Below are 144,179 nucleotides of genomic sequence, written 5' to 3' on the forward strand. Positions count from 1 at the left end.
AACCAAACCAAGAAATTTTGTTGCACGAATCTTCCGTTTACCCAAGTATCTTCCTTCTAGTGGAAAGCTATTGCAAATTGTCCTCTCTATCATTAGCTTGCAAGATCTCTGTCACCATAAGTCAGCCTCCCAGCCCCCCTTTACATGCCCTTTCCAAAACTAAATGCATCCTGTCAATGGTGTTGCCACCTGAGTTCATTAAGTTCATGCTGTCTCTGAAGTCATTGATAGAAGATATTGCAACAGACCAGGTGGGAGTGGATTTACAGTTCCTGTGCTGCGTTTGGAAATGCTAGGGATAAATTTTCACAGACCGTAATGGAAGAGTCACACATCTGAGACACTGCCTCCATGTGTCATCATGCATATGTTGGAAGATATGAAGGAACTGGGGAGAAAAAAAGCCTTCAAATGAAACAAATTTTTAATGAGCATGCTCAGGTAAAGATGAACAGAGCAGAAAAATCTGTTTTCTTTTATTTGATTTGCTGTCTATGTTATCTCAATAGCTGTAATTTGATTTGGGGGTTTTTATTGTAACTGATGCCACTTTCAGAAAATCATTAGTCTCTTTATAGGTTAAACCGTAATTGAGTTTTTCCTGCTTTCTTATCTTCAATTCCATCTTCTATGCAGATGGCGCCTTTTCTTGTGAAAGTCAAGCCAATTAAATAGCTTTAAATATTTTTGGAAAAAGTGACTTTTAAATTATTTTCATAGATGTTCCACTAAAATAAAATTTTTTAAAGAGATGCAAATATCTGCTTTCCAGGAAGCTCACTCTAAAAGCTTTACTATGGATTACATCAGATCCACAGGGCTCTCTGTAGGTACAGACCCTTCTGGAGCAGAGCTGTGTGTGGAGTTGGAAGTAACTTCATTTAGTGCTCTGTCAAGTAAATCAAGTAAATCAAGAGATATACTTTTGTGGGTTTTTGGGGGTATTTTTTTTTCCACTTCTTGAAGTTGTGTCATTCTGAAATGGAAGAGAGGAGGGTATCCTATCCCAAAAAACTCCAGTGAAGAATGTTTATCTGAGAGAGAGAATGGGGTTGTGATTTCTCTCTCTGCTTCCCAACCTTTGAATATTTTGTCCATAATTCTTTCATTTAAATAAATTTTAAAAAAACCCTAGGCAATCAACTCTCTATTCTGGATTAGAAAGCAGATATAATCCACTTGACTTCCGCTGAGATGCACTGAAGATTGCAATGAAAACTTTGGGAAGAAGAAACAAACACTAGTAACAGAGTCTGCAGAATTGGAGGAACTAACTAGAGTATACAGTTGGGTGGCATTTCCTAAAATCTCAAGTATTAGGCTTAACAGTTGGCAGGTACAAGAGGCAGAAAGAAATCCCTCTGACAGAGTCTATTAATTATTAATTTCCCATGATATTTAAATAAAAGATAGGAGAAATTAACTAAACTGGAACGTGTACTGGTGGAAAACATATTTTCTCTACTAATTGATTCATCTGACTGAATAGCAGTGTTTTTCCGTGCCAGCCACACAAATGACTGTTGATGGGAACCATTAGGTCCAGGTTTCCGCTTCCTTTCAGTGGGAACTGCTATTAACATCTAAGTACCTACAGAAGCAAAGCTTTTAACCTCCCCCTGCTATGACAGTTTGTCATTATGAATTCCATTTCAACACAGTGAGCTGAACAAGGTGCACAGATGAAGTGGGGTACAATTTACTTTTACACAGCTAACACATTGCTAATTACAACTAAATAAATATTGAAACAGGAATTTCTAATAACATTAACCATTACTCTCTTTTAAATGTGTTTTGCTGGAGGACTGTTGAGAACTGTAACCACAATTTCAAGTATAATGAAGCAGAAATAAAGGGTGTTTTTATTATTTTTAGTTTTCAGTAGTGAGGTGATTGTTTGCCTACAAAAGGCCAGTGCAAACATCCAGTAAAGTTGAGGGTTATGCCATTAATAATAAATAAAGTCATCCTGATGAACTTTTACACCTGAACTTACTTATTTTAATTCTGGAAAAACTATAGAAAATTGAAAATCCCTACAGAGGCTTTCTAAATACCTCTATAGATGTCATCATACCTGTTTGTCATGAGAGCTGGAAAAGAATGACATTTCTAAAACTAGAAACATTCCCTGCCGGTACTAATATAACTCGGTACCAAACTAGGATCTCCTGTCCCTGCTGCTGTTGGCCTGTTCTGGCCAAGTCCCTCTCCTACCTTCTCCAAGATCCCACACCACAGCAATCCCCAGGTCAACACATCTCAGCTGGGACCCTCTTTCCACTGCTATTTGTCCTCAGCCAAGACACCCACAGCCAGAAACAGCTTTAGGAGCTTTTCTCTTGTCCAAAGGGAAATTTGCAACTGAGGAAGGAAGGACAATGTAGCTGTCTTGCAACACCATAGAGAAGTCATAGTAGAAAGGAGATATACCATACTGATCCTCACTAGAGTAACTTATTTTAATTCACTTTGACCTGTACTAAAGGGCATTGCAGACAGTACAGGACACACCTCTCCTTTCACTACTTGCTTTTAGGAAGCAGAGTATCTTGGGGCCCCCCCAACAGCCTGTGCAAAGGTACTTGGCAGCGTCCTTAGGTTCTGGCAGGTGTGCTCTGGCAGGGCATCTCCAGATGTGTTACAGGGAGGGCAGGAAAGTCTTTTCCTGAGAAAAGTCCTTTCCTGGGAGACAATGCCTCTCAACAGCCACACTGAGATAAAGAGTGAGCCTTTCGTCAGTAATGCATTGGCACTTAACCTCTAGGCCACTGCCTTTGTAGGCAAGGTCATAAATACTCATAAACTTTTTACAGGATGTGGCACAGAGACCTGTGAAACCTTGAAATGAGGGGATGAGTTACCTATCCATGCTTGAGCAGATCCTGAAAAATATAGTTTCAATATACTATTGTACAGGGAAAATACAGACACAGCTACTATAGTTCCTTTACATCATCACAACACATTTGGAGGCAACATATTGAGCTTGTGTTCTCTTTGGAAAACATAACAACTGCATCTCAAAAATCATTAAGACCTCCTTTTTTGTGTCTGGGTTTGTTGTCCCAGGGCTGTATCTGCATATGGATTAATACATGCGTGCCCAGAAGATTATCTTGTAGGCTTAAAAGAAAGGCTTTTAAAAAGGCATGTCCTAATTTATGACAGCAAAAAACACAGGGGAAATTACTGTAGCCTTAAATGCAGTATAATCTAAGGATTTTTATGGCATTTATCTTATTTTAGAGTTTAGATTTGTGATCTTTTGTGATACATACCGGTCTTCAACACTGAAAAGGAGGGAATATTAATTCTGCTGGCACAAGTCCTATTTCACACTCCTTCTCAAGTCACAGAAAAACAGAGCCAAAGTCCTCAAAAAATTTTGGAATAATTCTTCTAAATAGTTCTCAGTTATTGTATCCAATAAAAACTACAGGGAGCAGAGCAGGATGGAAGTGAGGCGTGGAAAAAGGAATGCTCGCTAAAGCAAGGGAACTCCGGGCCTCCTCGTGTTTCCCTGACTCCGGCTGCCATCTAGTGTTGTGCCGGGAGCGGTGAGGGGCGCGGCTCTTCGGGGGTTTGCGCATCTTCCCCAAGACCGCCCACCGCCTGCGTCCACGGGCCGGATAAAACTGCACGGAACCACCTCTCCCGGCACAGCAGCAGAGGAAGATGTAACCCAGAAAGCTGAGGAAGAGCGCCTATGAAATTATTTATCAATATTTGCAGTACAACCACTTCTAAATTAAGTGCTTCACATGGTTGTAAACGTAGTCTCTGCTGAGCTAAGGAGAGACATAACAAAATGTAAACTTTAATCTTCCACCGCATGAAAAGGGGAGGTTGGCTTACCTATTGCTGTGGCACAACCATTGCTATTGCATTTTCTTCCTCTTTTCGTTCCACTTTAAGGGGAGTACAGAGGGCCCAGTTCCCAATCACCTCAGTGTAAAAGTCATCCCCGGGATTGTGCAAGAGTATGTATGACACAGTGTATGCAGTCAATGTACCAGTCACCAAGAGAGGCTATAAGCTTCTGGAACAGGATGTACAGTTGCCATTATTTTTTAGCGTCTTAATAACTTGAATTGTGCTTGAAAATTAGTTCTGCTTTGCTTTGGGAAAGAGCATTCCATTCTTTAATCCATTCTCCTCCTCAAACAGGCGGGAGTTTGTAGCTCTCATACAGTGCCATAATATGCTCTTGGCTGAGCACAGGCCTCCGATTTGTTTGTTCCAAAAGCTGCACACGGCTTTGAAGTGTGTCAGATTTTCTTTGCCCTGTTGTTCTAGCAGGCAGACAGCAGATAGTGGGCACAGAGGACATGTCAGAAGTTCCTGCTATCTTTAAGAAGCTGCAGATCTTTGTGTGAAGATTGTACACACTGGAGAGCGATGTGACAGACTACATTCACTGTTGTTCTTGGTGCTGGACAAGCAGTAATTCAGAGATGGAATGGATTTTGCCATCCAGGAGATCTGGCTGACACTCTTGAGGTGTCACATCATTGACATCCTTGTGATGCTTGGAGTTTGTGCAAATAAAGGCAGCCGTGCCAGCTGCTGTAGATCCAAAACTAATGTACTGTTGGAGAGCTGCCTGTCAGCACTTTAGCAACAGGATCAGATTTGTGAAGGAAGCAATTACCTCCCTCACAGGTAATTAATAGAACTGAATTAGCTGCTGGCTTTGAGAGGATAGAAAGAAGCTTGTGAAAAGAAAGAGATGTTTGTTCCTTATTTAAAATGCTTCATTACCAAGGCCGCAGGATGACATTTTGTTCTAGTCAAAATGCCCAGTTCACACTGACATTAGACTAAGTAAAATTAAACCACAGCTTTAGGTCACAGATATTATGAGGGATAGTCCATATTCCATAAGGGAAGGGGATGCAGAGGAGGGATTTTCTACGGGGCTATTTAAGCGGGCTGGACAAGATCCTGAAGCCTTTTGTGACTTTGGCAATATTTCATGCTGGGAAAAGCTCTGCAGGATTGAATCTACTGGAATACTCTGCTGTGCAGCTAGAGCAAAGCTCTGCAGGTCATCACAGGAAACAATCGCAAATTATCAGCAAATCAGTAAATGGAGATGGCCAGTGATGGGTGGTAGCCAGGACAGCAGGCTAAGGATACCTCCCCTCCTGCATACACATCAGTGGTAGAAGTCACCATTACTATTGTGTAGTACTAATTGTTTTAGTGTCAGGCTAAAAATCAGTCCCCTACTTCGAAGACCTTTGTTAAGACGAGCAGCAGGCTCTACAGTAACTATATAGTGACAATGTTGGCCATTTAAATTCTCAAACTAAAGGCAAAAGGACTGGTTAAATTTGCTCATGTAGTCCTTTAATTTCCAGCAGTATTTTTTTTATTTTTTCACTTGCTCCAGTTGCTGACTCTGTCCACTCGATCTTCTTGCACCTGTAAGTTTTGAGTGTTCTTCACTCAGAGCTGAGGTTCAAACCACAGTGGCATTTGCCAGCTGAAGTCCCGGGTTGTTCACTGAAAAGCTGTGCAAGAAAGTTTCCTGTGTACTGGCCTGTTGATACCTTCATGAGGAATATTCATGACTTTAATCTGACAGTTTGTCTGTTCAGTCTGTGGTAACTGGCCTTTCTTTCCAATTGTCTCATTGCCCAGCAAAAGCTATCTCGTAAATACATAATTTTATCTTAGATTTTTTAAAAAATAATTTAAGAGGATTAATTCTGCCCCTCCATCTTTTAAAGCAACAAAACCATACTTTTTGTAGTTTTGAACATTCAGGGACTACCTCATATATGCTCTCAAAAGCATTTTGCATACACAGAAATCTTGACTTGTTTCATTAGAAAAGCTGGTCAAAATCACAGGCTAGAACAGAAGCAAAATGTCTAAACTTAGTAATTACATTTCAGTGTCCTTTCACATGACAAAAGAAGTGGCCACATATTAAAGAGGTACCCGAGAAGATAAATGCTTAGCAAAATGGCAAACTAGGATTTCTGATCCTCCTCAAAAGGTGGCTGAAACTAAAAAGAAAGCAGTTGATAAAAACTGCCATTTAGAGAGTGAGCAAAAAAAATTTACACTAATCTCCAACATAAACAGAGTGAAGAAAGCCAAGATAAGAAATTAATAAAAATTTTTCCTCAGATAACATCATAAGGAAAGCTAACAATGAGAAAGCTACATGCTTCAACCAGCTGACAGACCTCCAACACAAATGACAGGCAAGATAACCCATAATGTTTGAGTCTGAGGTTGGAAATGATTAATGAACCATGATCTCATTGGAACAAGGGGAAATATTTGCTCCAAAACCCAACTGCAGGTGCATACATAATCCCACGTACAAAGGCACAACAGTTTTTCATCTATGGACATCAGGGGTGAAGAAGAAAAAGTGTTCAACTCAGAGAGTTTGAGGCCCACAGATCCAGCCTGATGGGTCACAGCACTGCAGCCTGATGAATGCTAAGAAAGGAAGCACAGCTGAAGCCACACTGCTGCTAAAGTTATTTATTTCTAACATGTTCTCTCATCTTAAGTACTTTTTAGACATATCTCCATTTCACAAATAAAGTTATGCAGATTTTGTTATACACTAGCCACAGAAATGGTACAGAAGACATTCAAAAATAACCATGATCCCACACACATTGTTTACAGCAACAAAGTTACACTGAAATGCTCAAGTTTTCCATCCTTGTCAACACGAATTTAAAAAGTAAAATAACTGTAAGTCTGGCTTTTTGGGAGGACCTTTAAAATAGCAGGCTGACCTCATTAACATTAATCATCTGGCATTAGATACATCTTAAAATTAAGTATTTCTGAAAAATCTGCAGAAATCAACTGATAAAAACCCCTGACATTTATAATATGCAATCTGTTGAAACTTCAGTATACCGTTTTTCAAAATAAAAATAGTGGGACAGCAGTACAAAAAATCATACTTTCCATTGCTGTGTCTTGACTAAACAACCAATGAGACAACTTTCTTTTCAACACAAAAAAAAAAATCAGTCTAAAAACTGATCTGAGTGACATCTTTTTTTTAAAGTGCATTAATTATTTGAACAGTGCACTGATGCTTTTAACAATCTTAAATACAAAAATGCAGAGAACCAGTATAATTTTCAAAGTTTACAAAAACTGACACCTAGAATTAAATCACTAATATTTCTTAATTTATAAACCCTTTAGGTTTACATATGTATCTTCTTCTGTGTACATTCTGTAAAACACAATGGAAACCTGCTCCTGGTTGGTCACTGCTTTTGTAACTTACAGAAAATTATGTAAAAAATATGGACTATGGGCTTATTTTTTTGCCAGCAGAAGTACTGAAAACTCTCTTGGATTTAATGATTCCTTAGACTTCAAAACACACTCATCCATGAAGAAACTCAACCAAAATTAACAAAATGAAAATCATACTGCATCTTAATTTCAAGTAAGTACATTTGGTGCTAGGCGTGCTCAGACCTTAATTCTGGAAGATGCACGTATTTTCTGGCACAATAACTACTACTTTTGAAATTGTAATGGGTTTGCAAGTGTACTGGCCACATATGAGGCTAAAGAAGAGACTGTGTCTATCTACCATCAGAAAGGTAGGATGGCTACAAAACCAATGATACCTAAGTACTAAAAGCTTTAAACTGTAGCCAAAAGTATGAGCAACTAACAAGTTTGGAAATGTGTGAACTACCTTTACAAAAACTGCAATGAGGTATGGAAATGGATACCACTGGAAACCAGACAGAGAAAGACAGGATAAACAGTAATGCCTTCATCTTTTTGGGTTCAGGATCAGCTGTGATGATGTGGTGTTAGGACAGCAGTTTTTGGTTTTGTCACTAACAGAACTAGAGATCTTTATTGATCTATACATCAAAGAGTCTCTTGCTATGTGTTCCAGTGTAGTATAAAACTTGAAAATACTAGTTGCATATATTTGCTTCTTTTTCTAGATTTTTATCTAATTGTGATGTTAAATAAAATACTCAACAGTTACAGCTTACTTACAATATTGTTCAATCTCAAAGCTCTACTTAGCAGCCACACCAGTACTGAAAGACTACCATCTATTCAAGGTGTAGAACAACCACCATGTGGGAATATGAGACAACATTAGAAAAAAACATTTAAGGTCCAGCTTTGGTGTTCAGTTGGTTGCATCATCTCTTCTCAGAGGAATTACTTGAAGTGCTTTCGCTATTCTCTCTCCGATAGCTTGACTGCTTGCTGCAATTATTCTTCGAGACATCAAATCAAACGGTCCACCTAGAAAGCAAAGGAAACAAAGCAGCCAGTTTTATATATGGAGAAAATTAAAAGCTGGTATGAAAATAAGCACTGAAAAAACTGAGTGTAAATTATACATTACAATTTAGGACCAAGTTTTGCTGGACAAAAATGCATTTAACACAACAGGTATCTCGTATGAGCTGCATTTAAATTCTCTTCGGTGTACATTTACTGTCTTTTTTCACTTTTCCAGGAGTCCAGCCAAGGCAGTAAAGGTTGTCTTGTTGCTTAAGAACATAAAATTAACCTGTTCTTCATCTATTGATGGGTTGGGAACTGTTCAGTAGTGGTTGCTGGAAAGAGGACTGAAAAGAACTTCTTGGCTTCTCATTTCAGCTACATTTTGCTCCGTTAGTCATTTAAAAGGGTAAAGAGTATTATGCAGGCCCATGTATTTACCTGTTACATCCAGCAGGACTCCACCAGCTTCAGTAATAATGATTCCAGCTCCTGCCATATCCCAGCAGTGAATCCCCATTTCATAATAGGCATCAGCTCCACCTGTTGCCACAAGGCACATGTTCACAGCTGCTGTACCAACAGCTCTAATGCTAAAGGAGATACAAATGTTGTTTTAACTGAGAAGAGTTTGCAAAGAAGTTACAGTGTCTGTGTACACTGCACAGAGAACACAGAAATGTCCTGATGAACTGGAGAAAGGATGACGAAATGCTGCAGAGAAACATAAAAAAATGGGCAGGAAGTGTTGCTTAAGTAGCTTGAAGAGTTTTCAAAATACAGCAAATTTTCCGAAATTACATTTACAAATTCTGTTAATCAATTTTGGTTTAAATACATCTTAAATAATTTCTTAAACTACAACATATTGTGGAAGATAATTTCCCATGAAACACTAACAGATAGTCTATTTTTCTCTTTGAATACAAGAATTCAAGCAGAGTGTATACTTTCCAGTGCTGAAAAACTGTTTTTGTCAGTTTCTCTGGTGATGCTCAGTAAACATCTCTGACTTGCCAAACCCTCTAACAGTAATCACAAAAAATAAATTACACAGCATAAATTTGGTCTGGTTAACTTCACCAAATCCTTGTGTCACAGATTCCAGTTTCTTTTGGAAATGTCAATGCACTTAGCCAGTAAGTGTGACTTGTGTAAATGCTGCAGTTATTTCAACTAACAGTAAACTGTACATTAAATTGTAACTGATAGCAGCTAAACTACTGCAAGATGCAACTTAAATCAACTCCAGTCTCAAATTATTGTTTACAAATAAAATGCCCAAGATGAACTCACGACACTCCTAAAATGTGTTTCCTACTTTCATCCTAACATATATATTCTTTAGCAGCATCGGAAGACTTTTTGGAAGTAGAAAAAATCTACATGTTAAGCATGTCAAGTGTCAAAACAAGAATCCTGAGAATCTCCGCATAATACTTGTTAGAACAGAAACATGAATATGGTTGAGAAACAAAAAACTGTCTGCTGAAACCAACTTTATACAAAATATTTTGTGGAAATTATACTTTGGTTTATCTAGAGTAGAGGAAGCAGGGAATGCAACCAAAATAAGAGCAGTTTATGGACAATTTAAACTACTCAGACAAAGTTGTATGGTTTTGAAAGAGGAAAAGGAGATCTACTTTTGTCTTCTGAGACATATATATATATTAAAAAAAACAAGAACAATTTTCATTACTACAAGGAAAGGAAACTAAGAAATGCAATATAGCTTCTGTTCATCCAGTTTTATTCCTTGTGTGTTTCTAGGGAAAAAAAGCGCACAAAATTGCACATAATTTTTTTAACTAGTAAATATAACACTTTGCAGTCCTACAAGCCCAAACATGCTTTGCTTCTCAATACTGATTGTTAGGGTTCTCTTCTATACATCTCAGCTTGAAAAAGCTAAACACAGTTTCTCTGTGGAAGCTACTAGACAGAAACATTTAAACCATATTTCACATTTAAGGTGTCAAATATAATGCAACCAAAGCTTTCTATAAATTATCGTATTTACAATATTAACCATTGTCAGTACATATAAATACATATAGAAAATATAAAGTGTCTTACCCATGAATAGGAATACTGAGAAGTCTTTCCATATTAGAAAGAATTATTTTTATAGCCTCTGGATCACGATTTGACCCCAATTCTGTTACTAAAAGGGATTTTGTAATGTCTGGAAAAGAAACAAAACCTCACTCTTCCAACAGCACAACTTAAATAGCCACAGGGACTAGCAGAGTTTACCTCATTGCTTTCTTACAAGACTGAATAAAAGTGAGGTATCTTAATAAAATATTACATATATCAAACATATAAAAATCTTATTATCTTATTACTTGGAAAATGGCAGGAAAAAATAAAATACAATGAAAGAAGCACTATCTGCTCCAACGGCGCATATACATTAATCAATGACAGTAGTAAATAAAATTCTATTGCTAGAAAAAATAAAAGTCTTGAGATACTTAAAGATCCCATTTGAAGCACAGATTTTACTTGATGTAGGGTTGTAAGCATAGAGGAGTGCTACTGACTTAAACCTACAGGTCACACCTGGGAGAAGTTGAATTGTTTGGCAGATTTGTTACACTCTAAAGAACAATCTCAAACAGACTGCAGACATATAGGGAATTAAAAACAAACGAACAAACAAACAAAACAACAATACACACATGGGGAATAAAATCTTCAATTGCCAAGTCCTGATTTTGCACAGATGACATCATATGCATCAAAGAGAACATAAAAGGTGTTTCTTTTGGCCCATGGCCAAAGAAAGTCTTGCAAAACGAAACTATGAGCTAAGAAATACCAATATATCCAGGTATGTAATTTCTGCTGTCTGATTTGCAATGTGGTAATTACCAGAAAGAAGCTACTCAGCTCAGCTTACCTTCTTGGCCCGATACTTGAAGTTTCTGACCATTGCAAAATGCACCTTTTCCTTTTCTGGCAGTATACATCTTGTCTTCTACACAACTATACACAATTCCAAACTCTATCTGCAAGAAAAAATACCTTGAGGTTTTTTTCCCTGTGTTCCTATTTACTGTAAAATAGGAAATTATAGAACTTAGTTGTAACTAGAAACAAGCAATTAATTTGGGTTTGATTAGATATTAAGTAATAAAAAGTATACCTTTTTGTTTACAACAAAGCCAATTGAAACTGCCACAAATGGAAACCTACAAAACAAAACATTTCACTAATTTATAGTGAGATACTAAATTTCTTTCATTACCATGCTTACTCTTAATAAAGACAGTGTTCAGTTAAATGTAATGTATATTTCAAAAACAAACTTGGACTATATACAACATAGGTTTCTGGAATTTGCACAGTTTAGCTGAAAATAGAGCCAGTAACACTTATTACCATTTGAAACACAAACTTTTCTATGCACAAGGGGCTGTTATTCCTGTTACAGCTGTTCCTAGCTTAGGGACTGTTTTTTACAGCCAAAGAATGCAAACAAGCCTCTATGCTACTAACCTTTCTCAGAAGGAACAAGCTGGTCTCATAAGAACCAAGTTACCTCTGCCCCCACCTCCCCGTTTTCCACCAAAGCCATGACCAAGACAGATACTGAAGAATGGAGGAAGAGTGAAGACAGTGGGACTATGTAAGACATGGTGGATTGCATCCCAGTCTAAGTTTGAAACAATCAACCAGTTAATTTTTTTTCAATTCCCAGACATTTGCTTTTGTTCTTTTGGCAAAAAATACCAACTTTTAAGCCTGCAGATTCAGTAGAATGGGTTCTTTTCTTGTAAGTTTCTGAACATGTTATTTAGCAGGATTCAGAAGCTGTTTAAAAGCCATTGTGCACACAGCAGCAGTCATTTCAAAACTGAAATCAAGCAGACTCAGAAAAGCTCACTGGGGCCAAAATCTATCACATTTAAAAGACATAAGGAATAGGCTGTCAGCATTACACTGAAAGTCCCCTCCTCATCTTGGTGCAAAATACCATTGATAATTACTGGCAATATCTTGCTTTCTTCTTTAGCTGGGGCTCCTAGATCTCAACGGATTTGAAATTTCTTAGAAATCAGCACCTGAAGCTGTTATTCCCTCTCTGAAGATGCTGCAACTTCTTACTCTGAGTCCTGCTCCGGTTGCAATCTGCCCATCTATCTTTGGAATCCATGCCAAAGGCTGCTGACCCCTGCTATATAATACAGGCCTCTTATGGAACAACTGATGTAGGTAACAGACCAAGACTATTAAAATACTCACAGGAATATTAAAATGCTTACAAAAACTGCCCAGTGGCTCTCAGTAAGTAGCAATTTGTAACCATTAACAAGTTCATAGTATCTCTTTCAAAGCAATTTAAAAATTAAAAACAACCTTACTTTCAGGGAACTGGAGAAAGAAAAAGGATTATCAGTTGAGGTTGCTAACAAAAGAAATGAAAGGTGGACCTGTGTACAAAGTTGGTAGTTCCATCAATTGGGTCTATAATCCACGTGGGGTTATCTGTCAGAATGCTGCCCTCTCCAGCTGCAACAGATTCCTCTCCAATAAAGCTACAGTAGAAACACATTTAAAAGACAGAAAGAAATTGTTAAAAATGTATTAATTACAACACTGTCCTTGACACTGAAATTCTTAAAAGTGAGATGAAGCTTGGAGTACCACCAGCGATCATACATAAAAAACTGAGAAAAACATTATTTATCCAGAAAGCACCAACCATATCTGACCAAGCTTGCATCAGTATTTATGATGTCAAGGATAAGCACAATATGTGGCAAAAAGAATTTTATGTTTCAATATAGAAATAATACCAGAATTTAGCATTCAGAACATTGACGTTTTCATAATTTTTTTCCAGTAACAGCATCATCAAATTTTGTTCAAAATACCTATAGCTATTTACACCTTTCAGCTTACTTGTGCTACACAACATTATTTTTTAGCTTGTGTTTTCAGTGAAAAAAGCCTTTGTGGTCTTATGTATCTGGTTAGAACACTGCAGCAACTGTTAAATTTGAAGACTGATTTAAACCCAAATACGATAAAGTTGTTAATCTCAAAATTTTAGTTTTACAAGCATGAAAAAACAGTAATATAGTAATGGAATGGAAATTCAAACCAGTTTCTGAAGAAGATGGGTGACTGCATGCTCAGCCACAGTATTAAACCCCAGAGACACAGAAGACACAGTGCTATAGCACTCCAAAATTCACAATTTTTGCTGCTCATGAAAGCATTTGTTTTGGACTGCAAAATTATTAGAATGAGTCTAAGTGGGTGGAATTCTCTTCAAGGCCTTTTGCAGGTTGTCACAATTTATCACACATTACTCAACCTATGAAAAGTTTGCAGCAAACACATGCTTTCCTCCACAAACATAAAAAATGAGAACTACTGAGAGGTAACAAACGAGGTCCCTTTAATACTGATTAGAGTTTTATGATTAACTACAGAAGTGAAGATGACTAATCAGAAAGAAACAGCATGTTTCCAAAAAGCAGCAGACCTTCAGAAAGATGAGACTGAATATAGCTGATGAGTAATTCACTAGGAAAAGAAGTTCAGCACCATTATGTCTAATGTAACACTGGTTACCTAAAATAAAAAGAAGCTAAAATATTCAAAAATGCTTATCAGTGTCACAGAAGCTGTTATTTCAAGGTCATTCCACAAGTCTGTATGATTACACTAATTTGGTTACTGAACTTTTGCACCACCTCCGTTGCTCCAGTTCTACACAGATTTCTTATATTCCACATATACAGCTACAGTAACAAAATCTCCAAGAAAATGCAAGAAAAAAACAGCAAACTGACTTTAAGGAAACTGTATTAAACTTGAGCCATTGTGTCAAAATGCTAAAGACAGACCCATGTAAGCAAAATACATATAGATCACCCTTCACGAATACATTTTTCAGGGAGTGGAGGATAGGGATATGGAGAGAGGCAGGGGAAGAGGAAAAAAAGGGAAGAGCAATTAAGAAAGCAGTATTTTGTATGACAGCCTTTGTGTTATGCAGAACAGGAAGATCCTGTCTTCTTTTAAGGATGTTTTATGTTGTCAAACTGTATGAGATTTGCCAAAGGCACTCGGTTCCACAGGACCCATCCCACATAGACAGCAAAGGCACACTAGTTTCAAAAGCAGACAAGAAATCTGGGTTCCAGGTCTCCTGGGGACACCTCTGATTTTCCAAAGCAATAACCAAGAAGTTTCTTTCAGTTGGCTCAACAGCAAGTGAAGTTCAGTCTAAGTTTTGTCTCATGTCAGTAACCTGGGGACACCTTGTTTTGTTGCTACAGCCCTGTGCAAAACTTCAACCTGCTAGTACTCTAAAATACTTAATTTATTGAAGGTAAAGGAGAATGCTGCAATTTTCCAGCATGCCAGTTGTACTAAAATTTTACCAAGCAACATCATAAATTTTCCATTTTTTTTCTGTCAAAAGCATACTGGTAAACAGCCATACCTGTGAGAAGGATACTTTTCTTTTATCAAAGAAATAATGAAGTTTTCTACTTTTTGATCAGTTTCTGTCACTAGATCTACAGGTGAACTTTTAGTCATAACAGATATTTCTTCTTTGAGTGCTCCACGGATTATCTGTTAAAACAAAAACAAAAAAAATCTTTCACTGTTAACAATATGGAAAATACTAGTTTTCCAAAAAAATCTGAGCAACATTTTTACAGCCATTTTCTATACTGCATATACAAAACACAAACACAAGCAGTGACATGGATTTAACTGCAGGAGCTGAGACTTGCATCTCTAGTCCCTATTCACTACAAAGTTTTACATGGCTTTAAATCTAAGTACTACAGGAAGATCTCCAGGTAGATGAAACTGGGGTCCATTTTGTTAGGACAAGTTTTAAATTTACAAATTTAAATACCAAAGTTGAAGAAAACACCTGACACTGAGCTCAAATCAGCTATTTTTAGCCAGACCCAGCATTTATGATCTTAAAACTATCAGTACCAGCTTAAGCAGGAATCCATGCCTCATAGCCCACAGAATTATTTTACTATAACTCAGAAAGTTTTTCTGAGGGAAGACGTTAATGAGGTTGTTGCAGAGACAATGTTGCACAGATTTTGCAGCTCCAGGGGACAGAATTAGTACATGTGTCATCTTGTCTGGCTGCCACAGCCTTCAAATGTACCAAGTAGAACTACTAAGTAGAACTGAACGTTTGGTAACCACTCCTGCTGAGGCTTTGCCAAGATGTACAAACTTTTTCTTGTTCTAAGCCGTCTTAGATCTCAAATGGCAAAATGTCATCGCTGTAAGGGATGGTTTTTATTTACAGAAGCAAAGCAGTTAATGAAGAGAAACAATCATAGAGTGGTTTGGGTTGGAGGGAGCCTTAAAAACCACCTAGTTCCAACCTTCCTGCCATGGGCAGGGACACCTTTCATGGACCAGACTTAGAGCTCCATCCAACCTGGCTTTGGACACTTCCAAGGACGGAGAGAACACAATATGGTATTGTGTGCCATCAACAAGCCACTGTGTAAAGCTGATTGAAGCGTTCACAAGAAAGAATGTCACCGACTTTCAGGCGGTAAAATAACAAGGTAGACAGGAGTTGTTTAAGGGTGATGCTCTTTGTCTACCACAATTCTGAGTTTTATTTTTTAAATCAAACTCAAGGAACCAAAGTTACTCCTTAGTCTTTAAGGACTTTAACTCCAGGCCAAGGAAAAGCACAAAGCTGTTTTCTTAAGCTAACCAAATTGCAAACATAAAAGACAATCTAATCTTGCACTTGACCATCACAAACTATTCTGCCCATTTAGGTTTTTGACAAAACACTCTTAGGAAGAGATTCCAACATCAACCTCCTTCAAAAAGCTATGTACATATTAAACTCAATAAATAACGTTTTTATAAAGAGCTTATACATACCTCCCCAGCTTTCCTTGCTAAACCAACTGCATAATCCATACATTCTTGCCAGGGATCTGCCATCTTTCCCGAGATAAAGAACCTAGCAAAAGGAGAGATTAATGCAAAAAATTGTTACGTCTTCTTTGTTTTCTTTTTTTTTTTTTTTACAAACTCGAAGTTTCTTGCTTCACCTGGTTTATTTTTAAGTACTGTTCAAATGAGTGCTGAGCGCACGCCCCGCCGCGGGGCTGCGCGGTGCCGCAGGACGCGTCCGGAGCGCGGGCGGGACGCGCAGCCCCCTCACGGCGCCCGAAATGGCGGCGGCCGCGCGCGCCGCACTCACCGTCACCGCCGCCGCCGCCTCCGCCGCCGCCGCCCCGGCGCAGGCGCAGCGCGCGAGGCCACGGGCCCGCCTCCTCCACCGCCCCGCTCGGTGGCGGCCGCGCCTGCGTGTGAGGGAGCCCCGGCCCGCGGGCAGCCGCCTCGGCGCCGGCGCTGTCAAAGTTTACCGGGGAAGTGTTGAAATTAGACTTTGATGTCGACTTCTTGTTAATAATTGGACGTGGCAGGGCGGAGATACCGTAAATGCTCTCCCATGGAGCACGCGATTGAAGTTTATCATAGAATTGAAAGGGTGGTTGGGGTTGGAAGGAACTTTAAGGATCATAAAAGCAACCCCTCTGCCGTGGCCAGGGACACCTTCCACTAGATCAGGTTGCTCAGAGCCCCATCTAACCGGGCCTTGTTCACTTCCAGGGGTGGGGCATCCACATCGTCTTTGGAAAACCTGTGTCAGTGCCTCAGAAACCTCACGGAGGGTGAGTTCACGGTGTTCAACGAGTTTTGAAAGCAATTCGCGGTTCAGCTGATGCATTTTAAGTATTAATTAAAATCATACAGAGAAGAAAAACCTTCCAAGCCTGACAGATACCAGTTTCATTTTTTCCTGTGGTCTTTTGAGCCTATTGTCTGTCATCAAGCAAAGGCAAAACACTGAGGGCTTGTCTTGTCCTCACAAATTGCAACTGATGTAACTTACTGTTCAATGTAAAATGGTGATCTGGGTAAACAGGGCAAGGGTTGCAATTTGCTTTATGCTTAAAATAATCATAAAACGTCTACAACACCAAAAGAAGCAGTCTATCCCATTGCCCTAATGCCAACCCAACGCACAGCTGGGCCGAAGGGGGTTAGTTTTGTCCTTCCCACTCCAGAAGATACAGTTTCCACTCTCACCGACCCTGCTGTGTGGGACAAGTCACTGTGCAATTCCACATTTCCTCCTTCCCTTCTCATAAACAGGAATAAGCCTGCTTTTTAAAGTATTTACAGTCATTAAAGAACTACAGAGACGATAAGTTGTGGTTTTACTGATTATTTTGCAAGTCGTTCTTTGCAAGGTTGTACAAAAAGCATACAGCCCGTTCAAAGAGGCACTTTGGCTCAGATTCGGTTTTGTTGAGGCAAGCACCTGAACACGCCCCAGTACAACTTATATAGGACTGCATGAGTGTTATGAGAAATGGCTTTTTTGACATCATTGATTGTATACTTAACATTACAGCAAGGGTTTTACAGGAGATTTCAAATTCTGCATTCACCTTAAAATCAGCAGAAGTAAAACAGGAATGCCTGAAGTTCTCTCCTAACAAGTATAAGAATTTTCCTAATCCAAACCACAATTTCTATTCTGGCTGAAATGAGATTTTGTATTTTACATATGAGGCTACTAGGAGGAAAGCTAAGCTGCAAGGTGTATTTTTATGTGTCACCTGATAAACTGAATGAACAGACATGACTTATTGATAAGAAGTCTGCAAACCAGACTGATCACACCCCAGCGTGCATACTTTTCTAAAACAGACACCGAAACAGAAAATGCTGAAAATAAAAGTATGAGAGATTACTGCCTGCTTTCTTAGTGTGATGTATTCTGGTTTACTAAAGCATTGCCCAGCCGATCTAACAGGTCACGTATCCACGCAGAATTGCACTTTTGGTGTTAATACAGCCCTTTCCAAACTTTTGCCTATCTTACAAACATGCCAGGCAACTTTGTAGCAATGTTTGAACTGGAACAAGGCCGGGAGCCGCTACCACAGCATCTCATAAAATGTGAAGCCTTGACCTTGTGCATTCTCTAAAATTACAGCTAGAACAACCAAAATGCTTGATATTCACCTATTTTTGTAGTTTGGGAGAAAACATTGTTTATTATCAAATCAGGAAGTATTTGATAAATTCCTCTTCTCACTTGCATAACTTCACATACATTTTCTTTACATCTCCTAGAAGTTAAAGTTTTATTTATTAACTTTGAAGTGAAACAGTTCAGCACCTTATAAACACAGGCCTGTAAAATTATCAGTGGTTTCAAATGCCAAATGACTCCTCCAAAGTGTTTTGGTTTTTTTTTCAAATGCAGTTGTTCAAATGCATTTCCCTATGAAAATGTGCTAGGATAATAAGTTTTAGAAAAAAACAACAAAAAATGCTAAGTAAAGATATGTTTGAATCTAAACAGGTGAAATGAGAGCAATTCTAGCCTAGGCAAGATACTAAAGGTCAGAGAAAGTTTCTGCTTTTGTTCCTAGCATCATTGATTAGGGTGGAGTTTTCACCTCTCCTCTACTATTTATCTGTCAGACTAGCTTAATTTGGTTTTGCTTCTCAGTTTCTGAAAACTACGTGGAATGAGCTTCTGTGTACCATCTTAGACACATTCCTGGAATAAGATAATAGTGAAAACTTTTTGGAGTACTATCAACTGTAACTTGCCATGTTTGTACTGTCAGTTACAGGCTGATAGCCCTTACCCATTACTGGCGATTGATGAAAGCAACCACCCTGGTAAAGCCTTTGAGGTCTCCCCAAAGATTAACTTCCTGCATCCCAAGTCTATCTTCTCTCTATTCACAAAAAAGCGTTATTTCAATTATTTTGCCTGAACTACTAGGGCAGAAAAATCAGGGGCATGAGGAAAGGTATAAGTAGAGAATGGGGATTTTCTGCTAAAAAAAAAAAAAGAAAAAGACCCTGTTGCACAACAGCATTTTTCACTTGCTTTTGTAGCAACAGTGTGGGGAACAAGTTCTGTTTAGGGCTCTTCCCAACGCACTGGTTCCACAATGCTGGTTGGCCTCTTACAGCATATTCTGTCTGACAGCAGCCTAAGAAAAAAAGAAAGATGAATAGACAGTTGCAGAGGAAAGGAAGGAAAATAAACAACAAGAGAAAAGGGAACTGTTCCTTTTGTACTGGAAAGCAAGATAACAACTGGAGAGACAGGCAGGGGAATGCAGAAAAATGCTCCTATCCTTTCTGCTGCCCAGAGACAAAGATTTCCAAAATATCCAGCCACTGAAAGCCCTTTCCTTCATGGAAACCAGGAAACACCTTCTTTTTTGTGGCATCCACACCACATCCAGTAAAGTAATTTATCCATACCTAAGTCATGTTAAAACTACAGTAAAGAGTACTGTAAAGCAAAATAAGTGACAGGCTTACTGAGATCTTTTATCCCCCACTAATCACACAATGAGATTTACAAACAGGAAGACACCTGAGTGAATTTACTTTTGCTTCATAAAGCTTTCCTTCTAAATGTCATTAAACTATTACAAGAAGAAAGTGTGGACCTGGTGTATGGACAGTGCTGGTTTCCAAATGCAATGAAACGTGTTCTTGTACATGTAGAAAAGATGCTGCAATAGTGCAATATGTTTCTTTCCTTCAGAAAACTGTCATACTGCAAGTTTACATTTTCATTATTTTATTGAGACATACTGTCCCCACCACTTACACAAAAAATAAATACCAAATTTAAGAAAACATTCTTGATATTATACAGCTCAATAGAGCAAGAATTTATTCTAGAATGTGAGTATCTGTAATATTAGCTACTATAATTTTCCTTTCAGGACATAGGTCTTCTGTCAGTCAAGCAAATGAGAAATTGATGGGAATTGTGTCTTTACAATGGAAGATAGATTCTGGCATACCAGTGACTTCAAAAGAAAACTGGACTTGCTTGAATACCATGCTTCTAAAAAATATTGGATTTTTTTGTTTGTGAAAATTTATTGAGTAATAAAATAGGACTCTGGATCTTCTATAAACAGAACATCGTTATCAAGATACTCCAGAATTATATTCCCTCCATTGTACAGTGGATAGTCTTTATCAGATAGCCATGTTTCCAGTGTGTGTTCAAATGGCAAAGCTTCTCCAGAGGCAGTATGGCATAACCTCAGCTTCTGTAAGAAAAATAGCACAGAAATTAACATCAAGATTTCCCTATCCAAGATGAAAGAAGTGGGGTGGGAGAGGGACAAAAGGGTAAAGAAATCTAAAAGCTAAATACAACAACCTAGAAAATGCTTGTTATTGCTGACTTACCTGGGATGTTGATTTGTTGTTGTCATTTTTAAGGCTTGCTAAGGAAGCTGCAAAATCTACTACTTTGCCAATACTCCACTTACTGCAAAAAAACATGGGTTTGCTTTTCTCTTTGTTCGCTTTTGGTAAAAATACTTGAAAGTAAATTCTTTCTGTCTAGAAAGACATGAAAAATAAACACAAAAATTTATCCACAGAAGAAACACATCATTCCAGTCACATACATCTAGTAAGTTTTTTTTAAGTAAAACTTAAAACTTTTTTTTTAAGATTTTCAGTAAAAACCCCCAAAATTACCAACTGAAATTTGTTTTATTCCATCAGGACAATTTTACTGCAAAACATAAATGACCAAGATCATCAAATCCAGTCCTCTCCAGCTGCAGGCACATATATGATGGACAGTAAGTTCTTGAAGGTGGAGAGAACATCTTTTCCCACCAGTCCCAGAGCACAGTTATATACAGACAGACATGAAAAAGTATCTGCCCTCGTGAGGAAAAGGTGAGTTTGAATAAGCAGTATTTGTTTTTGGCAGCAGTATAGTGTCTCAAATTGGAAGGCGAAAGCAGTTAAAACAGAGCAGTTCACTGTATTAGAAATGCCTGCTTCACAAACCAACATTTAGATCATGACCAGCTAATTCTTTATCCTGTACTGTATCCTCATTTTATGTACTAAACAATATTTCTACTAGACTGAAAGATTTTTTTAAGGAATGTCAAGAGTAATCTATGAGGGAGAGATTCTGAATGGGATTGGGGTAAAACATAGCAAGCATGACTACTATGTATTCATCATTTATGATCATCCTTGCTGAGTCAAAGCCAGACACTATCAAACAAGACAGAAGTCTTTTTAAAGGATTTATTTATGTGTTCCCTAGGAACATATGGAACGACCTCAACCATGTTCATAAAACTGACTCTGAATTTCAACCTGTGCATTTTCCTCTAAATTTGAGTGTTCTTCACACAGAAGAAAAGAGAATCGTGTCCTGGAGCTATCCCTCTGAAACATCAGAAAATATTAGCAATTGGAGTAAACTGAACAGTAGTTTCTTATTCAATTGTTAAGGTAAAACTGGAACTCCCTTTTGCCTCCCCCCATCCCCCAAAACGAGCAAATGCAACCAGGAAACCTAAATACATTCAATATGGATATTCTCTGCTGGAGTCAGGGGAACACCAACTGGGCTATTAAAACTATCGATGAAGAAACAATGCCAGGGCCCCAGACAGGAGGTCACCTTTTCTGGGGACCAAATGGATTCTGGGCAGGAAGTAAGCCCCCTGGTCCACTTGGCAAATTAATTATGTTGGACTTCTCCCTTGAACACCCAAGGGGTGGCGTTATACCCTTACTGGAAATAAAATAAGGAAGGCTTAGGGAAAGCTTTTGCTTGTGGTAAAGCTGATGGTCTTACCACTCTGGCAGGATTTAATCAGTGGTTTGCTGACACTCCCATGCCCTCTACTGTGTAGTCTGACAACGGCATTCATTAAAAAAAGAAATCCAGGAATGGTGTGAAGATCATGGAGTTGCCTGGGTGTTCCACCTGTCCTACAAACCTCAAAGTAATGGTGCAGTCACAAAGTGGACTGGTCCACTAAAATGAGCTCTAGGGCAAAGTTTCCATAAGGAAAATAGGGTAAAGCCCTACTTAAAATTGTTTGATGTTTAAAGTAACCAGCAGATACCCACCAGATGCCCAGTGGAACAAGCTCATTTTCCTGCTCTCCAACCAGTAAAATGTCTAACAAACCCCCACTGTCAACCCTTCTCTTTTCTCAGGGTGACAATATTCTCTTTTCTCAGGGTGACAATATTCTTATTAACTACCCTATGAAGTTTAAAATACCTGTAAGTATTTTATACTTCCCTAAGTAAAGGGCACATGGAAAACAGTTTCTAAATGGGGGCTCCATTTAACTTTCACTAAGCTTTGGATAATTCCCAAGAATGAGTAATTTCTTACCATTTCAGATAATGAATGGAACTTGGACAGATTCTTTGGCCTGAACAGACCTGGAGTGTGCCCAAGGAATCACCACTTTACCTTTGTAGAACACTCAGCTGTGAAAAGATGATCACAACACCTACTGTATTGTACTGACCCTCATCTGTACCTCCTTCCTCCCTATTTCATGAATGGGATAATAATTGCGTCATTCAGTTTATGAAAATCATTTCTCTAATGGGTTTTTTACACATACAAATGGTATTGTATATACAACACCCTCAATCTTCAGATGATGATTCTGGGTGAGTAGCTGAACCTGCACCTGAAACATCTTGGTACCAATCTTAGTTGGCACAGTCATCCCTCAACCCTCCAAATTATCAAACTTTTAAGGCACATTCTAATGAAAAGACTGCATTGTCCACTACAATGCCCCAACATATGAATTCAATCTGGGTGGGAAAACCAAGCAATTACATGTTTCAGGGCTAGATTATCTGAAATGTTGATATTGCAAGCCAAGTATTAAGATATGACACAATCTGCAGAGCGTCCATGTGATAAGGAAGCACAAGCTAAGACGTGCTATAAAATTCTGTGCTGCACTACTTCAAAATTGTGATACAGTGATTCTAAAAATTCTGTTCTAGTCTAATAATAAAATTCTATGCTCTGCTGATCATCAAATTCTGCTAAAATAATAAGCTTTAATACAACTTAATGCTGTCATCATTCTGCCAAGGATCCCCAATAGACCCCATCTGTCCCTGCAGTGCTATGTGACAGCCATGTGGCAGGCAAATATATTTCTGCTATAAAATAATAGAATTTGACTCGACTGCTCTGAACCCCACACAGACATCTTATAACAGACATAAGACCAGTGAGATTGCTTTTGGGTACCAGGCTGAAATATACATTTAAGTGAGTGTGGTCTTGAAAAATTAAATCCAATACCAAGCTGAGGGAATTAGATGATCAAGCAATTTAGAAAACTTTCCATTTCCTTTGAGAATTCAATTATTGAAAACAAACATCACTGACCTGAGGCAAGGACTTGTCCCCACATGCATGCATTTTCAGTTTCATTAATGCCACTTTTGCTGCTGTCTCACTGTTTTTTGCTCCTTTACGTTTTTTGCTTTTTGCTTCGTCACTTTTTTTAGAATCTGAGAACAATATTATTCCTGTTAGTGTGATCATTCTGACTGTTTCCTGTGCATATTGTATGACATAGACCCACTTAATCTGTTGGGTCTCATTGTATCTCCAAGAGTGCCATCCCTTTTCATGTCTATTCATATCCTCCCAAGGTCACGTATCAGAATTTTTACAGTTCTAGCAGAATTCCTTTACATTGAAAGGTAGATGAACACTATCACCAGGTAAACACAGGCTGCAAAAGCCAAATAGATACAAATTCTTTAGTTTCTACACCTGTGGCCATCACAGCATTCATATGGCAACAGTTTCAGGTCCTCCTTTCTACACATAACCCCACTGTCCAGCTGGGCAGTGCTGTTTATTCTCTTTCCCATCCTCAAGCTTCTTTAAATCTGCAAAACATTACATTGTAGAATCAGAGTTTTCTGGCCATCTTGATTGTGTAGGTCTGATCCCAACAGACTGACATGCACATTTGACACAACTGCATTATTTGCACATGAATGAACATGTAAATAATAATGGCTAGGTAAAATTCATTATATCATAATATTTGTAGAATGACACCAAGACAATAATTCTGAAAGAAACCTGTGCCCTATATACTCTTTTGAGATTCTCTTCATACTGTTGTTTTTGTTTTGTCTCAGTTTAGATGAACAGTATTAAATGCTGACATGTAAGTTTAGGGCTATTTAACAAAGGAACCCTCATCCTTTCTTCTTATTTGGTCAAACCTGACTCCTCAAAGGAGGTCAGAAGCTCAAACAGCATTCTGAAGAAAATACAAGAAAAAGAAAAATCTATCCCTCTGTACTTGCCTATAATATGCTGAACAAGCTGCTGGGTGGCAGCCATTCGAGGTTTTGGTGTGTCCAGCTTCTCACATTCATGGTCAGATTGATGACGATGTCTGTAAACAACAACATAAAACTTGTATTGCCTGTTCCATACATTAATGAATGAATATTGATGTTTAAACACTCTGTTTCACTCACCTGAGGCAAAAATGTTTTTCACAGTAAGGACATAACACCGGCAAAAGCTCTTTTCCATTGCAGTCCTTGTATGAGCACGGGTAAGATCTGTGCTGATCAGGTTTCACAGAATTGTTTCTTATATTCACCTAGGAATAAATACAAAATATTTTGTGTAAATAAACAGATACTAAGATATAAATAACCATCCCAGCTTTCTAAAAAATATGTGCTAGCTCTCCATTCTATGGGCAAACCTGGTCCAGCTATTCTCTCCTACTTTTACCCTGGTTATGTTTAGCTCAGAGGTAGAAAAAGAATCATCATTGTACTCAAAGTCTATTTACTTCTAAGAGACAGAAAAAGTGTAGATTCACTTTTTAAAGCTTGTCATATTCTCAGTTAAATAATTCATACTTATATGCCATATGCATTTGTCTAGTCTGAAAACACACAGCTAAGTCACATGGCATTTTAATTTAAGGCTGTCACATATTATTAGATTACCTCAGAACACCCATGAGCATCCCGGCTCCTGTGCTGAAGGCTTTGTGGAAAAAGAAGGAAAATATCACACTGTTACCAACATTCCAGGAAAAAAAACCTGCATGTAAAAACATTTAAGTGTTTAAAGGGTAATCTGACAAGTTTTATCATGGAAAAACTTCAATTAGATAATGAATCTTCTCCCAAGTTTTTTCTATCCTATTTCAATTCTTGAATGGATAGATCATATTCTTTCTCAGTACGTAAAACATTTAGCTTTTAGAACTTATGCCTCAAGGTAAACAAACCATTTCAAGAGAGTGAAGACATTACCATGCTTAAGAGTTCAGTTCTATGCAAACCAGAGTTTGTCTGTTTTAACAAATTTTCAATCACCTTCCATAACGGCAGAAATCCCTTGAAGGCTCTTGATATGTTAGAAGTGAAATCTGCCCCCAATCTCTTTGAGTTTCTCTCAGCTGCCCTCTACTAATCTGAAGTGTAAATCAAAGTGAAGGCCCTGATTTCAAGCTTGCAAGAAACTTCAAAAATTTTTCTAGAAGAAAACATAACCAGCCACCTCCTTTTATGACAAGGTCACCCATTTAGTTGACATTGGGAAACCAGCAGATGCGTTTTGCATTTTAGCAAAGCTTTTGACACTGTCTCTCAGAGTGTCCTTCTGGACAAAATGTCCAGCACACAGGTAGACAAGTCCATAGTATGATGGGTGAGCAATGGTGATGGTTTGTGCTCAGAGTCACAGTTAATGTGATTGCTTCAGGCTGGTGGCCAGTGGAGTTCCCCAGGGCTCAATTTAGTGCCAGTGCTCTTTAATATCTTTATAAATGATCTGGATACCTGTTAGGGTTGCCAACCATACTAAACCACGAAAAGCTGTGAACTCCCCTGAGTGTGGAGAAGTCATACAGAGAGATTCTGGATAGACTAGAGAGCTGGGCAGTCACCAACTGTATGAAATTAAACAAGAGCAAGTGCAGGATTCTTCACCTGGGATGAGGAAACCCTGGTGACCAGCATACAATGTGAGGAAATGGAAAGAAGCTATGTCACGGGAACTTCAGGTTGAACATTAGGAAAAGGTTCTTCTCAGAGAGGGTGGTTGGGCACTGTAACGGGCTACCCAAGGAACTGGCACCAAGCCTGTTGGAGTTCAAGGATTGTCTGAATGACACTTAGTCATAGGCTTTAGTTTTAGTCCTGAGGAGTAGGGAGTTGGACATGTTGATCCTTGTGGGACTCTTTCAGCTTGAGATACTCCGCGATTCTATGAACTTACCAAAAGACACCTGAACAGCCATCACATACAAAGGGAAGAAAATCTGAAACAAAGAGATTTGTTTTTAGTTAAGACAACATGGTTGTTGTTTTGCTAATAGTTTCTAGCTTAATTTTCACATAATTAACTTTTGCTTACCAACATCACTGAGTAGATATCTTTATAAGAATACTTAGCAACTGCATCTACACTTTAGCTAGAAGTGGCTTTTGTTAACTCCCCTAATTAGTATTACAGAAAAACATACGAGCAGGTAAATTATACTTATATACATTCCAGAAGTTGGATTTAGGCTTTAAATTCACTTTTTTTTTTTCAATATCAAGCTATGACACTGGAACATTTGGCTATCCATCAAAGTTACTAGTTATGTTAAAAACTGAATTTATTGCAAGACCACTCAGAACCCTATTTACTGACACTGGACAATTTACATTTTATTTTATGGGTTACCAACTGGAGGAGATGCTGGCTCTTAGGAAAGGAGAGCATCTCCTCCACTGGAAAGTCATGATGATCCTGCCCCTTCTTCACATCATATCGTACATACTGTCCTTGGGTGACTTAAATTGCACACATTTCCTAAACCTCTGTACGCATCCCCTGCCTACTACATAAATTCTCACAGATAAAATCACTTCACTGTCTGCCGAACTCCACCACATCACCAATGACAGCAAATGCCAGGTCCAGCCCATTACTCCACTTCTCCATCCTTCAGATTTTATGTTAACAGACCACCACGGAGCTCAGGTCACGATCATCACGATCCCTTCATCTCTGAGTGGTCCCAACAGAAAGCTTTCGCTACAGGCGGTTCTGCTGCTTCTTTCTGAGAGGTTACATCTCCAGTAACACTTTCCGAGATCAGTGAAGGCAAGCAAGTGTGAGGAAGGGGCAAGCGGGCTATTAACCACCCAGGCACACAACCGGGGCGACAGGCGCTGGCAATGGACCGTGCAAGGCTGCAGCGGCACAGAGGACTCCCCGAGCGAGGGGGCATCCCTCACAACCCCCGCACCGCCCCCGGCCCACCATCCCCGCCTCCGCCGGGACCCGCCGCGCTCTCCCTTACCCAGCTGGCGGCAGTCGGGCACCCCGCAGTGCTGCCCCACCTCCAGCTCCGCCATGTCCGCGACACGCAGGAGGGGGAGAAGAGGCGGAGAAGCGGCGGGGCCGGCGGGACCCGCCCCGGGAGGGCGGGCCAGAGGCGGGGCCGAGGGAGATCCACCCGCGCCGGGCTGAGCCTGAGCCCGCCCCGCCGGCTCGGAGCTGTGGGGGTGCCGGCGGGACAGGCTCCGTCATCGGGCTCAGGGCAACCTGCGCTGACCAGTCCGTGTCGGCCCAAGCGACGCTTCAGACTTCAGTGAGCCTGGAGCCGCGGCTGGTGCTCCGCGGGTTGTTCCGGGGGGGAAAAAAAGGCACGTTTTGTGTCTTATTTGTGTCGCTATTTGCATCGTCCCTCGATGCCTGTTCTCGGAGGCAGAGCGGAGGTAGACCGGCTTCTCGAAGCATTTCGTGCACCCTGTAACCTGTTGGTGTCACTCAGGTTTCCTTAGCGGCGCACCCACCACTTTTGTAAAAAGCCACATTCCTTCAGAATTCAGGGTTATTTTCCCAGCCTTCACCCACGTGCACGCCTGTGCCCAAGTGTGATGCCCTCCCAAAACACCTTTATGCAGCATGTCTCCAATTCTGGCCTCCTCAGTACCAAAGACATCGAGCTCGTGGAGCGGATCCAGCAGAGCGCTACAAAATTGATCGAGGGACTGAGCATCTCCCTTCGGCGGAAAGACGGAGAGTTGAGCCTCTTCAGCCCTGAGAAGAAGCAACTGAGAGGGGACTTCACCAATGTCTATAAGCATCTTAGGGGAGGGTGCTAAGAGGCTGGGGCCAGGCGCTTCTCAGTGATGCCAAGCAATAGGACGAGGCAACAGGCAGAAACTGACACAACAGGAATTTCCACCTGAATATGAGAAAGAACTTTTTTATTGTGTGAGTGACCACACACTGGAACAGATTGCCCAGAAAAGTTGTGGATTCTCCCTCTCTGGAGATACTGAGCCGCCCGGATGCAATCCTGTGCCATGTGCTCTAGGATGACCCTGCTTGAGCAGGGAGGTTGGGCCAGATAACCCACTGTGCATTCTGCGTTTCTATGACATGGGAAAAAAGAAAGGGGGAAGCACAAACTCGGCAGCCGCCTAGGCAGCGGCGGCCCGGCCCGGGACCCTGCGGCTGCCCTGCGAAGCTCGCCGGCTCCTCCCGCCGCTCTGCCCAGCTCGGCCAGCCCGGAGCCGCCCCCGGGCCCGCCCCGCCGCCAGGTGCGGTGCCGCCGCCGCCCATGGGCTCAGGAAGTGCTGTCACGGGCGGAGGTTTCTGAGGACCGGGCTGGTCAGACCTTTCCGTCGGCGGGTGCCGAGCCGGGATCGCCGCCATGAGCAAGATCTCCAAGTTCTTCAAGGGGGGCGGCTCGGCTGCCTCCAAGGGCCGCGGGGGTCCCTCGCCGCAGGGAGGCGCTGGCCCGGCTGCGAGAGACGGAGGAGATGCTCAGCAAGAAGCAGGAGTACCTGGAGACGCGGATCGAGCGGGAGCTGGCGATAGCCCGGCAGCACGGCACCAAGAACAAGCGAGGTGAGTGAGGGCCGGGCCCCGCGAGACTAAATCCCGGGGCTGGAGGAACTCGGGTCTCGCCGGGGCTGTGGCTGGGCCGGCTCACCTGGCTCCGCAGGTGTGCAGTGTGATTCGGCTGTGGGCTCCGAGCAAGTATCACCACACGCGAGGCGGGATGGTGGTTTTGGGTCTTTGGCATCTGTTAGTGTTTAATGAACTGTGGATTCATATAGCGGGATGGGAATTTGTTATTCCTCACAAAATTTAGTGTCTGTGGTTTCCTGTGTGATTGTTCTGTTCGTGCTTTGCACCACAGTCGATGCAGGTATTGGCTGTATACACAGAGAGCAAAGTACTGCTGCTCAACGAGGGGAGGGAATCGCTGTTTGGGGGCTCAGCATTGGCTGGGCAGGTGGCAAAGGGGATGAGGGATGTGAGGATCTCCTGTATATTCATGAATAAATGCACATTATCCCTATTGCTGACAACTGAGGAACAAAGTGATGCAATGATTCATCCAAATCATGTAAGAAGTATATGTGCAACCAAAAAAAGAATGATAGCTTAGAGCATTAGTGACTGGTCTGGGACGCTGTTAGCTACGAAGGAGAGGATGCTAAGGGGTCAGAACGTCTGGCTCCTGTGTATACTGATGTTGTCATTCCTGGGAAGCAAGTGATGGTAGTCAGTGTCTTGGGGATATACAGACCTCTGAGAAACAAGTTAATTACTTCCTAAAGTCACGTGAAGGCCTATTTGTCTACTCTGAGCTGTATTTTAATTCAAATGCTTCAAAACAGAAGAAGAACATTTTGAATTAAAGATTTGTGATGTAACAAGAAAGTAGGTCTTTTGCCTGCTCTTTCTGTTACTCAATAATTTAAAAAATAATGCCATGTTACTTCAAACTTGTGAGGAGCTGTGTGTGTTAGAGGTGTTTTGGTTAGCCCTCTAATGTATTTGTAATACTTTAGCATTTAATAATTATTAGCAAAAGGCAGTTTAACTAAACTAACTTTTAGTTAGAAGGGATTTAAAATCATGGGTCAAGATGGGACAGATTTGAAGGCATGGTCAGGGGAAGTAAAGTCAATTCAGCAGCACAACTGAGCCAGCTGCTCGAGAGCATGGGAGCTGTCAGTGTTGTCCCAGTCCTGCCTTTTCTACTCCCCTGGCTTCAGCTGGAGTGTCTCTTGGTTCCTTGTCGAGGTACTGGCACCGTGCTGTTACAGTGAGCTAGTTCAGAAAGGTGATCCAGCTGGAAGCTAATTTGCTATGGGACAAAGTGACCAGGTAGCTCCTGGGGCTGAATTCATTGTGCAAAAGCCTGAGCTGCGGGGCTGGTGCAAGAAAACAGGCTGGTTCCTGTGACTGTAGCAATTCCTGGTTAAATCCAGACACGCTGTTCTGGAATTTCATTCCAAACCCAGACTATAAACTGGCACATTTGCAGAGAGAAGAAGCATTTCCTGCCTCGCTCCTGCCCTTGTGCTGCTCCCTTCCTTTCCCTTAGCAGAGCTCCCTGAAGGGTGTGTTTCAGAAAGATGGATGTTGTAAAATATTGTGGTTTTCTTTGTCTGGGTTATTTTTTTTTACCCAGGATAGTTTAAGTTCCACTTATCCAGTTGACCTGCTAGCTGCATGAGTGCTCGTCCACCTGCGAAGGAGAAGGTGGTGCACAAACAGGAATGAGAACTTGTTGGGAAAAGGTGGATCTGCTTCTCCTTTAACTCAGCTGGTTGATGGTGGTTTTAGGTGTGTGTTGGCTTTTTGCTTCAGGCATGCAGCATTTGATATGTGAACGTTTTCTCCCAGATCGTTGTTTCCACTGCAGTACTCAATATGCAATTGCCCTAGCTTTTTATCTGTGAAATTGTTCATGGAGTCATATTGCAAACTGGATTGTTGAGCTGATCGTGGTTAAAAATAACGCCTTTTATTTTGTCATTTGCTCAGGGACCAACAGTTAAGGACAGTAAAGAGGCAAGAGTAGGGCAAAAAGTGCCGTGTGGCAGTTTTTATTCATGCCAAAAATTGTTCTTAAACCAAAATGGGATAGTCTAAGTACAGCCAGAGGAGAAACAATATAAACTATGTTTTTTTTAAAATATAACCTTGCTGTGCCAAAGTGCTTAAATTTAGCAGGATAATCAGTGAACTTACATCCCCGATAATATGTCTTAATTTGATATGTCAATTGCTTTACAGTTTAATTACTGTTGATTTACATATGACAGCATATTAGCTGGTGTATGGTACTGTATAGCTCAGAGAAAATCTGTGTGAACCGGCATCTATTGTAATGTTATGTAAACATACGAATGAGAGAATAAAGGTTTTAAATCTCCATTGCCTTGTTGAAGTGAATGTTTCAGAGGGACATCACTGGTAATTTTTAATGTTTTGGTTTTTTTTTTCTTAGTTGCATCTATGTAGGAGCCTATGGAAACTAAAATGGGGCTGTCTGCAACTGGAGCAAGATGTATGTAGGGATAGAAAATGCACCAAATTAGCATGATCACACATGATTTTTAGGTGCATGAGTCTGAGTCACACCAACACAAGAGGGAGCAGATTCAAGCACCAGCAATTTCTCATGACTTCATATGACTCTTGAATGTGTTTCGTGGGACGTCAGTAGGCTTAACTTGAATTAAAAGCTGTGATGCATCATTTGTGCGATAGACGTGAAACATCACTGAAATACTCCTGGCTTTTCCTTTATGAAATATCTCTGCAGTTCCTGTACCTAATCTGAAATTAGCTATACTTTTGAGCTGATACATTTCCAGCATTCCCCATTAATATCTGATTGTAGCTAGACCACTTCAGGTTTTTTTGTTTGCTGAGGTTCCTCCTGCAGAGGTTATGTCATGAGAAGCAATATTTTTTTCACAGTTAGCTCTGACTTCTAATATCTCTCTTTTTTCTATCTCTTGCTGTACTTTTAGGGGGTATCTCAGTTTCAGCCAGTGCATAGCTGCCAACTCCATCTACAAATTGGCCTTTCTTCTCCATTATTTTGAAGGACATAGAGGAAAATTTAAAGAACAGGAAGCGATACTGAATTTTTGAGAACTTTGTTTAAAAGGAAATGTGTTTTCTGAATCAGGCCTGTAATTTTGAAAAGAACATATACGTGAATGTGTGTTGTTTCATCCCGGTGTCTTTCACAGATCCTAAAAAACCCCAAAAACTTAATAAAAGGAATAAAGTTAAGATAAGTCATCCAGAATAGGATTAAATCTTAACTATAAAGAACCACATAGTATTACTGAGGACAAAACCTATGAAGAAAGTTGGAATAACAGGGAGGGTTTAACAAGTAGATGCTACTAAAGACATTGTGTGTTACGGTTGGGCTGGGCTTATGTAGCCGTGTAGCATTCCTTTTCAATGAGTTAGGTGTAACCAGCAGGCTGTTGAAGCCAAACAACGATGTGGTAGTTGTGTGTTATGAGGGATAGGACAGTCATGCCTACGGCAGGCTGGGGGACAGGTTGGGAGTGAGGGTTTCTGGCAGGGACATAAAGGAAAGCCCTTAGTGGGTCTCTGCTCTGTGAGTTACAGTGATTGTTCTCTGACTTTAGTGAGCACATTTCCAGTGTCTTGCCATGAACTGGAATGCTTGTAACTGGTCCAGCTCATTGTTGTTCTTGATTTAGCTTCTCAGTTGTAACTGCATATGGCTTCCTCCACAAGGCTTTATGGAATATGGATGCTGATAATGAGCCTAATTAGGGTCCTATGATTTTTATGGCCTCAGCAGCATTGTCTTCAGTTGTCCCTGGAGTGAGGGAGATCAGAATCTGCAGTCCATCAATCCCTTGCAGGCCTGAGGTGGAGGTTTGTGAACTGTATCCAAGAATGAGATCCAGTATTTTCACAGTGGTGTTATATTTTCTGAAGAAATACTCTTTCCCTACTTCACCAGTTTCCTCATGGGAATTATAAGGATTATTAGACAATCTTTTTATTTCTGCTTCAGAAGATGAGATTGTTGATACTTTCTGTATTGATGGGTGTTGGTGGTGGGCTTGACAGGTAAAGGGGGTATTACTGCACTGTTTCCTTTCAATCTGATCTGTGATGGAACCATGAGAAGGGTGCCTCAACTCTTCCTATGTCATTACTTCTGTTTGTCCTTTTGAAATCTGCATATTCAGTGTGGCCAGGATTCCAATTGCCCAGCTGGCCATTTCTGCTTCCTTAATAAAGTGTCAGCATTGTAGTTACAATGGAAAAGTGCCCTTCTGTATGCTAATAAAAGTAGTTCATTAATATGCAAACTTAAACTGACATCTGTTGTTCCAGACACCTTGACTATAAAATAAAAACTCATATTAAAAGCAGTGGTTCCTAATCTATGAGCTGTATCCTGCTTACTGGACTTGGGAGTAGAGGAAATGTGCTAAAGCCCAGCCAACTGCTGACCATTATAAAATTCAGGAGTTGAATTGGCTTCTTTGGAGCACAGCGGAAAAAGTGTATGAGACTGCTTTTGTTTGTTTTTTCATAGAGAAGCCCTCCACCTCTTCCTGAATGAATTGGGGTTAGTTTCTCATGTTTCCTCAGACTCTACCTCTGCTCAAACTCATCCTCCCCAGTCTGTGTTCCTACTTTGAAATCTTTGGAATGGGGAACACCATTTTTCAGTGCCATTCTTAGACCATCAGTGAAGTGAGTTGTGTTTTCTGCTCAATTTCATTATATTTTAATAGATAATGTTCTTCTCCCATTTGGTAATTAGAATGTGGGAGCATTATAAAGCAGAAGCATTTCAATCCTGTAAGAGTTGCACAAAAATTTTAAAATGCTTGTAATATGCAGTAGAAAAGCACCAAAAGTTCTTGATACTCTGTGAAACACAGAAAAATAGATTTCAAATAACAAGGAAATTCTCATAGCTATAGGAGCTACTATAGCAACATACTCTGCAATAAAGGGCATTAATTTAATACAAATCAGGAAAATTGTATAGCATGGTGTGAGAATTTATAATGCTTTAGTTGATAAGGAAGGAGTATGAATTAATTTTCTATGAAGTTCTGCTAGTCATGGGTAAAACTAAAGAGAAGGAAGATAATATGTTGCACCACAATAGTTAGGAAAAGCTGTTTATGAATAGGTGAAGTCATAGAGAGTTTAGCTTCTCCTGTGTTTTCTTGATTTGGGTGTGGTTTAATTAAATGATCTTCAGGATTTTGAAAACAGCTGCTCTGTGTGTAACTGAGGAAATTCATTTTCCCTGTGAGCAGCTAATAGTAACAGCACCATTGCAGAGTCCCATTTCTGAATAACACTGACTAGAAAGACTGCCCCATGGTAGATTCTTGCTCCAGCTGAAGCCTTTCTGCATCAGCTCATTAGTGCTCCTCAGTCCACAAGGCCTCAGAGTCCTCTCTAGCACAGCTGGTGTTATGCACTGTTTCAGACTGTTACATTTGTCTGGAATCTCTAGCTTCCTAACCTAGGAATCCAGGATCAAATTTGATCCAATGGCAGCTAAGAAAGGAAGTGGCTGGTGTCCTAACTCTACCAATAAGAAGCATAAATAAGTAGGAAAATAATAAGTAGGTAAAGATTGTTTGGGAGTAGATCAAAATTATGTATTTTAGAATTGCCAGTGAGAATTTTACAATGCTTACATTTGCTGTGTGCATGACATTATCTGATGTTTGTGCATCTTCTTCAGAATATGCATGATCTTTGAACCATCCCCCAAAACCTGGGAAATTCTTGGATTTGAATACTGTGATTAATCTGTTGGGATTGTGGCTTGCTGTCCTGAAATATTTTACTGCTGGTGGTGGAAGGCCTCTAAGCCTGTGTGAATGCCTCTCCTTGTGCAGCTCATGATGAGCAATTTTGATCATTGATCATTGATTCAAGCATTTGTCAACAAAACATTAATTTTTTTAGTGTGTTGTTACACACCATAAATCTACGTGCCCTCCTTGGGGGGATCCTAATTAATTTGAAAATTTGTGTACCCCAGTGTCAAGGTTCAGTGTTATTGCACAGGGGCAATTATTTGAACAAAATGGCAACAGTAGCTGCTCCTGTTGGTTGAGTTTGGGGGGCTGCAGGGCTGCTGGGGCTTGCAAGCTCTGAATCTGTTTAAAAAATTAAGTGTAGGAGACAAGGGAAGGGATGGGGGTGTTAATAGCATTGAAAGAAACCAAACAGTGGGTTAACTCACTCTCTTGGTTTATTTGGTGGGTTTTTTTCGCCTGGCACGTGTAGTTTGGAAAGGACTGTCATCAGGAAATGCTTGTGGCAAAATTGTGTGTGTTCCCACACCCTGTGGCCAAGAGAAAGTCCTTTTCTCCTCCTGCTTGACACGTGCATTTATTCTGGTAATGATTTACTCTGGGCAAAGTACGCTGGTCATATCTTAGTGAATATAAAAGACTAATCTTGACAATTTACAAAGATAATGGAGTGTAGCTGGATTTCACTGTGCCCGTGTCTACAAAGTTCTTTATGTTTTCAAATTCTAAGGTTTAAAGATCACATTCCTAAGTGATTGTAAGAAATAGGTGAGCTAAAAGCTGGAGAAATTAAAATCCTGCTCTGATCTAACGCTTCTGTCTAGCTGGGCCATTTGGTCTCTCCATTGCACTTCACAGTTACTGCTGCTGAGACAAAGCTTAGAAAGCACTATTGGTGGAATTGTGGTTATCATGACAGATCTTCATACACTGTCTTCCTTAGGTTTTACTTACATCTTGCAGCTTCTTCTTTTCTTCTTTCTTCTGTTTCTGCTTTCTGACTACTCTCTGATGTTTTTCTTTTTCCTTCCCATCTTCCCTGCTTTGCCTCTGTGCACAGGATGGAGTTCAAGATCTCCCACAGTGGAGGAAGAAGCTGCTTTTCCTTGTGGCACTAAAAGGAGTTAATCTAAAAGAGGCTTCCCAGCATGTTCATGGAACAGCATGTTGGTGATTAACAGGCTGCTGATCTGGTGTGGTCAAAGTTTGTCTCCCTAGTAAGGTAGGAGGGTGAGAATTACAAATTCTACAGGTCAGCTTGGTGCTGAGCTACTTGTCCTTGCATTTGCTATGAAAATACACAGTGCACTTTGCCTCTTCCCATTCCAGCTGCCTTACAAGCTCTGAAGAGAAAAAAGAGATATGAGAAACAGTTGAATCAAATTGACGGGACACTTTCGACCATTGAGTTCCAGAGAGAGGCATTGGAAAATTCCCACACCAACACAGAAGTACTCAAGAATATGGGTTATGCTGCACAAGCTATGAAAAAAGTACATGAAAATATGTAAGTGTTTTCTAGTAGTTTCCAAGTTGAATTTACTAACCACTTTCAAATTATTCTATCACTACACACTGTTGTATCAAGTTAGATAGTTTTGACTTCATTTTTGGTTCGGGCATCCAATGTCAGGAATGCTTTTGGTGCTGTAGTGTTTTATTTGGCAGAAAAATATATTTTCCTAACAATAAATCTAGAAGAAAGTTCACTTAACTAGTGAGATCTGTTTTCTTAAGTCTGTCTTGGCAGTGGAGAGTGGCCTCTGTCCCTGGTTTGCCTAGAAGAAAATCTAGCCATAGAAACTAGGTGGACTCTTTTCCTCAGAATCCATAAGCTGGACTGTGAGATTCAAAGTACTAATTAGACCTGACACCCCCTCCTCCCGCTGCCCCGCATAAAAAAGAATTACCTTCTTTTTTGTCATATGTCCTATATTGTTTCAAGGGGTGTTTTTCTGCCTGAACAAACAGAGTTAAATCACAAGGGTTGTTCTGGGAGAAGTAAACAGGAACTGAAACAATAATGAAGTTAACAATAAGGGGAAACCTTTAAATGGGGTACAATTCTGTTATGTTCCCCCCAGTTCTGGTGAAAGCTTAACATCAAAAAAGATCTATAAAATCATAAAATAGTTTGGGTTCAAAGGGACTTTTAGAGATAATCTTGTCCAAACACCCTGCAGTGAATAGGAATATCTTCAACTAGATCAGGTTGCTCAGAGTACATCCAATCTGACCTTGGATGTTTCTGGTGGTGGGGCATCCACCATTTCTGGGCAACCTGTGCTGATGCTTCACCAACCTCATCGTAAAAAACTTCTTCCTTGTATCAAAACTAAATTGACCCTCTTTTATTTTAAAGCTATTACCTTCTGTCCTTCACAACAAGCCATGTAAATGTTTATCCCCATCTTTCTTTAAACCCCTGAGTACCGAAAGCCCTGTAAAGATGCTGACTTTGGGGGTCTGCCCACGGGCTGTGACTGTCTGACAGAGGTATGAGGAGCACAGAGAGGGAGAGACACACTCTGCTGCAGTTTGACTTTTGTTATAATCCCAACGTGGAAGTAGCTGGACTGGGTGTAGGTGAGGAAAATTATTCCCTGTGAATTCTGCTGTTTACAGAGTCATGGGCATAAAAATAAATTAGGGTCTGTTCAAGTGAGTCTGTTCTGTAGGATTTGAATGATATATCTTTAAAAAAATGTTTCCATGTCACCTTGCCAGGGATTTGAACAAAATTGATGATTTGATGCAAGATATCACTGAACAGCAAGATGTTGCCCAGGAAATTTCAGATGCTATCTCAAACCGAGCCACCTTTGGTGATGAGTTTGACGAGGTTAGTACTTCAGGCCTGTAAGTTTTAACTCCATAGTTATTTTGCTGTGCAGTGGTTTGTTTCTCAAAAAGTGTGGATATGAAATTCCTTGGTTCCAGCTTACCCTATCTAGGACAATTGTATAATTTTTAATATGAATATAAAAATTAAATAAAACTATTAATATATAAAATACATAATGTACTAAATAGAAATCTACAGATGTAAAAATATAAAAATTATTTTTATTTCTGTATACATTTTAAGAAAAGCATTTTTTACTACACTCCTGTAGTTATTTTTCTCATTTGAGCCACGGAAGAATGAGGTCACTAAAACGTGTAATTTGTACTACTCCAAGTGGACACTGAAACATATAATTTTTTTGTTGCTCCAAATAGACATCTGTTTGACTAAGTGCATGTCCCTGTGTCATGGACAGGCTGCTGTTCATAATTCTGAATATTTGGACCATTTTTTAAGGTTGGTTGTGGTGCTTGGAGATGCAGGTCCTTTCCCTGTTGCCCAGACCCCAGAAGCAGATCCATTTGGTAAAAGTAATACCTGTTGGAGGTAATAAGGTGTCATTCTAGAGCTCTTTTCTTTTGAAATCCCCACAAGGCATTTAGGACCTTCTCAAAATTTGTTGCAGTAGTTTTCATCCAGTGCCCCCAGATTTGATTTTGTATATCTAAGCAGGATATTATTTATTTCTGATCCTGTCATGGCTGAGGACTCAAAGGTCAAGGATACTCAAATTCTTGTAATCTGTGGAATGCAGAGATGAGTATCAAGCTCAGTATCACAACCAGTTTGGTTTTGTTTTTCAATTTCGTTTCAAAATGACAAAGCACTAAGGATCATTTGAAGAATGGCCTGAATACTCAAACCATTCACTCTATTCCCAACTAATTGGTTCCTATGTGCCCAAATGGACAACAAAGAAAAATATAAATGCTGTATCGCACATATTTGCTTGATTGGGAGGTAGAGGAAGTTCCATTCAACAGTTCTAATTCATTGAAAGTAAGAATGATTCTTTGTATTTTGTTCCCATTACCTGCTTTCCTGTATTTCTACTTTGAATGTAAACAGACTTTCCAAGAAACATTTAGTCATTACTGGCACAAGGAATGGGATTTGGCCTGAGCTTCAAACAATTGAAAAACATACTGTCCATCCCAAACAGCTGTACAGTGTCTTACTTTTCATCAGTGCTTAACTTTTTTGGAGTCTAGGCTTAGTAAGCATGTTGTAGATTGACCTGGAAGTTCCTAAGAGATACTAGTGGAAGCTGATGTGCATTGTTCCTGTTTGGGAAATAAGCCACTGTCACTTGGGGCATTTGCATAGGAGCCTAATACTGACAGTACTTGGGTAGTAACTGGTAAACCTGGTTTGCAGGCTACTGCAGCTTAAGAGTGCTAGAATCAATGACATAATTGCTGGGATATAAGGTGGTTTGTGTTGAAGGATGATATATTTTTTTTTTTGAAGGATATTTTTTCCATGCTCTTGGATGTATTTTTTCTTCACATGTGTGCCATGGGTGTAAGGAGACCATGGAAGCATGTGATTTCTCCTGCCCCGGACAGGCACAGAAATATAAGGGTTCTTTCTCCCTGGGTTGGCACAGTGCATGTTTGCCTTAAATTATAAAACCAAGTAAATCTAGGTATCAAGTTCTGTGGTGGCTATGCACCTATGATTTTAACTTCTACATTGGTGATAAACAAAGTCTAAATGTGTAGGCAAAGCCCATTTCAATACCTAGTAGCTCCTACTTTACTGCTTTTCTGACACTTCCCCCAGCCCTCTCCAGTTGTTTTTGCCCATTGTTTCTTTAAAACCATTTTACCTATGTGGCAAATGCCCATTTCTCTACAAATATGTAACATTTGGCTTCCTTTCTTTGGGAAACGTCAGCCAAGGAATAGTTCCTTGATTTTTTAAAAAGTGTGCAGCCTTTTTATTTTTAGCATTGTATGAGTGGATTAGATCATCTGTCCAAATCAGCCTCTGCACCTAAAAGCCCACGAGTGCTGCGTGCTTCAAGAGTGGATAGCAGGACCCAGGAGGACAGTTTTGATTCCAGTGCTGCTTTGAAATCACATGTAATCCTGGATTTGTGTGATAAATTATGCTGAAGCATAATGTTTAATGACAGTCTGCCTTATAACCAGTGGAAGGTGTTTGCCTTTTAAAATGGGAGAAATGGCACATTAAAGTTAGAATCCATTGAAAAGTACAGGCTCTAGATTTGGAACAAACCTGAGGACAGCAGAGGCTTTTTACTCCTGTATTTGCCTTTTTGACGTGTATTGTACTGCTGTTAGTTTTGTTTCTAATTTTATTCCTGTTTCTAACTTCCACTGTCTTATTTTCGATGTTCAATTAAGATTTACTGTTATTGTCCATACTTTGTAAAAATTACACTTTTAATATGCTGTTTCCTGATACATCCTTTCAGGTGTAAACTGTTTTTTCAGTAGTACTTTGCTTCATGGTGGTTAAATGTGTCCTTGTGTGTGATCACTATCTATATTTGTAAATAATGTTTCCCTTGAATTTAGGATGAGTTGATGGCAGAATTAGAAGAACTGGAGCAAGAAGAACTGAACAAGGGAATGAGAGATGTCAGGTTGCCAAGTGTTCCGTCCACATCGCTGCCTTCTCGCCCTGGTAAAATGCCTGCTTGCCATTTTACATTTCTCATGATTAAGCCATGCTGTGAGAGAGGGGAGAGGAAGACAGGGTTTCAGATCTCCATTTAGCTCTTTTTTAACTTTTAAAATGTTATAAATTCCTTTTCCTATTTTTGTATCTGCTTAACAGAAAAAGCAGAGTAGAATTCCATTTTGCTCTATGAAAGCCTTTAGGACCAAATTCTCTGTAGATTTGGGGAGACAAACTTGTGGAACTTGACCTTGCATATATACTGATGAATCTCCTACTGAAATGTAGTAAGATTATTAAGGAATGATCCTTTCTGCCTTTTTTTTTGTTGTTTTTGGCAATTAAATCCTTAGTCTCTTTCAATTAGAGTCTGACCTAGATTCAAAATGTTTAGGTCATAAAGATCCAGCTTTGCAGGGTAGTGGTTTGATATTTTCCACTGGTATTTTAATTAAAAATGAAGGAGGCAGCAGGAAGTACATATTTAAAGACATATTTTCATTCCTTTGCTGTCTTTCTACTGAATAGGCTTATTCCTGGTATTAAGCTGTAGTTTTATTTTTCTGTAGTTCTGCCCTGTTCATTTTAAATTAAGCTAGAGGCAGTTAACTTCTACTACACTTTCCACCGTCAGTTGAAAGACTTACTGTGTACTGACATTAGTAAAAGAATATAAATACTTGATGGTAAGGACAGCACACGTGACACAGGTTGTTTATGGTTTCTGCTGCAGAACAGGTTACCTAGACCAGCTTGACACAAATACTGTTATATGTGTTTTAGCAGATGGCGCTTAAATCCTGAGAAGCAGTTTAAAATGTTCAGACTGAGACTGTGGCCTCATCTACTGAAGTCAACTGCAAAACAGCTAGTAAAAAAAAAAGGGATTTAGTGAAAATTCAGTCTGGCCATTTAGGATTTGTTCATACATTGTCTTCCAGATCCAGCTGTGCCAGTTGACATTTTTATTAAACCCAGACCACCTCCATGTGTTTCTCACTATTTTAATTTTCTACTTCATCTGTCTGTATGGCTGCTTCAGGCAAGATGAGCTGGTTACAATTATATAGTTCAAGGCACTGAGAAACTGGCTTATGTTTTCTGAAACTTGCTGCTTACTGTTACACAGCAACAGCAAAGTCAGAACAGTCGATATAATGCTTCTAATTGGAGATGCATGTTGCCCTCCTGATTTTGAAGATGAGGAAACTGCAGTGGAGCAAGGCATAGTGACCTTCCCCAGTCACACAGTGAACCAGTGACACTTGCAGAATAGGGACTGAATCTGTGGTCTCCATGTACTTCTCCCACCTTTAGTCCCTGAAGGTGGTAGTTGCAGTCCCCTCAGGATGGCGGCTCCTGGCCCTGCAGCTGCCTCCGGGGGAGCCGGCTGGCCGCTGTAAAGGGGCACACGTGGGTGTTGCACCCAGTAACAGCGTTCCACTGGTGCTTGGAGAGATGCCAGTCCTGATGTGCACAGCCCACAGACGGAGGAGGCAGCCTGAGGTTCAGCCCGGGCTGTTGGGCGTCTAGTTTGCAGGTCAGCAAATGAAGACAATTTGGGTGAGGTTTTCGTGCAGTGAAGGCAGATGATGAGTGTGAGGAGATTTGCGTACAAAGGGACAAAATGTGTGTGGGACCTGATACAGAGCTGGGAATTGCTGCTGCTGTGAACGCAGCAGTTAACTGGCATCACCTGAGCAAAGTAAGTTCAGGAACTTCTTTCTCCGTTTTAATAAATGACACCACCCATTAAAATGGGGTGAGTTCATTCAGAGACTGGGCTTGCATGTACAGAACCTCTCAGCACTATTTGGAAAGGTAGCAGGATGTGCAGCTGGCCAGGGTAGGTCACTTTTGCCCATTTACATGGTGGTGCGAGAACTGACAGCATTCTTGTGGCCCCTTTCCAGCTGTGAAAACTCTTAGATATCAAATGTTTTTTCTGTGTGAGTCTTTCAGTAGGAATTGCATCAGACCTATATTGTGAACTTTAGGGTTCTGTGGGAAATAATGATGGGGCAAAATAGTCACATCTCTTATGAGCTTCATTCCTGCATTACCCATGTTCAGCTTGCTACTCAGTAAATTGGTCTGAGATCTTCAAACTGAAGACTATGCAAGTCCTCATGCTAACAGATAGAATGGTTCTGACTGTTACATTAATTGATGGTTATTGTCTCTTTATCTGCAGCATCGACCAGGAAGAGAGCAGAGGATGAAGATGAAATGAAGAAGCTGGCTGCCTGGGCTTCATAAGAGCATGGTCTTTTTATAACACCAAACATTATAGTGCAGATGTAAAGAGCTGTAATGCTGTTTTATAAAAGCACTCATTTAGTGTGGTTGTATTTCATACAGGCTGGGGTTTTTTATGGCAAATCTTGCTAAGACTGGTGTTACTGCCATATTACAAAGCTAGTTTAAAAACCAGCAAACAAAAGAATTAAGTAGTTGCCTAAACCTTCAGGCATTAATTTTTTTTCAGCCTTGTCAAGAGATTTGTTTTATTATTAGTATCAGTTTTTATTAGGTACTATCTTACCGTATCTGTTGGTTTGTAAAACCTGTGTGCCTCACTTGTGCTCAAAGCTGGATTAATTTTTGAAATGAGAAAGTTAAGGAAGTCATCAGGGTCCTATAACTAGACGGTTATTTGGTTCAGACTATTTAATATTAGCAAAACAGCTTAATACATGTCCTGACTTGCAAATTCTCTGAGTACAAGAGCTAATAAATATTCATTTGGGCATGAAGATTCAAACAGTCTACCTGGAGCAACTTATGTTGTCCTAGATATTAAGAAGAAACTCTACTGTAGGGTTTTTGAAGTGGGATATGTTATTTGTTTTAACTGGCCAAAATGTCCCATGGACTTCTATAGGTCAACTTGAATTTTATTTTGGACTATTTCTGACTTGGTTACAGAATTACAGTGATAAAGGAAAGTGAAATGTCTAAGTTCTTACAGATTCTTGACAAACAATACTCATTTTCATTAACCCTGTCAAAAATTCAGAAGAGATTTGACCTTCCTTTGTTCTCCTCTATCTTGTTTTTTTAGGGTGAGTCTTTACTTTGTATGATAATACTCATCCTCAAAGGAAATTAGCAACACATTTTGAATTATACCATTTCAAAATAGTTTCAATTTCTGAGCTTTGGTTCTTTTCTCTTACTCAGTTTGTGAATAGAAATAATACCAGTGTGTTGCATTTGCAGTGCCTTTTTAAACCCTGGTTAAAAGCCGATTCTGGGTTACTTGTAAAGTTGGTGTGTTACTGTCCAACTAACAGCCTTTTAGCCTAAGGAGAAAATGCCACTCTTGAGTGCTAAACTACTACATGTATGGAGAAATCGCTGTTCAAATACAACCCAAAAATTAAATAGGCTGCTTTGTACTAACGAAGTTTATTTAATAAGTCTTAAGCTCTATGCTAGTAGCCTGCTGTCAATCACAAGGAGATAGTAAAACACTGTGGAGTTCCTAGGAGTGTAGGAAGCAGAGTCCTTAATCTAGGTTTCTTGTTTTCAAATGACTTTAAATTTAATGATGACCAAACCACCTGGGGAATAATGCTAAACTTCGTTTCTGTGGATCTTCAGCAACAGAAGACTGGCCCCTTCTCCTGCAGGCTTTAGCCTGTGATTTGCTGTGTGTTCAGCTTCAACAGCCTACAATAGCCTTCAGCTTAGTGGATTTTAGGTCAAGCATCACTAAGTATGTGTTTCTAGACGTGGCCTGCTCAGAACCTTTCAAGTTGAGCCCCATGCATGAAACCTAAAATGTATAACCCCTGTGGAGAGATGGACTTTTTCAGAACTTTCATTCTCTGTGGAGGAATTGGTTTTGGTTTGTATCTGTATGAGAGGTGAATCGAGTCTTGCTACTTTACTTAGGATAATTTTCTTTCTGGAAAAAAAACTAGGTGTGTTAATTCTGTCCTAAAATTTGGAGGTATCAAGAAAATTTTCCCTTTTTGCTGAGAGTAGAGAAAGTCTGGAATTATTTATTTTTTGTTTTAAATACAAAATAAAACAGAAAAAAGAAAGAAAGAACTGCCTTAAATTTAAAAATACATTTTGAACTCTCAAGGAGTAGGAAACCAAATACTAACAAAATGCTACTTGGTTTTAATGCTTGCTGAAATTCAGCATGAGATGCTAGCTGAAAGCAGGAATATTTAGTAAAATAGCAAATATTCTAAGTTATTTTGAATCTATTTGTTAATCTTTCTGGCTTGAATCCTATGTTCCAGGTGTGCAGTTCATGCAGGTCTCTGAATCGGGTACAGAATGTGTTAGCACACACTGGTTGTGTGACTGTGCAAGGCTGGCAGTGTGCTTGTGGACACTTCTGGCACTTCTAAATAGCATTTCTTTGCCAACATAGTGCCATAGTTAGCTTGGAAAAGCTGGCTTCTAGCCTCTGTTCTTGGTCAAATTAGTAGTTTAACCATGTTTGGCTCTTATGTAGCACTTGGCATATTTGAAGTGCTCTACAACCTAATAGGTCTCTAAGCTCCCATTTTGAAACTAAAGTGACTTTCAGTCTGCTTTGGAAAATATGGGCCTGCTGTTTTTGTGTAAGAACTTTCCCTGTGAACACCCCTCAGAAGAGAGAAAAAAAACCTATAGAAGATCTCCTTTGCAAACCAGCGTTTGACTGCTGGCCTTCAGCAATGTTTTGGCCAAGTGTTGATCCTAAAGAAACTTTGGGTGTCTTCAGCTTATTAATCTCAGACCAAGCACTTTAAAAACAAAATTTTTGGTAGATGAAGAAATGAAACTGGATATTCAGGTGAGCTGCTCTGAAAGCTTGTGTATAGTGGCTGGTGATCCTGAAGGACAGACTCATGTACCAGTTCACAGGCCAGGACGTGTGGTTGGTGAAGTTGTACTCAGAAGCACTATAGTGATGTAATGACAGAAACCAAAAGACACCATGGACTTCTATAACTGGAGTGTTTGTTGCCATATTTTTTTGGGACGCCAGTTTTCTTCAAAGGCAATGGGGTTGTAGGGATTTAATTCTTAATTCAGCTGAGGGAGTGGCTCTTTCCTGTGTAAATTCAGATAAGTGGGACAAATGGCTCTTTCTTTTTTGAACATATGTCTCTCTTCATGCCAAGATGGTATTTGTTTAGTGTGTAAGCAGTCGAAAGTGAATCGTGTCAACGTGTTATTGTCAATGTACCCTATTAACTGGAACATATTTTACAGGACTGTGGCAGCAGATGGTGTACTATAACTGACTTCCTTTCTTGTTGCTTATTTATTCTGAGATTGGGTTGTTTTTTTTTTCTCCTAACAGGCTTAGATATTTTTAACCTGGATTACTTTAAAAAGAGGAAAATATATTAACAAAAAGTAAAAAAAAATCATATATGTATATATATATACACACTGTAAATAAATATTTTAGTGTCATGTTTGTGTTACATGATTTTATTAAATTTCTTTTCCTATCAGGCTAAATTGTAAGTATCCTCTTTACACTGTTATTAGGATATAGTGCTCTTTTAAAGGATGTGAGAATATTTTGAAACATTTTTGATGTATTAATCTTTCAGCAGCAAGCTAGAATTCAAGAATTCTTTGAAGTTGATTTGGTTTAAAAAAACAACCAATAAAAAACCCCACCCCAGTGTAAGCTGTGGTGTTTGGGCTGCATTCCTTCACGCTTAACCATTGTGCTGCAAGAAATTCTTCTATTTTAATATATCCAAAATACCTGCCTCTCCTCCCTCCCCTCTGACGCAAAGATCTCATCGTTTCAGAAATATGTGTTTTTCACTTTCCAGGCTGCATTTGAAAGGAAGAATGATCAGGTCTTTTAAAAATGAAAAAGAAAAAAATATGATAGGCAAGGAAGAAGTGAGACAAATACAAAATGCATTTGTTCATTCATCTTACTAGAATCTCTTTAAAGTCTGTTTGTGTGTACAGTGTCTCACCTTTTGTGTACACACACATATATTTACATGTATGTATGAAATGCTGGAGCAGTGATTTAGGACCACCATTCATTATCTGGTGTGGAAGGGTTTCAATTGCTTGGACAGCTTCTCGTTTCCTCTTTGTAAATCCTAAGGGCTTTGTCACAAAATGCCAGGGAACTGCTGTGGTACAAGCACTGCTGGCTGTGTCTGCAACTGTGGGTGGTGGAAGAATAGGATGAGTGTGTGGGGGAAATATTTAGAAAATCTCACAGTCTCATGATGTAGAGTTTATATTATTTTAATTATGTCACTTTTTTTTTAGAAACATATGGAGGAAATTTTAGTCTCAAAAATTATTTAGCACCAGGGATTAGCTTGAACACTGTAAGAATTACAAGTAGTATAATCTCATGTAGCTGTCATATTTTCTCACATCTATCCCCATTGCAGAGACTGTGGAAAGACTCACCTTCATAGCACTGTTCAGTCAGGTGTATATTGTAGGAAAAAATACAGCTGGTTGATGTGACTTTGATCATAGTTTAAGTGGTTTGTTGTTTTGTTACCAGGATGTAATTACCTGGTCACCACTGACCTACTTAGGATCAATATCTGCAATATCTGCAGATAAAACTAGATGATATAGTTATGAAATGCTAACTGTGCCTAGAAATTTCTGAACAACCTTGTGTACCTAAGATGGCTGTGTCTGGCAGGGTCACACCCGCCCCTCTGCTGCCCTGCTCCCCTCTCCTGCAATACTACACTTGTGTTTACGTGTTTTTCTTGTATGTCTGCTTAGCTGACTTTTCCCCCTGCAACTAGAAGTTTTCTGATAATTCCCTCGTTTCTGTTTACTACAGTTGATTGTCATATTCCTCTTTACCAAGACAGACTTTGGACAAATGCCATCTTGGGGAGTTTGGGCTTGACCCTCACCTAGCCCCTTACAGCCTGTGTTGTCTCAGTGGCCACTGCTACCCAGGCTGTTTTTAGGACAGCAGGGCAGTGTAGGTACCCCTCAGCTGGCTTTCTCAAAGGGCAGGCATCCAATTCTCCTAGGATTGAAAGGCAAGTTGAGGATCTGTGATTTGAGCTAAATTTCATAAAATAGGTGGTAGGCCAGTTGCCTGAGCTGGTGGTCTGCTCCCACGGAGGTGATGAGCATCAGTACCTCCCATTCCCATTGCTGTGACATCAGCTTTCACCACGTGAGTCTTGTGGGGCAGGATTTACATGGACACCCCAACTCTACCCTGAGTTTAGCACCCTTTTCTCAAAAAATTAAACATGCACTTTGGGAGTAATGTGTTCAGATACATTTAATTTATAAACATATCCAGATATCTTAGCTTTACTTTTTACTCAGCTGGGACTGCAGATGTATAAGCATGTGCAGGGTTGTTGTGTTACCCTATACCTACCTGTTGTACGTAACCTATGTGTATACGGGGTGTTGGAGTGCCTGGTGCGGCTGCTTTGCTGCCCAGCAGCAGTGGTGAGCTCCATCAGCAGCAGGGCTGGGGCTCTGCAGACCTCCAGGAGGAGCTCTGGGTTCAGCATACAGCAAGAAACTCCAGCAGGCTGGAAAGGCTTCAGCTTTCTCACAGGACCTATTTCAGTCTTCCTGCTCATGCTGGAGGAAAAGGCCTGCCTTGAACTGCTGCTCAGAAACCAGGGGGGAAACCCTCCCACTCTTCCCACTCCTCCCACAAATCTCCACTTGGTCAGAGCTAAAATGCTCTTTTAAATACTAACCCACCTTCTCAGCTGCTTCTCTGGCTTCTGTCTCTTTTCTTCCCTTCTCCTCTGGCTGCCTTGGCACCCAGCTTTGTTCCCTGCTCTGGACTGATGGAGGAGCTCAGAAGCAGATCTTCATGCAGCACTTCACCAGCCCCCTCTCTACACACTCAGGCCAGGGCAAAGAGCTAAGACCAATCTCAAAGCTTTCAGTTAAAAGTACTCATTTTCAAGATATTTAATACTGGTTCAGTGATTTGTGCCTTGCAGTGACCAGCTGCAAGCTGGATGTCATTGGAACACACTGAGGACACTGAACTGCGAGAGGGATTTCTCGGTCAAGTCTGTCCCAGACCCTGTGAGGGTTCAAAGCATGTCTGTCATTGTGAGGTGATGTCAGCACTACTTTGGGTTAGGTGGGAGCATATGGGATATGCCTTTAGGGAGGTATTGCAGCTGCTGGTTTTGAGCCTGCTGATGTCATGTGTAAAATTAATCACTTTGATTTATTGAGGATTTGGATCTTAAAAGGCAAGTTTACCAAGGAGTGGGTTTATTTGGCACAGGAAGTTCATCTGAACTGACACCTTCTTATGGCTGTAATGCAGAAGTTTATAGATAAACGTAGGTTGGAGACACTACCTTGCACTTTTCAGGTTAAAACCTTCAGCTCCCAATGCTTTTCAAGCTGTCAGCAAAATATTTTAGTCAATTCAGTTTACTGAGCTAGGGAAAATAAATCCCCCTCTGTGAACCAAGTTCTGGAAAAGGTTTGTAACGGCACTAACCTGAGAACAAATAGTATCTGTATTGTAGCAGACACTTGTGGTTGAACACAAAGGATTTTATTTTATAAAGACAATAGGAGAAAAAAAAATGATGGGGGAAAATGATAACTAGTTGAGACATTAATTTATGTAGCCTGAGAATCTGTCTAGAGCACATATTGTGTCTGAATAAAGTGAAATCTGAGTCAACAGCTGCTTCACCAGAGCAGAACATAGAAGCCTCTTTGTTGAGAGAAGAAATCTTATCCTGTAACCTTTGGATAATCATGAGTCTGGTGTCACGTCATTTGAAAAGTGAAAGATGTTGATCTTTGCTTGGTTTTCTAGATTCAGATCTGAACCTTGTCTCACAGGGGATGCCAGTAGTGAACTACAGCATGCCGACAGCAAAAATAGATAAAAGTAATTATTTGCACATGTTCTGTTCCTCATGTTAACAGCAAAGCTGAGCTGAATTTTTGATTGTTTAATGCTCTTTCTTAATATATTACTTTGCACATTAATTTTGCTGCATTCTTAACATTTTTTAACTGCCTGTTTAGGTAGGAACAACTAAGTCAGATCTGACTTAGTTATCTTTACAAGAAACTCATTTTTTGGGCTGCTTTTGTACACCTAAGCAGGAGCAATGTCTCTATAGGCACACAAATATCTCACTGACTCTTACTCATTTTTTTGTAAAAGATTACATAGAGTGAGACAGTTTTCTCATCTTCTTTTTCCAATGCAAGTTATTATGCCCTTGCCAAATTCAAATCTAAGAGGAAGCTCCTGGTGTTTTTGTTAGGTTTACAATTATCCTACAAGCTACGCTGCAAGATTTCTAAATTGATCCTGCACATCCACACACAAAAAAATAAACTTCTCAGGGCAAGACTTTTTCTAAATGTACAAAGCAGCTCCCCTAATCAGGTAGAGCTCTTGCCTGTTGCCTCTGCTCATCCCTGTAACAGGTGGATTTATCCTGCAGAATGAGGGGGAAATGGAGACCCCATCACACCACAAACACTCCACCCCATAACCTGGTTACCAGAAATGCCTAGAAAAGAGCCACAGGAAATTCGGGAGGAGAGATCCTGTAGTTTGCCACATGTCAATTGCTTCCTAAGCTCCATCCATCTATCTATCTATCTATTTATCTATCTATCTATCTTTCAGACATGCAAAGCAATAATGAGATTTTGAAAGCTCAGTGTGCAGCATTCTCCCAGTAGGTGCTTGCCAGATGAGCAATGCCTGACAAACCCACATTAACTGCCAAACAACCGACCAAGCAGCATTTCATAGTCATCCTCACAGCTCTGGCAGCTGTGGTTTCTTCTAGATGAAAAGCATTAATCCACATGGGATTGAAAAGACAGAGGCTTGTTTCTCCACCACATGCAAGCATCCTTGTGTGTTCAATTTGAAAGGAATATTATAAATCCAGAAGCAGCGAATAATTTATAAGCAAGGATATATAAACCTACTTGAAATCCAGTTGAGATATCCCAAGACAGAGTTCCTGTATTGTACAGGCAAAAGTCTCACTGGATCAGCAAATCATCTAATTTTAACCTGCTGACAAGTCACAGGGATCAGCAGTAACACTAGGACTGCACCAACTTACTGCGCAATTAGGGTGAATCATGTAATTGCTTTCTTCCTCAGGTTCCTTATTTGCACAGCAGAGGGAAATACAATACCTGTCTCTCAGATACAAAGTGGGGACAAACTTTATTTGGAGAGCACTCTGGTGATCCTCAAGTCAAAGAAGTCCCGAGTATGAATCAGCAAGCCTTTAGGGTCTCCATGAAGAGCTTAAAAGGGCTAAAAAGGGGAAAGGTCTCCATGAAGATCGTGCTGAAAACCAGGAAAACATAGGTTGGAGCACTGCTTTTGAAGGCTTAGCAAAGGCTTAAGGTACAGAACCTGAGAACTTCCCTTGAAACAGGTGACACTTGGCCACTGCTAAGAGCTGATCCCAGAATCCCATTTATTAGGCCCGTGCTTTAATCAGATGAGCCCCAGCCTCTGCTAGAAGGCAGACCCATGCTGAGGGTTTCTGCACTGTGGGGAGTGATCTCTTCTCTGACAGATGTCCCTGTCTCCCAAAGCCAAAGGGTTCAGCTCTGGCTAGCAGTGACTTCTGAGGACTGAAATTAATAATGCAAGTTCAGCACTCCCACATCCATGCCTCCTCTTTCCCCAGAGCCAGGCTGCCCTGCTTTGCAGTTTGCAGTCTTTGCAAGCCATACCAGAATTCTAGCCTGGGCTGGATGCTCTGATATCCTTAATGAGACAGAAAAGGCCCAAGTCATACAAACAGGGGCAGGAAAACAGTGAGGATCTGGGTCATACACAAGAGAAATGCATTGAAGACTACTTTTCTCAATGTTGGGTAGAGGTTGAAGGTATAAAAGGACAAAGCAAAGCCTCACCAGTTGTTAGAACATCACTAGCTTTCCTGAATTTTAATTTCTGTGTCAGGTGCTGTTCTGTTGCAGACAGACTTCATGTAAAAAAATTCTCATTCTCTTAAGTAAGAATAGCCTACACATCAGGCTTTCTGACTTACCCAGCTAAGCAGAATTACATTTGAGAACTCAGCCAATTACAGAGCTCCTTCAGCCTTCCTGTTACACGACAGTGAAAAATGCTTGTCTTGGAAACATCCTGCTTGTGCACATCCTGTGCTCTGGGCAGCATCAGTGTTAACTCTGCCTGACCCTTGTAAAACAGGATTCCTCAATCCTAGTATCACTTTATTTTGATGATGCTGGATAAACCTGCGGTTTGGGGCTTTTAAATATCCCCACCAGAAGAAAAAAGATGCTTTGTATATGACATGGGGTTATGCTCAGATAGGTCTCATGACAGCCTTTTCCTGACTCTAGAACAACCACCAGAATGGTTCTGAACTCATCAACCTAAGGAGAAACCGCAAGAGAAACATTTTGTATTCCAGTGTAACACTCAGGCTATCCAGCTGGAGAATAATCTGTAAACTGACCAACAGTCACTATTACTCTGAGCATGGCATAAGTTTTTCATTTATTATCTATTACAACAAAAAGATACATTAATCTTTGATTGTTTAGCATAAAGGACTGCATTTTCCCTATTTTTCCACTCTTCTGAATCCGCATAGTTGCATCAGAAACAAAAGGTAAGTAACATCTTGGCAGATCTGAACAAAAGCCCTGGGCTCTGTGTTTTCTTTGCAATGCACAGCCTGAGGAGGACAGAACACAAAAGGTTGTCCTTTGAAACAAGACTGGGATAAAGGTAGCTCAGTGAGGCTGGCAAAGAAATGCCAGTGCTATGGTTGAAGGTGGAGAAGGTGTTCCTGAATGGATTACAATTAACACAAAACCTGAACCACTCACAACACAGAAACTAACATTTAGTGGGGGAGAAGCAGTTCTGGTCAACAAATGAGTGAACAAATTTTTATTTTCAAAGGGGAAAAATGCTCAAGTGTAAACTAAGGACAAGGCAATCCCCTCTTTCCCTTCTACCTTTTCTCTCATCTTTGCTCTAGGAGGTTAAGATCCTATGCACTAACAATGTGTTGAAGATCATAAAAATGTAGAACAACCAACTCCATTGGTCAGTACATTGACTGCTCAGCCAGAGTATAAACTCTTAGAAGAGACATCTTTTGGAGATGGCTGCATTCTCAGTTCTTAGATTCATTATCAGGTTCAAACATGGATGTGAGGATACAGTCCAGTTACCCAAGCCTCCCCTAAAGCAAGTCCTGTATTTTATAGGAAAAATATGTATCTAGTTTGGAGTGTTGGACTTGTCTAGTAATTGGAATGTTCTGATCTCTCACACAAAGACTTAATTGAAATACAGAAAGAAATAATAGGAAGAAAGACCCCTAAGACCTGGCATTCCATAGAGTATTTCCTATAGGATTCTTCCCTTCCTTGGTGATTTGTGACCATGGTCTATCTATTTGTGTTATCTGACATTTCTAAAAAAACTGACTGCAGCAGCAACTTCAGAATGTAACTTTTTTGAACTCCACCCCTGTCCCCCAATATGTATCAGAGCCTGCCATAGACAGAGGAAAAACTCCTCCAACAAACCACATGAAATTTCCTATAGAATGCTCTACTGAAAATGAAATTTTTTCTAGTAGAATTGCTGCTCCTTCGTAGCCACACTTCAAAAAAGGAATAGAAACTGTACAGAAAAAAAATCAAATTACTTAGTGTTCTAATGAGATGCAGAGAGTAAAAACAATCTGGGGCAGACATACCATCTAGAACAGGAGTTTTCCTGGTCCTTTTTCACTTCAGCTGTAAGACCCCAACCCCTTCCCCTGACAACAAAGATGCTTAACACGAAGAGCAGAGCACAACAGCCCACTGGGAAGTGCACCATGGAGGCTACTCTCTCCTACCACGGTCAGGTGCAGTTTGGAGAATTCATTTCCTCCCCTCCTTGAGCCGGTTCAATTGAGACTTTTGTACTCACAGCTCATGTTGTGTGTTCTACACCCAACTAATGGTTGTCCCAGTGGGAAGGGTATGGAGTGGGAGTTTACAGGGACTCATTCTTGATTCAATACTAGTCAGCATTTTCACTGATTTAACAGTACACAAATCAAAAGCAGAGAAGTGGCGTGGGCAGACTGGAAGTGTTCTGGAGGATAAAAAATCCTGCAGGATTAAAAGATGTAGTATTAAAGACAAGCAAACCCCCAGTAAGATTAAACTATCACTATGTACTAAAATCTAAGTGGAAAGCCCTGTTATAAATCAGTGGCTGAACTATTAAGACAATCACCTACAACAGAACAGAACAACGTGTTACAGGTTGCAATTCTTGTAACTAGCTCACTCTGCTACAATTCCAGCTTGAATATTCCTCTGCACTTTTGGCAGGGCACAGAACTCCACTCACTGTCAATTCTTAAAAATTAAATACTGGAAACTTGGCTTCTTCTGTACTAGAAGTGCAGCAGTGAGTGAAAAAAGAAGGAAATACAAGGAAAATAGTGCCAGAATGCATGCAAGTGCACCAGAAAAAAATTCAGTATGGGATTGACTTGGAATACCTTGATCGATGTTCAAGGCCACGATGGGCTGTCCACCTCAAATTCTGCATGTCCTTTAGGGGAGATAACCATTCATTAACCAGTTACATAGCTGAAGTGATACCACACTGCTGCTGAACAAATTCACTTTTACCAGCTCAGTTAGTTAAAAACAAAGTCTCCCTAAACAAAAATGTCTATTCATATGATACTGAATACTTTGGGTTAGCAAAATACCTTTTAAATCTTGAAGTTTTAATTCCTTTGCCCTCCCATGACTAAACTGTAAATTATATTAATGCTTTCTGTAGTGTCTAGATTTGCAGATTTACCTGCTGTACTTTGGAAATCCCTGGCATGTATGACCCAAGCACCTTCTCAATATTTTTAAAATGTTTATAGTTGTAAACTTAACAATATAATAGACAAAGTTTGAGCTTTTCAAATATGCAAGTGACATCTGACACAAGATTTCATGTATTTTCAATAACGTGCCAAAACTTTATTGAGTTCACCCAGCATCTATGAGGACTTACGTAGGATATTTAAAAAAAAAAAAAAAAAATCAGTTCATTTTTTTACTTTCACCTTCAACAAAAGTACAATAAGGTTTCTGGTGTCACAGCATTCTCATTCATTTTCATGCAGACAATTTTTGGTACAAATAGGACTCAGACCAAAGGCTGAGTAAATCTCTGAGGTAAGAAATGGTTCATTCTAGCAGTATTTTATCCTTCTACTAGACAAGACATTAAATGTTTTTTTCTACAATGCAAAAAAGAAGACAGGTGTTTTGTCCATAGTTTTATTTCACCAGGAAGGTTTATACAGTTCTGCATAAAGGTCATTTTATGCACACCCTGAAGTACAAAGCTCCCTTTGAAAACTCCAGCACAAAGACACTGCATCTTGACAACATTAAACAACGATGTGGGTGGTATAGGGCAAAAAAAAAAAAAATTAAAACAAACCAGCATTCTTCCAATTGGAAAAGCATAATAAAAGAAGGCACTTTCAGTAAATAAGTGAAGAACAGAAACATGCTGTATCAAAGATTCCACAGAACTGAGCCAGAGCACTGTAACAAAATTCTGCAGTAATGAACAAGTAAAATACAAAAAGGCACTACACAATCCTCTCCCTGCAACTCCCATTTCTCAACCAATTAGCCAACTGAACTTGGCACAATGGAGTCTTAATTATAAAGTGCATCTCCTGTTTTAATACATTTTGAAAAATAGGCTATACAACATAGGTACCAACATCCCCATGTGTACAATATATTGAAACAAAAATACACTGCAACTAGATTCAATCTAGTTATGAACTGTGCAGGAAAAAATATGGCTTCTTTACAAGTCTTTCAACAGCCTCCATATAATCTGGATATTTTTAAACAAACATGAATGCATTAGCAAGGTGGTAAGAGGTAGTGTTCTGAGTAAAAGGCAAACTTACAGATTTTATTGTTACATGGGCATATAACAAAGGTATCCCAGATTTTCAAAGCAGCATTACTGAACAAAAAGTATTACAGCATGCTATCTTGGGATGAAGATACACAGTGTTTTGGGGGTCTCAGATTAGTTCTTTCAGCAAAAATGACCATTTTACAATGTCCAACTATGATCCCATTTTGTAAGTACTTTTCTCTTGGTACTGGAAGTTTTCCTATTGCATTGCGTTAAAATTTCCAGAGAAACTTTCTTCAGCTTTAGAATTTAAAACCAACACGTTCTCCATTCCTAAACACAGACAAGTCCATTTCTATTTCAGCAAGCATTATTTTATGGCTATAAGAATATGAAAACACAAATACCAAACAGATGAACACATCGACTGTGTCACAACAATGGCAATATATGACATATGAATTAGATGTGTTCCATAATTTGATGTGAAACTTTTGTCATTCTGCTAGGAAAGTCAGCCAAATTGTGTATGCACACTATCTAAACTTTAGCTGATTTTAGCCCTTATTAGACTTCAATATATTAAATATATAAAGGCTAGATAAAAATTGAAATCAAAGCAGCATTGGGTATATTTCTTACATTAATAATTTGTAAGGATTTATGTAAACATTCAATATGTGCATTCTTGCTCTTTGCTGTAAATTCTTCACAGCTACTCTATGCTCTTACCCACGGATACATCCCAAACATGAACCTTTCCCAGGTAACAGCTGCTGCTCAGCTATTCCTCATCTGCGGTATAGGCTACTTCAGCAACTTCAATTTCTGGGACAGAATTTTCAGCCAAAGAGCCACTCCAGCATGGCTCATGGTTCTCTTTGTCTGAGCTGCAACGACAAGATCAGTAAGTGGAAACTGGTATGATTTTCTATAGCTATTTTATGCAAACAATCCACAAAACATTTACAAAGCTTTTTAAACTTATTGCTTATTCCAGATCTAAAATTATCTATCCTGAGGGCCTTTATGCAGCAGAGAGGTGCAGTACACAATGCTGAATTTCTCAGCTGTGCGGAATTAATGCAAGACCAAACATTTCAAAAAACATACTTTAAGAAGAACTAAAATACAAGTAGAATAATAGTATTTACCAGCTGTCCTCACCCAGGGTACCCTGGTCTGCTTCTACTGCAGAAGACTCCACCTCACCACTGCACTCACTTTCTTCTCCTGACATTTGACGAGTCATTTTTCCTAAAGATAAATCCCTACAACAGATAAGAACAGAGTACCACCAATCCATACAGCAAACATTTGTCACTGAAGAACTGTTTATTTCATTTTAACCTTGGCAATTTCTGCAAAAGGACTGAAAGTCACCTTTCAGTCTCACTCCTGCATGCCCCATTTCTTTTATTAGTACAGAGATGGCAGGGCTTGTACTGGGCAGCTATTTAAACAGTTTATTTGCCCCAGCTGCTTATTCCTCAACTAAATTCAGTCCTCTCAATCTCTGGGCCACCAAGATGATTGTAGGGATGGAGCACCTCTCCTATGAGGAAAGGCTTGGAGAATTGGGATTGTTCAGCCTGGAAAACAGAAGGCTTTGGGGTGACCTTATTGCAGCCTTCCAGTACACCTGAAGGGAACCTAAAAGAAAGATGCAGAGAGATTTTTTACAAGAGCCTGTAGTGACAGGACTGTTCCCCCAACCAGGAATGGCTTCAGACTGAAAGAGGGTAAGTTTAGATAGAATATTAGGGGAAAAAAAAAAAATCTTTATTTTGACAGTGCTGAGGCACTAGAACAGGCTGCCCAGAGAAGTTGTGGATGCCCCATCCCTCGTAGTGCTCAAGGCCAGCAGGTTGAATGGAGCTCTGAGCAACCTGGTCTAGTGGAAGGTGTCCTTGTTCATGGCAAGAGGTTTGGAATTAGATCATCTTTCAGGTCCCTTCCAACCCAGGCCATTTTATCATTCTCTGGTTGCATGACAATTTAGTACCTTCACAAAATTCAAGTCTCAGAGGAGTGTGTTTGACTTCAGGCAAAAAATTACAATCAGACTAAGCCACACATTTCTTGCCTAAATGGCAGAAGGATTATAACCAAAACACAGTCAGAAGGAAGACAGACAGGATGATAAAAAGATTTCTCCAATAGTTTCTCAAGTTTCTCTGTAACTTTACAAAACCACAAACTAAGTTTCAGCGCATTGCATTTTCTCATTAGTGATAAAGATAATTTTTTTCTTAATGGCAACACAAGATAATGGTCCAGCTAGCTTGGCTACAAATGGGAATACGGTCATGAAGAAAGAGCAAAGAAATCCTTTTTTCCAAACCATTTCTCTATGTGGAAAACATACATCAATTTAGCACTGAAAGCTGGGACTTGAACTGGAAACAAGAGCTTGTGATCCATTTTGTGTTTGAAGTGATACTACTGTATTTCTTCCCCTTTTAAAATTGCTCTAACTACTGTTTTTATTGTTTTATTTTAATGCCTGCATTTTAGGTAAAGCCTTAGCAGTATTCTGTAATGTGACTACCGGCCTATGTTTGAGCCAAATCCAGCAATACGTAAAGGCCTACAAGTCTCAGGACTCGTCCAACCGTCCCCTCCTACCTCACATCCACTGCAGGTACCTGGCCTTTGGAGTGTGTGGGTATAAGATGCTTAATTCTTGTTGGGCCATCAAATAAAAATTCTACTTCAACAAGGCCAAAGACAGACACATTTCTTTTGGGTTAATTTCCTATCAGACAAGCTGAAGTTCTCAAACAAGATCATAAGTTTACTTGGTAATTTTTACAGCTAGAAGTCACAGAAGTTATTTTCCATCAAAACTACTTGGCTGACTTTTAATAATTTTATATGTCTGGGAACCTAGCAGTGTGTTTGTGTATTTAAAAAACATCACCTATCCTTAGGGAACACACTAAAAAATAAAATCACTTTTTGCTATTCCTGCCTTTTTATTTTCAGTCACACAGAATTTCCTATCATGATGTTTTAGCCAAATTCAAGTTATTTAACTTTTCCCAACTATTGCACTGTTTAAGCCAGCAGCATGTAATAACTTTCTCATCAAACAGGGCAAGCATCTTCCAAATGTAATTATTTGCCTTCAGGAGTAAGCAACAAACTGAATATGGTATTCTGATAAGAATTTTCAGACAGCCACAATAATTCCATTTAAATCCTTTTCCAAAGGTAGCTCACTAGAACATTGTAAGGTGTGATTTGTTAGTCAACCTGGATATGCTGGACTCAGCAACCCTATGCGGTATTAAAATAGAATTTATTTTAATTTTCTTTTTTTAATTTCTTCACTGCCCCTGGTCCGACACACACAGAGGGGATGTTTTTTCAGCTGATCTCCTATTAGGAAGAAATTCTTTACTGTGAGGGTGGGAGACACTGGAACAGGTTGCCTGGAGAAGTTGTGGATGCCCCATCCCTGGAAGTGTTCAAGACCAGGTTGGATGGGGCCTTGAGCTACCTGGTCCAGCAGAAGGTGTATGATCTTCAAGGTTCCTAAATAGTTCTGTAATTCTGTGAAGTTCTAATGGGACCATAGGAATTTACTCTTTTGCTAAGGAAATGCTGCAATACTGACTCAGCAGCTCTAATGAGACACTGGATAGCACAACATCAATTCCTCAGCTTCTGCTACAAAATCTAGTAGACAGGCACCATTTTTCCCTTGGGTTTAAGTGGACGGTCTCTCATGCTATTTAAATTGTACCTGCAGCATCTCATTCCAAGCAATTCAGAATAAAGGTAAAGACATTATTACAGACACATACCTGCTTGATCCCTATGCTCTGTCAAAGCTTTGAGTACAGACAGAATTTTATAACTAAAAGCAATTTTTCCACTCATCTCTAGCAGCGCATTTCACATTTTCCATATTTCAAAAGCAGAACAGAATCTTGCTCTATCTTTACAGGACTTAAAGGATTAGGAAACAATCACAGTTACTTTAGAGGGAAAAGTTAGGACAAGTTTCTCAGTCATTTTTACTGAATAGCTTTTAGCCAGCATATGAGATAGAGCTTACTGAAAATATTGCTTTGTATGTGGTTATGTAGGGAAAATGGTTTCCAAGATACAGCTAAAGCTGGTGCTTGTGACTAGACAGAGAAAATGCTTTAATGGAGATAAACTGAAACCCTTAAAATTTCTACATACCTAATTCTTCTTTCAACAGCATCAATATGAAGTTGCTTTTCAGTTAATAATTTCTTCAGTGATTCAACCTCCCTTTGTTTTTCAAGCAGTTCTTTCTGTAAGCGATAATTTGTTTCCTCCAGAGTTTCACAGAAAGCCTGAAAGACAAATTTAAGAGCATCTTGAATTTAACTTCAGTGGACTACCTTTATTGATTTTTCTCTTAGAAATATCAACCTGTAACAGTGTTATAGCTGCTTTTCTTCAGATTGATTACTATAAAAAGCTACGCAAATTTTAAACTAGATTCTTATCTTAATAAAATAATGCTGCTTTGCTTTGAATGATGAATTTATGCTGAACTGCAATGCAAATACTTTAATCACATCGTTTTTGTCTCACAACAAGAGAGACTTTAGAAAAGTAGTCCCTGATTTTGAACCTTTTTGCCTATATCGATCATAAACTGAACTCCCTGCTCCCTTTTCTCGTCTTAAAGTTTTGTTTCCACATGACTTGAAAGTCAGTTTCAAAATACCTATATATTCCCATGATGCAAGGAATATTTGGATTAAGTACATGTTCTTTCCTTACTCAGGATAAAGACAAAGCTGTACAGTTCTGTACCAAACACCTGCTATAAATACGAAATCATGACAATCAGAGGACCAGTTCAAAAGCATTTTGAAGAAGTTTAATGGGATGCTGTGAACACTAACTACTCAGCCATAACAAATATGCTGTGCTCCTCTGCTGAGCATGACATGCATGTATCACACCCCCTGATGGATCTGACAGTGAGCAATCTCAAAACCTAATGTGAAGAGCCTGTGTCTAATGCAACATCCTGCAACTGAATGCAGGAAGTGACAGAGGCATTGGCACAGAGCCTGCTCATCTATTACTGGAAAGCACAAGTCTTCCAACAGTAATGTGCAATTCTGATTTAATAATTTACATGTTCTCTATAAATAAGAGCCCCATGAGGGAGGCTTTCTTGGCTTAATATTACCTACAACTAAACACTAATTCAGAGTCTGCTGAATATAAACATTTTATACAAGCTTGGTTAAGAACAATGTTGTTAAGACACTGTTTTCCTGAAGTTTTAAAACAGGCTATGAACTTTAAGAATATCCTTTGCTTTAACTGAAGCAGATTCACGATCTTCAAAATGTTAAGTTTTCCTGTAATTATACAAAACAAACAAATGAGGAATTTTCAATTCAATAATCCTATTTTTTTCCATGGAATTTTAATTTATTTTATTGACACAGATAGCAAATTTATCTGTGTTGACAGGCACTTGAAGACCAGTCATGAGTTAAGCCATAGCTTTATTCATGTCTACTAGAGCCAAGAGCACGGGTCATGCAATTCGTTCTTCACACAGCATTTGTAGTGATTGCTTTAGCTATCACTCTGGTTAAGCAGTCATCCCATGTCAGCCAAGCCAATTAAGTAAATTTTACTGCTCTTTGTAAAAATATTTAAGGTTGCTGGTACCGTAACTGAGAATTGGACATTATTTCCTTAAGAATGTAATTAAGTTTATTATTTAAATCTGTATTAATTTTCTCTGTTCTCGTTTCTTTTCTTCTTTGCCTCTGTTTTGTGAGTTCTTTTACTCAGAGTTCGAATTAAAATGCAGGAGACAGGGAGTTTATCTTTGCACTTAGATGTTTATTATTTTCTGATCTATAGCACAGCTGCACGGGATGTGCCTCTTAGTTAACAAGGTGGAAAATGGCCCCGAGTTCTAACTTCCAAGGTCTTTTAAGGTCCAAATCACCCAATTATGGAATGCCAATTAATTTGTTTTTACTTATAATCCAATAACTATTCATGATGTGCACTGCGGGTTTTTTGATGACCCAATACCAGAACACCCAGATTTGTGAAGAAGGAGAAAAGAAGAGCTAATCCACACCCAAAATCCTCCATATTGTTACACATATCCCAGAAACCTAAATTCTCTAAACCCAGGGTTCCAACTGATGCCTTTTCCTGGTCTTAAAATCAAGAGTCATACATGGTTAGAAGGGGAAAAGGGATTTTACCTTGGTATTTATTTTAAGGATCTTTAGCTGCACACGTCCAGGTCATATGCATCGAGATGCACCTTGCTGAGCCTGTATGTGTTCTGGAGAGGACCTTGGGGTCTGGGGCACACTGATCCCTAGCTACGAAGCTTCTAAAATGTTTAGTCTCTTAGCTTGACAAACAAGTCCAAGAATGTAGGCAAAAAGCACTAGGAATACAGAAGTTGTAAAAAGGTAAGGAGAAAAAAATATATTCTGAAGCAGAAAAGTGAACCAAAGGTGAGAAAGGGAACAGTGTGTAATGAGCTATCTTGCTCTTTAGACAACTGGACACCTGGAGTCTGGAACAATTTTAATACCCAGGCCGGAATAATTTTCCCTGTAATTCTGAAAGGACAGCCGGGAGACAGCTTTGCTTCCTTCTTTAGTGGATATGAAACAGAGATGGCAGGGAAAAGATCTGTGGAAACAACTACCAGTATGACCAAAAAAAAGATTTAGTGAATATTTTGCCTACTTTTCTGTGATTAGATTTCTAGGCCTAATCAGCTTCTAATGGAGCAGGTACTTGTATCCCTCCCCCAAAAAAGATAAATGTGTTTTGGCAAGTCCTTGGAATATCAGAATAGACATAAACCAAATAGAAGATATCCGTATTTTGCATTATCAGGAAAACAGAAGATTTTTTTCTGCAATGCTTTGGATGGTAATAGAAAGGCAAAACAGAGTAAGTTTTCAGATAAGTTTAAAAATGAACTCCAGGAGTAAGTACATGAACCTCGGTGCTTTTCCTGTACAAGGCAGTTCAGGGAAAGAAAAAAAAAAAAGCAACAAACAGCAAGGGATGGATATGGATGCTTTTAGCATGTAGAACTTTAGGCTCCTAGCAATCAGAATCAAGACAAAAACCATGACCACAACCATAGATTTCAGGTTGAGCAGATTCAATCTCTTCTAAAACCTGCTTGGAAGAAAGAATCCATGGGAAACCACCTTGGAGGAAAGAGCCGTCTAGGAGAGCTATTCGGTATTTAAGGATCACCTGCAGGGTCAGTAAGTACAGCTCAACAAGCAGAAAGTCAAGCAAAGGTTGCAGGAGGCCTGTGTGGATGAGCGAGGATCTCCTGAGCTCAGACATAAAACAAAATTCTACTAGGGGTGAAAGCATGGAGAGGTGACACAGGAGAAACATAAGGCTGCTGTCTAATCTTACAGGGACAGGATTATGGAAGTGAAGGACAACCTGGAGTTGAATCTAGCAAGGCATGTGAAAAGAAACAAGTACAGAATCAAGGAAGGAAGATGCAAAACCTTGGACTTGTTGTCTTGATTGGAAAGATCAGCCTTGAGTAATTCCTTCCCTGCATCCAGAATGAAGGGCAAGACAAAACTTACCTGCAGTAGGGGAAGACCAGGTCAGGGAACACTTAAACAAATTGGACGTACTAATGTCCATGGGACCTGAGAGGTTGCACCTTTTCACTGTGCTGGTGGCCAGCCACTGGAGCAGGCTGGAGAGAGAGGCTGTGAAGTCTCCTCTGTAGAACATTAAAAAGCTGACTGGACATGGTCCTGAGCAACCTGCAGTAGCTGACCTCACTTGAGCCAGGAGGGTTGGAATAGGTGATCTCAAGGAAGTCCTTTCCAATCTCAATCACTCTATAATAAGGTGGGGTATCTCTTGGAGAATTTTACAACAGCTGTCTCAACAACTTTACAGAAATGGGCAATAGCTAAAACCCCAACAGCACAGCTATTTTAATGGTTTGATTAAATTCCAGTGGAAGAATAACACAGATTTCACCACAGTATGCATGACTGAAATTTCAATGAAGAAGGCACTTAAATTTTTTTAATTATCTGAACAAATAATTACAGTAATTTTTAAAAATTTTGATCAGCTTAAATAGCAATGATGCAAAGCAATTGTACAGAAATCAAATATGAGCTGGTGACACAAAAAACATACCAAATCTTTCACACGCACACAAGAGCCAAGGCACTCCTACATACATGCAAAATAAACTGGTAAATATAAATTTAGTTGAAGGAGCATCATTTAACATTCAGAATTTCTGCAAGCATAACAATGTATGCACAATTCTAAACCAAAGTTTTTCTATAAAGCAAGAAAACTAAGATTATCTGCTCTAGACAGCCCTGATACAGCTCTGCATGACAATGAAACTTACTTCTAATAAAGTAGGCTGCAGCACACAGTATTATTTGTTCAGTGTACTCATATGCATGTTGAAAGGACGCTGGTTTACAACACTACTTAGTTTTCTGCAAGAACACTATTTTTGGTGGTGAGAATTAATCCTTTAAGTACATTCATTACATGAGAAGGCATCCCTTCCCATGACATGGGTGTTGGAAGTAAATGACCTTTAAGGTTCCTTCCAACCCAAACCATTCTATCATCCTATGATTCTGTGATTTTATAGCAAGAAACATTTCCCTGCAAGACCGGAAGTCTAAGGTATAAGCATTGTAACAATATGCTGATTGTAAACTTATAAAATCTCTCCTTATATTAAGTAGTTGCCTTATATAAGTAGTTGCTTTAAAAAACAAACTTCATCCATGGCTCATAAAAGGCAAAAAAGAAGATACATTTTGAGACAGGGATGAAGTGCAGCAGTCAAAGATGAATCAGTGTGCACCAATTATCAGACTATGCCCATTCTAGAAACAAATCCTTTTGTGATTTTTGTGAAAGAACAGAAACAGAAGTGTTTCATTCCATATCATTACACAGATCTTACAATATTCTAACAACACCTGCCTTTTGCATTCTGTTTCTATCCTACTACTTAGCACTTACCCTGCTCTCTTCTAGACTGTCAAAAGGACCCGGAGGATCATCCAGACAAAGAAATTCTCTCACTGCAAGGCTTTACCGAATAAAAGAGAGTCAATTACTTGAAGTATAAAACCAGCAACAACACTTAAAAATGATCACAAAATGGAGGTATTTCTTTAAATGACAAAAATTTACATCCTCAAATTTACTCCCAAGTATTCAAAACAATGTTAACAAACTATTAAGTCTCAGTTTCATGTGTTGACCAGGGACAGTACTTAAAATGTAACTTAGGAAGATGAGTAAGAAATTTTAGAACATGATTTTTCATGATTTTAAAAATTTTCATAAAATTTGTTGCTACATGACAACTGACAAGTTTATAATTTTGGAATTGAAGAGGTCTGAAAACTTCTCCTGGAGAAAAAGAAGTATTATAGGATGGATGAAAAAGTATGCTGTTAAAAATCCATATGCAGATCCCCTCAGGAGGTATCAGGGGATTTAAGCATGAGTACTGAAACATTTTCATCTGTCTCCATTTTGCCAAGTTCATAATCCACTGACATATATACATAATTTTTATGTATACAGTATATATTTTTAATATAAATAATAAGTTATAAAATAACAGAAGACAAAATTAATATGCCAAGGATCTACTAAATAGCCATCTCTAAACACACATTTCAAACTAATGCATTCCACTTAGAATTGTGTAACATCTCTGTGTGTTGTTTTGCAAAGGCCAGAAGAAGGAACTAGGTGTAATCCTGTGGTTTACTACAGGATATTTCAAGCCTGTCTCATTCAACCTTCCAAATTTAGATTACTTTTCACAGAACTCCTAAACATCTCCAAACATGTCCGTTCAGTCACCTTTTTGAGACTTTCCTGCTCGGTTGTATTCATTCTTCTTCAAATAACCTCAAATCAGAACATTGTATTCACAATTAATTAGCAAGTAGTAACTTAGGAGCAAGGCTGTGCTTACACTCACTACTGTAAATCTTTAGATCATCTCCTACTGCAATGAACGCACAAAAATGAAAAATGTGAATCCAAACTTAATTGCCTGTCTCTTCCTCCCACCTGGGTCCCATGGAAAGGTGAGGGCAAAAGGCAGTAATTTTCTGCCTTCCACTCATTCTCTCATTTGAGGTATTCTCAATGTACAAACACAAGAAAGGAAACTTTCACCTAGCTACCATCGCGATCAACCAGCTTCAGGTTTGGCAAGCAAAATGAGAAGAAATTTCTTTGAACACTAATCATTCATTATACTATCACTTTTAGTTTTAAAAAGACTTTAAAGAGTATTTACCTAAAATACACTGAGCATTTCCTTTGTTGTTTCTTTACCTAAAATAGGCACCTGATGGCATGAACATTTATTTGCAGCCTACCTTTGCACTGAGAGTCAGCTCTGAACCTGCTCTCCCCTCCATGTGTTACACCTCTTCCTTTCATTTAACAAATAGAAGATACTGCCTTATAAGTACCACAGGGATCTTTTCTATCCTGAGACACAGCTTGCTGTACACATGTGCTGGCTGAGATCCCTGTCCAGGAAGGAGCCGTGCCAGCATTAGGGAGGGCAGCAAAGGGCAGTGCAGCACATGGGATCCCTGACTCCAAGCTGACCGAGTTCCTCCCTTCCAAGCTTCTTATACAGGGTGGAGACAGGACAGCTCTGTCATCTACAGAAAGCTGTCATCTATATAAAGATGATGCTTCTGCTTAGCGGGTTAAACTTCTTTCTCCCACTTCATGAGTTATATGAAATTTTCTTGAACACATTTAACTTTGTGGGTGGATTTCAATTTGATCTTTCACTGAATCTTCAATACAATGCAAAACACGAGAAGAAGTCTATAAAACACCAACAAGTCTGTAAAACACAAACACTAAATTTAGCATATACCTGCATATACCATCCTCCATTTTATCTTTAAAATACTTTGTGAATCTAGTTTTAATAAGAAACAGGTATACCAAATGTGGTTTCCTATCCCTGAAAGGCAAATTTCCCACTGTCAATACAGTACATAAAGCATAAAGAGAAATAAAACAGACTTCCCTACAAAGAGAAAAGGCTTTTCTGGTTTAGGTCTGACCCAAGCAGTTTGACTTATTTGCGAAACAGGAGAAGTAAATGGTGAGCTTTAAAGGAGAAAGCAGGGTCAAATGCTCACCACTACTCCTGTGTACAAGTATTAATTCCCACTAATAGTAAATTCATTCTCTGAAAAGTGGGTAAAAATATTAGATGGATCAAATCTCCCCCATTCTAATCACTTCTTGAGGACTTCAGACCTTCCATAGATCCAAACATTAGAATCGTATCAATATGTTATAAAGTTTATAAAAAAATTTTGTCTTCATGCAGAGCCCTACATGGACAGTTCTCAAAAACACATTTCAGTTAACCATCTCTTCATTAGCCAAAATACAAACTGATTCCACAAACGCTTTATTTTAATTCCTTTTTGTATCTGACAACCATTGCAGTTCAAAAATTACAGTTGGGAGTTCCTTGCCTTAAATTATGACAAACACTATTTTGTCCAGTATGGTCCATCACTAAGACACAAACAAGCCAGCTGAAATGATGAACTAGCTGCAACAATACGAAGCATAAAGACTTCAGATCTATTTAAGCAACTCCATTCCACTCACTAGTGTGTCTCCAGCAGCATAGCAGAAGTTACATTTATGGACTATTAGAGACTGATTCCTTTTCTTTTTGGCACACCTATTATTGTGTAATTTAATTATTAGGAAGTTTTTAAACTTCTCAGCTGCATACTTCACCCACATAATCATATTTAATAGCCACTGACACAGAAACTCACAGGTTGAGCCCCATTTCTTTTTGAAATCATTTAAGCTTTGTCTCTGACATCTCACAACAAAGCTTTGCCACTCAGCATGACAGACTCCAGCATGACTATGAATCATCAAAATATTAACATTCTTTACTCACCTTCCCTCTCTCCTTTGATGATTTCACATGCCCTGTTTAGCCAGCCCTTGCCCAAGACAACAGACTAAAGAGAACTCTTCTTGCAGGGAAGTTTTTCTGCAGCTTCACCTGTTCTTGCTTGCTTTCTCTGTACCTCTAACAGACACCTCCCTTGAAACTGAAAGCTGTGTTTTAGCACTGAACTATGTGGAAGTACAATTCAGATTCCCAGAGCAGTAACTTTTTTTTCCCCTTTTAAGTTCCTCTAATGATTTGAATGAAACTTTCTGACTATTGCTGAGTACTGAACTGATTCAGAAAACTAGTGGTATCAATATCAATAGTTATTTTCCAGGTTGCAAAAACCAGTTGAGTTTGCAAATCTGTATGGGTGTACTTACTGACATTTTGTACTTCAAGACACAAAAATAGACATTAGTCACTCAGTGCCTCAGGATCCTTTTACAATAGTTTGTGATCTCATTGTTCATTCCATTTTCCAGATAATTTCAAGATGTTCTGAACATCAGTGTCTGCAACTGTGATCTAACATTCCACAGGTACTACCCTAAATTTCCATCAATCCTTTTCCCCTTGTTTTTTAACCATTTTATACGAGCCCTGTCACAACTACTTGTTTGTTAGATTTCCCTCTACAGGAGACACTATAGCATTTTTATTTACCTGCTTACCACTTTGGGGTTTTTTTTACTACAAGCAGTACCAAAGTCAGACTGATGTACAAATCCCTATTTTCCAGACTCAGCAGTTGAATGCCCTATAAAAACATGTCAAATGTAGTAATAGCCCTTCTACTAAAAAGTAAAGTAGGTATGAGCATTTTATGGTCTCACACCACAGCCTGGCAATTGTACAATTTAGTTCCTTTAAAAGTCTTGAGGGAATTAGGTTTGCTTTAGAAAATTTCTTACTCTTTGTTTTGATTGAAGTTTCAGATGATGACAGGTCCTCAGACTCATTCCTCAAAGAATCTCTAGTACAGCAACCTTAACTTTTTTATTTCTGGTGCTGGAAAAGGTTTTAAAACTGCCTTGCCTCCAGCAAGTTGCCTACTTAAATTCTCTTCTGGTCTTTAATAAAATTATTTTACATTTCATTTGTCAGAATTACATTCTCTTAATTTTCCTGCTTTGGAAGAATCTCCCACTTTGTACGAAAAAAGATACTGTTGAAAGAAATCTTTGCACTTTGCTACTTAAACACATAATGTTTTTTAAACTATTAAGACTTTGTTGATTTGTGGTTTACATTTACTTATGTACAGGAATCTATAAAGGTACTCCTATTACTATCATGTCATATCAATTAGAAACCTGCAATTTAATAGACATTTTCAGAACTAACTGCATAATAGTATAGGTACTCTCCATTATGAAAGTCTTAACACTTAATCCTAGTATAAATTAACAATATAGCAATTCTGTATTAAACAGAGAGATGTTTTAGGAGTAAACATGGGATTATTCTAACATTTTAAATACTACAGCTTTTAGTTATGCCTGTACAATTCAGAATACTGCAATTCCACTTTTTTTTTAATGCTAAGATGGGACTAATTTAAAAGGACACTGAATAATTCACATAATGACCAAATGCACAACATGAATGTTACTGAGATTCCTCTCCACACTGCCCAAAGATACACTGCTGGAGTCTAGGAGTTTTGTAAGATGACTATGGACAGGAAATAAGCCGCAAATGCACATGCAAAGTTTAATCACATACCAGTTAGCAATATCTTTGTGAGCTACTAGGTTCTGGAGGAATGCCTGCAGCCCCAGCTGTCGATCTTCCAAGAAGTCAGGATTGTAATTGTCCTTGAACCAGCGCTTTGGTGGAAGGGCCAACCGAAAGCCTGGAAACATATCTTTTAGCTGAAATTGAAATCAAAGACAAAAAAAATTTTAAAATTTGAGAAAAATACTGATTTTGTCACAGGCACTGATTTCACTCAGATTTATGAGGTATTTCTGATTTCTGCTAAGTTCAAGCACAAGGTAAATCTCAACCATAAGTATGATCCAAACTACAACTTAAACTGTGGGCACAGTTCTGTCACTTGCTGTGCTGCCTTATGCAATACAGTGCTTTGTATTTTTCTTCAAATTTAACACATAAAAATAGGAATCAAAACCTTTGCTTTGTTATTTAATGTCTGAGCCTGCTATTTAAAGCCTTTAAGACTGTAAACGTAAGAAAACTGTAAATAAAAAGTATCAGATGAATAATAATTTCAGTGGTATTTCTTCTAAAGTACTTGGGGATAATAAGTACTATATATATGCATATATATAGAATAAAACCCCATTACAGATCTACAACTCTGCCAACTCGTCTTTCTTGGGGAGCTACAAGAATAAATTACAACACTTGCATGAGGTACTTCTTGTAAAGAGTAGTTCTTTGTACACCCAGAATAATAAAATTCCAATATGGAAATATGGCTCAAACCCTAGTGACATGCAAAATTGTATTTCTGAGTTACTTAAATAGCAATGGGGTATGGCTGACATCAGGAATACCCAGAATTTTGATTTGAATTCAGAAATAAAACGTACAGGTGAATGAAAGCATTAAATTATACAACAAGGAACCTGTCCAATGGTGCCAATTATTTTTCTAGTATGCATGATAATCAAAAATACTTTAACACTTTGATTAAAAAAAACAATTATTCAAAGTGATGCTTGACAAAGAAAAATCTGGGAGAGGATTTACAACACAAAAAAGCAAATAGGTTTTACAAAATCTGGTATCTCAGCTGCCACAAGAATTGTTTCTTTTTCTGAATACAGGATCTAGCCAACTTCTGTCAGAGATGTTCTGCATATACCTTTTATATTAATATGAATGCTGCAGTGACAGAAAATGCTAACGGGTAGCTCTTTCACCAGATTAAGTTTTGGAAAAGTTAGAAGAGATGCTGCATTTCAAACAGTCTCTCGATGCACTTTAAAGGAAGAACCACATTAATTTATCACCTTTGCTCATGTAAATATTGCTCCACAGCATGAGGTGCTTTTTAAACATCACAAGTATTGCTTATTCAAATAGCCCGTGATAACAACTAGTTCCTTATTTACAGAATGGTTTATTGTCAAAGCCTTGCTCTTTATTACTGAATTTAATTATTTAAGTATATGTTTTCCTCTTACTGAATTTCATCTTGATATTAGACTCTTCTTTATATCTTTAAGTTTATCTCTGGTCCTCCCAAGTTCCTTCACCTCTTACCAAGTTATGATCAATACCATACATATATAAGAATGTATCTGAATAGAACAGAACCCATAGAATGCAACAAAACGAGTTCCTGTCCATTGTATAGAAGACCACAGATAACCATTGCTGGGAAAGCTTTTCAACCACACAGATTTCTGCTTAATGGTACTTTTACTTCTCTGGTCACATAGATCATGTAATTTAATTCTAAGGAGAGAGCACTCCTATCCACAGATTACTCCTTTTGTGGATGACGGGTGTAAGAGCCAGCTGCTGTCAGTGGACTAATTTTCAACAGCACAGTCCTGGAGCATTATTTCTTGAGCACTCCTTAGACACAGCAGGAAAACCCATGGGTCAGACAACTTCTGGCCAGGGCTGCTTGCTTGGAACCAGAACCTTTCCTACATCACCATGTAATGCATTACACATGTCATGTGAGTCACAGTCTTGGGGAGAAATGGCAAACTTCTTGGTTCTTAACACTGGCCATTTCATTACATGTTTTCAAACTATTAATACGTTACTATTTTTTAATTCTCCGGTATTTCCTGAACGGTGTTATGTTTAAGGTCCTAGAGTTCACATTTCTGTATTATAAAAAGTATAATGTCTTACAGACCAAACAGTAAATGGTTTAGATGTACTGAAAGATGAAAAAGCTTCAGCTAGTGACACAAATTCAAAAAATAGAGAATTTTCCTTTAAACAGAAATACTAATACCTAGAAATAATGCTAGAAGCCAAATATTTTTGCCAAAGATTTGATGGCAAAGACTAAGGGCTTCACTTGTAAAATTTAAATATTTATTCTAATAGCTATTTAGGCATTTTAATTTTTCAAACCGCTGATAACCACACTAAAAGTCAATGGAGGTAAGCCAATTCTTGACCTATACCTGACACAGCTGATCAAAATGCAAACTGTTGTCTGACTTGACTTCCAAAATCTGAGGTGAAATACCAAGATCATCATCTCAAAAGAAGCCAGGCTTTTGCCAATATCAAGATATTCCTCAATTTAAGATAGACTGTAGTTAAGACAGGAATTCCTTCAGAATGAAATCTCTAAACTAATTCACATTCAGCAACTTAGTTTTAGACTCCACTGGTGTTTCAAAGGTAGTCTAGAAGATATTCAAATAGGTCAAACCAAGAACCCAGACAAATTTTTAAGTTCAAGTCCATTTTCAAAACTTCAGCCAAATTAAGTTCTTAGCTGATGAGGCACATTAATCCAAAGTTATAAGCTATTAAAAAAATCCCTTACTATGGATAAAAAAAGGGCGTGTTATAAGGTTCATGTTGAAACATGATAGAACACACTAGCAGAAAGTGTGTTGAACTGGCAATGAAAGATTAATCTTAGGAGTGAAGAGTGGACAAAGAAAAGTGCAATTGTTTCTCTACTTTTGATAGCCAAGCACTATTTACCAATTGTAAAAACCTGTGCTTTTCAGGCAAGTATTTCTTCCTTTCAAGTATTCTAAAAATATTAAGCTGTTGACCCAGAATTCCTATTAATCTGGTGTTTCCTCCTTCATCTTTAAAGATCTGATATAGTATTAACTTTGAAGACACTGAAAACAACTGAAGACTGACCAACACACAAAGAACATATTTATGTTCATGAAACTTCAGTTTTATCATGAACAAAAGCAGAGTTTGTTACACAGAAAAGGACTAAATAATTACTGGATCATTCTCACAAGAGAATACCAGCCCCTAGTTCTATTTCCATGAAGGGGATAAATACTCAAGAGTTAATTTCTTTTGTCATATAAACTAGGAATAAATATAAAGTTTGATGCACACAACAGCTTCAGATAAAGTTGTCACCTCTCCTTTACACCAGTGGTAGCTGTTTCATGTATCTTTGAAAAAATAAGGAATCATATTTTTCCAGTCATTAATACAGTATGTGTTTCACATGCATTAAAACCAGAAAAAATAGAAGTGACAAAAATACAAGACATGAAAGAAGTGAGGTAAGGTAGTTGAGAATTTACCAGCGTATAATTCCCACCTTGTCATTAAGCCTGGAGAAATCTGTGTACCGTCTGAAAACCACCCAGCTTTCCTCTGGACTTCTCTTTACCAGTATTTTGTATACCTGTGTGGAAAGACAGGAGTATCAGAAAAATGTGCAGAACTTCACACTGCATTGTCTGGAAGGATGAAATGATCCTTGGTTTCTTAATGAAACAAAACTCATGGATAAAAACAATCTTAATTAGAGTAAAAGAAAACCAAATAACGATTACCAGTACCAGTTATATTAATACCAGTTTATATTAATTTCAGAATTTAAGAAAGAAGCTTCTGTAATTCCTAAATAGATATAACTATCTCTGTCTGTAAGAAAGAATTTATTGCCCTGCAGAACAAAAGTCTTGGCTATCAAAAAAGTAAGGGAACTGTGTTTTAGTGATCTACTTTAACCTTTGCAAAATTATAGTTTTACTCATTGATCCTTCAGGCCACTGCGTTTTTAAGATGACTGTTAATAATTAAGTACTGAGTGTGATATTGCTTCAAAATGTCTCATCTGACTTGCTTCACAAAGAAAAATGATGGGAGAATAAAATGACATCCTCTTCTGTATTTGTCTTGAACATTAGGTTTTGTCTTTCCAGGCAAAATATGACTTCACTGGAAAACTGCATCAGAATGATTATACCAGCACTGTATAACTGAAGTAATGGATTCTTTGAATCAGATTTTGCAAAACAACAGCACAGCAGTACCATACTCCTACTTAAAAGCAAATGGATAAAGAAAAAAAACAACAACAACAATAATAATAATTTTCTAAAAATTACTTTTTAGGAGGCCTGATATTCCAATGCCTAAGCACAATGAATCTAACAACAAACAACTTCAACTGAAAAACATTAAACAAGTATTACTTTCTCCAATGTAAGGAAAGAGAGGTTCTGCAATTGCACTAGGTTAATCTTCCCAGTCTGTATGTAAAAAATATAATACAAGAAAGAAAAAGATATTTTTAGAATCATGATAAACAATCCCTCATGTAACCAAATTCTATTTAAAACCTTTTCTAATCCGTTACATAGTAAAATCTTTTCCAGTATTTCATGCTGTCGTAACAGGTTGTCTTAGCTGGTAAGAGTATTTTTCTTTTTGCAGTCCCAACATGTGATAACCCCAGTGTGTACTTCTGTACAGGTCTGAGACTATTTCTAGCAATTTTGTACTCCGTAACATATTAAGTTGCAGATAGTTACAGAAACTGCAGATAACTATGGTGCAAATCAAAAGCAATTTTTCAGCGAGTACTTCTCTTATCTTTGTTTTAAACACAATTTCACTTTCAAGAAGAATCATCTGTGGAAGTCATGGATTGTGTCAGAGGAAAAAGTTATTAATTTTTAGAATTCAAGCTGCAGGACATGCTTGCAAAACTATGATTAACATATAATTTTTCTGCCTTGCATATTATGTATAAATGCTTATCCAAATATTTTATTACTCCGCTGTCATACTAGAAGTATAAACAGTTTTATTTTCATAAATAAAATAAAGGATTAAATGTAAAATTGTGAAGACTCTTTCCTAGTACACAGTAAAACACAGAACAAGAAACTTTGGAATATGTGTGCAAATTGACTAGCTAATCAGTATTCTACTCTTGTATTCTACTGAAAGTTCTGCAAAAGCATTGTTTAAAAATATATATGAGAAAAAATGGAATAATTTCCAAGTAAACATTAGCTAACTTAAAAACAAATATTCACCAATTACAGTGAACTTAACTGTAACAAGGGTGCAATCAACTTGTGCTTACTGGCCTCAAAATTACGGTCAACCCGAAACAAACATGTTTGGTTTTCCTGCCAAAGTTAGAAAGGTGGTTGGGTGTTTTTTGGCTTCTCTTTAAGGTTTGCAATTAATGAATAAGAACTAGAATATTACAAAACCACCTCTCAGTTCCTTCATACATGATCTGGGGTAAAAATCACAAATTAAGTCAACAAATTCACTTAAGTCCACTCAATCATGAATGGCTTTATTCTATAAATTAAAAAATCAATGAAAATACACCCATATGTGGTAACATTCTGTGGCTGATTCAGCATCTCATTATAATTTCTACTTGGCTTAAAAAAAAAAAAAAAACAAACAAACAGAAAAAAGGAAAAAGATAAAAGTGCTAATTGAACATTCCAGGATTGTGAATTCACTTAAGACCAAATGTTTACAAAGAGATGTTTTTCAGCCTAGGTTTTCTCTCCCATAAGCTTCAGCAACCACATACTCTAACATGCACCAACATCTAATTCCTGAAGTTTGGACATCATTCAGCCTAATCAGATTCTTATTTTTGGGAATTATGAGATGCTACCAACACTAAAAAAAGAATTCAGCAATTGAGTTTCCTCTCTTTTACAAGTGATTTTAATTCAATTTCCAGTCTTCCATCTCATTGTTTTAGCACTCCAAAAGAAACCCAAATTTCTAGGACTAATTACTTGCTGGCTTTAACGCACAGCAGCAAACCGTACAACATGCAACTGAAAACAAACAGTTAATTGTGTGCTTTCAGAAAATAACACAGCAATAGAAGTGAAATAGGGAAGAGCAAAATGCACTCAAGCATTTTACAATGGAGGAATGTTTCACTTGTTCTGTGACCTGGCCTTCCATATACAATAAGGAGACAAAGCTGTCATTGTTAATACAGAACACCTTACAGGCATACTGGAGTTTCTTGGCAATGTCTTCAAGAAAGACACAGAGGAGCTGGAACAAGCCCATCGAAAGGCAACAAGCTTGTGAAAGGTTTAGAGGGTAAGTCATGTGAGGCTGAGGGAGCTGGGGATATTTATCCTGGAGAAGAGGAGGCTCAGGAGACACCTTATTGCTCCCTACAACCACCTGAAAGGAGGCAGTAGCCAGGTGGGGGTCGGCCTCTTCTCCCAGGCAGCCAGCGACAGGACAAGAGGAAATGGCCTCAAGCTGCACCCAGGGGAGGTTCAGGTTGGACATCAGGAAAAATTTCTTCATGGAAAGGGTTGTTAAACATTGCAATGAGCTACCCAGGAAGGTGGTGGAGTCACCATCCCTGGAGGTGTTCAAGAAATGACTGGATGTGGCACTTTTTCCCATGGTCTGGCTGTCAAGGTGGTGATCAAAGGCTGGACACTATCTTAGAGATCTTTTCCAATCTAAATGATTCTGCGGTATTTTCAGACTAATCCGTGTCCATATAACTATATTGATTGTAGTTTTAGTTTTGAAGGTTAATATTTAAAACAAATTTTTTAATCTACGTGTTAAAAAAAATTCTGCTCTTCTCTTATGCTATCATGCACAAAGATGTTAGAAACTGAAAATCTCAGGAAAAGACAGGGTATCATTCTCAAGTAACTAAAAAGCAGCATTATTTAACTTTTTGCAAAAAGAACTTGATTTCCTTAGTATTTTAACTGTCATAAAGATTCTGCACTTCTCTAATCTAAAAGAAAACAGGAGGGAAAAAGTTTGTAATTTCCTTCTCCTTACCCATTTCTGATTGATGTTGCTCATCTTAAGTAATATAATTAATAATCAGTAACGAACAGCTTCCATCAGTCCCACAAGCACTACAGTATTATCTCAAAGAAATATTTCAACCACACCCACAAAAACAAATGTAAAAGTGCATTGATACATTTATGGCATGGAAAAAAAATGAACTGCCAGCTACAGTGCACTTTGAGAAAAATCAATACAAACCAGTTAGGCTGCTGTTCTGGCACAAGAGATGGCAAAAGTGACTTCTCAGTCTGTCTGCAGAACAGGTTTCCCCTTACTAGAAACTAAGCTGGGCAAGAAGTTGAAACCCACAGGTGTGCACTTTCACAGAAATGTTTTAAGTTACTAATAACTGCCAAGGGCAAACATCAAGGTTTCTTATCATGCATTTCAAATAAAGGACTAGATTTCATTTAAGAAGTTTAACTACACAGAACTTATACAGGTTCAATTTCACAAGGAATTGTAACTGTGCAAGGAATTCCTGACTTTTGCAGCAGAAGTTGATAAATGAAGCAGAACCAATTCCTTCTATTCCACGTACACAATTGCAGGAAAGACTGCTTTCTAGTCCCAGTCTTCCCACCTGTATAACAGGAATGACACTTTCCTGTCAGGAAGTACTTTGAAGTTAAACCGGTAAACATCCCCGAACTGCAGAATTATTTGCCGAAAGACAATGCAAAGCACATTCAATTGTTATCTTGTCATTCCAGGATCAACTATACTATGCCCAAAACTTACAGTGAATTTTGCCCTTTCCTCCATCACCTCATAGCCCAGAATAGTAGGTGTGGATGGTCGATCTTCCCAGCTCCTGGAATCTGCATTCTGCTCTATTTCTTCTACAGGCTGAGTACAGTATTCTATGGATGTATCCAGACCTGTAAACTTAGTCCTAACAAGTGGACTGCTACATGCAGATGATGTGGAACCAATCTGGTCAGGCATGCTCATCTTTTTAAAACTATCAACTGTAGAGTCCTCCAGCTGTCCTTTTGAGGAGCTTGAACTCGTTGAGATGCTCCCAAAGGAAGAACTTCTTTGGTTTCTGTTTGTAAAGCTGGATGATGAACTTCCAATAGGAATGGGAACAGGAACATATGGTGTTGCCATCCTTCATATAAAAACCCCTCAGTTTTTGGTCCAGGAATTTAAGCTTCATTCACTGTATAAACCATTTTTTGTCTTGTTTTCAGGAACAGTACCTGCAATTAAGGACAGAAAATATTGCTGTCATTTTTAAGTCAAAGCAACACTAAGAGCTTTGGAAAAAAAATCTGTATTAGCTCTGAGATGGTACACAGCAGTATTGATGGTAAAACATTTCCACAAAGAATTTGGCTTTATATAAAATGGTGCTTTTCAGTTGTATCTCAACCATTTGACAGCTTCACAAGAGTTCTGTCTTCCACAGCTACTAAAATTAAAATGGCAAAGAAGTAAAGCAAGATTACAAAAGAGAAAAATCCTTTTGTCCTTTATGACTTAAGTGTTATTTAGTTTTATCCAAAGAATCAACAATTTTTTGGCATATAAGAAGGAGTAGTTTTAGTGAGTGTTTAAACAGTACAAAAGGTTTTCTTAGAATTGATTCTGTAAGACAGCCACTGCAGACTACGTGAGCCAAACACACAGGCAACAATATACACGACATGAATCAAAAGACATGACAGCAAACAACTTAGGTGAAAACATATTTGCATATTACACACCCACTGAAGCATAATAGGTCTGTTTTCAATGCAAAGTATTTTTTCAAAACAACTCTGTTGTATGTAATGCTGCAGACATTTGCCACAATGTTAAATGGGCACATTTTCTGGAGTCTGAATTGGAGCAGTTAAGTTTTACAACCATGCACATCAAAAGCAGGGTTGTTACAGCAGGTAGTTTTACCATTCCATAAGATTAAAATGCAAAAAAAAAAAAAAAAAAAAGTGTATGGAAAAAAGATAAATAAACAATTTAGTATTTTTTCTTCAACAAAACCATTTCAAATGGGTCTGTTGTGTGCACACATGTACATTTCTGGAAAAAAGCAAAATAAAATTAACACCGCAGTATCAAACTGCCAAAACAGCACCATCTCCTCATTTTAACAAAGCACCCAAAGAAGAGCTCTTATAAGATGCAAATTAAATACCACCTCTTTGGATTAACAGGATTTGAGCCATGATCCATTTCACCCAGAAATAAACCAATCAACCAGGAGGCTGCAGGAAGCTGTGAAATGGGAAACCGCCAACCTGATTCACATCAGACAATCAATCACCTACTGCAGCAAAACCAAATGAGATTCCTAATTGCAAGGGTGAAGTGATGCTTTCACTCTTTTGCTCTAAATTAATCCTAGAGCACATGAATAAAGAAATAAATTTTAAATGAAACAGCACCAGCAAGACTGAAAAATTCTCTTGAACAAATTCCTTGAGTGAACAAGAAAACAAACTTAGTCATCTTTTCAGCTACATCAGGAAGACTTCACACACTCTCTGTCAGAAATTTCAGGTAACTTGACCAGGAGAACAATTTCAAACTGGCAGCGGTCTCTTGGGAACATCTCTACTTCACTGTGGAATGAGGCTGGACACTGGGCAGCATCTGAGGGCACTGAAATGTCAGTATCATAAACCCCTGCTGACTCACTTAGCTGGTCAGGGACGGGATTTGAAGTATCCAGCAGCTTCTGTTGCAGCACAGTCCTGTGCTTGGTTGTGTGAGTGAAGCCACAATTCAGACATCTGACCTGCTTCAGCCTCACTTAGTGTGAGAGAAAGCAACTCACACCTGTCTCCGTGACAAGACGTTCTCCTGGAGCTACACCAAGATTTAAACCCCTTTTTTCACCCCCATCTCAGTAAGAAAATATATTTTCTGCCTCAAACAATAAACTCTGCAATAATTTTTCTTCAATGCAAGGCATGAAGCATTGTCTGATACATTTTCTCTAGCAATATTCTCTGAACAAATAAATATCTAAATGCAACACTGAAAAAGGTAACTACTTTTTTGCTTGCCACTTCAGTGATTCTTCCATGTTACCAGCATAAGGAATTGGGAGCATGCCCTTAAACAATGTCCCACCCAGCTATGCTCTTGGGAGGTGTAGGATTAAATTCCTGTAAACAGAAGAAGAACCTAAGTGAATCCACACTGCAAAAACTCAAACAGTCTATACATACAAAGTGATTATTCTCTGTTGCATGACTGGGAACCTGGAGCAGAAAATAAGCCCACATCTCAGGGAACCTGCTGAAGTTCACTCGGTAGTTTGTGGGATTTTAAGATGCAAAAAATACTTGTGCTTTTCATCACTTTACCAAACCAAATCCAAAACCCCACAATGACACTTTCACCAGTTACAATACTTGTGAACAGTGTCTTTCGTAGAAGAACTTCTTCCTTTAAAGTCAAACACCAGTCAAGAACTTACTATCTTGAGCTGGTTTACTTACTACATATTATTCTTTAATGCACATCAATCTCTGAGCAGCTGTACCAATTTGGCAAGCAAGAGAGCTCAACACAGACGATCCTGAGGATAAAGCCCTTGGTGTTGAGAGGCCAACACCTACACTGTATGTGCTTCAGCAGCTTTCATTTCAGACCAGCTCTAATCTGGTACCACTGCCTGGATGCTTATTAGCAGCTGGACTGCACTAAACCTGCTCCGAGGGTACATTTTCTGGTTTAGTTACTTTTGTACTCTGCAAGGCCACCCCAAATTGTGAGTCAATGCATATTAAAGATGATGATGACACTATTTTCATCTGAAGGACGTTCTTGACTCAATTTGACACAGGAAACACACCCACAGACAAAAAAAAAAAGGGCTGATACTACCAGTGTCACATGCAGATTCCTGTAACTTTAAAGAGTAACAGAAAAGTATTCTTTGAGTAACAGAAACACCTGGTCAAGTGAGCAAATGGCACACTGCATCACTTAACTTGAGTATTTTTTTTGTAAAAAAAATTTGAAAGAAATATACAAAAATATTACTATACCAGACTCACAAATACATCTATATTCATAATACAGATGTAATTCCATCTTCAACTGTAAAAGTATCACAATTTCCCAGTATGTAAAATATTTACATGCTCTGAGTTACAACAGAGTTCAAAACCACATCAATCTGCACTTTATGAAGGCTACTAAACATTAGAAAAAAATACAATGCTCAAACAAGGGTCAAAACCCTAGAATCAAGCCTTATCTACAAATATAGTTTACTGCCAATACATGCAATAAAAGGAACTGAGAACAATTTCGTTTAAAAAAAATCCTTTCAGACAAACCACGTCACTCCCTACTTACCTCGGCACAGGGAGGAGGGTTTATGTGCTCAGTTTGCTCCTACCCCAGCTGCACAGAACCAGCAGAATCATTGCAGCACACCAACTTTCAGAGCAAACCGCTCATGATACCTACGAGATAACCCAGAGACTGCACTTTCTCGTCTAGCTATTTACTTGACTTTTTGCAAGAAATTTGCTTCCTGTTCGGAACCTGTATTTTGTTTAGTTTGATTCCCAGCTGTGAGTCAAGAACGAAAAGAAATGGAAGAGAACATTAGCTGGAAGCGCTGAACTGCGAGATCAGAAACAGGATAGGACAGTCCCGGGAGCCCAGCCGTCACATGCTACAGAGCAGCATGACACCAACTTATCCTGGTGTTTACAGCAGGCACCTCCCTTTCTGCGGGTGAAGCAAATAAGCTGCAATAAAACCACTTAAAAAGGGTTTGCGTGCAGCTTGCGGCCACCGCAGTTCCAAACCTTTTTAAACTAATGGCTTGTATATTCAGTGAGAAACTGAATAAGCCACATGATTCAAGGATAAAAGATCAGAAACGAAGCATTCCTTGCTTAACAGTTGTAATTGGATTTACAAGACTTTTAGCTATGCAATACTATTCGTGATCTCGTTACACATATTGTGCCTCTGGACAACGCAGACAAGCTGACTTCTGATGTTTATGGTTTAAGTGCAACTGAGGAATGTCAGCTGAAAAACAAGTACAATATATAAAGAAAGAACTTGCTGACTTAGGTTTCATGATTTCTTTGAATAATAATTTTGTGCCGACTTCAGCCAAGTTACCTAACAACATTTTTTTACTTGCTTATGAACTCAAAATGAGGGGGGGACTATTTCTCACACCTCACACACACAGGAATAACTCCTGCCCCAAAGAGTCTATTACGGAGTCAGAAACAACTGCAGGTACCTTGCTCCCAAAACCTGCACATCAGGGAGCGCTACTTCTGACGGTAACCTGACGGTTCTGAAACAGAGGAGAACCAAACCAGCCTGGTCGGCACCGCTGGGCAGCGCCCGGCCCGGCCCCGCCGCCGCTTTACGTAACTCCAGGGGCGGCCCCGAGCCCGCGGCACCGGAGAGGCCCGGGGAACCCTCCCGGTCCCTCCGCACGGCTGCGGGAACCGGGCAAGAAACAAACACCTGGAGGCGCGGCGAGACGCCGCCCCTCACCCCCCGCCCGGGGAACGGGGCGTTCCGCCTCCGCCGTCCCGTCCCGTCCCGTCCGAGCGGGACCGGATCCCGCGATGCCACCGCCCGCGGCCGCCTCCGCACAGGTGCGCGGGAGCTGCGACAGCTGCGCGGAGGCGGCGGGGGCCGTTCTCGGCCGGCGCGGGACGGGCAGCGGAGAGATACCACTCCCCCGGCCTTCTCGGGGCGGGCTCTCCACTGCCTAACTCTTTCCCTGCCTGCCTCCCTGGTTCCCGGTGCTGGCGCTCCCGCTGCCGGTGCCCTGCCCGTGCCCTGCCGCTGCCGGCCCACGCAACCGCCCCGCTCACCTGCTCCCGCCGCGCGCGCCCCGCTCCGCCGCGCCACCGCCGGCCCCGCCCCGCAGGGGGGCCGGAGCAGGGGCGGGGCCTGCCCGGAGCGGCGGAGGCGCGGGGCCGCGCAGGGACTACAAAGACCGGCGTGCCCCGCCCGCTGACGCGGCCTTTCCTTTCTGGTGCGCAGCGCGCGGTGCGTTTCGGGGCTTGTAGTGCTGTGCGTCGCCGCCTAGTCCCCTGGGGGTGGTCTGCGTCTCCGCGCAGGGAAGGAAGGCGCGGGCGAAGTGGGAGTCTCCGCCTTCCTGGTTCTGGGGGCGCAGAAAAGCCTTTGGCCTTTGCGAGGTGCAGGCTGTTAACGTGGTTTTACGCAGCCCTGCCACGGAGCCCCGCTGTACGGCGAGGTGCCCGCGCAGCGGTAGCGGAGCGCCGTGTGAAATTTCACGGATAAAAGTCATCTGGGAGTTTCCTGGGGAATGGGGGGTGGAAATCACTGTTCTTAAAGAGTGGTGGGAATAAATCAGTATCTTGCTATCTCATAGTGACTTAGGGTATGTAAACAGCAGTGTGATACTCTGGAGAAAATGAACACAACACAATTTCTGTTAAAAAGTACATTTTCTTTGTGCGTTTTACGTTCTTTATACATAATTTTAACATGTGATACCCGCTGCCCGAGATCTCTCCTGTGTTTACGGCTCTGGAAAATATTCACCTCTTGTTTGTGCTGCGTAACGCATCTTGTTTATCATAAACTCGACACCTTTTGCAGGGCACGGTCACACAAACAGCGTAGCAAAACTATGCTGTAAGGTGATCTGGGCTGTGGCTGCAGGCCACTACAGGCCTGAGGCACTGTCCGTGTCAATACATACTCCCCTGGGGGCTAATTTTACCACCGGAGTGTAATTCGTTTGTTGGGATTATATTCTTAGGATGTTAGGGAATTTTTTTCTGCACTGGGTGGTTTTTTTCCCCTGCTCTGTCACATTGTTTCAGCAGCACATTAGATTGTCTGGAATTAATTTTGGACTTAGTGGTTTTTCTGGATGCTAGTCTTTCAAGAAATATTCTCAGGATTTGGCAGGGTAGCTCGTATTCATCATGAGTAGAATTAATACATTCAAATGCATTTGTGAATGACTAGTTCAGAAACCATGCAATGGGAACTTTTTTGGATCCAATTCTGTTTTAAATATGTAGTACTTGGAAGAGACAAGCACTAGATTTTAAAATGCCATATTAAATCTGAGGAAATTGATTAAATTACATTTTGAAAATTGCACTGCCAAACCAGATATGTTGAGCATATAATTATTATGAACTTCAAACTTTATCTCACTCAAGATAAAAATGTTCCTTAACACAGAACAGCAGAAAAGAAAAAAAAAGTTAGAAACAAGAGAATTCTAATTTCCAGTTGTTCAGAACACTTTTTTCTATAGAAGTTGGTCATGTTTGATCATTACAGTAATTTAGTTGCATATCCTGTTTAAATTTATTTAACTGTAAATAGTTACTGATTAAGTTTCCTACCTATATGAAGCTACTTTTTAAGAAAAATGAGTTTTTTTCCACATCTAGAATAATTTGATTGTTAAAAGTGCACATTTTTTCAGTTTGCTAGTCTGCTTTCTTAACAGTTTGTGATATGTTTTTATTGCATAAAATTTTTAATAGCCCTCCGTTGATAGTAAGGTCAGTTTTTATAATGCCACTGTTGATGGAACAGGAGTCCTATCCCATGCCCTTTGAAGAGAACAAGATCTATTTTGTCACAGTGAGCAGGTATAGAACAAGGCATGAGGCTGAATTTCTTTGGTCATTTGGATGTTTCAAGGAACTCAGTGGGATTTTTTGGCTGCTGAGGAATGTGGGCTCATTGCTTTTATGTCACAAGGTTCTATCCGCCCGCAAAATCATCAGGAATGACTGTTGGTTCACTGGCGGGAGAGAAACTATGCAGGGTTAAGGTAAATTTAAATTGGGTCTGTGCTCCTCCTGGTTTTCTCTTTGTAGCAGTTCTTCCCTGTGTACTCCGGCTGTGGCAATCCGGCTTGGAGAAAGAGCGGCTTTTCTTGGGCTGCTTGTGTAAGCAGAGAGGGCTGTGACTCCCATCGCAGGCGAGATGAGCCACCCTGTGGCAATACCCTGCAATTCGCCTTTGTTGAGGCGAAAGGACGACAAAACTAGTTGCTGAATGTGTAAAACTGTGGAAAGTATTTGCTGGCCTTTTTTTTTTTGCACATATTGGTACCAGATGTCATGTGTGTTCTGCCTTCACTTGCTTGTTATTTAGTTTTCCAGTGGGTGGGTATATATATTATAGGCCTGATCAAAATCTGTGCAACCATTGTAATCCTGTGTGCCAAACCCATGATTTTTGCTTGCTATCTTAATTTAACCTTGTTTAGGCGCTAGGGCTTGCAGAATCAGGAAAGCCTATTAACGTAAAATAACTTTATGCAACCTCTGTGAACTTCCCAGCACTATTCTCTGCTGGGAAGAAGAATGCAGGAACTGCTAATTGTGTAACACTAGTGGTTCAGCAATGCCACCTTCTGTTGTAAAAGAATAAAACCCAAGAAAATAATCCTATAGGTGAGAACGCTGGGATAATCTTACTGAATTAAATGCAGCTTCTTTTGTGCTAGTTGAGGCATAATGTGATATGTTTTCAAAGTCCCACCTGCCCCCACGATCCTGTGAAACACTGAGGGTAGACTTTCAATCAGGTGATGGGATTTAGGTACTCAAATCTAATTGCATTTCAATTGGATGTAGGCACTTAAATTCCATTGTAGTTTAGAATGCATGCATTCAATCCCGTTATATTCCAGTGGGATTTAGACCTTCCTCTCTTAGGATACTATGAAATCTGTGACTTGGAGGATATTTGTTTTGTGACAAAACAGCCAATTTTCTTTCTCAGATGTAGAGCCTTTGGTGTTAGAAGTGATGGAGCTTCTTCTAAAGGCAATTCTTTAATTCCTTCCAAATCCTAAAAACTTCACAACTTTAGAAATGTGCAGCTGGATATTTTGAAAGTAGACATAAGCACTGAAACTGGGAATTTCGTATTGGCAGGAATTTCATGTGGGCATCCAGATCCTAAGTTGTGATCCTTGTAATGCTTTCAGTAGTTGCCCTGTCATTCTAATGTCTGCACTTCAGAGGGAGTGTATCACTGTGTGTGGATGTTGTATTTTAATACTTCCTGTGCCTGTGATGTCAGCACATGTTCAGAAGGACCTTGACTTTTGAAAACCTAATAAACCATGACCTCTTTCACATATCCTTTGAGAGCTCCTGTCCTTGGGAGGTAGTAATACCCCATTTCGAATATCCAGAAAGGACACGGGGAGATGTAGGAGATAGGATTTAGATTCTGTTGTGGGCTGGCTCTTTGCAGATTTGGTCTGACTCTCTGTGATTCACTGCTTTGTGGCTGACTGCATTCAAGTTTCCTTTGAAATCATTGTGGGGCACCTCGCTTGTGCAGTGTAGGCTCCTGGAAGCCTGCAGTCCTCATTCAGAGCTTAAAGTGGCACACAGAGGACTAGGCTTTCCCAAATTCCATTTTTTATTAGCTCTAGATCTTTATGGTTTCTAGCTCAGGTTTTGAATTTCAGACTTGACTCTTGACCACAACTTCAGGTGTGGGATACTGATCACACCTTTGGCACCTAACTGATTACTCCCAGCTTGGTAACATCTGTGTGGTATCTTCTGATGCTTGTCATTAACCTTTTCTGTAATATCCTGTTACACCTAAGTTGGTTCCAATGTGGTATAATGATAATGGTCCATTTATGGAATAAATTATAAATTAAAATTATATATTAAAAATATAAAAAATTGATAGGCTTTTTGTGGAATACCAGGTTCACATGTGGAGTTCAGCTGTTGTGAACTATTCTGGTAATTCACTGCGCTACAAATAAAGGTTTTCTATTCAGGTATGCCTGTTGTGCTTCCCTCTCATATGGGAGTCCTTAAGTAAGAAAGCAGAAGCCTCTAAGGAGTTAAAAAATTTCTGCCTGCCAGAGGCTGGGTCTGCTTTGAATTATAAGGAATATTTCTCTCAGGGATTGCATCTGGGTAGAGAAACTCATGGATGCTATGGCCAGAATTTTCAGATGAATGAACTATAAATGTGAACTTTAAAATAATTCGAGTTATAACATTTGCTTCTGTCCAGTAGCAGCTATTGAAATGCCTAGAAAACTGTGTCCTTCCTTCTTCCTTCCTTTTTATTCTCACCATTAACATTTTCTGCCCCTGTCCTGGCTGGGTATATCTTGCTTCAGCTTTAAAATACACAAGTAGTTATGGTCACCAATTGCTAATAATGATGTGTCATTAATAAATAGAATTATAGAATCATCAATGCTGGAAGAGACCTTCAAGATCATCCAGTCCTACCATCCACCTACACTAAAGTGTATCACCCAGCACCAGATCCAGACACTTTTTGAACACCTCCAGGGAGAGTGACTCCCCCATCTCCCTGGGCAGCCTACTCCGGTGTCTGACTACTTTAACAGGGAAAGAAATTTTTCTAGTATCTAATCTGAATCCCCCTTAATCTACTTTAAGGCCGTTCACTCTGTTCCTCTCACTGCAGGCATGGTAGTTGAGAGCAGTCCCCACTTCACCACAACTTTCTTTCAGGGAGTTGTAGAGAGCGATGAGGTGCCCCTTGAGCCTTCTTGAGACTGAACAAACCCAGCTCCCTCAGCTACTTCTCATAAGACTCATTTCCTAGACCCTTCATGAGCCTTGCTGCCCTTGGCTGGACACACTCCAGCACCTCAATGTCTCTTTTGAAGTGAGGGGCACAGAACTGAACGCAGCACTTGAGATGTGACCTCACCAGTGCCAAGTACAGGCAGACACTCATCTGCAAATGAGGAGCTGGGAAAGCTGGAATTGTTGAGCCTGGAGAAGGTTCAAGGGTGCCTTGCCCATGTGCAGAAATACCTGATGGGAGTGTGCAAAAACCTTGGAGCCAGGCTTTTCTCAGTGGCACCCAGTGACAGGAGAAAAGTCAGAGGGCACAAATGGAAATACAGAAAATTCCATCTGAACATAAGAAAGCACATTTTTACTGTGAGGGTGATCAAACACTGGAATAGATTGTCCAGAGAGGTAGTTGCTTGATGATATTTAAAACCTGACTGGACACAGCCCTGAACTACTTGCTCTAGCTGACCCTGCCTTTAAGCAGAGGCTGGGCTAGATGATTTTGAGAGGTTCCTTGCATCAGTAACCCTTCTGCGATTTTGTAAGCTTACAGACCCTCCATCCTGCTGTTGCTGCAGAACAAAAAGGTACACGCGCCGTTTCTATTTCTGTTTTCTTAAAAGCATCTACTCTTCAAAGAGTATGGGAGCAAAAATTGTTCTCATTTGCTGTTGTGTGATGAAATAAAATTCAACTTGTGGCAAGTTGACAGGTAATCTTTGAATGTACTTTCTGATACTTTTTTTTTTCTGAATAAGGTATTTTTTTCTTGCCTTCTTTTTTCTTCCCTGTAATCATTGTGAAAAGAACATTGTAAGGAAAACCCAGGGAGCAGAGAATAAGGAATTATTGTTAACTGAGTAGACTACATGTTTTCTTTTCAATCTAAATAAAAGTATTATGGCAGGGATTACAGGCATTTAGATTGAGGAGTCATATTCACATATAATAATGAGTTCTTTTCCTGCCTGGGAAGCTACAAGTTTAAAAATAGTTGGTTTGCTCTTTGCTAAAAGTAGTGATTTTAAATGGTCTTGGTTTTACATCATTGCATCATTTGCTTGCTTTCATTGCAGGGAGGAGGTGGCTCTTTCCCAGTAATACCCTTTTGGATGCAATGGTACCCTGGGTTTTAATGTGACATGACAAAGCTTCTGGTCCTTTGATACAGCTTTTCTTGAAGGTTTTGTTTTTCCTTCCTAACACACTACAGCTTACTGTTTTGTATGGCACAATGTATTTTAGCACTGATTTGTGAGAGTCTGAAAAGTATTTCTTTCTCTGTGGGGTAAGGAGAAGAAACTTGGTCTTGTTAAAACATGAGCAGACACACAAGTGAGACAGACTGTTGTTTCCAGTGTTTCTCTGTGACCTTGGACAAATCACTTAAATTTCACTTTATTGTCGATTCCCAGATTTTGCTATAGGCTCATTCAGCAAGCTAACAAAGTTGCAGTGAATATAATCTTCTAAATCTGAAAGGCATCACTATTACTCGTGCAACTCTGTGCTCTGAATTTAAAGTGATGCTTGTCTTTCCTGCACAACACAGCTCTGTTATAACGCTTTCCTTTTGCCCCAAATCACTAATACAGCCCTACAAAGGACAGCGTTCATTAACTGTATCCTGTACACAAAGGATATAAGTTTCATTGTTTTTTAACAATAGCACAGAAACCTTTCCATTTATTTCCAAAGTTCAAATAGCTGCAGTGGTGTGAAACAGCTTTGTCTCGGAGAAACATGTGTCGCATTGATATGGAAATGAGCACACCCTGTGCTTCAGTAAGTGCCAGGGTGGCAATGTTCAGTACTGCCACACTTAAGTAAGCTTCTGCATTGTGCTCAAATTCTGTGAAGCCAGCCAAAATTCTAGCAGCTTTTCCTTCTGTGTTAGAAGTAGACTTCGAAATAATACTGACATCCACACACGTAAAGTTGGATAGAATCATGCTCTTATCTTTTTCTTGTGAAGTAGCAATATGGAGTTAGTTTTAGATGAATATTATATAATAGTGCACTTCATTTATGGTAAAAAACCCTGCAGATAATTTGGACTTCTGGCTTTGAAGAAGAACAAAATCTCCTCTTCAGAAGGACTTTGCTTTCTGTTGTTTTCTGTTCATTTGGCCTTTTGGTCTCTTTCTGTTTCTACTCTGTGAAGTGCAATTAAAGGGTACGTTGCACTCTGACGTTAATTAAGCATTAACATTTGCAGGCTATTCTAGGGCCGGATCTACTATTTAGTGGTTATTGTTCTTGCTATCTTGCAGAGCCCACAGGTGTGCTAAACATTTGCAGAGACATAGAAAAACATTGTTATTGTCTGGATGGATTTGTAACTTTATGTTGAACACAAAGAAACAAGTGATGATAAAAAACATTTCAGACAAGTTGATAAGAAGGAGCAAGAGTTATCACAGGAAGATCAATCACTTACTCACCTGAGGCCTTGACTTAGAATTTATTATCAGACAGTATTTATCATGATGGATGATTACATGGAGCAGACTTTTTGTAGGAGAGATGACGTCCAGAGGGAATGCCTTAGCAGATCTCAGCTGTGCCAAGTTTCACCAAGTAAGCATAGTAGGAAACCCCCAATCACAGAAACTTCAAGGCAAGGCCACTGCATAGTGTTTTCTGCACTACTTGTCTTGCTGTCATCTGGAAATGGTTCCAGGGTCTGCAATGTCGATACCTTCCTTCAGAACTGTCCACATGCCTAATTTCCCAATGAATGTAAGAGTATGGGAGGGAAGCAGAAGCTGAGGTGGTCCCAGCATGCTGGTGGGATACAGCCATGTCTCACACCAAGACTGGGGAAGAGTCATGGGTACCGGAATCTAGAGGCAGTAGCGGTAGTTTCACCTAGAAACATAGACACAGCTAATTACTGGCATATTGCAGCATTCCCTAAAACTCAGTAATTCTAAATGAAGGGGAAAATCAGACAATTGGATTGGATGAGTGAATAATATCCCATATGCGCTCATGAGGCCATCATTAGGATGCCTTTCGAATGAAAACATTGCTGTGGCTGGATGTAATGGGCATGGCAGGTATAGGGTGAGATGGCAAAAAACAAGGGTGGGTGTAAGAAAGGTAAGCAATGTTCAATGGAGATTTGCTCTCAGAACTGTCACAGGCATTTCAAATGAGACATCATATGTGATGGAAAAAAGCCAATATTAGAATGGTCAAGTTTTAATCAGAAATCAATATTGCCTTTCACCACTACAGGCATTAGTACCCACATCTCCACAAATGCAAACTACTGGCATAATAGAAAAAAACTCCTTATTTTTGATGGTGTTACTTTCCTAAGTGTTCCTACATGGTCTCATGTTAGTCTGGCTCACTGTATGATAGTGAAATTTCGACATGAAGACCTTGGCTTATTAGGTCCACAATTGACACTGCAAATTGTTTTAATGTTTTAATAAAGATATGGGAAAAAAGAAGAAAAGTAGTTAGAAAATTTGAGGTATAAGTGGAGTTTTTAAATATACATTTTAAAATAAAATCTGTAAAAATATGCAATACAATAAAAAGTAAGAAGTTTTCATTTAATTGGCATCCCCTAATTGGTTTCCTTTGTATATAAAAAGGTTGTAGAAAGGAGTTCTTCTAGTGAAACTGTATCATATGTAGTATTACAGATTTTATCAAATGTCTTTTTTGGAAAAAGAAAAATGTACTTGGAATGGATTCAAGGTTTTGTTTTCCCTAAGCTCTGATGTCATTTTGCTGGGAACCAAACAAGACAAATAGACATAAAAGGGAAGAGAACAACAAAAGCTGATGTTGCACTTTTTATTGTTGATACTGATTGTTATCTTGCAGCTTCATGAATTAGATTGACAGGTACACTACACCATCTCTGCATCCAGCCCAAAACCCAGGCTAACCTGCATCAACCACCTTTCAGAGCATGGGTTGACAATGAAATAAAAAGAGGTTCTGTGTTGGTTGGCTAAAACAGATTTCCACCAAAAAGAAAAAGTGAAATAGGAAAGAACAAAAGTAAACCAGAGCAAGAAAGCAAAAAGAAGAAATGTTACATATAGGACCCAAATCCTATGCTCTGGATGGTGTTGCAGTGAAGAATTTTGGGACAAAGGGAGCTGGACTTTTCTTACTCTGTACAATGTAGAATACAGGATTTTACACCACAAGGCTCCTTGCCTGGTGTTATACGGAGCTTCTTTGGTGTGCAATGATATGTGTGCTGTAATTTGAATGTAGCAATCTGACTATTGTGCAAGAGAGATGGTTGAGAGGAAGCATAAATAATAGCCTATTTCTTCCTGACATGTAGATCATGCTGCACATTAGATGATGAAGATATTGCTGTCCTTTGATATCCTGTGCTCTCACAACAAATTATTGTACATCAAAGAAATGAGCTCTGAGTCAAAATGATAGTAAAAGTGATGAACTAGAAAATAATGTAAAGAGCTAGTACCTATGAAATTACTGCAAATGTCTAAAGAAATGGGGTAAAGGAAATTGCTCTCAAAGTTGTTCAAATAACTTAAGCTGCTGTCTGAAAAATAAATAATCTGGGAGATGACTATTAAAAATGAAATGTGATTAGAAGCTGAAGTTTTTGAAGCACTGTATCTGATACTGCATTACAAGCCATCTTTCCTTAACCTCCTTCCCCGAAGAAAGTTTTAGAAAGATTATAGTGGGGGCAAGTAGAGGGCAAAAGGATGGCCAATATCATAAAGCATGTTTCTTATCTAAATCATTAGTCCTTTCCCAGCCAGGTCAATAGTGGCTTGAAGTGTCATTGCCAGGAGATTATTCAGTGGTCTCTGTGGTATGAATTGATTGTTTTGTTCTCATTCCTGTTAGATATTTACATCAAAAAAAAAGATTGCCTGGAGTGATAGCACCCAACTGATACCAAGGAATGAGCAGTGGTTGAGGATTCACTGCAGAGGGAAAACTGTAGTTAGCATGACAGACAGTCCTTTTAGGAAAAAGTTAAGTGAGTAATGTAGAGTGGTCAGGAAACTTGTCCTTTTTGCTGACTAGATTCTTGTGCCATATGGTCCAGTGTCACATCAGTGGCATGTCTTTCCTACCCACTCAGGAACAAGTCTTCCTCCTACTTTTGTTTAGCCATCTAAATTTATGTTCAAAGTGGATTTCCCTAATAGCCCGTACTAAACAAAAGCATTTTCAGAGGACTTCGGTTTTTCTAGAGATAACCTTTTTTTGAGATTTTTTTTTTTGGATCATTTTGCATCGTTTGTCCATGTACCTAAATGTTGGACTCCATCCATGGCTGGGTCTCAGTTTTGTTCATATGGCCAGAGAGGAAATGCATCTTAAGTAAAATGACATATGGATTAAACTTTTCCGTGAAAGCTATAAGATTAAGAGCAGAGATGAGCAGAAGATGTATTATGTATTCTGGGGGATACTCTTCCTGTTAAAAAAAGAAAAGCATAAGAGGAGAATGTGACATTTTAGTGAATGTTAATTATTCATACTGAAAATGTTAGTGATGAAGCTCACTCTGAAGACAGTTTTCTGTTACTTAAGAGCATGGACTTTCCATGACTTCCTGCAGTGAAAGCTTGTCTATAATAACTTTTCTTTCAGGGGCCTCAAATTAGTTCTTGAGGTGTCTATTTCAGTTCTGGAGTCAATAAAATGGGAATAACAGTGCTTTCTATCTCCCTCAAAAAATGTTTCTTAAGAATTCAGTGTTGAATTATAGGTCAGCAGTGGTAGGTATGTGCTGTATGTGTTCAAAGGCCCAGACTAGCACCAAGATCTCTTGAAGTGGGTGTTACAGACTTAGATACCTAACTATCACATTTCTATCAGCCAACAATTGTAAGTTAGAAATTTTTCAGCTGCTGCTTTTGAGCCCTCCCTTGTGCTTCCTTTTTGGCCTTAATTTTACTTTTTTTTTCATTTTCAGAGGGAAAATACAGAGGAGAAAGGTTACTTTAAGCTGTGCTCTTGGTTATATATTTGGATATTATAGAAAATTGAAAAACAAATTCTTGCCATGTTTTATTAAAGACCCATGTGTCTGGACCAGCTGTTTGTTCTAGAGCCAGTGCTGCTAATGAGGAAAGAGGTAACTAACCGTGACATGATTGATTTTTGGGTGAAGGTCCATCTTTGCCTCTACCCCTAGCAGGTGTATGTACTTTCTGTATTGCAGAGAATTCACATTTTCTGTATTGAAAAGAATATATAGCCTGTCCACTACCAGGACTTAGGGAAGAAAATATGCTGGTGAAGACCAACAGATCAGCTCTCTTTCTTTAGGACCACATCCACCCTTATTTAAATGTATCTGGACAAGTGACAAGTGAGTTTCTTTGATTATACTTATTTTACTGCTTCTATTGCAGTAAAATAAGAAACTGAAACTGTGAATTGTGATTGCTTAGATAAATGCACTGCAACACTGTCTGTTCCCACTTTGGCTTACACTTTGAGGAATACCTCATTATATTTTTCAGTGAGGTACTGTTTTGTAGTTTGCAGCATCAGTCTCAATTGTGTGAATCTCTACACATATCTCAGCAACCTCTTCAGGAGGGATGGGTATGGGTACCACTTCCTTCTGCTTTCCAACAGTGAAAGAATAGCGCTCTCACAAAGCTGTGTGAAATTTGAAGACTAGCTTTTTCTGTGCTAACTCCCTATTGTTATGTGCCATTTTAGTCAGTGTGGTTAAAGAAGAGGATGAGGCATCCCAGCTTTCTGGGTGGCCTGAAAAAATCTGTTATCTCCCCTCAGGTTTTCCACAAATGTACTTGAGCTTTCCTTTAAGTATCATATCTGAATTTGAGAATCCCCATAAAGGAAAGGAAGATTCGAGGAATCTCTGAATGCAAGTTTTAAAAGCTGGAAATAGGACTAATAGAATCTCAGTGGGTGTCCCAAAAAGATAATGTAGTAGTTTGTGCTGAAGAGCATGCTGTATGATTTGCTGATGAATGCTGGGATATTTACTTAGATGTAGGATCAACCACATGTGGAGCAGATCAATAATTCAAGCACTTCTCCTAGGTGAAAAAATTGCTATCTTCCTGTAGTTGGGTTAGTGCTGAAAGGTGCAACAAGCTAGCTCATATATTTTCCACAGGATTTTTTAAATAAAAGGCAATAAATTTACTATCTATTCTATAAAGTCATCATTAAGAAAGGGACAGTGTATAATAAATTGCCCATCATTTATTTTCTAAAAGGGTTTCTAATGAAAGATTAGCACTAATTGAATTTAATCACACTGGGAAAAAATTGACAATTTTCCAAAACTTTTAGATCTTGTTCATAGTTATTCTACTTTAACACTTTCTAGATTTCTATATCACCTGCAGTATCTCCACTATTTTTTAAAATTACTTTTTTCTAAAGATGAGAAACTGCTTCTTCCATTATGAACTGTGTTTATAGGCAAAATTTTGAATCTTGACTAACTAGTCCCACTTACAGAACAAACTTTTCCTTTTTTCTACAAAAAATACATGGTCATATTAACTGTCAGCAATGTATATTGCTCTCCTTACTGTCTTTCTCCATATTCTCCTATCTGAGCATTTTCCTGTTCAACAGAAAAAGTTTCGAGATTTGGAGATTTTGGGGTGGTTTTTTTGCTGCTAGTCTCATTCTAAATTTATCCCCATTTCATTGCGTATACTATCTGCTTGCTTAGTTTAAACTCTTCTGTTCTTGATTGCATTTGCTGTCATCTTTGGCTATGTTTTCAATTAATTATAATCTGAAATATTTGCCATTTCTCTTTTTGCTTGCTTTCTTCTCTGTTTCTTTTCTAACCCTTAAAACTAAAGCAAAGCAAAATTTACCTGATCTTTAGTTAGGTTAACATCCCCAAAAGGAAAAAGACATTTTAAAATAAGTGGGTTCATATTGGTTCTGAGAAAAGTGTCTTCTGTTTCTACTTAATTTGCTTCAATATGTTTGAGTCCATTATATTATTTCCATTGGGGAAAAAACAAAAATGTAGTTTATTGCAGAGTAAATACACTGATACATATGAGTTTGCATTTGAGACAATTAAATACCCTTTTTATCCATGCAAACAGAGGATGCTTTCAAGGGCAGTGACAGTAAAATCTTGGCACCAGTCAAGTACATGAAATTGACTGATTTCCTTTTAAAAAGTCTTTAAAGATTTCTCTAGATGCTTCTGTACGTCTGCAGGCTGAAAAGACTTCTACCCTCAGAAACTCTCTGTAATGGACTGAGATATCAGGCTTTTTAGCACTAATAAAATAACACCCTGTCAAATACTTGATGGTGGAGGGAAGGTCAGTTGATCGTTCAGCTGGCTGACCAAGTCACAGTCTTAAGATTTCAGGGTAGAGGGAAAAATACTGCTTTTGTTAATGCCTTCTCTCACCTTAAGGTGCCAAGAAGTCAGGTGATGTGAAGCCAATCTTTTTAGGAGATAGTTTTTTGCCCAAAGCCACTTTTACATTTCTGCCTTATACTTGGCTCATGTTTAACTCTTTTAACCTGACCTTGCATACCATTGGTAGAACACAAGCTTATTTCCTTCAGAATGAGTTCTCTCAGGCGATGCTTATATTTTCAATGGCAACTTTCTCTTGCTGAGTTTTGAGCCATGGTTCTTTGGGCCTCAGTCATGTCTCAATGTTTATGATAGACTTTTATAAAGTTTGTAATAGAAAGCGTTAGGAAAGCTTACATGGTCTCAGTGACTCCCACTGGTGGTCTAAGGGCTGGAGTTGCTGTTGTTGTAGGACATTTTCATTCCCCGCTTTCTCTGCAAAGATCTATGTCTGGACAGTTGAACTTCTGATAAAGGAGTGGAGCACTGTTGGGTTACTTTTATTCCTGTTATTTGGCCGTGCACATCCATTAGTCACTTGTTGTCGGTCTGCTGTGCACAGGAACACCACCTGTGTTCATCATTCATGCTCTGTACCTTGCTAATGACTGTGCAGTATGCATGCATGGTGCTGGTTTTGATCTGACATCTGTATTTGCACCCATTTCAAGGTCCTTTTATACTGCCAGAGCAGTGCAAACGGGTGGTGCTGGCAGGTACCTACAGATTAAACCCCCCTTAAACACGAAGGGTTCAGTTCTGTCACCCTGACTCATTTCAGGTAATACCTTGCTCTACAAGTGCTGGTAGGTTCAGTGCATCTGTTTATGTGACAAGGTGAAAGGGAAAGGGTGGGAAAGGGTGACAAAATCAGGTGGTTTGCAGTTGAGCCCAGCGTTAGGATATCAACTCTGTTACAGAAGAAGAGCTGTCATAAAAGAAATATTTGATTCTGGGAGAGAAAGACCAAGTCAGCAGGATAACATACCTTGAGGAACACAAACAGTAATTATATTACATTGTTTGTCAATATTCCCCTTCTGTAATCTAGAGCTGTGTTGGCAAAATTGGCTGCAGAGCTCAGTATTAACTCTAGTGGGTTGCTGGCATCCAGGTAGACTGGATGGCTTAACTAGTGCAAACTGAGTGCGATTGGTAGCAGGCAAACAGAGGGCAATTTGCCTTCTATTATATTTTCAAGGATGTTCCCCATAGAAGAAAACATTGCTTTGAAATGTATTTGAAATGTATGTGCTTTTGAAAAGCACTGGCATCCACAGGGCTCATATTACCTCTGAAAACTTGAGAATAAAAGTTTGAGAGGAATCTCTGTGCGTAACAGACTCTACATTTATGAGGTACATTTTCCCAGCATGCGTAATTCTAAATATTGAATGATGGCAATTACTAAGGGCATTTGAAGAGTGAGACATTGAGGAGTGTTGTCATATTATATTAGTTATGGGTAATAGCTGCTGACTTTGGAACAGTGATGTGAAAATCAGACCACTTCAGAAGCTTAATTTGAAAGCTGGGAGAGTCATGCAAGGTGACAGATCTGTACCAATGTAGGAAATGTCTCGGAGGCAGATAACTGCTGTTTCATGCATAAGTAGTCAGAGTCCCAATATTTTTTCTATGCAAATCAATGTCAAAAATTCAGGTTAACCTGATTAGGATCATCTTGCAGGAAAGGATTTTCTATATCACAGATAAGAGCTATAATTACGTTTTAGATGAAGAAAAGTTATGAATTCCATTATTTACATAATATGTTGAATCTAGGAACCCTAGGAAAGTTCTTAATATCAGTTATTGTCTGTATAGAACAATTCTTGTTCAGAGAAACAAATGAGGAAGGTGCTTTTCTGTGAATTTAGGAAGGCAATTTGAATTGGTATGCATGGTGTGCATTTGTGCTGATCCTCCATTATGCCTTTCTCATAGATGTATCACTAACTCACCTTACATTTGGTGAGAATACTTTGAACATTCTAGCAGACTGCTTGCTCATCTTTGGTAGTTTGCCTAAAACAGTGTGATCTCCATAGCTAATGATGCTTAAGGTTTTTTGTTGCATCTCATCCCTCATCTACATGGGGTCACCTTTGCCATTTTTGAAGAAAGACTCCCACAAAAGAAGGGTGTTCAGGAGACATTGACAGAGACCTGCAATATGTCTTGGGTAGGAAGGAAGATTCTGTCTAATCTGTGCTATAAGTAATAAAATGTGGCCAGGCAAATAATTTTTCTTCTCTGGAAAAGTTCAAATAAACCATAAGGGAGATATTATGAACTCATCCAGCATATAAAACCCCTCATGTTCTCATTCATTCACAAGGCAACAATAAAGAATTTGTTTTGTGTCTTGCATATTTATCATTTTTGGATGTCAGAATTATTGCTTTCTGTTATCACTTTAAAAGATTTTCTGATAAAAAATCTTCCAAGGAAGATTTGTATTATACCAGGAAAAGAATTCTTTTGCTATCATAATATAATCTATATTTTAGAATGGAATTAACTATATTCACAAAGAACTGTTTGTAATGTCTGGTCATCTAGATTAGGAGTGTTGCCAATGTAAACAGAATTTTCAGTTGGGAAAATTTTATAGATATGGAATTACCATGGAGTATGTAGTGGCTTCCTGAACACAATAGTAAGTGCTAAGATTTTCATAAGCTGTGCCTAGTTAGGAAGAAGTATATGTTGCAGTGAGGCTGGTTTGGTAGGTTGTTTTGCTCAATATAGAACACTCAATGGTCTTGGCAAATACATAATTTCAAAGTTACTTCCCCTGATTTGTCTCAGTTTGCTACCTCATTCTGCTTTTCCAAACAGAGAGACTCCTATTTCTAGAATGGATCTATTTGCTATTTTCTAGAATGATGTTATCACCAACATCAGTCCTTAGCTGATAAATCCAAACATTAATGCAATTTTTTGACCATTGTAAATTATAGAAATGCTTTTCTGGATGTGCTCTTTCAAAGTAATTTCTTTGCTTCTTTTTTCCAGTGCTACTCTTTGCTTTTGTAAAGCCTGATTTTCTTTAAGTGATCTGATAGAAAAATACATGGGCTGCTGTTTAGATTATTGCTCACATTATTTTAGGATTAAAATGGGAATGTGTTTTAGTGTGCTATTGAGTATTTACAGTGATATGCGTCCTTGAATATAAGCCTTTCTTAAGAATGTAAAAGGAAGGAAAAGCAGAAAAATGCACAAACTTTGAATATATGAATTCCTATTGTTATGTCTTGTATATAGTTCCATTCTCTAAGTAGTAAGGGTCATGCTGATTTTAACTACACAAGAACTGTGCAATTTTAAGTACTTTAAGTAAGGTTTGCTTTTGTGTCTTTAGACAGCTCTGGCCCCTATTTCTTTACATTTCAAGCAAAGTATAATATACCTAAAATTCAGAAATAAAAATAGAACATAATATGCACTGAAGCTGTATCCGTTATATGATGGTAGGTGTTGCTTCTGACAAGATTGATTGTGCTATTACCTGGCCTACTTGAAAACGATAGGAAACTAGAATTTGGTGCATTTGCATGTACTTGGAGAAAGTACTTTTAAATTAGGACAGCACTGTATCATTTTAAAGCACTGAAGAGTAAGTAATACAAAATCAACCAAGAGGATAATCTCTGACATTTACAAATATTTATAATGGCATTAGTTCCAAATAAGTTAGCTGAGGCAATTTGAACCTGTATACCTGAACAAATAAATAAGCATGGCTTGCCATCAGCTTTTTCAGAAATGTACCCCTATTGCTATGGAGCTTTGTGCATCCAAATAAGCAGGGAGAACTACCAGATTTCTCTGGGGCTCCCTTTAGTTGTCTGCTTTATTAGGAAGCATTTCACAAACAGGTAAAAATGTTATGTCACAGAATTTCTGGGCTTTCTGGAATTTGTGCTGCAGTGTTTTAGAGCTGGTCTAAAACTAATGGGTTTACAAAAGACTTGGAGACAGGGCTTTGTTTAATGAAATGTCCCAGATTGGCAGGTCTGGCACTAGTTTTCCTTGCTTGCCCATGAAACAACATTGTCTTTATGCAACTCAGTGCAGTGGTTAGAATGTGTTGCCCGTGTGAGCCAGACCTTGCACTTGACCCCAAACTGACTTTGCCAAATTCACTGAACTCAAGCCAATGCTGAAGCAGTTTTCCACAAGCTCTGAGGAGTGCACGAAAATACTAAATGAGCCTGTGTAAATTTTTAGCGTGGGCAAAGTGTTCAGGTAGGAAGGAGAGCTAAGCATGGGTGTGTGTGCCTGCTTTCGCTTAGCCTCTGTCCCCTGCCAGAAGGCCAATGGAATCCTGGCCTGGATCAGGAGTAGTGTGGCCAGCAGGACCAGGGAAGTGATTCTTCCACTGTACTCAGCACTGGTGAGGCTGCACCTTGAGTCCTGTGTCCAGTTCTGGGCCCCTCAATTTAGAAAGGATATTGAGGTGCTGGAGCATGTCCAGATAAGGATGATGAATCTGGTGAAGGGTCTGGAACACAAGTCCTGTGAGGAGCAGCTGAGGGAACTGGGGGTGTTTAGCCTGGAGAAAAAGGAGGCTCAAGGTAGACCTTATTGCTCTCTACAACTGTGTGAAAGGAGTTTGTAACCCTGTGGGGGTCAGCCTCTTCTCCCTGGCAACCAGCAATAGGACAAGAGGACACAGTCTTAAGCTACACCAGGGGAAGTTTAGGTTTGACATTAGGAAAAAATTTTTCACAGAATGAGTGATTGGGCATTGGAATGGGCTGCTCAGGGAGATGGTGGAGTCAACGTCCCTGGAGGTGTTTAAGAAAAGATGGGATGTGGCTTAGTGCCATGGTATAGTTGACATGGTGGTGTTAGGTCACAGGATGGACTTGATGATCTCAAAGGTCTTTTCCAATCTAGTTGATTCTGTGATTCTGTGACTTGCAGTCATGTCCTATGGCCATATGGGGATCAGAAATCCTGATTTTATGGTCAGCATGTCCTTATGGAAAATAGGCTCACTGTGGCACAGGTGACTGAGGCAGAATGAGTGTGCAGAGTGTGGCTCAGGGAATGTGCTGTGCTTTAGCCTGCCCTGTGATTCTGTGGGCACTTAGCAGGGTGGGCATGGCTGCAGGGCTTTGGTGGTTGCCATCAACATGTTTTGCTGCACAAGAGGCAGAAGCACTCACCTTTGAACTAAAACAATAATTCAATTCCCCACTTACTCAATTGCAACCTGTCCTCAGGGGAAATCTTATTTATTGAGATGTCATCCACATTATTCCTCAGGAAAAAATATGTGAAGAGGAGAAAGAGGTGTTTGAGTCAGCAGTCTGAGGGTCAAAGGAGTTTGAAGACTAATAAGCAGTCATTGCAACAAGTCATGCTCAGAGACCCAAGTGTGAAGTGTGGAGCTGACCACTAGCAGAGAACCTTGATAGGACAATATGCATCAGGGTCCCAAGTTCCTGCATCAGCAGTGCTCCTATAACCTCTAGCCCTCCAAACTCAACTCCAAAACCTAAATATTTGCCCTGAGAACCATAAGATTTAAATTAACCTGATGTGGTGTTCAAAACTAAAAGCTTGATTTAAAAGTAGGAAATTTACAGAAGCACAACTGAGAGTTAAATTTGTCTTGTGAAGCCTTTATTTCTGGTCCTAATGTTTAAGATGGAAAAAACCCAGCTTGACTTCCTGTTTCCCAGAGTGAATTTGTAGGCCTGAGATTTAGAAGCAAAAGTAATTTTGCTGGTATATTGAGATATCTAACCTGCAAATCTATAAGAGAAGACAAAAATGCAATTCTCACAATGCTTTGGTTGCATTTATTTAGAGGAAAACCCCATTTAGAAACTAGAAACAGTGCTAAATGCCAATTGTAAGATGCATGCTTTAATGGTGATTTCCTGCTACCATCTGTTCTGTAACAAAAAGGCAGTCTCAGTTTCTGGGTCAGAAACAAGGCTCTGGTAGTAATTTTGTACTTGGAGGATGTCATGTGCTTTAAACCAATTCACTCCTGTGGTGCTGTGCAGTAGGAGATCATCTGAGAAGTTTAAGATAACCCAGGACAATTTAAATCACACAGTTTTAGCAAGGGTCTGTTAGTTTTAAGCACTAGCACAATTTGGCTGAGGACTATGTGTAGATTGATTCTTCAAAGGTTGGTGCACATCTAATTAGGACCTGGAGGCTTGCTGGAAATGGTTTTATGTTTATTCTTTTTCAAGACTTCTTTATAAAAGTTTCTAACTGGGTGATACTTTCTAGTTTATACCAAACTTTTGTAATGGTGAAATTTAGAGGACAGGATGATCATCCTGTCTATAACTGCAACTACAGCCTCTTGGAATATAAATCTGTTGTCCCATTCTTCATATTATTGATCTAATGAATAACAGCTTTTTGTAAAAGATGCCACACAAGTAATCTTCTGAGTTAACAGCATACTATATATCCAAAATTTTTACAACCAGGTTTTTAGAGGTACCTGAAAGGGCAAATTATTCCATTGCCACAGTGTGTGATCTAATGGTTTTGTATGTATGGGGTTTTGTGGGAGCTGAAAGACTTGCTTTTTATTACCAATTTTCTGAAATTACTCTTCTGACCTATTTTTTTGTTCTGTTTTTGTTGTTTTTCCAAATGAAGTTCATATATTCTTCATGAAAAAAAAGATACCAGCTGTTAAATGTTTTCATTTGCTGGAGTACTGCTTTATCGGGTTTAGTTTGGGTTGTTTAGAAGAAACCCAGGAGATCAATATTTACAAATATCACCACTTTGGAAATGAATTTTGAGTATTTTAAGTAAGGGTGGAAATGTCTTGAAATTGGCATAAGAAAAGCCACCAGCATTTAGTGAGGATCTAGTCTTCCTATGTGAAGTCTTCCTTCCTCTCTCTACTGGCAGCCTAGGGAATGTAGAATCCCCAGTGTGTCTTGGAATTCACTTGCAGTGCAATGTTTCATCTGAGAATATAGGAAACCCACAGGACATACAGGGTGGTCCTAATTGCCAGTCTGGTGTTGGCATTGTCACCCATCTTCTACAAGAGTCAGGGAGCACTGAAATTCTACATCTTCTACACAAGACTCGAGGGAACCTGAGATTACAGCCCCTGCTCCTGGGGAGTGGCATGTGCTTTGCCTGGCTGGATCACCAGGTAAGCACAGACATGCTTCCCAGGGAATGGACTTCACTGACCCCTGTTTCCCTTCATCTGTGGAATGAGTGGGCATCTTGGAAGCCCCTCTGCCTGTCACCAGAGCCCATGCTTCCCGGGATGGTGCCCTGTGGGCTGGTCCACCATCCTGATGCAGCGCAGTGGGCCTGTCTCCTTCCTTCCTTCCCATACCAGTGTCAGTAAATCACTTGTAACTATTCAGGGACTGGAGTCCTTATGCTTGTCTGTCTTGTCTTGTCTTACTCTGGATCTTCACTTTCAGGTTCAGTGGTGGCTTCCCAGTGCATTTAGCAGCATAATGTTGATATGTGGACTTAGTCACCTAATCCTATTATGCTAGAAACAAACTGCTTGGATTGCAGTCTTTGACATTCAGTGCATTTTCTGGAACTTTTTGAACAATTTTCTGTCCTTTTTTTTTCTTCTATTACGCTTTGAATGGTAGTAATTGAATCCTGTTTTAATTCAGAGAAACATGGTCAGTGGCTCAGCAAGGCTGCACATACCACAAACACTTGTGAGTTTACCTTGCTGTATTGAAAACTGAGGACAGAATCCAAATGGAGAGATTAGAGTTAATCCTTGGAAGTACACTGAAGTTCACAAATTGTTTATTTGACAATTTAGTTTATTTGTGTTGTAGTGCTAGGTTTGGTTTAGCAAGCTGCAGCTTTCCCTGGGAGCTCAGCAGGGCTTCTTAGGGCAGGGCAGCCATTCTGTCCTCCCATAGCCCATTTTGGACAGCTCCGCAGTTTTGCTCCCACCCGCTATCAGCTCTACAACAGTGACGGCGAAGGAGGCGAGAAGGGTCCCTCCACAAGGGTTTTAGAGGATCTTTAATCTTACATCTTCTCCCAGAGACCCCCAGAGGCCGAGAGACCTCATTCTCCGGGTGCAGGGGGGTTTTGTCAGCTTGCAGGGGCGGTACATGGGCGGAGTTGGGGTACAGGAACCAGTAGCGAGAGCCCAAGGGAGTGGCCAAGGCTAGGGGCAGGAGAAAGTGGGGGGGGGGGGGGGGGAACAATGTGAAAGGCATTTAGTAAATGAATCAGTGGGAAATACAACACGGCATATTTGTCTAGTTGCTGCCATCCTATATAGTCCACCTGTTCCGTCTTGATAAAGTGATCATTAATTGTTCAGAAACATGCCTCAGTTTTTTTCTGTGCTGGTGCACACAACTAATGCATGTCATTAATGCCATCCAGAGGGAGCAGTATGGAAGATGAGAGGATAATTTACTCACCATGTGCATTTAGTCCTTAGCTCCCTTGCTGAGGTTCCCCTGCTGGTTTGGATTCTGTTTTCTTATATAAACCTGCCCTACTTGTGATAACCAGAAATGTAGTGAGCATACTAGTTTAATTCAAGGATAGGATGGTACAAATTCTGGTTTGTCTTTGGAAATCAGAAAGCTGAGTTCTGTTTTAATCTGCAGACAGATGCCTAGTTCTGGCATTGCTACCTCAGTATGAGTTGAGAGCTACATTAGGAAGCACTGTGAGATAATTACAATCACTAAAATATGAATAGACTTTAATTTATAGTAGAGAAACCAAACACTTTGTACAACAAGTAGATAATAGTCATCCAAATGCTCAATAAACATCCAATAAGTGGGAAAAAAGCTTAAAAATCAGTTGATGTACAGTGATGTACATCTTATTAGTGTAGTCTGGTCTGTGCTAACACCATCATAAGCAGTAGCAGTCTGTAGGGAATTTGAGTAGATTTCAGTGAAACATTTAGGATGAGGGGAAAAGTCCTCCTCCTTCATCATCACTGGAGACACTGTCCAGAGGATGAGGCTCACCTGGAACCCCACGTCTGCCCTTACTGACTGGCCTTCAGGGAGTTTTTCTCCCCCTCTCTGCATTTTCCTCTCTCCTGTTCTATTTTCTCTTCCCTTCTCTGCTTTTGCTTTTGTTTTTTTTCTCCTCAAGATTACTTTGTCTATTAGAGTCGATGTGTGTCATCAGCAGTGGATCCTGCTAATAAATCTTTGTGCACATTCCCCTGCCTCAGCATCCTTTGTGCAGCAGGGAAATTGATGATCAAGGCTGAAGGAAAAAGCTGTAAGAGAAAGTGAAAGGTGGTAATTCAGACAGGTGAAAGCTGAAGAGGAAAGAGGGGTCAAGGTGCAGGACTTCAGACCAGACATAGTGCTGGTATGGATATGCTGGTGTGGTTGTGCTGATTTCTGTTATCAAGGTGCTCTTGCTGAGGGTACAGTTTGTAACAGGAAAATTATGGGATGCTTTCAGCATTGTCTACAAAAGTGCAGTTTTTCTGGGATAAACGCATCTGTGCAAGGACACCGGGGCACTGGTATGTCAGGCACAAGGACTCTTAGTGCCAGCAAATGTTTGTAGGGGACCAGAGTGTGTCTGTGCATGTTGAAGAAAGCAGGATGCCCACAGAGGCGCAGGCTTGCATCCTCAGCAGGGTCCAGCATGTTTCCTCTGACAAAATGGGATGCAGAATGTGTCAAAGTTCTTCTTCAGCCCCTGAATCACTCTGGCCTTAGTTTGCTTAAGTGTCTGTTAAATTGTTTCCCCTCCTTCCTGCTGCAGTGGGTTCTGGACACTGTGTTATCATAGAATCACAGAATTGTTAAGGTTGGGAAAGAACTCCAAGAGCATCGAGTCCACCGTTAACACACGCAGCAAGGGGAGCATCCCAATCAGTGAGCGCTCCCGAGGCTGTGTTAGCCCAAAGGCTGGCTCATGTGCGCGTGCCGCAGAGCTGAGATCCCCACTGTGGGGTGAGCTGGGCACTACCTCACACCAGCAATCCCTGTCTCTGCCTGTCACTCCCAGCAGAGCTCCCAGCACCCATCAGAAACCTGTCTGCAGATCTGTAGGACCAGGAGACTCTGTAAAATGACCTATTTCCACATTTGCTATTCCTTTTGCTTAGAAAAGTAGACTTAGCTCGATCCTTATTTTTAGTTTTGTTTCTCTTGTGTGTATGCTAATTGTATATTCCATGGAAAATTATAACTTGGGGACATTCACAAAGAGATACAATATCAAATATAGTGTTATTTTTTTCTATTCATAAGTATTTGATAGAAAACAGCAGGTGTTATATTTTGTCTTGGAGCAGATAACATTCAAGGAAGAAGAAAAGAAAACCTTTCCTTTTCCCATGGGTGCAGGACTGATAAATTATTCCAATGATAGATAAGGTGAGAACTCACCCAGGTAACAAACCTTTGGGAAAGAAAATCACATAATAGAAATAGTGGTATTAATAATAATAAAAAAAGATGAATGTATGCTTTCACTGCTAAAATCTTGTTTGGATGCAGAGCTCCAAAGCTTTGCATGTTATTCATTCTGAAAGAAAACTTTTTATTGCCCTTAAATGAAAAGAAGCAACAAAACCAATCTACTGTACAAATGGAATGGATTTGAGGCTTTGTCTGACAGTAGATGTCCCAAAGTCTTTCATTTTTCTTGCTTTTCTACTACATTCATGTGTGGCACAAAATACTTACATTCCAGTATATAAGAATGTGTGACTCCAGCTGTCTTTGCATCTATCAAATAAGGAGAATAAATATCCAAACGCTTCTAAGACCTAAGAAAATTCTCAGGGGTGGAAGTTGAAATAAGAAGAAAGAAGCCACATGCATCTCCCTTTTGTTTCCATTGGCCTGCTCTTGATCATGAGGAATATTCCTTCAGCATGTTTCTCCCACTGCTCTTGAGCTACTCTTAGTATCTAATAAATACATCACATACCCAATGAGTTGTCGAGATTCATTCAAGGTTCCTGGTCTATTACACAATATCTCTAAGCACATTCTCAGAGTGCCTGGCTTGGGAATTATGCCACAGTTTCTACCCCAATTTTTTGGTCACTCTGAACCCTCCTTTTCTTTGATGATCCTTGGTCCATTCTTGGTGACTTGCTGGCTGCTTTTGCCAGGGTCTGCTCTGCCAGAAGCGGGGTCTGCTGTGCAATCTGCTGTCCGGTGCCTGGGATCTGCTGTGTTGCTGGGGCTGCTCTCATGGGCTGGGGGATGGTGAGAAAAATCTATGTGGAGAGGTTCACCAGTGAAATCCACACCTAGACCCTGGGTAAGACAAAATTTACCAGATGGTCTGGGCATTGGCTAGAGTCTGTCATTGGAATAATTCTGTCCAGAGCAGTAAAAAAAATTCACTGGCTTTTATGGACTAGATCATGGGCTCTGTGCACAGACTTACACTCTTTAAAAAGTTTTGTCTTGTTCACTCCACCCAATCAATCAATATGAGAAAAAGAAATGATTGAAAGTTGTTTGTAATGAAATACAAGAGAATTAACTCACAAAATGGGTCCACATTCTTATATATTCATGCAGTCCCTTGCTGATTATATCTTTTATTGATATCCATCTGAATTGGTGATGAATCTCTTATGTGTATTCTTCACTCCAGTGTAATTGAGCCTTACCTATCTCAGGTATATTTAGATAACTAGCTGGCTGTGGTGCTGTGCAATTGGTTTTAAATTAATGCTGGATAGCAGAATAGTTGCTTGTAGCACAAAATAATAAATGGAAGCAGCTTTGAGGTCTGCTCAGGAGCATTTTAGAGATCATTGTTTAATCAGACCTTGAGGAATTGGGCACAGATCTGTGCAAGTCAATGGAATTGCTCATGCAGAGCTGAGTGGGGTATAGTGAGCTATTAGCTGGGTTTGCAAAGCTTCTGAGTGCACAGACCACCATCTGAAATAAGTCTTTCTTGTTGGTCTTGGTTGAACATAGGGAAAGCTTTAGATACTTTGAAATTTGCTAGAAAATAAGGAATGCAAAGGTGAAAAGCTGCTATAATGGAACAGAAACTATTAAGGTATTTAGGACACTAAAAGTACATAATGGTAAATAAAAGTCTGAATCTTTGCTTTCCTTGGCCTGAAACAAAGACTTAAACATAGTTGTCCCTCTTTTCTGAAGTCAACACAACACAACATAATTTGCCATTTGGCTCTTCTGTTAGGTCATTCTTCATCTGCCCTCTGACATGGAAAACAAATCTAAGACATGTTTCCAACACCAAAGTATAAATACTTCATTCTGGAAATCTTTGCATGAAATGTTTTGTTAGAAATTAGGTTAAGCTTAGCATTTTTTTCACCTAGCTCACTAGTTCATCCTTTTCCCTGAGTAGGGCCTCTGACCTGTGTCTTCAAAGCAACTGAATTTTATGTTAGGCATCTAGTGACTCTTTGGAGGTAAAAATGAGTGATAACTTGTGATTTTAAAAGCTGGAAGTTTTAATATGGATGTCGACATAGACGTTTAGACTTGACGATATAGTGTGTAGAAGCTCATTGCAGCTTCACCAGTTATGTAAAAAAACTCCATTGTATTTACCCTGGGGAAATGATGCCTCTCTGCTAATGTCTGTATATTAAAGACAAGGATGGGCTTATTAGCAAAATACTCAGGATCTACTCTTTCTTGAACTGATGGATTGTAAATAGGCTCAGAACTGAATCAGGGATTTTGTGTTGTGTTGCCATTCATTAAGTAGACTGAAGTAAAAAGAAAGGGCTGAAGGTCTGAGTTGCTTGGCAGGCAGCAAGGGAGAAATCCTGAGCTTGCAACTCTGCCATTCAGTTTAAAAATGTTGAATGCACCTGACAAAACGGAACATTATTCCTGCCTGTTTTAATTCTCTCTAAAACTTCTGCAGCCTGACTTTCCCCAACAAAATGTGAAGGTTTCCCCTCTTATTTGGGCATGTCGTGGAAGATACCTGTTGTTCCCAGCTGCCTTTGAACTAACTAAGCTGCAGCTCAGTTAACAAGACTCAGTTTTCCCAGTTGTATAATTTGAACTGGTCAAGCAAGTGAGAAGAGGAATAAAAATAACTGAGCCAGAATTACATTTTTGTGGCAAAATTTGACATAAGGAAAATGTCCTTTTATGAGTTCTAGCTGAAGAGGAAGGTATATTTTACAAATGCAAAGGAATTTTTGTTGAACCATTCTTGTCCATTTTTCTTGAAGTGAAAGGAGGGAGCCAAGTTCTGAAGCAATTTATTTTAAAATCAAAATTTGACTAACAGGTTGCAAGGAATAAAAAATAATGAAATATGTCTGTGGACTAATTTGTGTACTTGGAAGGTTTTGTCAGTTATTTCCTTTGATGTCATCCTCTGTTTACCTGAGATACTATACAGATAAGAATGCTTCACTTTCTTGACACACAATAGTACAGATGTTTTACATAATAATTCAGAAATTTTTAAATAGTAGTATTTTAGTAATATTTTGTGGACCCTAATGATGATTTTGAATTCTTACAGTCTTGATCTGTTGATAGCTTTTTTCTATCTGATCAGAGGTCCAAACATTATAAAATAGGGATGCTATAGCAAAACATTTACACTGACTTTCACATTTTTTCAGTGATGGGGGCATGCTTTCTTATTGTTAGAATATTGCATTTCACCTTATTGCCTACTCTTCTATCCAGTTGCATACTAAAATTACTTTTTAAATAGATAAAATATTTTGATGTTAAAATTATTAAAATTACTAACAGTAAGACTAGTGCTTGTACCAAGCTCTGCCACAGACATTTTGACTGGTCCTGAGTCTCCTTCTCTGTCTGTTAAAAGGAAGGAGGAGTGTTGATAGTTCCTCCTTTCTCACATTCTTCTTCTATAAGAAACATATTTTGCAGAGTGTTTAAATATAACTTAGATGCCACCATATCAGAAATTTAAGTGCATGCTTCTAGCTTTGCTTAAAAGAGCATAGATATATGCTATTTAATCCTTTCCTGAACCAGGATCATGGACTGAAGGTTATTCAAGGTAAGAAGCACCCTGAGTGTGCCTGGGCTTGTACCCTATATAGGGGCACCTGCAAGGAAAGAGAGTTCAGAAGGCTTGATTGGTACAAATGGTTGTGAGGGGTGTTTAGTACAAGGCCACTTGGATAATCACCACACACTGAGAACATTTTGTTTTGTCTTGGGCTCTCTTCAGAGAAAGGACTTTTCTTCCTGTCTGCACTTTCACACATTGGCATCACTCTTTAGGCTGTTCTGGCACTCTGGACCTACATCAGTTCTGCTGCCACAGTGTGTCTGGAGGGTGGGCTGAGGTTTCTATTTATCACACTGAAGGATTAATTTATGGTCTGTTTCTTTGATTTTATTATGATTGTACCAGGGTTGTATGTGAAACTGCTCTGCAAGCCTGTTAAATTTGGAATGACTTTGTCCCTCTGTCCTGCAAAGGGGGAGTAGCAGCTGCTGTCAGAAACTACTGAGACATTAAGACAGTGAGTTCTTTCCTGTTTCTGTCTTGCTAAAGTAATGGTAAGCTGAAGAGCCCAGCTGGGAGTCAGGTCTGGTCTGGTCTCTTTGCCAGTCAATGCTGACTGTGAAGATGGTGTAAATAACAACCCTAGATGCAGTCCTGGCAAACATTGTCTTTATTTGTAATCTGTGTGGAAGAAGGATACTTATTTCTTTGCAGAATTGGGTTGGTTATGGTTGGAGTTGGTGGAACAGAGGGTAGACTGTAATTTTACTTAATCCCATGCTTGAACATTAAAACTTCTGGGTTTTTTTCCCCTGGGGAGAAGATTACCTGTTTGGTTTAACATTCAGTGGCATTTACACTATGTCTGGATGGCTCACATAATTTCATTTTAAAGTCTGAAACTAGTTTTGCATTTTGAATCCTCTTTCTTCCCCCAGTGCTCAGAAGGGAGCTGGAGATTGTTTTAGCTGTCTCATAACCTATGAGCAGTTGCATTATGTTTAGTTTTAATCAAGTTGTGTATAAACAAAATGCTTGCTCTTAGGCATTTCTCCTGAACATTGAGGAGCTAGGAGTCACATTATTCCGCAGGAAATATGAATTGATAAACACACATTTTCCCTCAATATCTGATTAGTAAAAGCCATGTGAGGGTAGTGAGGATTAAAACGATCCGAACAGCAAAAGAATTAAAAATCTGCTAATATTTTAGTTATGCAGGGAAGAGACTATAACAAACTGCCTATCCCTTCTGAAAAAAACTTATTTGTATTTTAAAAACTCTTAGTTATAGTCGGTAAAGCTGAGTGTTTCCTTCAGGGACTTTGTATGTTGAATCTGATTTGGATCAACTCTGTGTGGAGCAAGGCATCCTTCTGGAAGACAGTAAACACACCTACATTTATCTTTCTTATGGGGAATCACTCCCCCCCGCCCCAAACTTCTTAGAAAGGTACTGATGCTTCCTTTTACTTCCTTTTAGTTCCATCATTTTTAACCTGTGTTCCTTGGTATTTATTTTCCAGTATAAACTGTGTGTGATTGATACTGTGGGGTGACTAAAAATTAAAGCATGATGTAACTAATTCTAATTGCACTTTCATTTGTAGCTCAAGCTGTTGTCTCCTTATGTCCCATGAGATAAAGATCTGTCATCAACTGTGAAGCCAATTTCCATCCCACATTTTAAACAAGTCAGAGAGAGTAATGTGTGCAAATCTGTAAATTAAAAACAAAAAAAAAAGAGTTCCTCTCAGTGTTGGAATTAATTTCTTCTTGTTTTTTTTCTCCAGTCCCATGTACCATGGAGAAAGTGTTTCATTCCAGATGAGTGGGTATGTGAAAGGGTATGTTGTCCCTTTAGACAACTTGGTTCAGTTTTGAGTGTAGATGAAAGCATGCTTGACATTTATTTCCAAGACTGTATTAGCAGGCAGGGCTACTCTATTCAGTGCCTGAGTTTTGTTTGTGCTGAGAGTCAGAGCAGATACACCTCAGAACCCTTTCTTACATGTCCTAAAGAAACTGCACTTGGATTTCATTGACATATCATATCAGGCTTCAGCAAGGTAAACTTTTTTAAAGACTTATGCATATTCAGTAGTGGATGTCAGTGAGTGGTCTAGTATATTTATTGTGATGGTGAAAATGGAAGCTTTCAGAATATGTTGTGGAATTACTGTGCTCAGAAGCCCATGGAACAATACTGGTTCTTTTTCATACCATACCAAATCATCTTGAGAATACAGAATTCCAAGGTAGGTAGTTTTATTGCACAGATATAACTTCAGTGAACCATCAAAAGCCCATATCTACCTCTGGCAAATTTTGTTATTGTTCCTAATGGACAAAGGATCAAATCTTTCTGGTATGGGTTCTCTTCTGCTGTGTGGAAAAGGAAAAAAAAGGAGGATTGCTCAGCTGCCATTATTGGTGGTGGGGCAATATGAAGCTCAAAGCTGAGTGTTTTATGAGTTTGCAATAACTTCCATACTGCCAGGACTGACTGCGTTCCTGTCAGTCCCCATTGCTGTTTTTAGAGATTTTTCTAAAGATGATGCTGAGAGTCTGTTTCTCTGAGAGCTCCCTTTACCTGGGGGATTATGAGAAGGAGGGAGGAATGTAGAACTCATTTCTGCACACCATGAACATGACTGCAAAAGTAGAGCATTTGGCTTTACATACTGTAGATATATTAAGCTGCTTCTTGCCCTCAGAAACTCAGAAAATATATATATCAAAGTTAAGTTCCATGTCATTTTGATGTCTGCTCATGAATACCCTGAAAAAGTGTCATGGTTTAACCCCAGCCAGCAACACATCCCCCCACACAGGCTCTTGCTCACTCACCCCTGGTGGGATGGGGGAGGGAATCACAAGGGTAAAAGTGAGAAAACTTGTGGGTTGAGATAAAGACAGTGTAACAGGCAAAGCAAAAGCCATGCACACAAGAAAGGCAAACCAAGGAATTAATTCACCACTTCCCATAGGCAGGCGGGTGTTCAGTCATCTTCAGGAAAGCAGGGCTCCATCACACATAGCGGTGACTTAGGAAGACAAGCACCACAACTCTGAATATCCCCCCCACTTCCTCCTTCTTTTCCCCAGCTTTTTATGCTGAGCATGATGTCATATGGTATCAGATATCCCCTTGGTCAGTTGGGGTCAGCAGTCCTGGCTATTTGCCCTCCCAGCTCCTTATGTACTGCCAGCCTGCTCACAGCTGGGGCAGTGGGAGCAGCAGAAAAAGCCTTGACACTGTGTAAACACTGATCAGCAATAACAAAAACATCCCTGAATTATCAACACTGTTAACATAGCCCCACACTGTGAAGAAATTTAGCTCTACCCCAGCCAAAACCAGCAAAACAAGTCATTGCACTGTTGGCTTTCAGTGTATTGTGAGCCAGAAGTCTTCTTTCCCAAAAAACATGCAGGCTAAATCCAACAGAAGAAAGAGATGATGTATGGGAAAGACATACAGCATAAATACCATCACTGTGCACTGAATTCACTGACTGCCAGGTGAGGCCCTAGGTAATTTTACTATTTATACCAGTTTTTGGAAGAAATCAAGCTATGCAGAGTGGGACTGGTTCTGGTGACTCTGAGCCCATTCCTCAGCTATCCCAGACCTGTGTGGAGCTCTTCCCAGGGGCAGCTCTGTCATTGCTGGAGATCACAAAGGGGCTGCCCTCTCAAAACGTCTTCATTGAAACACAGATCGAAAAGGACAAACTTTTGCATAATACCTGGTTATAATATGTGATTGAAATTTTTAGCATGCAAAATTTTTGAAGGAATAGAAAGAGATACTTGTTTTTCACCTCTACTTTATAAGCTTAACCGAGCCTATAAGCACTGGGAACGGGTTGACCTTGGAGTCGTGGAGGATTCTGAATATGGAAATTTTTTTTTGTTGTTGTGTTTTGGTAGACTGTCTCTAGCCCTGTAGTTCAGGGCTTGTCCTTGTACTGGTCTCCTCCCTTATCTTTCCTGAGCTTGAACTATGCTCCAGAAAATAAATTTTCATGTGGGGAAAATGTGTTTCCAGTCCTTTAGTTGCAGAGGCAACTTTAAAAGTATAAGTGAGTTAAATCTGTGTGAGCTCCCAGGCTTTCTGGCTAAATCTAAAACGAAGATATAACCAAGCTGTCTTTGAACTGTGTAGAGCCCGTATAGCAAGGACTGTGTGCTGAATTAAAGTAGCTAATTAGCTGTGATGAAAAGCTGATACACAGGGCTGGGTCAAGGCAGCTGCCTTGCTTCTGGACTGGCTTGTTCTGAGGAGCCTCGGGGTTCTCTCTGCAGCACTGCACCACGCTGAGCAGGCACACCTCCAGCAGTGAAAGGTTGTACAGCTGCAAGCTGCCACTGCTAATCTTATTGAGGGGCTGTCAGAGACTGCATCCTGGCTCCTGGTCAGGCTCTGACCCTGGAGCGCACAAGGCTGCTTCCTCTTTTCATCCCTTTGCTCTGATTTCTTCAGAAGTGAAAACTAAGCAAGGTCCAGGAGGATCCCAGATCTGCAATCAAAATCCTGGAGTATGTGCTGTTTTTTTCTTGGTAATTAGGCACAGCCTCAGGCAGCCAGGGTGGGAGTGATCTCATTTAACTGAAGGTGTTGGAAGGTTAGATATCAGTTTTGGACTGGTTGGTCATCTCAGAAGGAGAGAGGCAGGTACTTCCAGTGAATGCTTTATCTCCCCTGGAACAGATGAGATGAATCCTGCTCTGGAGGTGTCTGTCTTTCTCCATTGACTGCATAGAAGAAGCCTCAATGGTAATATTGAACTTGATGCTGGTCTTTGCAACAGCTGGAGTTCGGTGAGGTGCATCTTTTGATATTTGAAGTGTAGCCTCAGCCATGTGCTGGAACATTTGATGTTCAGGGTATTGTAAAAGAAGAGGCATATTCCTAGTCTGAAGATCTGTACTACCTAGTATAAATAACAGCTTGTTTATTGAAGTGATGAGAAGGTGATATGTGGGAATAAACTACCTGAGACCATTAAAGAAAAAAACAAACTAAGAAATTCTACAAAGCCTAGGAGTTCAGACAAATCAGTCTATGAATATAGCTGATGCAATTGCACAAGTAACTAAAACTAGTTTCTTATTAGATAAGTCTACATATTATGGGTAGTATTGCAGGGAGTATGCTGCTTTATTTTCCTTGGTTTGACTCTTATTCTAGCCGTATATAAACCAAATGCCTTTCTAGTTAATTTCCAGTAGGTAGCAGCAGTTCACAGAGAGTATTTTTTTCTTTTTTTTTCAGTGAAGGTGCATGTGAATCAATAAGGATCTTAAAATGTTTCCTTTCCACTCAGAAAGTTCAGTGGCATTTTAATACATGCAATACATGCTGGTTTTGTCACCATAGCTAATTTCTGAGGAGTATTGATGAAGTATTGAATTTATCTTGAGACTGAGCCAGTTAGATACACTTTTATTCACAACACCAAGGAATAAAAGAAAAAGAAGAGGAAAACAGGGCTTTTCTTAGTCAGTTTTTGTAGGTTAAAGTTACATTACATTAAGTTCATTAATTGAAAGAGCGTGTATTTTCCTTGGAAACTTGATTAAACTCAAAATTTGTTTTAGGAGCAAGAATCATGAATGATTTGAAATGTCCCAATAAACCATGTCTGACTTGTTTAACCAAAGTCCTCAGAGTTCCTGAGTTTGGTGCACACCCTGGTTGTGGCAAAGGGATCATTTCAGGCTACTAAGTTGGAATGGCTGTGTCATCATGTACCTGTATCTCTTGAAGAGATTGTAGGGACCAGATGGGAGCATAGAGGTGTGCTCTCACAGGAGTTGATGCTTCTTGGCTTCAGCCCCCAAACAGACCCTTTTTGAACTTTTTTTTGAGTAGATTAAGAGCTGATTTTGGGGAAATGATGAGAAAAATGACATTGTTACTAGATCAGATCTGTAATCAGATCTGTAATCCCTAGAAGGTAGTAAAATAGATTATGAAATCACAAAGCAAGCCATTAGCATTCTTATGTCAAACTGTACATTTATTCTATCTAAATTTCAAATTATGCTTAACACATTTTGATTTGAATAATTTCTTTTGTCTTTCCATTTGTATAGGTAATTTTATCTACTGTAGGTTTTTCAATATGTTCAGAATTAAAATCAGTACTCACTTGTAATTGTCTGAAACTCCTGCATAGCATTTTTCCTTGGTGAAATTGGTTTCAGTGGGGTTTGGCAGAGGCAGCATGCTGTGTACAAGCACCTCACTTCCAGTAACCAAAGGCAGTTGCATAGAAGTTAGTCTTCTTTCATATCTGCAGAACAATTTTGGGAATCTTAATCCAAGTCTGTGTTCTGAAAGTATGCAAGATCTTTATTCAGCAGATTAATACAAGATGAAAAGCTTTAAAATGAAGGTCAATTTCTTAGCTTTTTTTTTTTTAAGTACATTTAGTTACTGCAGTTGCTGTTATGTATTTATTGCAGCAGTGAGTTTAAAGCTGAGATGTTATATTCATGGCTTAACTGTTAATGTTTTTTTGTCTTCAGACCTTTCATGAGTTGTTAGGAGAAGGATGCTGCATATGGTGGAGTCCTTTACTGGGCAAGCAGTTCCCCTGACATAAAAGATGACAAAATCTGACTGAGTGGAAATAAGATTGAGTTATTTTTGAATTGTTTGAAATTCACAATTGATGAAGTTCAATACAAGAGACTGATAAATGACTGAAATCTTCATTTCTGATACTTGGCCTAAAAATACCTGAAGGCCAAAGCAAACAGCTTAATGTGCGGCATGCTCAGGACTGAGCCTGGTCTGAGATTTGCTTTATGATGAACTGACCTGTCTCTCTGGCCTATCCTTATTCCAGTTACTAAGCAAATGGATTAATTATTTGGGCTTACTTTTTTTCATGTTTTTGAAAACACTGAATACATGACTTAGCTTATTTGCATTAATCAGCTATATTAAAATATTAGGAAAATGTGAACTGCTTCTTTCTTGTACAGTAATCAAACACTGATTTCATCATTTCTCGAAGCTTGGTTGGATAGCCACCATTGAGCTCTGCCTCAACCACTTCCTGTGCAGGGACCCCACCATCTTTGGGCTAGTGTACAGAGCTCTGATTTTAAGCAGAGCAGAAAAAAATCCACTTAAACATTTAAAATAATTGTCCAAAAATGTGAAGGACAATTGAAAAAGCTTTGAATTGGTGGGTGTCTTTCTCAGCTATGTTTATCAGAGCTTAATTGCACATAATTAATAAAAATTTTTGCTCAAAAATAAAATGGTAGTCAATTGACCATCCAATAATTGAAAATCCTAAATTGGTCAAATTTGATCCCAGTAACTAGATCCTTATTCCATTATTTTTAATAGAGTGACTGAACCTGCCTCATTTTTCCTGTTTCTGCAAGCAATTAAGCAGTTAACTCCACATATAAGCAGGGAATAAAATACATGAAAAAACTTACTTGGAGGATTCTTCCATACCATTCTATAACACCTGTGCAATTTTTTTATTCTCAAGAAAAATATATTGTTGATATAAATTGATTTATTCTCAAGCTCCACAGATACATTAATAAGCAGATCTCTGTGTGGCAGAGTAGACTATACATTTAGGTGACAGCAGCAGTACATTTTAAGTGATTTATTCTAAGTAGATTTAATTACAGGAACACGTTAATACAGAGGTAGTATCAAGCTAGATTGGAAGACAGAGACTGGTAAAAATCCAGCCAGCTGGTTGCATTTTGCTATTGTGGAATATATTGATTAAAAGGAGAAAGTTAGAAGTAGAATGAAACTAGAGAAAAAGTGAAATTAAATTTTACATTAGAATAGTAAATTTGATGTTTAGAATGGCTTCTGGCTGTCAATTCAAAATCCAATCCATATGGAACAGGGGACCCTTAGAATTTAGAAGATTATAAATCCTCACTAGTGATTTCTTTTCTCATTTTCATCAGCCCTGCCCCTGAAGATTGCTAAATGCTTCCCATGAAAGGAAGAGACTTAAGCCACAAGTATTCACTGAGCATTTATATTTACATGTAGTATTGACTAGTGATTTTTAGAATTTGTGTACACCCCTCTCAGAATGGAATATAAATCTCTGTTATTATCAGAGGCAGCTTCCATGTATTTACGTGTCTGGAGTTCCTCACAGATAAACTTTTCATGATTATTTTGGTGAGCAGCAGCCACTGCATTTAGTGAGATGGCTCAGTGATATGGGTAATTCAGCACTTACTCACCACAAGGGGAAAAATAAAACTCCTCAGCATAATGGGTAATGAATGGGTCTGACTTCAGTGACTACAAGGGGCGGATGGTGAATCATCTTCCTGCAAGACTGAGTATAGCTTTTTTCCCCCAATACTTTCTGACATCTTTCATACTAGAGAATACATAAATCTTTTTTTTTCATGCAGCTTGGTTTTAACAGCATCCAGCAAGTTATGCTGAACAAATCACTCCTACTTGATGTCTGTTTTTAAGGAGTTTATGATTCTTTCAGATTATCATGCAAGCTATTAATTGTTACAATTCCAAGTGCACAGTTTCTTCTATATTCACATAGGCAGTTATTTTGCATTGTTTTAAGGAAGTGATTGATTGTAAAAGGCATAGTACGTTAGGCCCTCGATGTTACCTTGGAAGCTCCGGAGTTTTCCCTTCTTGTTTCAGAATGGAGGCACATAACTTCTCTCCTAACAGCTTCAGAATTCTTTCAGTGTACACAGTGCTAATTTCTTCTGTTGCTGACTGCTGGTTTTGCTTTCTGTGTCCAGATGAATTGATCTATCCCTCAGCAGAATACAATCTGTTCACTTACAGCAGGCAATTTTGTATCAAAAACATACCTTTGAGTTCTGACAAATTTTTTAGCATCTGTCATGCAGTAAAACACTATCTTGGTCCATGTTCTTGCTCTCTCCCAATCTTACCCTCTCCCTGTGTTGAGCAGATTCCTTTTTCAATCTCTTTCTCTGTACTTCCAGCACTCTCCAGTGTAGTTAGTGGTGTATATCTGTGATTGACTGCTGTTGGGCAACATAACTGCCACTGTGCTGCTTGGCTCTGGACAGGACTGCCATGTGGACTGTGTCACACATCCAGTGACAGCATTTATAGTGTTTTCTTGTATGATAATGTAAAACTTAGTGTAATTGTTTCAGTCTCACTGTTTGGTCCAGAAAGTTGAATAATTGGCATTAATTACTTATTAGTCTTATTTATCTGGGATAGTCTTAGTGTAATGAATCGTAGCCCTGATGAGGTCCCACAAGGCAGCATAGGGTTTAGAAAGCAAAGGGAATCAGGTCTTGTTTTTGACTCCCACAACACTTCTGATTTTCAGTGCCAAATACTGTCAACCTGCAAAAAATAAGCATACATATATTACATTTATTCATCTGCTCCTCTTGATTATCTCAAAAGACATGTCAGTCTTGAGCTCTGAGCTGGATTCTTACCTGCTGACAAGCTGATGTGGAAGTCATCTGAGTTAAGAAGAGAACAGATAAGGTCTTGATGCACCATCTCAGTAAAGGCTTGGGGTAGGAGCTCATGGGAGCCATCCAAGCTGCAGGATCTAACTGGCAATGTGAGCCTTTATTACCAACCTAAATCCTTTCAATGCAAGTCCTAGGTGCAATCTGTAGGTGAGAGATCACTTGACTTTGAAAGTTTTCCTGAAGGACACAGCTCTCACCAAAATGCAGTATAATAGCTCTGCTTTGGGACTCTAAAAAAAAAGGGACTGTCAACTTGGTGAGAAATTGCTTATAGACAGAGAATTTTTCTTAAAGCAAATTGATATTTATTGATCATTCCTTTTACAGGAAGAAAAATGCTTTGTGTAGAGTCTTCACAAAAGGCCCTTCAACACAGGACCAGGTGAAGTAGCTTTGTTCCTCTCTGGAATGTAAGCTGATTTTATGTTTTTTCTTCTTTATCAAAACCAGTTTTTCTCCATGTGGTTTCATTTTCAGGGTCAGGGCTTAATAGGAATTTGTGGCTGAGATTTTCTCTGCTTCTAGTTTCCACTTTAGAAATAAATTATATTATTGTGATTATATAATGAATTGGTCAGTTATTGAGCTCTTTAGCAGTTACTAAAAATATAAACTAAAACCTTACAGAACTTACTAAAGGATATTAAAAGATCTGATTTAAAGGAAAGATTGTTTTCTTTATCATTAAAATTTCAAAACCCAGCTTGATGTTTGATGGCAGATCTGAGTGCTTAGAGAATGACAAAAATTGTTTATATCAGTGTTTGTTGAGCTTATCTTTTTAGCTAAGGAGAAACTAAATATAGTGAAGGGTAATGTAAATTAGAACTAGACCAGAAATTACATCAAGATTTTGTTAATTTGGGATTGAGTATGGAACAAATAGGAACAGAGTATGCAGTCCTTGTTCTCTGACCTCCTTCACAGGTCTGCATTCAGAATCGCTCATGAACAAAAGCTTCTCAACCAAAAGCTTATTACAACCAAGTATGTATACTAATGCCTTTGAACAAATGGAATTTTAGATCCAGAAGGCTGGAGTTACATGGAGACTCGATCTTACATTAGGAAGATCTTGGCTGATAACCTTCTAAACATCTCAAATTCCTAGCTGTGATTGTAGTAAGGCATTGTATGTGTTGTAGTGGTGCTGAGTCAGCAGCACTCTGTGGAGATTACAGACCTATTATCACCTGCAGAAAGTTAATCTAGCAGTGCTCAAGGCTTTAGGAGTCTAGCTTTTTTCTTGTCACCCTAAAATACTGATCTGGAAAAGACGCATTTGGTCTTAGTCCTTGGCAATGCAGCTGTCCATTTTAGCTACCCACTTGAAAATGTAGACCAAAGCATTCTATGCACTAAAATTAACTGTGGTGAGATCACTGGACATATTACTGGTGGTTTTATAATTTTTGCATAATCTATTCTGCTGATTTATATTATGAGAAATGATTGTTTGGAGTATTGGAATTCGGAGAGTGAAGCTTTAATTTTTTCTGTCCTCCTTCTGCTACCCAGGACATGATTGGTTTCTCTTTGATTCCTTCTTGGCACTCACACTCTTATTATTCCTCTTCCCTTAATGTTGATACATGCTTTTTGTTTCTTTTTGACCTTCAGAAAAACTCTTTTAAGATGATTGAGCTTAAGGCAAACCGAGCGTGAGGATGTGTCTTGAATGAATGCTGCCCAAGGGAGTGGGGAGGGTGGAGGGACAAGGCAGCCTAGTGGAAACATTCAGTGTATTTCTCAATTATCTCTTCACAAATTGTTTTTCAAATGGTTCAAAAGAAGAACAAATATTTTGGGCAGAGAGCACTACTTTATTAATTTTCAATTAAAAAAAAAAATTTCCCTTGAATGACCTCATGGGTTATTTCTTCAGTTGTGTTTATGCAACATTGTCTCTTTGGAATCATAAAGATAATTTGTTTATGTAAAGAACATGATGAATTCACAGTGTATTTTTAGCCACATTTGATCATATAGCCAGACATGCCTGAAGCACAATAACATTGGTGCTGGCAAAACCCAGGTAGTTAAACAGGTAGGCGGTAAATATCTACAGTCATTGCTTGAAAGCTATCAATTATTTGTGTTCCCAAGTTTAACTGTTAAACTGAATATTTACCCTGCAAACTGAGAAATGGCAGCCAATCTAAGCAAGTAATTTGCTTTTCAGTATTAATTTTGCTTCTTGTGCCAAGCCCTGTAAATGTTTCCTCATGTATCATTGTGACAGTGCCATACATTTGAAATGTCAAATTATGCAGTGTGTGGTGTCAAAAGAATAATATTAGCAGCAGGGAGAGACAAAAAATGCCATGCAGAGAATAAATACTTGTTTTTGGTATCTGCCTTGCCTGGTGTTGCAGTGCTATGGACAGAGTAATCTAAGGGTTGTTCGAATGTATAGAAAATACATCCTTTTAGTCACCCCTTGAGGAGCCTTTTGCTTGTACTGAAAACAAATGGTTTGTGCAGTTCAGCTGCAGTATTTCTATCTTTCCCTATGCTCTTGAATCCAAAGTGAGCATACCAGAAAAGGCAGAAAAGTGCTATTCTTTTTAGTATTTATTTTCCAGTTATTGTTAATTCACTAGCCTTTTGTGAGATATTATAGTGCTAAAGCAAAGTAAGAGGTGAACTTACAGATGACTACATTTTACATGCAGTGCTTTATTCTGCTCTCCTGCCACCCCATTTACCATCAGATTTATACCACACTAGCACAGCAACTGAAGATTAAACAGGGATTAACCTTTTTGGTTATCCACAATTTCTCACACTATTTGTAGAATTAATATAATTTACCACTGTGTTATTATTGTCCTGGTGGAGTAATACTTCTAATACTTCTATGGAGGTTAAAGAAGTCAGGGCTCTGTAACAATCTATTTATAATAATAAGAAAAAGGTGATCACATTAATATTCTCAAGAGGCTTCACAGGAGGAGGGCCATGTTATGTTGTGTTTTGTCATTCAGACTGTGTATTTCTACCCAAAGTAAGAGATTCTGTTCTGTCTGTCCCTGGAGCCAAGAAATGCCAGCTTGCTTCCACCACCCCTGACCCCTTTTCATGCCTCTTCCCACTCTGTCTGAAGATTTAAGAAGGAGGTGCAGAGCTATTTCTGTCAGCATTTTCTCTCATGGTTTGAACATTTCAGGCTGGTGGATAAGTTGAAAGGGCTGAAATCCAAATTTAGTGTCCTTGGGCTTGATTAATTTGCTCATGCTTGAACATCCAGTAGTGTCTGAGCTATCGAGAGTATCCAGCAGCCTCTGGAAGCAAATGGGTCTCACAGAGGTCTTGTGAAATATATACTGGCTCTGCAGGGATTTCTCAGATACTCTGGTGTATCTGAAGTGACACTAAGGCATTCAAGTACGCATCACCACACCAGACCCTACATAATCAGTTTGCAAATTGGAAATGTATCTTCCATTTTCTGAATATCCAGTTCTGTAGGAAAGCAATGAAGAGGCTGGGAGGTTCCTGAAGGGAAAGCAATTGCCTGGAAAGATGTCTAAATGCCCACACTATTTGTCAGGTTCAGGAAACAAACACACAGGAAATTTTAGGCATTTCAACCAACTGCTTGTGTAGGTGTAGGGATGAAGTGGAACTGAACTCCTGTTGTTGTGGTGCTTCTATAACCTTACACATCTTATACAACCTTGTAGATAAGCTCAGGAAATGTGGGCTGGATGAGTGGAGGTGATGTGAATAGCTGAATGGGAGGTGAACTGGCTGAATGTCAGAGCTCAGAGGATGGTGATCAGTGGTGTAGAATCTGTCTGACTGGGGACCTGTAGCTAGCGGTGTTCCCCAGGGATCAGGACTGGATCTAGTCATGTTCAGCCTGGAGGAAGGTACAGAGTGTATGCTCAGCAAGTTCACTGATGTTACAAAACTGGGAGAATGGTCAATACCACAGAGTGCTGTGCTGCCATTCAGTGAGACCTGGACAGGCTGGAGAGTTGGGTGGAGGGGAACATAGTGAAGTTCAACAAAGGCAAATGCAGGATCCTGCACCTGGAGAAGAATAACCACATGCACCAGTACAGGCTGGGGGCTGACCTGCTGGAAAGCAGCTGTGGGGAGAAGGACCTGGGGATCCTAGTGGACAACAAGCTGTCCATGAGCCAGCAGTGTGTCCTTGTGGCCAAGAAAGCCAGTGGTATCCTGGGGTGCATTAGGAAGAGCATTGCCAGCCAAAGGAGGAGATCCTGCCCCTACACTTAGCACTGGTGAGGCCTCACCTGTGTCCAGTTCTGGGCTCCCCAGTTCAGGAGAAACAAGGAACTCGTGGAGAAAGTCCAGCGAAGGCTACAAAGATGATAAGGTGACTGGAGCATCTCTCTTATGAGGAAAGGCTGAGGCCTGTTCAGCCTTGAAAAGAGATGACCAAGAGGGGTTCTCATTGATGTGTACAAATATCTTAAGGGCAGGTGTCAAGATGATGGGCCAAGACCCCTTTCAGTGGTGTCCAATGACAAGACAAGGGACAACAGGCACAAACTGGAACACAGGATGTTTCATCTGAATGGGAGGGAAAACTTCTTTCCTTTGAGGATGGCAGAGCACTGGAACAGACTGCCCAGGGAGGCTGTGGAATCTCCTTGACTGGAGACATTCACAACCCACTTGGATGTGCAATCCTGTGCAACCTGCTCCAGATGAACCTGCTTTAGCAGGGGGGTTAGACTAGATGATCTCCAGAGGTCCCTTCCAACCCTAACCCTTCTGTGATTCTGTTCATATCCACATAATTTCTAGTATCTTTTCAATATTCTGAAGCCCAGTGTCTGAGATTTCCAAAGAGCACAAAGTGCTGGATTTCATTATTTAAACATGTGGCACATCTGTTTTCCATAGTCATATGAAATTTAAGGCCTGTAACACAGAAGACATCTCTGAGCTACTGTACACAATTCAGAATGAATACTGATGTGTTAGGTTCCCTACTTTTGGTACCTTCACTGGCTCCTAGTGTTTTATTTTGTGATGACTCTTTTATTTTCTATAAAATTGTCTATTTCAAGCAATATGATTGTGTTACATTGTATATATCTAGTTCTCTGGACGTCTTTGAGAATTTATAAAAGCACATTATTGTGTTACTCAGGCTTGAAATATACAGATGTAAGAATACTACACATACTGAATGAGCAGTGTACATGTCTTTGTTTCGTGTATGTTTACCTATTTGAAAAAAAAAATGGTTGAGCATTTCTTGTTTATCTTTATTATTTGTTTTGATTCCAGTGTGGTTATTCTCTCAGTGTTAAAAGTTGTGAGTCAAACTGGAAGTTGTGGAAATATCTTTGGCTTCATGAAATGTGAAAAAGAAGTAACGGCATATGTTCTCCTTCTGTATTCATATTCATACATTCATATGTGTCATATTATAGTTGCAATATGGCCATGGGTTTTTAATCTGCCAATGGCTAAATAGATATTGATAAGAAAGAATCAAGAGAAATCTGGAATATCATTGATCATCAATATCTCTTTAACTGACACTGTAAGAACAAGTCCAAGTGGCAGGAGTCCAAATAGTGCTGCATTTGTTCTTAAAAATCTCTGAACACAAGGATTTCTTAACTTCCCCAGCTGCTTCAGCACTTAACTCTCCTTGTAAACAGACTTTTCCTACACCTTACAGAAGCCTTCTTCTTACCAACATTGCTGATTTCTTGTATAGAGGATACACAGAAAACAATTAATCACTGACGTGTTTATGACAGTATTTCACATAATCTCATTATGCCTCTCCTCTGTTTGAAACGAAGTCAATCCTGTTGCTCTATAGTCTCCCCTCATAAATTCTGTTTATCAGTCTTGTTGATTTCTGCTGAACCTAATTTCCTGAATTGTCACCTCTGTGTCTGATGAATCACATCCACATGTCCCAGATTTGCATTTGCCTTTTTGTGTCAGCATTGTACAAGTTGCTGCAGTGCAGTTTATTGCATCTCAGTCCACTTCTGCTAGAGGGTTTGTGGTTTTTTTTCCAATTGTTGATGATGGTGGTAGATATGAGGTACCTCAAGAAGAGTCAAGACCAAGACCCAGCTGTGTGAGATGTTCTGTGACCAGACTACATTAGACAGCTCTGCCTCCGGGCAGATCCTGTTGCCTTCTTGAACACCCCAGTGCTGTTCTTCCTAGGAAAGTGGGGCATTTCTTTGCTGTACACTGATTGTTGTAGCTCAGCTGAGACTCTGTCTCATATCTACTACTCGAAGTTTGTTTGAATTGATTGATTGTATAAAACCTCCTTCTGTTTCTAGTACTTAGTAATAGTTAGCTAAAAGGACTGATTCTCTGGAGAATGTTTGCAGATAGTTTTTCCTTGTAGCACTGAAACTGCTGCTGTTTTTATCCAGCATGTCCTCAGAAAGCAGTACCTTTCAACCTGTGTACAGCATCAAACTGTTGGAGTTGCTTTCTGCAACATTGATTTTTGCCCTTGACATTTACAAAGCTTCAACTAGGAAAAATCTCACACAGTCATTATATCCAATAGAATATAGTGGATATAGCAGGATTGTCATATGGATTGGTGAAAGCTTTGCCTTGGTGATCAGTACAGCCAAGAATCCACATGGTATAGCAAAAGTACATTTTTGTATTCCTTGATTCTCCTTTCCCCTGTCTTAAAGAAGCACTGAAAAGATACCTGGTGTCTTCGTTTGATGTGCAGGTGGTTGGCAGAGTTAGTTAAATCATCCTAGGGAATTAGACTCTTTGAAAGACAACTAATACATTATTTCCTCTAAATCTTGTATTTCCTGTATCCATCTTTAATTACAAATATATTTTCTTCCTCTCTCCCTTGTCACAGTCATTAAACGAAAGTGAGAATGTTCATTTCTAAAGTGGTTTGTGTGCCTGGCGTTGCCTGGGACCTGCCAACATCACAGATGGAGATTCATTGAACGTGAGTGTTTATCCTCTGCATCTCATTCCGCTGGGAGGTAACACTCCTGCCTCTTCTCAGCAGTGTGGGTATGCTTTTATCATAGAATCATGAGGATTGGAAGAGACTTTAAAGATCACCTAGTCCCAATCTGCTGTACCACGGGCAGGGGCACCTGGCACTAGACCAGGTTGCTCAAGGCCCCATCCAGTCTGGCTTTGGACACTGCCAGGGTTGGGGCATCCACAACCTCCCTGGGGGGCTTGTTCCAGTATCTCACCACTCTCACAGTAAAGAATTTCTTCCCAATATCTAGCCTAGATTTCACCTCTTTCAGTTTGTACCCATTACTCCTTGTTCTATCACTAGTTCCTGACAAAAATTCCCTCTCCAGCTTCTCTGTAGGCCCTCTTCAGATACTGGAAGTTTGCTACGTGGTCTCCACACAACCTTCTCTTCTCCAGGTTGAACAGTCCAAACTTTCTCAGCCTTTCTTCTTAGGTGAGGTGCTCCAGCCTTCTTACCAACTTCGTGGCCCTGCTCTGGACTTGCTCCAGAAGGCTTTCTGTGTCCTTATGCTGGAGGCATAAGAACTGCACCAGCACTGTGCACAGCACTCCAGGCGGGGTCTCACAAGGGCAGGGTAGAGGAAGAGAATCCCGTCTCTTGACCTGCTGGCCACGCTGCTTTGGATGCCGCCCAGGACTGTTGGCTTTCTGGGCTGTGAGCACACTGTGATTGCAGTTTGTTTTTCATCAAACATCACCACCAAGTCGTCCTCTGCAGGGTTCGTGGCCACAGAAAGGTACGTGCCCTTGGCTTCTCCCTCGAGCTGGCGCTGAGAAGCCGCGGCGGTGAGCGCTGGGGAGGCAGCGCTGCGGCGGGGCTGTCCCGCAGGTGGCGGTGCGCGGCCTGGAGACCGCGGCAGCGGCACGGCCCGTCCCCAGCGCTGGCACCGTCCCCAGCGCAGCAGTGTCGGTGCCGGCCAGTGCCGCTGCTCGTCGTGGTCGGAAAGGGGCGTTTGTGGTCCTGCTTTCCTCCCTTGTTCCATTCGTCATCTGTTCTGCCTTTGTTTGTCCTACGTACAGAATCGTTGGTGTAAGGGGAAGGCTGTAAAATACCTTCCAGCCAGACTATAGCTTCTTTCTGCATAGGAGTAGCAGAGGTGTTTTTCCTCCTGGTAACCTTCTGGCTGATTCTGGTGGGCTCTTAGCTGCCAAATCAGTCCAGCTGTTTCACTACAAATTCGAACACTGGCTACGTTTTCCAGCCTTGTTACCGCAGTATTTGATATTCGGATGTCCCCTTGACCATTGACTTGGGGCTTATACTTATGTTTTCAGTACATTTAGAACATTCTGCAAGGCATTTTCTTTGTAATAAGAGTATCTTCATCTTTAAACACCATCAATTTTTTTCCTCACAGAATTTTTCTTTTCTTAATTAAGCTACTTTTGCAGTTAATAGTGATATTTAAAAAAGAAAAACTAGAGAAGCTGAAGCAGACCACTTACTGAAATCTAGAAATCATTATCATAGACTTCATTACTCTTCATGTAATTTTATTCTGTTCATGTTTGATTTGATTAGAAATGTGAAACAGGTTGCAACATTTGAAGTGCTTGATCCTCTCTAAGCCTTCTTCAGTGCTTAAGGAAATCCAGAAAAACCTTGGATTTTTTTTTAGCCTGTATTGTTTTCTGCTGGTTTTTTGTCTGTAGATTTTAGAAACCTTTGTAAGGCAAACAGTAGCTGTGAGTATGAACCATGGCAATGGATACACATGGCTCTGGTAGTGCGAAGTCTCTAAAATGTGCCTTGTGCAATATCATTTCTGTACACAAATGCAAAGTCCACAAGGTTATTATTTCCAAAGAGAAACAAATGCAAATAAGGCAGATTTGCTATTATAAATGTTGTAATTTGCATGTCTGGATGAAAAGATAGGAGTTTGACTTAAATTTTGCAGATATAAGTAGAAGGTTCAAATGCTTTCTGCTGTAGGTGTTAACATTTCTGATTTATTGATTTTGATTTTTGATTCATTAATTTTTATTTTTTTCTACAAATGCACATTCCCATTATTGACTTTAAAGTATCTAACACAGGCTGCAATGTAAATTGTAGTGAGTTATTTTAAACAGAGTTTTACATTATACTATATTTAGGATAGTGAATCCCAGATTTTGAGGTTTGTATAATTTTTTGTCTTTCCTTTTATTTTTTTGTACAAAGCTTTGTTTGTTGACTTTTACTTTTGCAAAGTCACATATTTTAGCCAGTGGTAACTTCTTTTCCCACATTTGCATTTGATTTGTGCTTTTTTTCCCCAAGATTATATGTGGTGATTAATGAATTGACTAAACTATGTATCTCTTTTTCATGTTTGCTTTTAAAGCAGTGGAAAGAAGTTCAAATTAATCATCAGTAGTCTATAAAGAATTTAACCAAGTTTCTCTTCATCCTGCAGTGTGTTTTTATCACCTGTATCAAAATATATTTATGGTGTCCTTCTCAAACGTGTGTTCTTCTGCTCTCTTACTACAATTTATTAATCTGACAAATATGATGAACGTTCATGACAGCATTGAGGAAGGGCATTCAGCAAGGTTCACTCAATCTCCCTGATTTTATAACAGCAAAGTTCCACAGCAGAACTGCATCTTCAGTGATTTATTATATTGTAGCACTGATTCTGTGACCCATTTCTGCTGTTGTGATCTGTCTTGAGTTCCCAGGCATTGCAGGGCACACCTTCCTGCAGTTTTTGCCGTTGGAAAAAGAGGGGTGTAAAGATGAGCGACTTAGTTCAACCCTGAGTTTCATGGGTCTGTTCTCTGGGGCAAGGCACTGGATGAGGAGGTTACTGCATTTCAAGGAGGAGCATTTCTCATCCTTGAGTGGCACCCAAGCATCCGATAATGATGTGGGAAGCAGAAAAGAGCTGGGAAATTCAGGAGATCCATTTGATTCAGTGCTTTGGCCAAAGCCAGAAACAGCATAATGTGACACCAGACTGATGGCATCTAGCTGTAGTGGTACTCTCAGAGATGGTGGTGATGCAAACCAGAGTGCTTTTGTCTGGTGGCATCCATTAGAGTGCAATAGCCTCAAATAGCAATTTTGGCACAATTTTCTCCATTAATTTATTATTATAACTATAATTATATTTTAATTTTAATTTTTTTTAATATTATGTCATATTTTCTTTGAACTTTTTCTCTACTTTTCTCACTTCCCTTGCTGACTTAAACTGTATTTGAAACTTTTCTAGTGGACTATTTCTACCACCTGCTCTCTGTAGCAATTATTCAAATTATTTGCAACCCTCTGTTCCAGCAGGGGTGAATCTAGCACAGATTTCCTGACTGACATATTTTTGCCCTGCAATATGCCACAACTGGTACAGATCTATAATTTTGTGGGGTTGGGTGGGAGTGGAGGGTTATGCTTACATTTCCAGTTATTTCAGTGTCTGACCCATAGGAAATCATCATCTCTTAGATTTTACAGAATGAATAAAGAGAAAGAGTGGTTCTGAAGGTTCTCTTTTCTTTGCAACCTCAGCATGTGCTAGAATCCTCCAAATCCTGAATATGCTAAATTGTTCATGGCACTGAACAAAGCTCATTGCATGCCTGCACTGCCTATTCCTTCTGTTACTGAGAATACAGGCCCCTTGTTGTTTTGCTGTGATTAAGGTGCTGCAGTAGTCTGCCCTGCCTCTGGTGATATTCACCTGCTATAACAAGAAGAATGATTTTCCTACTTCTTGTTCTGTGTCACTTTTTCCTAGTAAATCAGGGTTTTTGAAATGCAAACCCAAGTACTCAAAAGTATCAGTGGATCTGCATAGACACTTCATAGTTTAATTTTTGTGAAAAATTAAAAGGAAGTCAGGAAAGGCAACGTGCATATAACTGTGAAGAGCAGACCCTTAAACTGCATTAGAAAGTGCCATAATGCTATAAAGAGATAAGTAAACACCCTCCATGCTAATGGGCATACATGTCGGCTGAGAGCTATAGGCAGTTCTGGTCCACTTGTGGCCTCCTCAATTAAGGAGACTTTAAGACCAGTATCAAAGTAACTCCACAGCCGGCAGAAGAATTTTTAGCTTTCAGCAAGTATTTATTCATTTTATAGACAGACATACTTTCAAAACAACATGAGAGGACTGTGCAGCCTCCACCCTGCTCCAAGTTTCCAAAGCTGTGTGGGGACTGCTAACACAATGTCCAGGCCCCACAGATGGAGAAAATGATGAAAGATTTTAAATACAGAGAGACACTTCATACCATGTACTATGAGAAGGGCTGTGGGTCACCACAATTGCTCTTCCTTTTCTTATGGCTATTATTTATTATAGTTTTATAGCATTAAAAAAAAATATTATTACTAGGAGCCTGGCTTTGTTTATCTTAAAGAATTTTGACCTCTTTGCATGTTGTGCAATGATACACATGTATGCATGAAACATTTGTTGTAAGTGCCAGGAGTTCACAGGTGGCACCACTGCTGCTTTGACAGAAATTCCAACTGCAGAGTAGTTTTATTTCACTCACTGGGCTGATAACATCCAACCCTGCATACTGCCTCACTTTTGTGGAACTCAACTGCTTTTTGGACGTTTGGAGTTCCGTAGAGTTAAAATCTATTTAGGTGGCATCATCAGAGAGTTACAAGACCAAGAGAGGTGGAGATTGGTTTTGTGTAAGGGTCTTAATCCTCAGAACAGAAAGCCAGCCTCAAGCTAAGTGGAAGGAGTGAAAGCTCTTGCTTTTTAGTACAAGGTCAACTTTAGCAAAGGTGTTACATGAATAAGTCCAAAAAGCTGGCAATTAATGTTTGCGTGGTTGTAACTTCTGAGACACCCATTGCAAATCTCCTTCTGGGCAGACCATGTGCTACTGGAGAAGGAGTATGAGCTCTGGCTCCATCTTCAACTGGGCTAGAGGCTGAGGCTGTGCTTAAGGCTTCCAGTTACTGCCCATCTTGAGACCACTAACAAACTTAGGAGCTTTGAATATAGTTCTGAAAGTAATAAAAAGTGATTCAACCCAAAGAAAAATGCAGGAGAGAGATGAAGTTAAAGGTCAGCATAATTGGAACAGCATCTATGGGTTATCTAAATATTTAGATTAGGTGATCTAATGGTAAATTTTATGAATCTTTGCATAAAATGTTTCCTTAAGTTCATTGCTGCATGAAATTGTTTATAGTCATATAAGGAAGTGAAAAAGTTTCCACTTTAAAAAGTTTCCACCTGAGAATATTGGTAAAAATCATTGTCTTTGCAATCCTTACAAAAACATTTAAAACAAAGTCACTGCCCACTGGAGTTTTCCTTAGTGGAGCAGTAAACTCAGTATGTGTACATGCAGTTTGTCTCAGGGCTCAGCTTCAACTAGAGTGAATTTTCTTATCACACAAAATTTTCTGAGTTTATCTTAGAATATTTTCCACATCACATCAGGGTGAGTCAGAGGCTTTCCAAGGTGGTGGAGGGGGAAAAATTTGGCAGTTTAATAAACAGCTTGTTGATCAGCAGAGCTATGTGAGAGACCAAAGATTAAGCTCCCATCATGATTTGCAATAGCAGTTAATTCTGGATTTCAGATAGTCCAAAAGAGTCTTTGGTTATTTGTGGTTGAAATGTTCACTGTCTTATTTTTAGCAAAAATTTAGTACTGAAGCAGAGAAGGCTTCTTATTTTTTTTTTTTTTTTACAGCTACTATATTCTCACCTAAATCTTTGCTTTGGTCTAGCAACAAATACACATCTCTGCCTTTTTCTCTTACGGTGTACATTTACAGTATATTTTTTCTCTTTCAATTTGTCCTGTTTCTTGTGCCTCCTCCCTTGCATTTTCCAGGTGTCTCCTTTCATGATCTGAAAGTGCTGCTGAATAAAGATGAGCCAATAGTTAGTCCAGTCCCAGACAGTCTTTTGTTCAGGTAATTGCTCGGAACCAAGCAGCTCTTAAGTGCCCTGATTCCCTGGCTGAGATTGACTGATGGAAAGATTAAGTAAGGCAGAGATTTATAGCCAGCCTAGTAAGAAGAAAGGAAAAATGTAGGCTCATTTAAATAACGTGGTTTTGGTTTTGGTTTTTTTTTTTTTTTCCCTCTCTCCCCACACTGTATTGAGGACACATCCTGAATGTTATCCAAAGTCACGTAGATCAGAGCCAAGCTCCTTTGGCTGGAGAAGTGAGCACCCATCCAGCCACTCCTGAGTGGTGCTGGAGCTGTGCTGGTAGTGCACCCACAGCTGATATCACACCCCTCAGGAGAGCTAACTTAAGAAATTTTACCAAGTCTCTCAGAGAACATAATGTAGTTCTTACATTAAAGCCAGTAATTTAGATTTATACCTGATTTATTTGCCTCGGTTTCTCACTTGCTAAAGACATTTTCTAGTATGTATCAGATGACATAATCCATTTAAAACAAATGAAATTGGCCTTGAAACCTTTGTCCCCATCTTATCAGTATGACCACAGCAGATTCTGGGTAATTAAGTTTTGCAAAAAAAATTACAAACCCCACCATAACCTGATTTATATATGGAAACACCCATTGTAATCCTTGCTAAAAATTATTTAATAATTAATATTTAAATTTTATCAGTCTATATCTAAGAGACATATTTATGAGAAAATACATAAAATATATATTCATAAATATGGAAAAATGTCCTAGGGCTCAACAATGAATCTGATTAAGTGTATTTGCAATATTGCCAGCAGGTTTTTTAAAAAATCTTTTTAATGAAGCACTGAATAATGGAGAAACAATGGTATGTGTTGGCCTCTTTTTTAAAAGATTAGGATCTATAAAATGACTGACATTTTAACGTAGTTTGGAATCATAGTTAGATCATTTAATGTAAATTGCAATATCATATTCTCTCCTGAGTTATAGTCAGTATTACAACTGTAAAGCTCCTGGGTCAGTCAGTTTAGATGACTATCCCTGGTGCAGACCAGCAGCAGAGCTCTTTTTCTCTTATCCTACTCATCATCTATACTAATTTGTGCTTGGGAGGCGGGGCCAAAGCTCCCCCCTTTTCTTTCCTTTGGACGCTATGTGTGTGAGCAAGAGAGAGAGGAGAACCATGCTTAGAGGTGGTTGCTTTCTCTCATGGCTTCCTCGGGGACCTTGGGGGAAGAAGCCTACAAAATTCACCACATCTATAATTCATAGTGTGGGACGTACAGGTTGTGCCTTTTCTAACATGGCTGTTCACTGGCTAGAAGAAACCCTTTGTGTTGACAGTCCAGAGACATTTTGGCTTAAGAAGTCAAAGAGAGAAAGAAAAAAAAAGTAGTATATTTCAGTACAAAGCTTTTCATGCCTGTGTTATGTGGTGTTAATCTTTGGGCTCTAATGTGAATAAGATTTGCCCTCATATTTTTAAAACTGCATTATAATTTAATCTCTGGTCCTCAGACTACTAATATCTGTGAAGGATATTCCCTTAGTAAGCTGTGTGGTAATGATCTTGATGTACAAACGAGCACAAATATTCTGAATTAAATGTTGAAGAGATGGAAAGACAACACAGAAAACACAGAAGTTCTTAGACTGATGTAATTAGATGATTCTATTATCTGTTTCAAGAGTTGTCCAGCATGATTTATAATTTCTATTAAAAAATATCAAAACACTGTCTGGACTGTATCTAAACTGGTGAAGATCCCTCAATCTTTGTTTTATGTCATTCTAAGAAAAACAGTACATGTTTACCCATGCACTTCACCCTCTAGTCTTTGCTCAAAGCACAACTTTATCTACAATAACAATGAGGAAATCAATCTTTCTTGAATCCTTAATTTCCCATGGAATTAAATGCCTCTTTCTCTTGAGAGAAACGTTTCAGCTTGTTGGTTGGGTAATCTCTTCACTTTCCGCTCTTTAACCATGTTTTTTAAAAAAAAAAAATACAATACTAATCTTCACTCCCCTCTATGACTTTGTCCTCTAAGCCCTATGTAAAACACATCTATTCTCGAAGAGTAATTTACAGTTTAACATTTTTACTTGAAGCAAATGTGGGGTAAGAACCAGCTCTGTTGAGATTCTCATATCTGGGAAACAGCATATCTAAACTTAAACTTTAAGAATTATTTCACCAACAACATACTGTCTAACTATTGCGCTTTAATAATATATATTAAAGTAAAAATAAATTCTTTGTCACTGGCTATATTTAGAAAATATTTTTATCAGATATTCTCTGGGAACAATAGAGTGAATTCCAAGGGCTAATCCAACAAGATAGAATACTACCTTACTCTCTGAAAAAACCTCAAATAGAACTAAATATGAAGTATCTTTGCTTCCAAATCCTGGTAAATTTAATGGACAAGAATGAATGATACTATTTTTTTAATATTTGGTCCAAGATATTAATTATCTAAAAAAATTTCATTTGTTGGGATATGAGAATGTTTCCCAGTCTCTGCTTTGACAGCTGATTATTGCAGATGTCTCCATAATAGTTCTCACTCCTTCTTTAAACCATATAAAATGTTAAAGACCACATGGATAAACTGAGTTTGAAGGAAAATTTGGGGTCTAAAATATTGGTTTGGTTCTATAAGAAGGGTCAGGCAGGCCCCTGTTTTATGAACATGTTCTCAGTTCTGTTTATACATGTAGAAGTCTGGAGAGAAATTTGAGGGTAATCCCATGTCTGCTGGAATGTCATTAAATTCATTTTGTGGTGAATCTACCCTGATCTCAGAAAAGGAAAATATCTACCCGACTCAAATTGCTACTGGAATAAAAAAAGTGGAGATGGGACAGTAGGTAGTATTTTTCACTCATGTGATCTGTCCTTTGCAGGAATGAAACAGGATTTATAGTCTTATAGTGCTATTTAAAGCTGAAAGCCTGTTTTTCCAAGCAGACGTGTGTATCTGCATTTGCAGCATGCCACTGGCTAGGTAAATGGGATCAGCAGTAAGCTGAAACTGAAAGCTGCATCTGGCTGACAGTTGCAATTTTACAAAACGCCTTTTTTCTCCTTCAGAGTCTATGTAGATATGAGTTTCAGCAATACTTGCCTCCAGCCTCTTTTAACTTTCTTTTTAATTAAAAAGCTTAATTGGGAGTAATAAAAATTCCAATTAAGCTTTTTAAATAAAACCCAAAAGCTCAAAGTGGCTGCGGTTGCAGATAACTGCTACTGCAACCCGTGACTAGCACTGCTATTTGAACAAGGCATTTGTTTCACCATAATTAATATTGTACTTTATGATTGTACCTCCACATCTTTCAAAAGTACTGTACCTTTAAGTCTCACAGAGTTACAGTTTGCATGTGAAATATGGGCATCCTTGTGAGTTTTGCTAAGTGCAGCACAGGGGCTCAAGTCTCTGGGTTGCTCTGCATATATTCCCCTCAGCATCATGCTGCATGTCATATCTGTAAGCAGAAATAGAAACGGTAACGAGTCCTGATCAGCCAATTTCCCAGTGAACTAATGTGGTTTTGTAGATTGTCTAAAATTCTCAGGACTGTTTGCTGCTTCTCCTACAGCTTCATAGGGGTTTTCTTATATTTTTATTTTTCTATCTTTATTATTGACTGATTCCTAGCTCTTGTTTTGAAAGCCAACTTGTGTTGGCTCCAGGTACCACTGGCATTAGGTTCACAGGCTTTTCTCATCATCTTGATGGATCCAGGTGGCCTTGTCTTTCATTCTGTTTTTGCTTTCATTTTCTCAGCCATCTGTTTCTGACGAGAATGAATTACAGCCCTGTTTTCCAAGAAGTACATTGATAGTTGTAGCTCAAATGATTACAGTAAAAAAGCCCCCAGGATGGCTTGAAAAGCAAAATATTAATATAGAAAACATAAATGCATGTAAACACTCCAAGAACTTTGAGGAAAATAAAAATGTTAATCTTCTGCTCCGCTAGTATTTAATTTTTTAATGATGTTGAACATATTGAGTTAAATGATGAATAGGGTTGGTTAAAGAATGGCCACATCACAACACAAAACGTACCTTTTTTCCCAAATTAAAAGCTTAGTATAGAAATTTAAACCAAGGTTTTTAACTTACTTTTTGCCCTAAAATTTTGAAAAATAGAAGTATTTCTTTCCTCCAACAAACCCCTTGGCTATCATTAGAAGGGATCACTCTTCTTTCTACCTCAGCCTGTTGCACTGGAAAATATTCCTCCAACCCAATGCTCTTGTGCAGTAATAATGTGGTACATACACTAAATGATGTGCTTCTGACAGATACAATGCCTTGTGTCACCAAGTTGCATCTCTGTCCAGGAAAAGTACATTTGGCATAGGTTATGGGAATTGAGAGAGACCTACTGTAGGTTGGGTTTGCTTGACTCAGTATCACTTCCTTTCCGTCAGGGTTTCATCTGCTGGGTCTGGGCTCTGACTAACAGCTTTATTCAAGAGAAACTGGCAGCTTGAATTACAGGAAGGTAGGAAAGATCATGCTTCAAATATAGAACTTTTTTTTTTTTTTTTCTGATCCTTCTTTGAAAGCATTTTCTGGAATAAATCACAATATCTAATAAACCAATGGGTCTTTTACAGTGGAGTTTTAAGAGTGTACCAAGGTCTTACTGACTCATGTTATCTAGTATTTCAAATCCTCTTGAAGTTAGTTACAAAGAATAATAGCTATATGTTCAGTCTGAAGAGTTCTAAGATTTTAGTGACTTTGGATTAACAGGAAGATTTCAAACTATCAGTGTTTAAGCTTCACCTTTCTGTCAGTCATTCTTGACAAGGCCAGAATAAGGTAGTAACTGCAGTGACTTTAGAGAGGGTGGTTTTTCATTAGCTTAAGCAGAATGTCAATTAAAAAAGAATTGAGATAAAGAACCAGAAACTAGATTAAGTTTACACTTCTTCAACGATGATAAGAAAAATCCATTTACAGGTTCTATTTCAGACTGAATATACTTTCTAAGGTAAAGGCCCCTTATATTATAGCTTCAAAAGTCTACTGGTAATTCCTGAAAAGATTTAATAACTATTGTGTCTGAAATATTGAAGAACTTTTTAACTGCTGGAAATAATTATTTCTTACCTGTAATGAATATACTAAAATTAATTTAAATTTAATTTCACACATTTTATGACAGAATGTTATCATCTTTCATAATTTCTTCTCCTTCTGTCTGACTACTGTAGGTATTCTCTAAGAACTGACAAAGCCTATTTAAAATGGGAAGGGAAATTTATCTTTCTGTGATCTCTGAATGGGGGAGGACTGCCTGGGGCTGATTTACGGCTAATGAGTATGGGACACAATGGAAGCCTATATGCACTAATTTTTTACTATTTCTGTGATCCATTGACAAGATTTTGAACAACTTAGTAGGAGTTATGAACTCAGAATTTAGAAGACTGCATGGGAATGGGGCAACATTGGCCTTTGGCCAGGCTTAAGGCAAAAGAGGCTCCCACAGGGATTCACCCTTCCATATATCTTTGTTACTCCTTGTGACAACACTGAACTTTAGAGTTCACATGAAAATTATCATTTCAGGAAGGATCACATAGGTATTTATTACCCTTGACTCACATATTCAATATTTTTCTCTGCCTTCTTACAGGCTCGAAATGTTTTCTCTAATGGAAACTGAAACTGTGATTTAATGTTACTGTGTTCAGAGCCTAGTTAGTCATGGTTTTCTACTTGCCCAGAAATGCAGACTAATCCAGAAGACAAAAGTGTTGTGAGGGATGCTTCCCAGTGAGAAGTGCAGTCTGGGCCACAGTGTATGACAAAGGATAGGAAGGGAAGTTCAAACAGTTTGGGACTGTTAAGCAGTCTTGTAAACACCAGCAGGAGATCTATAATCCACTTCTGCACGCATTACAAAGGCAGCTTTTCTATGTTTAATTGTAATCTGAATAGACTGCAGTTTCAGAGCAAATGTCACATAAAAGCTTACATACACCAGAAGTTGGGTAAATCATTAATTCCTAGTATGATATAAGGGATTTACTCCTCCTTGCTTTGACTAAACCCTTAGCAGACGAGTCAGGTGTGGGGTTTTCTAGTAGTGAAACAGCTTTCAATTTAGGTCTGTTTGCCATGAAATGGTAAAATACTGGTTGAAAGAACCAGAACTTTCTATCACTAACATAACAGGTAGTTTCTCTTACAGGTAATCAAGTTTTCTCTTATAGGTAAATAAAGAACAGGAAGCAGGACACCCACCCAATCTAGAGGGGAAGTGAACTACCCTTCAGAGACATCCAAAGCCAGGAGAGATGCTGACAAACTCTGCTTCTCCTACACTATTTATACAGCCTGACAGAATGAGTCACATTATGCTACTTTTTAATAGCTTTCTCACCTTCCTGAAATGAATTACATGCTTGCAGAGTTTAGACGGTAAACTAGGAGTCATAGCTATCATTAATAGCTTTGCAGGATCCTTAGCGTTCAGTACTCATGAATCAGCTGTAATATATTGTGACAAATAATCTGTCCAGAGGGACATCAGCATTGCATCTGAAGTACAACCCAGGCTAATCCTATGAAATCAGCTTTGATACAGTCTGTAAAGTTAGGTCTTGCTATATCTCTCTGAATCAGGGTAAGATTCGGTTGGTTCTTCCTGATAAAGAAAATTTTAAGCAGCTTTTTCAGAAGTACTTCAATGCTTTGGTGTGAGTATTTTAAAACTGATGTTTTCCCCACTCTTTCTATTAGCTACCTACACATCATTACATCAAAACCTCACCTAAAGCATGGGCATGATGGAGGGTATTCTTTTGAACACAATATTCCAAGATTTCTTAGTGGTTTTGAAGGTTTCAGCTGAATCAATTTTTTTGTAACCAACTTATGCGATAGATTTTTTTTCCATTACAAAAGCTGGCATTAAAAGACCGTGGGATGATGTGAGGAGCTTTTGCAGCACTAAGCTAAATCTGTAAGGTAACAGCCTGAAACAACTGCAGATTACAGAAAATAGCCCCAGAAGGGGCTCGGAGAAGTCATCTACATAGTGTGCATGCTGAAGCTCATTTAGCACTCAGATTTATTCTGAGAAATGCTCATTTATCCTCCTCTTACAAACTTCCCATAGCACTGGGGAAAGCTATAGATTAACAGCTTTCACCTACCAGTGGAAACCAGAAGTGGTAAAGGCCAGAAATTGTGGTGCTGACCAGAGAGCAGGTGTTTTTAGCTTTTTTTTTTGCTGTTGGATGGACCTTCAAATCTGTATAGAAGGGAGCCAAAATTAATGTGTGTAAGTTCTTGCCTTTCATTTACTAATGTTAGAGCTGTTGTGTTTCAATACCACAGAAATTTGAGTGCTCTAAAAACCTCATATGGAAACCTCATGTGACCCTTTGGTTAGTGCAACGTTTTCCAACCAAACCTCCATAGTTCACCTACCAATGAAGAAAGAAATACCAAAAAGAAGGTTTATAGCCTGTCAAATGCAAGTTTTACAATACAGCTTTTATATTTAAGGTACATTTATGCTTCTTGCTGCAGTAATACAAATGATGATGATGTGATTTAATGGGCTGTTAGCACAATAATGCTCTGTGCTTTAAAAGTGACACAAATTTCCTCCATTTGGAAGTCATCAACGTCTTTAAAGGCAATGAGATGTGTTCTTCAATTATGTATTTGCCTATTGTCTGATGGTGAATTTAGAATTTTATGGATTTCAAATATATTTTTTCTGACAGCTTTAATTGTTGACTTCCTTTAGCCAGCACCTGATAAATCTATACCAGGGGTTGATACAGACATCTTATACGGTTGAAAATGGCATTTAGCAGTTTGTGTCAAACAGATAGATAGATGTGTTCAGAACCTGAGCTTTCTTTAACAGGCAATATGATGCTGATAAACTGTGTTCCTTCCACAAATGGGCCATTACAAGAGTTAAAGTATGAAAACCAAATCTCTATACATAGGTGCTAAAGAGTTAGGGGTAAGTATAAGGTGTGGAAACAGCTGGCTGAATACAGATTGGGTGTTACCTCGGTGAAATCAACATAGACTTTGCAGTAGTTTAAAACAAAGCCTTGTGATTTGGTTTAAAACAGAGGGTTTCTTTACAGGAGGAAGCAGATCTCCTAACATGCAGGGAGAAGTTTGTCTCACTCTGTAGTATTATGTACAGACGAATTTCTTCTGCCTATATTTTATTTTGGAGTCAGATCAATAAACAAATCCATTTAGAGCCCCGCATCTGTTGCATGTCTTCTCCTCAGGGGGTTGATGCAGCCTTGGGAGAGGCCTGATGGAGCACCTTCTGCACATCCTAAGCACTGCATCTCCTGTGGGATGTGAGGTGCTCATGCTGGGCCTAGGGAGGAGAAACCCATTTCTCCTGTCCCAGAGGAGAGCCAGCTGTGCTGCCTGACCAGGAAGTCTGGTTGGGATGGCTAAACCAGGACAGTTCAGGTATTACTCAGAAGAATGGCATCAAGATACTTATGACAGTACTTTTGAAGTAAGATCAGAAGACACAGGTCTCTATCTGGCAAACACTGTGTCACCCCCTTTCTGCAGGTTTGGGCAGAGGACTGGTGAATTCATTTGCTTTGGGATAGTTTGACAAAGGATCAGTTGCTTTCATCCAGCCAAGGCAGTACTTTCCACCACCAGGGTGTGGCATTATTGGTGTATCCTATTCTGTCAGGGAACAGGCTGAAGCTGTCTAAATATTTGTTACAAAACATAAACTAAAGCTTTAACTGCAGGAGAACTATTAATAGCCTTTTTGTTTCAGAGGCTAAAGCAGTATATTTATGGCGCTCATGGACTACTAGCTTGTGCTGGTTTCAGCTGGGATAGAGCTAATCTTCACCGTGACTGGTGTGGGGCTGTGTTTTGGATTTGTGTGGAACACAGGGCTGATAATATAGAGATTCTTTTGTTATTGCTGAGCAGGGCTTGCACAGAGCAAAGGCCCCTTCTGCTGCTCATAATGCCACGCTGGCAGGGAAGTTGGGGGTGCATGGGAGGTTGGGAGGAGACACAGCCAGGACAGGTGACCCCAACCGACCAAAAGGGATGTTCCAAACCATGTGGCATCATGCTCAGTATATAAAGTGGAGGGAAGAAGGGGGAAGGGGGAAACGTTTGCAGCAACGGTATTTGTCTTCCCAGGTGACCATTCCACGGATGAGGCCCTACTGTGCTGGAGATGGCTGAACTCTTGCCTGCCCGTGGGAAGCAGTGAATGAAGTCCTTGCTTTGCTTTGCTTGGGTGCAAAGCTTTTGCTTTCCCTGTTAAACTATCTTCATCTCAACCCATGCATTTTTAGCTTTTACCTTTCTGATTCTCTCCCCACTCCTGCTGTGGGGGAGGGGGTGAGTGGCTGTGTGGGCCTTGGTTGCTGGCCGGGGTTAAACAACAACAGTCCTTTTTGGTGGCCAGTGTGGGTTGTGAAGGGTTTGAGAAAATGATAGGTTTGATTGGGATGTGCTAGACTGAATCTAGATCTGTTAGTAGTTAATTAGTAATGAGCAGGGTTCTGTGATTGCTATGCAGCTTACTTTCTCAGGAAAGGGTATACTGGAATCTAGTGCTCATTAGTGTCCACTTTCTGCTTTAGATTTTGCTTTAGCTTTTTGCTAGGATTAGCTAAACCTAACGGAGCCTGTGTCCCCGTGTGTCTCTGTCACCTGGCACTGTTAGTGAGGCAATGAAACAAATCTACTCTTTGCATTTCCGCTGTGGTTTGGTGGTCACCCTGGTTACCTGTATGTGTTGATTCACATATAGCGAAACTCACTGTCATGGGAATTGCATGAATCGATTCCCATTCAATTCAGCAGAAGTTGAGTTGATGTGTCCTGGAGCCAGGCTGTGGAAAACCCCACGAGAGACAGCCTGTATACCCAACCTGTCACAAAAGACTGATTCACAAGATTTAAATTAAAAGCTTAATTTTCAAGTTATGTATAAGGAGTCAGTTATTTAAATAATACCCTAACAAAATTAATACTGTAAGGATTTATAATTACAGCCACCTTTTATAAATTTTAAAGGCAGAGAGGCACTGACAAAATATTCACAATGTTTCTGCACTTCACTGGTTTACAAAGAATGTTGCTAGTAGGCAGACTAGTGGGGCAAGGAAACACAATTGCTTACAACAGCCAAGCAGGTGTGCTTAATTTTTAAGCCTGCCAGCCCTGACATAAATTTCTTTAATTTTTTCTGAAATCCTCTTGTATGTCTAATTATCTTGTGTAGTCTCACAGGATGGATTTGATAAGGAAAAACATGAACTATTAATTTTTGTCTTGGGGTCTTAAAATAGCCAGTTAAGCTTGTACTAAGAGAAAAATGATATAAATATTCTGTGCCAGAATACAATGCTCTGTGTCTCATTAGCATTCAGTTTATATATTCCCTCCAACCATAACCATTCCATGATTCTATGATTGTATATACTGTGCCTTCTAGCAGCCTTCGAGTTTTCAAACCGAGAGGAAACTGACCTTTACAGGAGTACAGGGTGTACGAAAATGCTGGGATAACTGACCTCCCTATCAGCAGTTTGCTATCAGCTTTTGCAAGGTATGTTTAAGATATATTTATCTATAAAATTATGTACTTTCAAAAATTTAGAGATAAACAGACAACATGGTACATGACAGAAACACTGTAGCTGGTTCACCTAAGGGGTGTGAGGATAGTTTGTAGATCAAAAAATATGCCAGCCTTTCTAGTAAAATTCTTTTGAGATGCAGCACAACACAAGCCAAGGTTATATGGTTAGAAGATATATTTTCTTCTAAAGTTCTTATAGCAAAAAGATAAAAGCAGCAGCAAAACCCCAAGGAAATCATGCCTCTTATGATTATATACCTAATACTGGCAATCAGATAAACCTCTAGTTGGGACAAGATATGGGTTTTTTTGTTTGTTTATTTATTGCTCTAAGTCATAACTGCTAGTCATTGCTAATTTACATCAAGACCTAACTGATAAAAGAAGTTTCATTATGACAATAATTTGAAGTATTAAAAAATGTCCAGTTGTGTTGCTAAAATGCTTATTTCATTGTTCTGGTCAAACACGAGCTTCCAGTTACCCAGTCTGATGACCTAGTGTGAAACACGACCTGATCATCTTCAATAACCACCATATAGATAGCAAAAATGCAAACAGCCTCAGGGATAAAGACAATGCTATCGTAGAAATTAAACTTTTCTATTCTATAACAGTAACTGTGAGATTGTTTTATTAAAATCTCAGGTTTGTTTTTGATTTTTTTTTTCTATTTTATCATGAATTGTGAAATACACGTTTATGAATTCTAGTAATGTCAGTCATTTCAGGGACAAGAAGAAAGGATGCTGAAAGGAAGCAATAAATTCCAGGGAATTAGTGGAGAAAACAGCAGAAAATAAAGATGAAAAAGAATGGGTGATGGGGAGAGAAAGTATTGCACACGAGTTTTAGGAAGAGGAAAGTGAGATTGGTCATGACAGTGCAATGGCAGAAAAAAGTGACTTATGAGTTAGTACTAAGAGAAATCTGTGATGTTACCAGAATGAGGAAATGAAAAATGTGTGAAATTTAAATGAGAGCTGGTGGGATGTCTGGTCTTACCTGAGTCAGAAGATCCATCATGTAGTACTGCCAATGTTTTGTCAAGTATTCCCTACACAGGAGTGCCTGGGCAGTTGAGAGCAATAAGTGGCAGGAATTTGTGTGTCAGGAAATGAATTTTAAGGGAAGAATGGGATCTTAATTTGACTGATTTGATTGCCTGGACCTACCTCTTTCTCCGTTCTGTGAAACTAGAAAGTGTTCTCCCTGGACAGAGGTAATTTATAAAACAATGCTTTGTGTCCCTTCCTATATTGTGTACATAAAAAGAAATTAAAATTAAGAATGATAGAGAGGGAAAATGGATCTGAGTTAGAGCTAGAAGAATGTGTGTTTGCAGGAGTATGGTTAGAGATATATAATGTATTGTCTAGAAATTTGGAAATTCTGCTTGTAGTTGCAGAACAAAGTTGCATTGATCTAACAGTTATGTAGCTCTCTGGAATATTCTTGGATTTACGTTCAACCAGATTTATTGCTTTTGTGTCATAAAAACAATAAACTGAGCATCCTTTACGACACCTTTTCCAACTTAGTGTATCATGTAATGCAGAAGTACCAGTGAGTCCTGTCTGTATCTCTTTAATAAGTTGCAATTTAAGCAGGTTCCTCCATACAAAATGAATATTTAATAATAAAAATATGGTTCTGTTCAAAGTTCCAGCAGGAAAAGGTAACATTCTTAGGGGGTTTTATCAATTGTTTGGATCAGGGAACAAACTGATTACTTAAAGGGTTATTTTTATTTTCTTTGTAAACACGTGTTGCCATTTCTAAAAGAAAAAAGTAGAAGAAACATCTTGATTTAAACAAAGCAAAGAAGCTTTCTATGTGGGTTTTCTCTTCTTTATACTAAGTGTATTTCTTTCAAGTGGCTGAAATCAGTATTGCTTACTTGTGCAAACTGGAGCTAAGATCCCAACTTAATTTACAGAATCTCAGAATCATCAAGATTGGAAGAAATCTTCAAGGTCATGTTGTCCAACAGTCAGCCTAGTTCCACCATAATCACTCCTAAACCACACCCCCAAGTGCCACATCCAGACACCTCTCGAACAGTTCCAGAGACAGTGACTCCACCACTTCCCTGCGCAACTTATTCCAATGCCTAACCACTCCTACAGTGAAGAAAAAGGAAAAGGGACTGACAACTCTTAAATAGCCATGGAATGTGTTATTCGTACCAGTGGGAATGCACAGGGAGATAGCGGATATTTGTATAATCTGGTGTTGGAAACTTTGCTCAGTCA

General features: G+C 39.3%; 4 protein-coding genes and 2 long non-coding RNA genes across 12 annotated transcripts in view; 3 read left to right on the forward strand and 3 right to left on the reverse strand.

The window, feature by feature from the left end:
* Nucleotides 1-6,498: 6,498 nt before the first annotated feature.
* IMPA1 (inositol monophosphatase 1) lies at nucleotides 6,499-16,520 on the reverse strand. 2 transcript variants are annotated; one of them, XM_039549378.1, is made up of 9 exons: nucleotides 16,502-16,520; nucleotides 16,177-16,258; nucleotides 14,735-14,868; nucleotides 12,708-12,812; nucleotides 11,420-11,465; nucleotides 11,174-11,282; nucleotides 10,345-10,453; nucleotides 8,707-8,858; nucleotides 6,499-8,283 (listed from the first exon to the last, which is right to left on the reverse strand). In XM_039549378.1, the coding sequence occupies exons 2-9, from the start codon at nucleotides 16,237-16,239 to the stop codon at nucleotides 8,165-8,167; spliced, it is 837 nt and encodes a 278-aa protein (XP_039405312.1). In that variant the 5' UTR covers nucleotides 16,240-16,258; nucleotides 16,502-16,520; the 3' UTR covers nucleotides 6,499-8,164. The 2 variants fall into 2 exon arrangements, with proteins under 2 accessions (XP_039405312.1, XP_010403345.1); XM_010405043.3 differs by lacking the exon at nucleotides 16,502-16,520 and adding an exon at nucleotides 16,350-16,489.
* Nucleotides 16,521-16,619: 99 nt separating this feature from the next.
* Nucleotides 16,620-23,470, forward strand: LOC120409706. 2 transcript variants are annotated; one of them, XR_005601468.1, is made up of 3 exons: nucleotides 16,620-16,976; nucleotides 20,881-21,060; nucleotides 22,543-23,470. It is a non-coding gene; the product is annotated as an uncharacterized LOC120409706 (long non-coding RNA). The 2 variants fall into 2 exon arrangements; XR_005601469.1 differs by lacking the exon at nucleotides 22,543-23,470 and adding an exon at nucleotides 21,443-21,771.
* ZFAND1 (zinc finger AN1-type containing 1) lies at nucleotides 19,914-27,623 on the reverse strand. Its single transcript, XM_039549284.1, has 8 exons — nucleotides 27,522-27,623; nucleotides 26,447-26,489; nucleotides 25,168-25,207; nucleotides 24,682-24,809; nucleotides 24,505-24,596; nucleotides 23,564-23,688; nucleotides 20,557-20,712; nucleotides 19,914-20,414 (listed from the first exon to the last, which is right to left on the reverse strand). Exons 1-8 carry the CDS (start codon nucleotides 27,574-27,576, stop codon nucleotides 20,238-20,240), a joined length of 816 nt encoding a protein of 271 aa, XP_039405218.1. The 5' UTR covers nucleotides 27,577-27,623; the 3' UTR covers nucleotides 19,914-20,237.
* Nucleotides 27,624-28,716: 1,093 nt separating this feature from the next.
* On the forward strand, nucleotides 28,717-45,983 carry CHMP4C (charged multivesicular body protein 4C). Its single transcript, XM_039549285.1, is given in 6 exon segments — nucleotides 28,717-28,958; nucleotides 28,960-29,080; nucleotides 36,163-36,340; nucleotides 37,561-37,675; nucleotides 40,228-40,336; nucleotides 42,525-45,983. Coding segments are annotated over 6 exon segments (663 nt in total). The 5' UTR covers nucleotides 28,717-28,883; the 3' UTR covers nucleotides 42,590-45,983.
* An 8,320-nt stretch (nucleotides 45,984-54,303) lies between these two features.
* On the reverse strand, nucleotides 54,304-81,914 carry SNX16 (sorting nexin 16). Of its 5 annotated transcripts, none has more exons than XM_039549375.1 (8): nucleotides 81,840-81,914; nucleotides 76,759-77,222; nucleotides 72,503-72,589; nucleotides 68,980-69,128; nucleotides 64,290-64,359; nucleotides 59,442-59,578; nucleotides 56,399-56,515; nucleotides 54,304-56,134 (listed from the first exon to the last, which is right to left on the reverse strand). In XM_039549375.1, the coding sequence occupies exons 2-8, from the start codon at nucleotides 77,128-77,130 to the stop codon at nucleotides 56,029-56,031; spliced, it is 1,038 nt and encodes a 345-aa protein (XP_039405309.1). In that variant the 5' UTR covers nucleotides 77,131-77,222; nucleotides 81,840-81,914; the 3' UTR covers nucleotides 54,304-56,028. The 5 variants fall into 5 exon arrangements, with proteins under 5 accessions (XP_039405309.1, XP_039405311.1, XP_010403342.1 ...); XM_010405040.4 differs by lacking the exon at nucleotides 81,840-81,914 and adding an exon at nucleotides 80,338-80,742 and having other exon boundaries at nucleotides 56,029-56,134; XM_010405039.4 differs by lacking the exon at nucleotides 81,840-81,914 and adding an exon at nucleotides 79,023-79,136 and having other exon boundaries at nucleotides 56,029-56,134.
* Nucleotides 81,915-141,392: 59,478 nt separating this feature from the next.
* The window catches only part of LOC109145310, a 6,014-nt gene continuing 3,227 nt past the window's right edge, over nucleotides 141,393-144,179 (forward strand). Inside the window, exon 1 of the long non-coding RNA XR_002046626.3 lies at nucleotides 141,393-141,891. This is a non-coding gene — a long non-coding RNA (uncharacterized LOC109145310). The remainder of the gene's footprint in view (nucleotides 141,892-144,179) is intronic.

Source organism: Corvus cornix, chromosome 2 (genome assembly GCF_000738735.6).
Source record: "Corvus cornix cornix isolate S_Up_H32 chromosome 2, ASM73873v5, whole genome shotgun sequence".
Taxonomy (NCBI): domain Eukaryota; kingdom Metazoa; phylum Chordata; class Aves; order Passeriformes; family Corvidae; genus Corvus; species Corvus cornix.

Coding starts and splice junctions, on each gene's coding strand:
- IMPA1 (XM_039549378.1), bottom strand. CDS start 16,239: ATGGCAGATCCCTGGCAAGAATGTATGGATTATGCAGTTGGTTTAGCA. Junction 12,813..14,734: donor GAAAAGTATCCTTCTCACAG/GTATGGCTGTTT, acceptor TTTCTACTGTAG/CTTTATTGGAGAGGAATCTG. Junction 11,466..12,707: donor ACTACCAACTTTGTACACAG/GTCCACCTTTCA, acceptor TTTGTTTTGTAG/GTTTCCATTTGTGGCAGTTT.
- ZFAND1 (XM_039549284.1), bottom strand. CDS start 27,576: ATGGCGGAGCTGGAGGTGGGGCAGCACTGCGGGGTGCCCGACTGCCGC. Junction 24,810..25,167: donor ATGCTCATGGGTGTTCTGAG/GTAATCTAATAA, acceptor ATTTATTCCTAG/GTGAATATAAGAAACAATTC. Junction 20,713..23,563: donor GGGACAAGTCCTTGCCTCAG/GTCAGTGATGTT, acceptor ATGTCTTTCTAG/ACAGAAAGAATTTACTTTCA.
- SNX16 (XM_039549375.1), bottom strand. CDS start 77,130: ATGGCAACACCATATGTTCCTGTTCCCATTCCTATTGGAAGTTCATCA. Junction 69,129..72,502: donor TCTCCAGGCTTAATGACAAG/GTGGGAATTATA, acceptor TTTCAATTTCAG/CTAAAAGATATGTTTCCAGG. Junction 56,135..56,398: donor ACCCTGGGTGAGGACAGCTG/GTAAATACTATT, acceptor TTGTCGTTGCAG/CTCAGACAAAGAGAACCATG.